The sequence below is a fragment of the Pimephales promelas genome, chromosome 23, assembly GCF_988280905.1.
Source record: "Pimephales promelas chromosome 23, fPimPro1.hap1.1, whole genome shotgun sequence".
In the NCBI taxonomy this organism is placed as follows: Eukaryota; Metazoa; Chordata; class Actinopteri; order Cypriniformes; family Leuciscidae; genus Pimephales; species Pimephales promelas.
The window spans coordinates 365,678-469,016 of NC_142791.1; the positions used below are offsets into that span (position 1 = coordinate 365,678).

A 103,339-nucleotide genomic window follows, 5' to 3' on the forward strand; every position below is an offset into this window, starting at 1 on the left:
CTCAAGAGAACATACTGGGCCAATCTGCAGCGCAAGCTGGGGCGGACGGCTGCCCGTGTCATGAATAGCACGGCTTTAGAAGATGATTATTGCATTTATTAACAAGCAAATGCATTATCTGACGGCTTTAATCGAATACATGCCAAGGACGTTTCCACTAGATCGTCTTCAAATGTCGTCGCACGCCCACGCCGTAGCTCTATGAACTGCAATCTAATTTACATGTGAATTCCAGGACAGATTCTTTGTGTGTATAAGTGTGTGTGTCTGTATGTTCCAGCGGGTCTATAAATGTGGTCTGGACTGAATTGGCTAATTAGACACAGTGGAATATGAAGAGGGATGGTGATTTGAGCATGCAGCTGAAGTCTCCAGGGCAGCCGCTCTGTGTTTGTGTTGTTCCGGGGAGATAAATGCCTCCTCACTGCCCATGTGTACTGTTGTTCAAAACCCCTGATGAATGACGCTCCCTGTGCCATCTGAACATGTGCATTCATTCTAAACACAGCCGGAAAACAGATCCACAGACAGATTGTGCAAAAGCCACCATCACAGAGAACATGCTGATGAACATGCTCACGAGTAAACGAGCTTTGATACTAATGAAAAGCGGTTGAGTCAGCTAAAAAAAAAAAAACTAGCAGGCTACAAACTCTTTTTTCTTACAAAAAATATTTCATATTGATTTATTTAGTGGCCAGGCCATGTACTGTAAGTGGGATAATTGTACATGACGGTCGGTCATTATGACAAAATAAAACTCCTTCAGGGTGAAACAAAAGCACTTCACATTTGGGTCATGATGATCACTTAATGATCGACCTCAGTTTCCTTCAATTTCACAACATTTAATGGCAGCATCAAATTAAATTAATCATTAATGATGACATACTGCAATATACTGGATCTTGTACAGCTCTGCCCACCATTTATATATATATATTAGGGCTGTGCAAAAGTTAATTGCGATTAATCGCATCCAAAATAAAAGTCTGTGTTTACATAATATATTTGTGTGTACTGTATATAATTATGTTGTATATATAAATACCTATGCATGCATGTATATATTGAAGAATTATTTGCGCTTAAATTCTGTATATATTTATAAATACATAATCTATATTATATAAATATAAATATTTTATATATGAATAACACATTTTCTTAAATATATACATGCATGTGTGTGTGTTTATATAAACAAAATAATTATATACAGCACACACAAATATATTATGTAAACACAGACTTTTATTTTGGATGCGATTAATCGCAATTAATTTTTGCACAACCCTAATATATATATATATATATATATATAAATTAATCTTAATTTCATTATCATACAACTGTCCATACCAAAATATCCAGACAAACAGACAATAGATAGATAGCATCAGTTGAGACAGGTTTCTTAGACAGAAAACAATCTCTATTCTTATAATATTACTAAAATATAACGGTGTCCAAAACACAAATATATCAATCATACATTTCTGTAGCAAAACAACAACACATCTGTCCTCAACAAACTGCAGCGCGTTTTACGTTTCAAAAACTGATCATATGCAAGTAGAATCGGATATGAAACATGCAGCAATGTGAACGGGCAAAACTCGCAAAGTTACAATATGTAAGAATTTTGTAATAAAATATCCAAAAATCACTTGCACAGTGTGATATGTTTCTTGCAGTTGTGTACTTACAATATCTCAAAAGTCTCCAAAGATTTAAGTGTGGCCGTCCTGGGGAAAAAAATGTCGCCTATCAATGACGCAATATATCCGCGCTATCCGCGCGAAATCGGTTTCCGTTCATACTGCCACAGCATGACGTAACCATGGCGACAGACGTGGACAACTGCGTAGTGGCACTGGCACGCAGTTCTCGTTTCTGTCGAACATAGACCATGGCAAGCAGACTTTGGGACAAACAAGGAGAATTAAAATGAGGATCAATTTGTGGCGGTTTTGAGATGCCGAGAGCTAGCGTCCACGACTAGCTTGGACTCAAGAGCTTCACGAGTCACGACTTGACAGATTTATTAGACAGGAGAGCAAATCTACATAACAAATATAAAACGTTTGCTCAACATGATGAAATGTTAGAATATGGTCAGTATGTTATTCTAATGTTGATCTAGCGCACTGCTAGTTTTGTATAGCAAAAAAATAACACGTAGAATAACATTATAACTTTCTACACACATTAAAATGCCGTTAGTGTGATACCTAACGTAACGCCTTTGTTATTGTTGGAAACTGCGCCCTCTTGTGGCGAAAAAATGTTATTGTGTCTTTAAACGCATCTATACACACCACGCTATTAAACTCCGACAATAAAACACATAGCTACCAGAATTAAAACACTTGTTCTGCCAATCCTAATACAACATATCACATAAAGCCTGGTGTTAATTAACTCTCGTGTAGAACTGTGAGAATACATACCTGACCCAGGCGTCCGCCATATTGGAAAGTTCAAAAATCCATAATATGTCCCGAACACATGAGGGTGAATTGAGAGATGAGGTCTTGTCAGGACGATTTTCACAAGATAAGTGTCAGGCAGTTCTGAATACTGTCTGCATGATATAATGTAAAAGGCTCTTCCAAGCATTAGCTTCTGCAAAGTGGTGGGAATATAAAAGATAAAATCAAAATGTTGAAGGGCCATAACAAGTTAGCTATACAAAAATCTTTGTTATATTTGTTTATAGTAATATTTTCTTTAAAGCTACAATGTGTTACTCTTTTAGTTTATTCTTAGCTAAAAACACTTAGTTCTTTCAAAAATATATGTGCTCATTATTTACTTCGTTCAAGTAATAAAATATTCTCGTGAGTAGTGAGTGTATAATAGCCATTGAAAATACATACGGGTAAGGGGTTCTAATATCGGTCGCCAGTTGCCCTCCATCTTGAAAGTACATTAGCCAAAGAGGGACATACCCGTTAATTCAAGCTTTGCCTTTTGCGTTTACGTTTGAGTTAACACTCATGAACGAGGTCGAAACGGAACCCATGTTAATCTTGGACTACATTGGCCACCGTAGGAGTTAAAAAGAAATCGGAATTGAGAGGAACAGAAACTAATATTCCCTGGATGGTCATATACCTTTTCACCGCTAGATGGGGGTAAAAACCTATTCTATCTAATCTATATTAAAAAAAAAAATCTATTCCAAAAACAAAAACTAATTAACTTTACCATAAATTGAGCTTTTGCTGCAAAGAAATGTAAAATAGTCACTATAGTATAAAACCTGCCTTTGATATCCCACAATCCCAATTCTGTCACAGTTAAGCTACAAAAATAAAGATGGCGTCTGGACGGTGCGTTTGGTCAGTTTGTGTGTAAATGTGCATTTTTGATCAACGTTTTCCATGTCATTTCTAGCGAGAAATTACTATTGTACTAATAAATATTTGCTTTCATATTTGCTATTTTGCTGTGGATCAATAAACTCTTACGCCGCCTCAGAAGTCAGTTTGGTGAGGTTTCTTTGTGCACAAATGCTTTCCTTCGAAGCTTCTGAATGCAGCCGATGTGTCAACAATCATGTGTGGTGCTTCGCTGTAATAGGGAACAGATGTAGGTAATGCGACAGAAGGTGCGGTTAATGGCTCTTTTCCACCCTAGGACTCCACGCAATATCAAAAGTTCCTAAAGCATGGTGTAATCCATCTCTTCTTATCATAGTACCTCTTATTTTGTGTCAAGTTGACAATATATCTTTTTGGCCGTCTCTTTTTAAAATGTATTATGAGGGATGTCTGATGATACGACCATAGCAAATTGCTTTGAATCAAGCGTTCCCTCACAAAGACATTATCTTATTACAGTGTTAATTGCTTCATGTCACAGAATAGCTTTGACCTAGAACAGATAACAGATAAATAAATAATCCCAGCGGATAGTCTTTAGCGTGTACGGACACATTAAGCATGGTCTCTAGATCTATCCCTAAGCTTATCCGATTTCATATTCAATATTTACCCATATGCTAACAGCTCTGGTTACGCTCCTGACCCTGTTTGTGGTTAATGCATGACCTTAGCATGCTCCAGTTTGTCCAGTCATTAACCTTTCCCCGAGTATTGGATACAGTGGGAATCAGACCCGTAAAACAGGAGGTACAGATGGGTGTCCAGATGGAGGGCTGCACAGCAAACAATCAGCTTTCAGTTTTACACTGAAGATTAGCCACACATTTCAGCGGCGATTGTCCCTCAATATTTATCTGAAATTTTATTTTTATTGGAATCGCACGTGACGTGGCGGTGGCTCGTGAAAACGTCTCTTTAACCAATGATATTTCGATTTTAAAAACAGCATTTCTGAATCTCAGTGGCCCACATGGGGCCTTCAGTGAAACAGATGGACCTCTTTAACTGATGCTGAATTGACCAATTTGTTAATGAGCCCTTAAACCGATGTTGTTAAATATTTTAGAGCAAAGTGGTATAATTAAGCAGAGTGGAGTTATTAAACACACACAGCTTCACACAGACCAACCAAAATCAAAGAAAAAGATATAACCGTACACCTTCTAGATGCAATGTGCTAACCTGATATTTTAAAAAGATGTTTATTGTTATTGATGTTGTTCATTTTCAATGTGAAATATTTCAGTTCACGTTTCAAAAAACTTTTGCTGATAATTTACTCACCCCCGTGTCATCCAAGATGTCCATGTCTTTCTTTCTTCAGTCGAAAAGAAATTAAGGTTTTTGATGAAAACATTCCAGGATTTTTCTCCATATAATGGACTTCAATGGGAACCAAACGGTTCAAGGTCTAAAAGACAGTTTCAGTACAAACTGTTCAAAGGGCTTTAAACGATTCCAGACGATGAATAAGGGTCTTATCAAGGACCCTTCGAGTCATGACTCGGAAAAAGATTCTTTCATTTTGATGAACGAGTTCGAACAGGAGAGTCACGAACGCGCATCACAGAACAGAGCAAGGCGAGCATTTGAGCTTATAAAACTTAAACTTTGTTATTTATTTATTAAATACCCGATCGTTTCGCATGATAAGACCCTTATTCATCGTCTGGTGTCGTTTAAAGCCCTTTGAACAGTTTGCACGGAAACTCTCATTTGGACCTTGAACCGTTTGGTCCCCATTGAAGTCCATTATATGGAGAAAATCCTAGAATGTTTTCATCAAAAAACCTTAATTTCTTTTCGACTGAAGAAAGAAAGACATGGACATCTTGGATGACACGGGGGTGAGTAAATTATCAGCAAAAGCTTTTTCAAAAGTGAACTACTCCTTTATTTTGCTTAAACTGAACACACAATATTTTTCTTAAAAAAATTCTTCAAGACCAAATGACCTGGGTAATTAATTATTAAAGTCAATAATGTTCTCCTATTATTTGATATCTTGAGACAAAGTACTTCAATGAAACCTCTCCATTGCAGCAATATCCTTATTACCTCTGGGTTATACCTGTCCTTTTGAATCGTCTGAGAGCTGCTATTGGCTGAGCACCGCGAGCAGGAGATATTGATCTGCACTCATATCTCCACAGAGCCGGACTGAGCCGCGTTCCTCTTTTAAAAGGTTCATTCACGGGCCACATCTGCGAAGCGTCTCAGCCTGCAGCCGTGGCAAACGCCGTCCTTTGTGGAGTCCGATGGCACGAATGCAGATAGATTAGCCCATTCCTTCCCATCTTAGGTTTGTGTTACAGGATCTCCAATATGTTTGCCGCGAGATTAGTTTCAGTATCACTGCATTGCATGGAGGAAGTGTGCTGTGACAGAGCCGTGCGTATTTCTAATCTTGTCTGTGCATAAATCCTCGCCTTATCTGGAACCTGCCTTCTCCTGCCAAAAACACTGAACCTTTACGATTAGAACCGGCCCTCTGCGAAACTATCCGTGGCCGTGCTGATAGAGCCGCTGCTGGCTTTTAAACACCGGAGCTGTTCATTTTACAGTGCCAGTCTGCTACAGCTGTCAGACTCAAAGGGTTTGGGTAATTTTAGAGGTGTCATCCTCAATTCCAGAACATTGTCACTGATGCACTCTGAGCTGATTTGGAATAAAAATATAGCATAGGCTAGCCACTATAACTCAATTGTGTTTACATTGGGCTGGCTTGAATTAATAACATTTTAGAAGGATATTTTATACATTTTATGAGCATTCACTTTGTAAAATATACATTCAAAGACACAGAGCACAGTGTCAGAATCCATACACAACATTCCCGACGTTTGCCAAAGCTCTTCTTCTCTGTCACCAATCAAGAGGTCTCCATTTTCTAAAGGCGTTTCACTAATTGGACGTGACATAATAAGGACACGTTCACAAGTGGGATAAATGGAGAGAGCAGACAGGAAGAGGAGATGACATGAGCCATGTTTATCATCGGAATGATTGATGTGTTTTCAAACCTTCTTGTCATGTAAACTGTTCCTGACAGTGCGTTCTCATAAAAGATCAAAAAATCCCAAGGCTTGATGAAAAATGACAAGACCCGATACACTATTTTCCTATCAGACACCGAGAGTGCACCAAAGGTTCAGTTTCAATGGAGCTTGAAATAGTATCATGCAAATTTGAAACTAAATGAATCATTTTCTCAGAAGTAGTATTGCGGTGAGCGCTGGGATGTTCGCGATCTACGTGCGCGCGCGCGCTGAATTGCAATTCATCCGGGTGATGTTCGACAGAATTCGCCGGTTAACGCAAAATGACTCGAGACAGAAAATATGATGAAGATATGATTCTCAATTCATTGGATTTCTCAGTGTGACATTTTTTTTGCATCAGAAAGAAATGCTATTTTCTCCCTGAAAGAAATCTCATTTTCAAAACACAGAAGTGCAAATATAAATGGCACTGCCAAAATGCCAGAAGATTACATGTCATAATTTTTGCTTTTTCCCTCATTTATTCATATGCGTAAATGAAACAGACAGAGCTGGAAGCACATCAGTTGCAGGATAAGGCCACAATAGTCCGATTATTGAAAGCCAATTAGAGGCACACAACATCATCCAACCCTCAGTCACATTTAACGCTAGCAAATACTATTCTCAAACATTCCCAGTAGCACGTCACTGCACTACACGAGATCCAGGGGGCGGAGTTGGATCCAGATCTAAGGGGTGGGGTTAGGGATCAGGGGGCGGAGATGGGCAGGATTAGGGGTGGGGTTAGGGATCAGGGGGCAGAGATGGGCAAGATTAGGGGTGGGGTTAGAGATCAGGGGGCGGAGATGAGCAGGATTAGGGGTGGGGTTAGGGATCAGGGGGCGGAGATGAGCAGGATTAGGGGTGGGGTTAGGGATCAGGGGGTGGAGATGAGGAGGATTAGGGGTGGGGTTAGGGATCAGGGGGTGGAGATGAGCAGGATTAGGGGTGGGGTTAGGGATCAGGGGGCGGAGATGAGCAGGATTAGGGGTGGGGTTAGGGATCAGGGGGTGGAGATGAGCAGGATTAGGGGTGGGGTTAGGGATCAGGGGGTGGAGATGAGCAGGATTAGGGGTGGGGTTAGGGATCAGGGGGCGGAGATGAGCAGGATTAGGGGTGGGGTTAGGGATCAGGGGGTGGAGATGAGCAGGATTAGGGGTGGGGTTAGGGATCAGGGGGTGGAGATGAGCAGGATTAGGGGTGGGGTTAGGGATCAGGGGGCGGAGATGAGCAGGATTAGGGGTGGGGTTAGGGATCAGGGGGCGGAGATGAGCAGGATTAGGGGTGGGGTTAGGGATCAGGGGGTGGAGATGAGCAGGATTAGGGGTGGGGTTAGGGATCAGGGGGTGGAGATGAGCAGGATTAGGGGTGGGGTTAGGGATCAGGGGGCGGAGATGAGCAGGATTAGGGGTGGGGTTAGGGATCAGGGGGTGGAGATGAGCAGGATTAGGGGTGGGGTTAGGGATCAGGGGGCAGAGATGGTCAGGTTTATGTATATGTAAGGTGATCCAGATTCAATTCCTCCCCCTGGATTTGGTGTTCTGCAGTGAGGACCATCTCCACTTTCCTGTCGATCCGAACACAGCGGACCATTTTCTGACAAGAACCTAAAGCTGTTGACTTTGATCTGATCTTACTCAAAAAGCTTTTTCTGAGAATGCTGCAGGCATCTGGGGAGAAATAAACAACCACCTGTGGCTTTTGATGAAAGCACCTTCACTAGCAATTACTCTCTAAATTTAGCCTCAGCAAATTGTAGGAATTAGATCGTTTCTCCCTACAGCAAAAAAAAATAAATACACCTGTAAAGGCCACTGAAACCTGAGAAGAAATGAATACTGATGACTGTATGCTCCCAACCCTCTTGTAAGTGATGTCATTAAACATAAATGCAAGAAGGAGAATGTTCTGGTATTCTTAGATTTGTTATGTTTGCCTCTTAATAGTGTCTGTTATTGGCAGTGTGTAGAAAGGAGCATTCACACATGGAGAAGAATAGAATTGAGTTTTCAAGAATGGATTCGTGCACAACACTCTATAGTCTGAGTGGGGATAACCTGGGGTTAAGTGCTTTTATCAAGGGGATAGAGTACAAGGTTCCCAAGGTGAAAGACACATTTGATTTGATTTGATCCCAAAACAAACAAATTGACACTGAAAACTGTTTTTCTATTTGTTTTCAATAAATATACACTTAGACGAAATGTCATTGTCCAGCTCAAGTAAGTTCACTATTGATTAATTTCCATTGTAAAAATTCCATTGTGATGTCATCGTCCGGCTCAGTTCAGTTCTCAAACAATGGGGTCAAATCAGATCGATAATATCGTTGAATGTTACACATTTTGCTCTGCGCTGTATCATTTTAAATACTTTTTAATCAAAACAGACCTTTTTTGATCATTCATTTTCACTAAAACATATATTTCCCACTTCAACATCGGAAGAAGCTCATTCGGCCTCATAGATCATCCTTTGCAAACCAGGCCTATATCCTGTATTTACAGGGTTTATGACTGCAGCATTAATTCCTGAAATGGAGATGATGTCAATGTCAAGTTCTCCCATAATATAGAGCAAATAAACGCTGGGTGCGCATGGCTCAAACACATAACATAAAAGACAAGTCGTTTGAGAAAATGCGCTTTGTTTTAGAAAATCTCTTGCCAGGAGCTGTGTTAGAAGAACCCAGACGCAGAGACGTCTTTTATTTCATGTTATTTTTATCAAGTTGGTGCAAACTAGTTGTTGTGTTGGTAAAATATGACTTTCTGTTCAATTTCTTCAGCCGTGTGTGTGTCTGACTGTGGGGTGCAGACGCGTGTGGCTCGGGAACAAAAGCCTTTCCTCGGTACAAACAGCAGCTCCTTCGTATAAAAAGCCGTCGCTGAAAAGCCTCTGTTCCCGCGCTCTCTCTTCAAAAGGTGTGTATCAATAATATGAACGCAGCTAATGGAAGCACTCACATCAAACTGCGCCCAGGTGGAGCGGCTCATCCGGCATTGATGTCAGCCTTTTAAAACATCATCTACATAATTTACCCGACTCACAGATCTGTTCAGTATTGATGTGGTTTGGCATTTGGAGATCGTATAGCCGCTCATCAATGGGAGAGAAACTATGAGGAACTCTGTAGAGTAAACACAAAGGTTTGGAGTTAAACACAAACACCGCATTAGAATTTTAGAGAGAATATCACGACGGTGATGCTTTGTGTTTATAACTTATGCTTTCTTAGAACTGTTTCGAAACACTTTTTATGCAGGCAAGACACAAATGAAAATATGCAGAAGCAAATGCTTGGCCCGTCGTACGCACTTGCGTTGCTCGGGTGGAAATCTCATTACTGTAGGGGTCAATGGAGTTACCTTCACATGTCTTCAAAGGGATAGTTTACCCAAAAATAAAAAATCTGTCATCATTTACTCAACCTCATGTCAGTCTAAAACTGTATTCTTTCTTCTGAGAAAGTATTTTGATGAATGTTTCTTTTCTCCATACAATGGAAGTCAACGGAGGGGTAAAGAGCCTGAAAACCATATTTGAGTAAAAGTAGAGAGATCAACCTCTACCAGGTGACCAATTCCAATATTCATATATTGCTATAAAAATGAAAGATTTATGCCTGGGACATATTTTACGGACCTTATGAAGTCATAATGGTCCTCATTTAAATAATCTCCACCCACAGAATACGGAAAAAAGTTGTTGATTACTGTTTGGATTACAGACAAATATCACATCATATCTAAAATGTCTAAGAAAATGACAAAATCTGTTCTGCATGAATACTCTTGTTTGTTTACCTTTTTATGCTTATTATTAAGTCTAAATCAGGGATGAATTGGTTGGAAACTGACGCTTTTCCATCTGAGTGAGTACAGCTGGTTGTCATGAAGGGGCGGGACATTTCTCGAATGTGACAAGTGCTGTCAATCAAACCACACTGGGCCAGCTAACCAATCCCAGCACACGAGACTACACTAGAACACAAGTAGACCACACTAGAACACAAGTAGACCACACTAGAACACAAGTAGACCACACTAGAACACAAGTAGACCACACTAGAACACAAGTAGACCACACTAGAACACAAGTAGACTACACTAGAACACAAGTAGACTACACTAGAACACAAGTAGACCACACTAGAACACAAGTAGACCACACTAGAACACAAGTAGACCACACTAGAACACAAGTAGACCACACTAGAACACAAGTAGACCACATTAGAACACAAGTAGACCACACTAGAACACAAGTAGACTACACTAGAACACAAGTAGACCACACTAGAACACAAGTAGACTACACTAGAACACAAGTAGACCACACTAGAACACAAGTAGACTACACTAGAACACAAGTAGACTACACTAGAACACAAGTAGACTACACTAGAACACAAGTAGACCACACTAGAACACAAGTAGACTACACTAGAACACAAGTAGACCACACTAGAACACAAGTAGACCACACTAGAACACAAGTAGACCACACTAGAACACAAGTAGACCACATTAGAACACAAGTAGACCACACTAGAACACAAGTAGACTACACTAGAACACAAGTAGACCACACTAGAACACAAGTAGACCACACTAGAACACAAGTAGACCACACTAGAACACAAGTAGACTACACTAGAACACAAGTAGACTACACTAGAACACAAGTAGACTACACTAGAACACAAGTAGACCACACTAGAACACAAGTAGACCACACTAGAACACAAGTAGACCACACTAGAACACAAGTAGACTACACTAGAACACAAGTAGACTACACTAGAACACAAGTAGACTACACAAGAACACAAGTAGACTACACTAGAACACAGAACAAGCTCATAATTGAAGCTCATGCACCCGTCAGCATTTGTCTTCATGCCCTTTAGTAAAGTATGTCTCGGGCCTTAACAGTGGAAAAATGTTGGTAATAATATTTAAGGTGACCGAGGGAGTAATTATGACTCTAAACAGGCGTTGAGCGCTCATGCATCGCACCCTCCTCTGTGTGATCTTCATCTCAATTAACTCCCCCCGCCATCAGTGCTCTAATTATGACAACCAGGTGCACACAGCATGTAATCCTGTTTGTCACTCCCTGATCGGGGTTTTCAAACCTCTCATATTTATCATGTCAGCTGGAAGGGGAGGTGAGTTTTTGTAAGCCTCTGTGCCTGGGGCAAATGCAGGTGGGGAGGAGAGAACATGGAGTTTGTGTGCTAGAGAGGATCACACACGTGTGTGTGTGTGTGTGTGTGTGTGTGTGTGTGTGTCACTGCCCTTTTCCCTGGTGGGCTTCGTCCCCCGAGTTCTTCATCTCGGTGACGAGTGTCATGACGAGGGCGAGCCTTTGATCCCTGTGACGTGCATCTGCAGTCTGGAGAGAGACGGGCGTACGAGTGTCAGCTCGCCGGCGTACGCGAGTGTGTGTTTTTGGGGTTTGCGCGGGATGGCAGTGGCCTCTTTTCCCAGCAGCCTCGGGCCTGGTGCAAAACACACATGAATAAATCAACATGTTCTAAAAGAGGACACACTCACATCTTCAAATCGAGCTTCTGAAGTTTGATCTGCACATGTTTTTTTATCATTTCATCTGATTGTCATTTTCTGGTGTTATTAATGTAAATACGGCCTGGCTAAACCTATTTTACAACAGAGCATACTATTGTAAGTATATACTGTTAAATATGATAATATATACATCTGTTAGGATTTAAAAAAAGTACTTTTATTTCACAAATATGAGGGTATAAAGCTATTTTGAACATTTTATTCAAAGAAACTAAAAAAAAAACATACTTTTCCACTAAAATATTAAGCAGCACAACACTTTTAACAATAATAATAAATATTTCTTGAGCAGCAAATCAATGATTTCTGAAGGATCATGTGACACTGAAGACCAGAGTAATGATGTTGAGAATTCAGCTTGCATCACAGGAATAATTTACATTTTAAAATATATTAAAATAGAAAACAGATGTTTTAAATTGTAATAATATTTCACAATATAACTGTACTTGACCTGTGTTTTTGATCAAATCAAGATCAAGATCAAGAATCACTTTATTCGCCAAATGCATCAGCAGATACACAGGAGTTTGATATGGCCATCAGTTACACACAAACTCACACACAAACATGTCTAAAACAATCAATAAAAAAATAATAATAATAATAATAATAAATAATAAAATAATAAATAATAAAATAACTGCAGACTCTGTGAGAAATAAAATACCTTTTTACAAAAATATTTAGACCCAAAACAATCCAGTGCATAATGTGATGTTAATTTAGTGTCTTTAAAATGTTTAAATTCTGGCCATCCATGCTAATTGTCAAAGGTATTTGTAGGCTAGTTGTGTCAGCCACGCCTGAAACCTAATAAACCGGTTAAATGAACTGTCTTCACCAACAATACTTCCATTCAGCATTCACACTTCCAACATTAATTGATTATGATCAACGCTACAACTTCTGACATGACTTTCTGCCAAAAAAACCCTCAGTTCAGAGTTCCACACCTTGAAAACACAATTATTCATCATGGCACAAAAATAAAACTCTTGATGGATGTTGCCTCAGTTCTAATTATAATCACATTGATCTGTTGCAACCAATCAGATTCCTCTCTGTTTGGACGATAATAACAAGTTTCTCATTCTCAAACTTCTTGAAGAAGATGACACTGGTTTCAGTTTGAGCCCTATGCCTATTTGGAGCAGTTTGAGGCTTTCTGTATTGTTCTATTGTCGACTTTAATTGGCTCTGTGCTTTTGTCCTTTTACCGTTCACATTAGGATCTCTATCCTCCATGTGTGTGTGTGTGTGAGAGAGACACCCACATTGTTGCTGGCACTGGCAGGGTAACAAGCCCTTTCCCATCTGAAGGAAATGTTCCTGTGTAGACCCTGGAGAGCAGACCGAGACAACACGCTTTTGTACCAGGATCACGCTTTCGCTGCGTTTGCTTCCCCGTCTCATTCAAACACAGGCGGATTGTGTTTGGAACTTTTTCTGCAATTTACCTGGAACAGCCTGTTATAAATAGGTTGTGGCTTACCTTCCTGTTCTCCCATTTACACTTCTATTGATCTAAAAGAGTCTCTTTAAAAACTCATTTGAAATGTCATGGCCAAACCATGAGCCAGCTGGATTTTAATATACATAAATATATAAAAACTACTGGTCAGAAGTTTAGAATAAATAAGATTGTTCAATTAAATTAAATGTTTTATAAAATGAAATTTTTATTTATGCTCACCAAGGCTGCATTTAATTGATGAAAAATAGAATGTAAATATAATAAAATAACTTTTTCTATTTTATTATAGAAAATCCTTCAGAAATCATTCTAATATGCTGATTTCGTTCTAAATTAACAAATATTATATGTAATCAAATTATTAATAATGTTTCTTATTATTATCAATGTTGAAAACGTTTTTGCTACTTTATAATAAACAATTTTCACGATTCTTTGATGATCCAAATTCAGCTTTTCCCTCACAGGAATAAATTACAATATTAAGTATTAGAAAACAGTTATTTGAAATTGTTTTATAATGTTTCACATTATTACTGTTTTTAATCAAATAAATGCAGCCCTGAATGCGTTGACCCTAAACCTAAACCTACCCCTCACAGCGCGTGTTATATGAACGATAACGGGTGCCATGTGCGTATATTGCGCCGTTTTGTCATTTAGCGTTCTCTATATGACGCTAAAGGATGATGATGATGATAATCTTTATTCAGGACACACAAGATGGTCCATAGCCCTATACATGAGATGAGATGAGAATGCGGCTGAGCATAAGAGACTTCTTTCAAAAACATTAAAAAAATCCTTTAAAAAATTATATCAAACTTTTGACCGTATGTAGCCAATGTAAAAAATTGTTTGGGAAAGTGATGAGGTGAAAACAGGTCAAATAGGCACTTTCTGATCGTCATTGGTAAAGTAAAAATTGTAAATAACATTTTCAATAACTAAAGAAATACAAAAAAGTGTCCCACTTTACCTGTGTTTTGCATCAGGATTTCAACCAAGATCTCCTTTCATGATAAACAAGTTCAGCACTAAAGTAAAAGTTGTTTTTGTTCGTCCCACTACTAAGTTTTTAAGAAGTGTTGTTTTGCTGGTCATCGCCCCCTAGTGACCGCAGAACTGCACTTGTGCCGCCCAAACATAAACATAAACATATTAATAAATGGTGAATGATGTCCCTGCATAGACAATTTACATGTTAGATAATCGGACAGACAAATTCATAGCACAGCCCTGACAGTCAGAGAGGTGAAGAAAGGACATCTGAGTCTAAACTCTTTTATTTAAGGTTGAATTTCAAACAGGCAATGAGAGGAACAGCACGGATTGAGATGAAGGGAGGCCCGGGGAACAGAAAATGCCACTAGGCTTTCAAATAGTATTTTCTTTCCCCCCCGTTCAGGTTTTTCTAAGAGCTGCTGGCTTCTGTGTACTATATCTGAAAAGGGGGTACGGTTTTATTCTATATCGACTCACCCTGGTCCCCGCAGTCTTTCTCTGTCTTTAATTATTAATTTCATGGAATTTGTTATTGTATTCATTCAGAGGTTTCAGGCTTCTCTTCAGCTCCATGGAAATTGAATCTCTTCTCGGCTGGAGCTGAGGCAGCTGCTTCAGTTCCTAATGGATTGACTGAGTATTGAATACTTCAGTGCCTCCTCAGGGTAGTGCAGCTTAGTGAAGGAATTAGCTGAGCGGCTTGAAAGCGGAGCTGGAACTGAAGAGCCGCTCCATCTCTGCAGCCCTTCGGAAAGGCTCAGATGTGATCGGAAAGCCAGACGGCGGGCCGATTCCACGACGCGGGCTTCTGTTGTTGAGTTGACGCTGAAAATCCTGAATTATGTGTCACCTATCCACTATAAAGGTGAAATATGTCATAACTGGTGATGGAACAAATCACGGTTATTCGAACAAAAAAAGATAACCCCGCCCTACTCACGCCATTGGTTGTTGCTCTTACAAATGTTTTGCATTTCCCAAAGAAACTTTTGGGTTCTTTTTTGAGGCTGAATCCGAAATCGCCCCCTATACCCTCAAAGACGTTTGTAGTGGTGTCCAAAGCCGTACTGCCCTACAAAGCAAAAAGGCAGTAACTACGTAGAGAGCAGAACTAAGAAAAATGACTTTTGCTAGGACTTTTTGCAGTTACTATACAAACCACTACCATTTTTCTCTAAAACGACACGCATTAAAGATAAGATGTTTTGTCACATAACAAAGGATGCCTTGAATGTCATGAAAATTGTAATAATTAATGCTTTAACAAAACTGCAGTTACTGCCTTTTTGCTTTGTAGGGCAGCGTAGTTTAGCCGATGCTTTCCTGTTTGTCAGTCATGTAATTGTTCTATGTGTGCAGAACTAAAGTCCCAGCGTGATCCGCAGTGTTGAGGCTAGCTGGCGTTAAATGCGGTGGATCAGTAAAGACACCGGCTCGCTGTGCGTCACTCACAGTAGGGGCGTTCTCTAATGAGAGAAGCCAAGCAGCACCGAGCAGATGAAGCTGCCAGAACTACCAGCGCAAGAGCAACTCAAGGAAATTAGTGTGAAGAGGAAAGTGCTTTAGCAAGAAAGGTGTAAGACTGAGCAGATGGACTTGTTTTTTTTTTAGTCTCCAGATGAAGGGGTTTACTGCTCCCGGTTAGTGTGTCATGAGTTAAGCTAGAAAAACTGTTCTGAGCCAGGTTGCGTGTGCGCCTCATTAAAAAAAAAATGTTCTTTCATTTTATTAGTGGCCTTGAAAATGAAGTCAAACTAATTCTGCACAAGCTTTTTTTCAGAACTAACAAACTAAATTCATTCTTTTGAACCTTTTTTGATTAACTTCTTAGGGCGTGTTCACACTTGGCAAGGGTGCTTTTTTAATTAAATTAAATAAATAAAAACCTGGCAACGTTTGGTTCCAAATAGCAGTCTTTTGTTGCTACAATTGTTGACAGCTGCTGTAATCAGCTGGTTACGATATTGATAACTGTTAATGATTAATGGTTATTAATGTTATCTAACGTTAACAGAAGTAGTGAATGAGACACTTACCTGCCCACACACTGTATATATGATGGTAGTTTTGTGCTCATGCCAAATAACTCATTGTGCTCTGACACTAGTATAATTTCAATCAAATCGATGGTTCAAGCAAATTGATTATTATGCAATACGAGAGAACCTCTCGTAAGAGAAAAGACATGGACACTTCTCTACTATATATAAGCAAAACATACTGTGACAAAATAAGCATTTCAGAATTCACAATACTCATAAAATGGAAGAATCAGGATGACTTATTACATCCGGCGAGATTCTGAAGTGTGGACACTTTACACTTTAAAACGTACGTTTACATAACTGCTTCAAAATTTTTGTTGTCACTATACTGGTGTGTGTAATTTACATTATAGGACAAAATGTCAGTAGCAGCTCATTTGCATTTAAAGATACATCCCGGAAAAAAAAAATGTTTTTCCTTCATCTCAAAAATGTGTATTTGTGGGTTATTTTGAGCTGAAACTTCACTGACACATTCTGGGTACATCTGAGATTATATTAAATCTTGTAAAAAGGGGGAATAATAGGCCCCCTTTAAAATAAACGCCAATTGGTTTGATATTTTGTGATTAGACGGCATGACATTTGTGTGACTTAAGTGTCCAAACACTTTTAGAGGCTGGTGAATGTTAGTATGCCAACTGATTAAGATTTAATCTATCATTATGGGAGACAAATTGTGTTGTATGATGTTCACGCCGCTTTACCTTAATCGTATTTTTCAGATGCCAGCTGGAGAGGATAAAACACTAGTACGTGACAGGCCGCAGATGAAAACAAATGCTTATGGAACAAGGGATCTGCACATGATGATAACCTTGAAAATAAACAGCAAATATTTTCAAAAGCCTCTCAGATTAGCTTGATCCAAACACAACACGTGGACCCGTGGAGCATCGGCAGATTTAATCGTGCCTTTGGTGTTGAGACACCATTGTATATCCCAGACTACACAATGCTAAAGCGACAGCCGAGACTGACTGGGGAAAGTAAATTGAATCCATAAAGCCGCTGCATGCACACACACAAATGCATTCCAAATGTTTTGACTGTGTTGTTTTTGGACCGTTCAGAAACAGAATACAATACAGAAGGCGATGAGCTCACTTTGGTTGCATCTTTTTCGAATTTTGATTTTGCATTCAAGAGAATGCATTCATATTGAGAGATTTTGATGCATGCATGTGTTTAGTGAGTATTTTGATGCATGCATGTGTTTAGTGTATTTTGATGCATGCATGTGTTTAGTGTGTATTTTGATGCATGCATATGTTTAGTGTGTATTTTGATGCATGCATGTGTTTAGTGTATTTTGATGCATGCATGTGTTTAGTGTGTATTTTGATGCATGCATGTGTTTAGTGAGTATTTTGATGCATGCATGTGTTTAGTGTATTTTGATGCATGCATGTGTTTAGTGTGTATTTTGATGCATGCATATGTTTAGTGTGTATTTTGATGCATGCATGTGTTTAGTGTATTTTGATGCATGCATGTGTTTAGTGTGTATTTTGATGCATGCATGTGTTTAGTGTGTATTTTGATGCATGCATGTGTTGTATTTTGATGCATGTGTTTAGTGTATTTTGATGCATGCATGTGTTTAGTGTATTTTGATGCATGCACGTGTTTAGTGTGTATTTTGATGCATGTATGTTTAGTGTGTATTTTGATGCATGCACGTGTTTAGTGTGTATTTTGATGCATGCATGTGTTATATTTTGATGCATGAATGTGTTTAGTGTGTATTTTGATGCATACATGTGTTGTATTTTGATGCATGCATGTGTTTAGTGTATTTTGATGCATGTTTAGTGTATTTTGATGCATGCATGTGTTTAGTGTGTATTTTGATGCATGCATGTATTTAGTGCATCCATGAATGCCAGAATCGTTCATTTTCTCTCCAACAAGCCAATAAAATCTATGAGTATTATTTTAAGCATGGCAGTGAAGAGCTTTCTGGAACAAAACCAATTATTACATCTGCTGAAACACACAGGGCACAAGCACTCGAGGGTACAGGTGAGATTTATCAAATGTGTTGGTATTGAAAGACATTTTAATCATTTTGTTGTTGTTACTCAAGCTTCTCTCAGATTAGTCTCTACTTTTCCTGTTCTGTCCACTCAATCAGTTCAGAGTTTCTAGCTTTTGCATTTAAAAGCACAGTTAGAAATGAGATGAGAGAGCAAGAAAAAAGCTACCGATGATCAGTCACAGATGAAGAAAGAGACGAAATGTTACAAGCGTGTTATAAACGCTTCACCCAGCGTAGAGAAACCGACAGTATCTCTTGATCTCAACGTTCTTGATCTTTGGCTGTATTTTCAATGCAATAATTGCATATACAGAGGAGGGCACATATCCCATCATAAAGATGTGTGCACGCGTGTAATGATGGTTGCTGCGTGCTGATGTTCTCTTTGTGCGAAGGAGAGCATTAAAGAGGCTAATGAGGTAAAACCACTGCGCTTTTTTATACTCGGACTATTATTCAAACACAGCCTTTTAACTTGATGAATTGGGATAATTAATGGATATTTCTCTATGTGGCTTTTGTGCTGTCAGGTGAATATTTAACTGTTTACTTCACAGGTTCTTTCGAGCTCCTGAGGGCCGACGAGAGCAGAATTCACCGCTGCTTATTTCCATCGCTTTGAATCCATACTTGTGCTCATGATTTAATTATAAGTCACACATTTGAATGAATAAAGTTCTCTATTAGCCAGCTGGCTGTAGACCAGCAGGGATCATTCAGCGAGAAGCCTTTGGTCTCCTCGGGTGACGACCTCCGTGTCGCTGCAAAATAACAATGAAGCTGCCTTCCAGCGGTGCCATCGGACAGCGTGTTTGTTCTGTTTGCTGTATGCCTGACAATAACGAGATGGCAATCATTTCCGGTGCCTATGCTCTCTAAAGGGTTCAGGGTTGGACTCGGTGGGAACAGTGTGGTGTGAGAATGAAACGAGTAGATCATGTCAGTGCGCAGCTTCAAGCTGTTTGCCAGCGAGTCCTTTATCTGACAGCGCCGCCGAGCAAACACTGATCAGAGGAAGATAGCTCATAAGTATGGCAGAGCTATAAAATCTCCCGGCACAGAACCGCGAGATTACTCTTTCGAGAATCGAGATGACCAATTATTTTAAGAGGTACCGTGTTTCAAGTAGTTTTCCGCGGGCCCTTTCTCCAGAGATGCGGCGTTCGGAGAACATTATCCTCTCAAATTGTAGGCTATCTGTCTCTGGCTTGCGTGTTATTTGAACACCGAACGAGAGATTAACCTGCGAGAGAGAAACAGATTATCCCCATTCATGCTTCTAAAACATCTGAAGCCCAAATCAAAGGAAAGGGACAATCTCCCAATGGCTTCCTCAAACCCAGTGGCCATGCAAACCCACATTTGTGTTGTTCTGATGCCCACCACCACCAATCAAAAACTATTTTTACCTCGCCTGGTTTCCGAGGTCTCGCACAAACCACAAATGAGTCTGATTTGATTTGGCAAACAAATGAACTCCCATCAATAGCAAATAGATCCAGCGTGTGTGTCTGTGAGAGATGCACTGAAAGTAATGAATTTGTAAAGCTCATTCCCTTCCCTCAATTAAACGAGAGCAAGAGCGGACGAGAGTACAACAGGTAATCACACATTTCCATTCGCACTTTCATTTTCCTCCGTTTCATTCTTCATTAAACTGCAGTTGATTTGTTTTCCTTCTTTCTGCGTCTGATTGATCGAGTGTATCATTTCACAATCTGTCTTTGTTATGGTGACATCTCTCCTCGGCACAGATGAACCCGAGCCCCTCGGTCGGTGAGGGAACTGATGAATGGTCCATCATCTGTCAGAGCCTCCAGACCTTTACTGACATCTAGTGGAAGAACATTAAATGATTCACTAATAAACGCTGGGAGGATTGTTTCTTTTATTGATTTGCTATAAAATTTTTGGTTTATGGGGACTTTCCATAGACATAATCATTTTTATACAGTACTAACTGTTTATTCTAAGCATTTGTTGTTTCTGTCCATAATCAAATTCTTATTACAAATTGATGGGAATCATATATCTCCCATTAAGTTGTTCAAATCACACTCTTGTTCTGTAATGTAAAATTCTGTCACTGTGGTGCCCTTGAGGTTTCGACCCGACTCTGGAATTGCAATTAGTATCCTAAGTTGATTTGTGTGGACTGCATTTGCTAAACAACAGTAATTAGTGACTAAACGTCCCTCCGCCACCTCATCAAACCTCTGCCATGCTCCATCCGTGTTCAGTGTGAGGTGATGCTCCCATGAGACACACACCTTAGCCCTTTTCCATGCAGTCATTTCCACAAAACATTGCCTGATAACATTTTAAAATGTCATTTTTCCCCACAAAATCATTAGTGGCTACTTTTGATGTTGGACATTAGGCCATCACTCTTAGAAAAAGGTTTCAGTGTACTTCTAGAACCCTGGCCTGGATGGGTTCTGGACTCATTTTTTAAAGATATAGCTTTATATAAGGAGAAATGTCTTAAATAATTGCACTATATTTTCATGTTCAATGGGTTATGACATTTTCTTTTTAATAGTGGTTAAGGATGTTTACGAGCTGTTTAGTTCATACAATTTTATGACAATTAAAAATGAATTCATTAAACGAAATGATCCCATGATGGAAAAAGCTAAAAGTTTCTAAATATGAAGCAGTTCTATACATATCCTTTTCTTTTAAGAGTGAAAAAATGGGCACAAAAAATCACATTTATAGTAAAAACTAAAAAAAAATATATTTTTGCACTGTTATTTGAAGTATTTTACTCTTCTTATAAGCACCTGCGCTGCGTTCGAGACATGTTCCTCTTTTCAGCTGAGTTTCATCCTTACTTATGTCATAATGAAGTAAAGACGACACTGTTGACATGACGAACGTCACAAGTCTGACATCTGATCCCTGAACAGACCTTAAGACTTTCTCTCCACGTGTCTTCCCTCTCAGTGACACCCTGATGAAAATGCTAAACTATGAATAATGAAATGAGGAGTGTTGATGACAGGCTGCTGGTCTCATCAAGTGTTTTGCTGTTCGTGCACAAGAAACTTTAGTCACAGTTTTTATTTCTAAAAAAGGAATTTTAGGGGCTTCTATTTTTAGGCCTTTTGCACTTACAAAATTATAATTATATTGATATTTTAAATTAAAGTGTAACTATGCAGATGTTTAAACTACTTTGTATTGTTACGATGTCGGTGGTATATGTAAATGGACTATGTTTTCTCATAATCTGTGTTACCTGACAAATATTAATTTATCAGCTATATATACAGTACTTATTTCTTCTCTTTGGTGTTTGGTCAAATGTAATTTTATGATGCGCTTTATATGTTGTGTTTGTGTTGGTTGGTGTATTAATGTATTTTATATTGTTTGAACTGACTGTACAGCAGTGGCTGTTTTAAACGTGCTTTATAAATAAAAGTGCCTTGTCTATATTGTACTGTTCTCGCTGAGGTCTAACAACTCCAACTAAACAGTGAGCTAAACTCTCTCTATTCATGAACATGAAGAAATCATGAGTTCTTTCTATGCAGTTTTGTTTGAAAAATTATTTTTTTTAAAAATTGTAAAAAAAAAAAATCTAGCATTTCGTAATATTTCGAGATTAAAGTCGAAACTTTTAGAGAAACTTTTCGAGATTAAAGTCGAAACATTTCGAGATTAAAGTCGAAACTTTTCGAGATTAAAGTCGAAACTTTTCGAGAAACTTTTCGAGATTAAAGTCGAAACATTTCGAGATTTAAGTTGAAACATTTCGAGATTAAAGTCGAAACTTTTCGAGAAACTTTTCGAGATTAAAGTCGAAACATTTCGAGATTAAAGTCGAAACTTTGAGAAACTTTTCGAGATTACAGTCGAAACATTTCGAGATTAAAGTCGAAACTTTTCGAGATTAAAGTCGAAACATTTCGAGATTAAAGTCGAAACATTTCAAGGTTAAATTCGAAACATTTCAAGATTAAAGTCGAAACATTTCATGGTTAAATTCGAAACATTTCGAGATTAAAGTCGAAACATTTCAAGATTGAAGTCGAAACGTTTCGAGAATAAAGTCATAACATTTCAAGGTTAAAATCTAAACATTTCAAGATTAAAGTCGAAACATTTCAAGGTTAAATTCGAAACGTTTCGAGATTAAAGTTGAAACATTTCGAGATTAAAGTCGAAACATTTCGAGATTAAAGTCGAAACATTTCAAGGTTAAATTCGAAACATTTCGAGATTAAAGTTGAAACATTTCGAGATTAAAGTCGAAACATTTCCAGATTAAAGTCGTAACATTTTGAGATTAAAGTCGAAACATTTCAAGGTTAAATTCGAAACATTTCGAGATTAAAGTCGAAACATTTCAAGATTGAAGTCGAAACGTTTCGAGAATAAAGTCATAACATTTCAAGGTTAAAATCTAAACATTTCAAGATTAAAGTCGAAACATTTCAAGATTAAAGTTGAAACATTTCAAGGTTAAATTCGAAACATTTGGAGATTAAAGTCGAAACATTAATATAAATTAAACATTAGCCAAAAAAACTATTTGTAAAGGAAACACTCAGAAACTGCATCTGCTTATGTCTTTAGTCAGAGATGATGCATAAAAACAGAGACATGTGGTCACAAATATCAACTTACCTTCACTTACGTTCAAGTCTGTATAATTCATATAGGCAGTAGAGTATATAAGGTGTAGATAAATGACAGAACCACAACCAACAAGACTTCCACAATAATGAAGAAAACTACAGGTACAGGCTCCTTGCATCTGGCTTAACTGGAAAAGATAATTATGCTCAAACTAATTTATTTAAAAGAATATTATATCTTTATGATTAACTAAGGAATATCAGAAAAGCTTTTAAATAAGGAGTCATCTATATATCTCACTATTAATGAATAATATTGCTTTGATATAAATATTTCTACTAATGTGAGCATGCTGAATCTCTCGCTGAAGTTCTCCAGGTGTGTGTGGCGTGTGTGTTCGGCTCGCTGCGGGCCGTGGTCGCGTCCGCTGTGGACTGTCCACATCCAGAAACTGGAGGAACATCCTGTACCATCTCACTGGAGAAGCTTCTGGACCGAGCCGTCCAACACGCAGAGCTCATCTACCGCGTCTCACAGGAGTCCAAGTTGCTGTTTGTGAGTATGAACCTATAAAAGCTTTTCAATGACTTCAGTCTCACTAAAGATGGAAACAGAGTGCACTTGACTGAGTGTCTCATCCCAAAATATGTTCAGGAGGAGATGCTGGATTCATTCGGAGGTGTGCATCTGCACGTTCCCAGCGGGACCATGTGTGCTCCAAAAACAGTGTCGATGTCTAAAAGTGAAATCCAGCAGATATCTGTGAGCTCTGATGACATTCACTGTAGCAGAGTGACGTTCTCCCTAGATAAACACCTATTTAATGTTTTCCCCTCCAGGATAAATGGATCCTTCACTCAGTCCTGATCCTGATCCAGTTCTGGACGGGTCCACTGGCCGATCTGCAGGCGTCTCTTGAGAATTATGGGAACGCCTCAAGTGCCCTGCTTAGCAGGAGCCAATGGATGTTGAGCAAACTAATGAGTCTGGAGCAGGGGGTTCTGGTTCTTGTTAGACAGGTAAATCTGAAGTTTGGAAAATGATTAGACTAAACTTTCTGGAAACATGTCTGGAAACAGTCTGTCTCTCTGTCAGATCCTGGGCGACGGGGGTTTGCTGTTGGAGGCTCCTGATGAGACGTCCAATCACGTCGTCTCCTCCGATGTGGAGTCTCTGAGGAGAGGCTACGAAGCGCTCGTCTGCTTCAGGAGAGATGCCCACAAGATAGAGACTTTCCTCAAACTCCTGAAGTGCCGCCAGATCGATAAAGAGAATTGCTCCTTTTTCTAAACTAAACTTCTTGGCTTCTTCTGCCAGATTATTTTCAGCTTTTTTAGCCAAAGTTGGCTTTGCATTTGCACAAATTAAAACAAAAATGTTTACATGCTTACTTGGAGATGTTTACAAAAATGTTTACATGATTACTTGTGTTTTTGTCTCTAATGTCATATGGTTCACTCAAGCGTTGTAAAATCTTCTTTTCTGAATTAAAATGCATATTAAGAGAAATATTGAATCAGAATCACTTTCATACACATGGTCAATAGCTGTTTTAGACCACATCTGGATTATTTCTATTTAATCCGAAATGCATTTTTTTTTGTATTCTGAAAGATTTAAAAGAGAAACATATTGTGGTGTAAAACTGAGTCAGATAATATTAAGGGATTCTCACTGTGGACAACATCAGGTTTTGTTCAATCTTGCTCTTTCTTTGTATCTTTAAAGCATTAGAAGGATTTTTGGAAATTACAATGAAACACTTCACAGTATCTTACCTCAAAGTCTATTAATGAAAACATCAAAGTCTGAGCCCAATTATCACTCAATGGGGAGATGTTAGACGTGTATCCTGAGCCCAGGTCTTACACACTCTTTAACGGAAACGGTAAATTTAAGCGAGAGGTGATGATGCCGTGAAGGAAGGGTAAGAAAAGCGGTTCACTGTCGCAGTTGAGACACACACACAGACTCTCGCATCCAAGGATCTCTGTGAACAGAGCTAAGAAATGAGAAAAAAGCTGCCATTTTACAGAGTATTTGGAGGTGAAAGAGAGCTGGTGTGTTGATCCGATGGAGACCAATATAGAAGTGCAGGGATGATGTATTTTTGTTGTCTAAACTGGAAACGAGTGCATTTCAGCACTTCCGGCTCCGTCATCCTGAATCAATGGGTGTTTGGTTCAATGTTTTATATAACTTTGAAGGAAAATGTGTTTTAAACAAAGACTGAAAGAGACTGGAAGCTTAAGGTGTGTTCACTTTACGCCAAGACGTTTTTACCGCAATTACACTCTCTAAAGTAAACAATGCTGGGTTGTTTGAACCCAAATTTGGGTAAAATATGGATAAACCCAAATGTTTGGTTAAAAATGAATTTTTTCTTCCTGAACTTTCACTTTCAACTAAATTTTTTAATTGCATTTTTAACCCAACATTTGGGTTTGTCCATGTTTGACCCAAATTTGGGTTCAAACAACCCAGCATTGTTTAGAGTGTAAGTGATTTCGGCTTGTAAAGTGTGTTCACGTTTTTGTAGAGCGCGCAATTACAGCTTGTTTAAGAACTCCTACTTGCATTCATTTAGGTGTTGATAGTGTTGACATAGAAACTCATAATTCCCAGTCCGAAGATGTGCACAGTTCTGAATATACACTCTAAAATGCTGGGCCAAATGTGGACAAACCCAAATGTTGGGTTAAAAGTGTAATAAAAAAATTGAGAAGTTGAAGTTTTTAAATTACATTTTAACCCAACATTTGGGTTTGTCCATGTTTGACCCAAATTTGGGTTGAAACAAGCCAGCATGTTTAGAGTGTAACGTTACATGATGTCATCTTGAGACAGGAGTGATCATGCAGCGAATGCAGCGTCAGTGACGGTGATGTTGAAGTCATGTGACTGTGGTGTAGTTCCATTATAGTGAAATGAAAATAGATAAAAACAAAACTGATATCATAAAAGAAAACACTTGCAAATTACAAGTGTGAAACATTTCTCTACCCAGGCGGGTTTAAAACTCATTTCTTCCTCCTTGAAACAGTGCTAGCTTAACCTGACCGTGTTTTAGCACATATTGTTATCTGATGGTGTGTTATGCTATTTTTTGCCATGTGCATATTTATGTAAAGAATTATAGCATGTGTATTTTGTCAGACATAACTTAAACTACTGGTAGGTCACCCGGAGAGTCTAGGTCAGATTTACAAAACTCTGGAAGTTTCGAAACTCCCAATTTCAAAGCAACTGCACATTCAATGACAATACAGGGATAAAACACTTCAACATTTAATTAAAGGAATTTTTTCTGTTTATGTAATGTTGAAATTACTCATCCATATAGAGCTAAAAATGTATGACATTCATGCAGAATCAAACCTTTCCACCCTCTCTAAAATGTTCTGACCTTTTAAAAGCTGCTCAATTCAGATGCTTATTTTTATAGGTCAAACCATTTTAATCTTCACAGCAAAATGCTTACTATGCAATTAGAAAATTCACATTCATTCTCAGATCGCATCTATTCAAAATGTTGACATTAAGGTCTCTCTTGACATTGTTTGACATTAATAACATTATCATATTAATAATTTAGTAACATATGTAGAGGCAGGGGGGACTGGGTTTGTCTTCAGCTCTAATCCTCCATTGAACACTCAGCGGGCGTCTCTTGTCAACGCCAGCAATCAAAGAGCACTTAAAAAACATAAAACTGTTCTCCAGTGATTCTGTTAGAAGTTAGATCTTTATGTGCCAGAATGAAAAACATTTAACACAGGAATGCAAATACTGACTCTGTTCCAAAAGCTAATGCAGTATTCTAGCTGAAGGAAAGGTTAACACTGCGAGAGTGACGGGAAAACTAAAGACAAATATACAAAAGATTGTTGTGCAGTTCAAAATAAGCAACAAAAAAAAGTGATGTTTTTTTCTCAGCTAAATTAATAAAATGATAAAATCAGTGACAGGTTATGAGATGCACGTGCAGTATTAGTCTTAATTTTCCCTTCTGTAAACTGAATGGTTTACTATGGAAACTGGCTTGTTTTTAGGGTGGCCATGTCAAATGTTTTTATAGCCAGCAAGTCTGTGCATCATGCAAATGCAACTCAGTTTGCTGCTAACATGTTGCTAAGCTGAATATATATATATATATATATATATATATATACAGACACACACACACACTTACATACAGACACACATTTAATATCGGAGAGGTCCCAGACCTTAGGACTTTTGTTGCACTTGAACCAAGAACACAGAGTTTATGTGGGAGTCGTAAGAATAATAAAAAAGTTACAAATCGCAGGTAAATTCGACCCCTTTAGGAATGAATGGAATGCTTCCGTATACAGAAAATCCTAAAATAAAAAATCAAATAAAATGCTGGTTTATGCATGCATTGGAGAGTTATTTTAATTTATTTTTAAGGAATACAGAACATTTTTCAAAAATACAGAATCAAAAAAAAAGAACAAAAAAGATCAAAACAGAACAAGTGTAACAAAAGTGTATTTCTTTGTTCTTTATGTATTGTGTTTGTTTTAATTGTCTGGTGCAGTGGTTGTAATTGTGAGCCCAAAACAAATTTCCCATTGGGACAATAAAGTATACCATACCATACCATGCAAAAAAAAAAAAAGAAAAATCTCCCAAAAATGAATTAATTGCATTAAAAATTAGAGGGAAAAAATATAAAAATGAAATGATATAAGCTTTCTGAAAAAAAGGGGAAAAAAAGTATAATTTAGGGCTACGGGTCATTTTGACCCGCGAGGGAAGGAATTGTTACAAAATGCAAAAGAAGGAGAGGATGAGAATTAAAAAATGGGTTATTTAAATGGTAATATTTTACAATAATATTGTATTTTTGATCAAATAAAAACATCTTACCTGAACATAAAAAGCCTCTTTCAAAAACACTGACCACAAACAGACTGTGTAGGTTTAGGGGCCAGTATCGGGTTAGGCAATATCATTAACCTTATATAAAATGAGTGGAAGTCAATGCAATGTTGTCACTAATATAGTGAAATAAAGCTTTATTACAATGTAATCAAAACAAGGTTAGCAACATTATTGTCAGAAACGCATATAATACCTTAAAGTCTGTCTAGTTTTGGAGCACAGCCGGTTTGTTTCACCTCCACTCTCTCTTGTCTGTGTCTTCAAACTTTCCCAGGACGTTTCCTTGATTCTCGAGGCGAACCGTTAATCACCCGTCTCAGTTACATCAACAGACTCTTGAAGGTCAATGACATCAAATCCCATGTTATCGATGCCTTCACGTCCGTGTCTTTGGAGGATAAGCTCCTTGTGATGTTCCTTGTGGAAACAGCCGGCGCAGTGCGGAGTCGCCGCCGCTTCCGTTTTGGAGAAGTTGGACAGGTCGACGCGGTATTTCCCATCCTTGGTGCGCGAGATGACGGGCAGGAAGCTGTAGCCCCACTTGATCTCGCGCGGGAGGTAGGACGTCCGCACCTGACAGGACAAGCTGGTGGATTCGGCCGTTCCCTCCAGGAACACCACTAACTCAAAGTCCTGCTGCTGAAGGGTGTCCGTGGCCATCTCGGAGAACGGGCTGGATTTGTCGATCACGTGGTACAGAGTAAGCGGGCAAACGAAGAACAGATTGTCCTTCCCCGCATCCACCAAAAAGTCAATATTCACCTGATCCAGGATGATGGTCTCCCCCTCCGGGGTGATGGTGGTCTGCAGAAGCTTTCCATAAATGTGGCTGCCGATCAGAAGAGTTTTCCGTAGGTTGGCCACTCGTATCTGGAGGCACAGTTTCCCCTTCCAGAGACAAATGACTGCCGTTTCGCTGAAGGTCACCGTCTTTGCTCGTCTCTTCGGGAGGGAGATCTTTGCCAAAATGAGTCCACACATGAAGCAGTTTATGATGGCGCCCATGAGGGACTGGATGATCAACAGGGCGACCGTGCCCGGGCAGTGACCCGTGAGAGCCCGGCCGCCGTAGCCGATCGTCGTCTGGGTCTCTAAAGAGTACAAGAAGGCGGTCGTGAGGCTGTGAATGTTCTCTATACACTTCATCTGCTGAGATCCAGACGAGTTCTGGAGAACCTCCAAGTCTCCATTACTTTTCGCCAGCAAATACCAAAACAAACCAAAAACGAACCAGCTTCCCGTGAAGGCAGCCGCAAATAAAACGATCACAAAACACCAGCGAATCTCAACAAACGTAGTCCAGAAGTCCAGAAGGAAAGCAAAATGGTTGTGATGTTCATTAGTCCCAAATTTAATGTTGCAGTGGCCGTCCTTGGTAACGAGACGTGTTTTCCTAATTTTCCGCTCCACGAGGTGATCATGAATCTGTTTCCGGATGAACTGGAACATCTTTCAGCTAGCGGAAAAACAGAAATGCAGATATCAGTAAAATAACGTATAACTTTAAATAAATTGATATACAAATAATATTATATATATGTTTGATTTGATTTGATTTGAGATCTTTATTTTGAACATGTAAATAATAAATAAAAATACAATTATTAATCAATGAAACAAGGAATATTAATTAAAAGAAACAAAACAAAAATGAACAACAAGGTAAAAAAAAAAAATCCAAACTTTCCAATACTTGAAAAACAAAACAAACAAAAAACAAAACAAAAAACAACCCTCTATTTACATGTGCAAAAAGGAGTAGGAAGAAGTAAAACTTATGTACTCCTACCCCCTTATACCATATTTAAACAAATACCTATAAAATAAATAAATAAAAATCGAAATAAGTAATCAATCTATAATCCATGAAAGTATTGATTCAGAAGTTCTATACACATAAGGATGTTTCCTGATACATGACAATATTTATACTACGGGTTTATTCAATATAAGCTCAAGTTAACACTGTGTTTCTCTGTAACTCTGGAATATAATTTCTTTGAACATCTTTTTAAAATGAATTATGTTTGGACACTGCTTAAATTCATTATTTAGATTATTCCACAACTTAACACCACAGAGTAATATTAATATTTTTAATGCTTAATATTATAATTATTATATATATAATACTTTAATAGTGCCCTTGCATACAACTGATATACCCAAACACACAAATAATGCAATAATTTCATTATTACTATAAAATAATGTAATGCTTAAAAAAAAAAAAAATTGCAAAATCTCTCCTCCTAATGATTTCTAACATGACAATAATATTTGGATGTCTTGCAAGTGGTAAAATGATGGTGAAAGTTAATTATCGTTCAGTAAGAAAAGCACATTAAACCTCTGTAGGCAATGAAAGATAAACATGTGCCGCTCACAGTAAAGCACACAATGCAGCAATGATTGCTTTCTCTGTCACCTATAAATGTGAGTGTGAAGAAGTAAACGCCACATACCGACAGACTGAACACGTCCCGGCGAACTGCAGTGCTGTTGAAGATCAGGCCATGAAGTTCTCCTCGGGAGCATATAAACATCAGGGTGCTGCTCAAATCCTCAATGAAATGTCCTAATCCCAGGCACATGCCACAGTTTACACACTATAGAGCAAAGACAGCTTAGAAAATGCTTACAAAAACTAACCTCACATCAAACCTAGAGTTCGCTCACCAATCAACCAACCAACGCAAACCATAAGACTACGAGTTGAAGAGTCCACTACGGGACGGGTTTGCATTGAAGGTCAAAAATACCTCGACTGTAATCAGGGAACCCCATGAAAAGAGGAACGCCAGACGTGTAGTTCCTCGTACCCATGGGAACGCAAAGGCTTTGCAGAGAACAACAAAGAAAGAGTTGAATCCCATTTCCAGTCACGCTGATCCACAAACTCTGCATTTGCATTTGAATAAACTGATGTGAATGCTTTGAGATCTGGATAGTAATTTACAGCGAAGCTAACTCCTTCATTTTGTGAAAAAGTCCAGCTGTTAAATGTAGAGTTTTTAAGTTAATCATATGAAAATAAAAGTTTAAGACTTGTGCTGAATGTAAATAAACATCAGAGCGCAAGGAATCTATGCATGTAATTGAAAACTTCACTCAAACAAACTGATAGAGCAACACAAATACCACTTACTGTATCTCACACGTCACCACAATCATTTCCTCTGTAACACTTGCAGGAAGATAAACCTCAGATTGGCAAACATTGTCAAAGCACACTCACATCTCATATGTAAATCATTACAGAGAAAGTTGTCATTTATAAATACTGCAACTCCAACAGTAGAGTCCCATATACCAAAGATTATCGCATCCAGCATAAAAGTTTGTAAATATATGCATATGTATAGGTATATATATATATACACACACACACACACACACACAGTTGTAATCAAAATTATTGAAACCCCCCCCCCCCCCATTGCAAATGAGGTTTATTGGCAAACTTTAGACTTCTGTTTGCAATGAAATTAAAAAAAATATATATATATTAACCAGTTAACCTTCAGCCCCCCGCTGGCATAAACATGATTGCAATTATATTTGAGTTACCTTTGTTCTTCAAGCCATGCCAGGTATTTTCATCATAATAGATTATATTTATAATGTAATGCTAATCGATATAGATTTTTTTCATTGTGCACAATACAATAAATAATATATTTTCTGTCTGATTTTTTATCTGAAGCCAAATTAGATCACAGAAGATTATATAAAGCACTCGACTTACGTTATAAAGTAAGTTTGGAGCAAAACATGGTTTTAATCTTATAAATTGCCATGTATTGATGATGTGCTAAGCTAACATGCTAATATTAGCTGGCTTTGGTGCACCTGTCATCACTAGAAGTTATTCTTTTATGATTTTTCGAAGGAACTATGGAGGGAGAAGAATGAAGCATATGCTGAAAACAACACACTGATATATGCAGAGTCGGTCTGACAGTAACACTTGTTGGTAGCTATAATTATGTAATTGTTCTGGAGACCCTTCGTAAGGCCATTTAAAAGCTCTTAAGGAGTTTTAAATTCTTCTCTGGAATTTTCTGTCTAAATATTGAATCTTGCTGCCAAACATATCACAGCAGATAAGTAATAAGACCTGGTAATTACTTGGAAATAATGAACATATAACAAGGAGCTAAAGCCACATGAGTGGGAGCACACGAGAGCTTTAGCTAGTGACAAAATTGAATCAAAAACCCTTAAGGAAAGAAAACCATTAGTTATATTTGTACTCTTACTAAGGGCTTTCTCAAAGGGATTTGTTGTGACTGGCTTCAGGCGCTTTCGGAGGAACAACACAAAGATGAGAGTCTCTGACTTATAAATCATCTCAACACTGGATGTCAAGCTGTAATGAGAATGATTGAGAGGTGGAAGTGGGAAAGCGTGTCCCTCATGTCGTTCCAAACCTGATTTTTATCCGAAAATAATTAACATAGATGACTATTAATCTCCAAATGTGCCAAAAAATAATAATAATACAAAGATTGTATCAATCACACAATCTGTGAGCTATATTCCAAGACGTCAAAAGCCGCTTTGACAGATTTTCATTTGAGTGAACCGTTTGTTCCTTTAAAAAGAGAATTGATATTCAAGAGAAATAAATCTATCCTGTGATTCCCTGTGAATAGAGGGCATTGTAAGACTTTGATTATGTAAAGGGTAACAGTTCTTTAAAAACCTTATAAACAAGCAGCACATAAACAAACTTTGGACAGTCAATCCTGTTTTTCGGCTGTGGGACTGTTTCTGCCTCTCTATCCCTGGATTTGCAATGAGCTCTGAACCAAAGAACTATTGTGAACAAAAACAATCTGCGACCGAAAAAGCAAAACCAGTATCAGTTGTACTACTGCACTCGTGATATTTTACTCTTCATTAGACTAATATTAACAGACTTCGGGTGGGCTCTATAACGTACCGGTATCAACGTGACTACCAAATATCTAACGCGGTAATCTCGGTATTTTGCGAATACCGCCGCTAGATATTCATTAATTCAATTTTTTCAGTTATATTGTTTTGTTAAATTTGGTACTCTTTACAACTTTTAACACCAAACCTTTTAATAACGATACAAAATCGAGGCTTAACTGAACGTTTAACCTTTTCCTCACCTCAGAGTCCAACTCGCGTGAAGCACAGGCATTATTAATCAAACACAGAGAGCATACTTTTACCGCACAAAATAAAAAGTGGAAAGAGATTCAAGCCTTCTTCATGTTGCACATTTGCACTTTTTGAGGAAAACAATGGCACACACACACACAAAGATTTTTCAGGTCTATGTCCAATTAAATCCCTCACCTTTTCTAGATATATTGTTAAAATACATATTTTGCCTGCAATTTACTTAAGGTGTACTAAAATGTGCTTCCAATTATTTATTCTCATATCCCGATATAATATCGATATCATCCGGACAGTGAAAAATATCGTGATATGAATTTTTGCTCGCCCACCCCTATGACAGACAAAACACAATGATTTAAAAACAATAAGTACTTTATTAAAATGCAGAATTAATGTATTAAAAACACCAGATTTAGACAAAACCACAAAAAAGATCAAAACAATACCACATTACACACTGACCAACACAGACAACCACCAGATTACAGTGAGTCACTCCTCAGACACACGACTCACATGTTCAATCGGCGAAGTGTCTGTTGGTTGCAGTGTGAACTGGTCTTAATGCATTTTTAAAAAAACTTGTGTTGCAATAAAGCCATTATAAAAAAACCAAGTAAAAAAAATGAAGCCCCCCCCCCCCCAAAAAAAAAACACTCGGTCTCTAGAGTTTCCCGGCCTCCTTGAACTTGAGGAGCAGTCCGTCGTCGGCCCGCAGTGGGAACGCCAGGCTGCGCTTCTGATAGTAACTGGAGTCCGCCTGCAGGTTCTGAATGACATCGGACAGCAGGTGTGCTCGTTCCACTCCGCTTCCTGGAGCGCTGTACTCCAGCGAGGTGAAGTGGACGTGGAGGTGATAGTACGACGGCTGATAGTGGAAATAAACGCGCAGTTTGCTCGGAGGGACGCCGTACTGCCGCTGAATGGTGTCCTGTGGACACAGACAACACTTGAATTTCAATTTGACGTACGCAGCCGTGCGACACCTCACAAATGCACTCGTGTGTGGTGTTGATCACCATGTCATTTGGGGGGATTTTGAGAGTGTGCTTCTGTGATATTTAGCAGGCTGGAATCTTCAACATCAGTAGTTTTTTACTTTGATTTGAATAAAACTGACAGCAAATAATTTCACAATACTTGTTTTATCTGATAATAAATGCCATCTTGAAGACCATAAAAGGCTTACCGACCCCTAGCTATGAGGGAGGTAACCACTTTTAAAAAGCAAGTACACAATTAGCAGACGCTTTTGTCCAAAACGACGAGAACAATTAAAGCAATCTAATCAGAATGCAAGTCTGTGCACATTCTACATCTTCAGATTAACAGTGACACCTAGTGGACAGCAGAATAACACAATCATGTGACAGATGAATCAATAGCTCACCTCTCCTTTCCTGCGAATGTTTGTGAGTAATGGCAGGTGCTGTGATGTAAGATCCCTCAAACTTTTAACATCCCTCCGGTGGACGATGGCGATCAAATACAGGTCTTGTAGCTGGAGAGTTAAGGAAACAATCATTGATTTGTCTCACATTGAGTCTCACACACTCTGACTCGACTCACCTGCTTTTGATCCCACTTGAAATCGGGCAACAAAACAAATCCAGTAACAGGGTCTGGGTCCTCGAAAACAACCCGATCAGCCTCGGCTTTCTTCTCCAATATATTGTGTACCCACTGAAATGAAAATGAAACATGAAATAAGCTGTGTGTGTATGTAAGGAATAAGGTCAGAGGTCACTGGAGCCTCACCTGCACACTGAAGCTCTGGCTGCTGATGTACGGCAGGGTGACGGTACGATAGTCCTCCCCTGATTCTTCAACTAGAAAAACCTCCTGATGTAAATACTTCTTAACATGCTTCTCCGTCGCGGGGCAAATCACGGTCGTTTTGATTTCTGGCACAAAAAAAAATGTAATGGTCGTAAATCAACCTTCAAACGGACTTTTGGTTTAACTCATGATGGTGTGGATTGGAGTCTTGGACTTTCAGGCAACTTTTTCAATCATTAAATTGTAATTTAATTATTGAAAAACGTGATGAGTCCGCCCGAAAATGTGTCCGGGATTGGGCTTTTGCGTTCTACAGTCGCCGTTCATTCTGTTTCCTGTGGCGAGCGGGACGAGTGAGGGCCGCGGGAGAACGGCGGGATTACCCATGAGCCACACCCGTGAGACGCACCGGTCTCGTATCTCTCACGGAGGATTTTCTCAGCGATGTTGAAACGCACAGCAACCGATCACTTGTTTAGCGTTCATGTAAACACTACATTCAAAAAAAGATGGCCGACACTATGTGTTCATTCTGTGAGTGAGATCGCCCTCTATGGGCGGGTTGAGGACATGCAGGAGTGACTGGACTCTGGACAAAACATCCTCAGATGACGCAAAATGGCCATTTTTTGTTTTTTCCAGTCAAAAAAATACATAAATCTCTTGTCTCGAAAATACTACAGGTTTTCTACTATTACAAAGCTTAAATCCTGAAGTATCCCTTTAATAAATGGACAAACAGAGGCTGGTGAGAGAACATGTGATCCTACCATTCAGGTGTGCTGGTGCCTGCAGCTGGTATGAGCTGTACACGTCATTCTTCATCTCCAGATGGAGCCGACTGCTCTTCAGTAACTCGGACAGCGTGTCCTGTCTGATGGGAGTCTTCTCCAGGATAACAACAGCATCCTGACCCTTCACCTAGGACACACAACACAATGTCAACACGCCTTCCTTTAAAGGGATACTCCACTTTTTTTGGAAATAGGCTGATTTTACAACTCCCCTAGAGTTAAACAGTTGAGTCCAAATTCAGATGATTTTCTGATATTTAGAAGAATATCAGTAACCAGACAGTTTCTGGTCCCATAATACAAAAAATATATACTATGGAAGTCAATGGGACCATTAACTGTCTGGTTACAAATATTCTTCTAAATTTCAGAAAAATCAGCTGAATTTGGACTCAACTGTTTAACTCTAGGGGAGTTGTAAAATGAGCCTATTCCCAAAAAAGTGGAGTATCCACTGATCTATATAATGACATATATACAACGTCATTATGGATCAGTGGGAGTATCCCTTTAACCCTTGTGCTGCATTAGATTTTTAACACCGTTGAGTGCATTAAGGACCAAAAATGGCCACATATTAAACATTGCCTAAAATATTATATATTATTATTATTTTCCACTTTTACCAAGTTAAATCTTTTAACCAGCATCAGTCCTCATCATAACTACCAAAAATGTATTCAATTTCAGTATTTTAACCCTTTAATTACCAGTTTTGTTTGCGAAACCATCGATTTGTATAAGAGGAAAAAACACAAAAATTCAATTATTTTCAATAAACTAAATGCAAAGAGAAAACTTTAGATTTGGATTATCACAGTCCCACTTTGCAAAAAATCCCACTTAGCGCGTTAGAGACCAAAAATGGCCACCTATTAAACATTGCCTATTGCCTAAAATAAGGTGCATTTCCACCCATAGGGAATAAATATGTAGTGACGTCATCTGGTGGAATACACTATATAATCCAAATATAATGCTTTTGCTTCAAAATGAAAGGATGTTTGTGCAAAAATCATGTTTCATGTATTACTGACAGCCTCAGATTTAAACGTTTTAATGGGTTTCAATGGGCCATTTTTGGTCTTTATGGTGCTGAGTGTTACTATTTGATCTACACAGTGTGTGTTATATATATTTTGCAAAATGGGATCACATTTTTTACATGTATCCAAAAAGTCACAATTTTGCCAAATTTCATACCATTTGCATTAAAACAGCCAAAATGGTCAAAGAAATTAAACTGCAAAAGACCAAAAATGTCCCTAATGCAGCATAAGGGTTAAACTAACTAGTGAACATTTATTTGCAAGCAGGTTATTTGCTATTAGCACTATTCCTAGTTATACAAGTCACTAGTCAGAGTTTTAAATTAATTCTAGAAATCTTTCTGACCGGTTAGATATAACACTTTAAAAAATAGAGTTATCAATCCATTAGGACTGAGCATTTGGCGCAGCGTTTATTAATAACTTACGTGCTATCATTTAACAAATAACTACTTGAAAAGTTGCATTAGATACTAGAACCTTAGAAATAAGTAGATAACTGTTAGCTACACAGTAAAGTTACTAATAATTCGATAACGTAATTAGAAACAGATCCTAAATGATTAGTTTGTATTATTCAGTTATGTTGTCTCCTCCTGCACACGCACCTTCCCGTGAATGAAGATGTTCTTCTCCCGCGCACATTCACGCAGAACGCGGGTGATTTCAAAGTCCGAGACCGGGCTGTCGGGTGATCGTTCTCCCGCGTCTCTGTGCTCGTCGTCCGCGTCTGTTTTCGGTCTTTTTGCAGCTCCGCCGTTCTCGCTTTCCGCCATGATTAACCCGCTGGAAACCAACCAATCAAGATTCACTGCGGGAAACTAATAAACCTCTGCGCATGTCTCGCCGACCGCATCCTGATTGGTTAGCATGGACGTGCCTTGGCGTGTAAACAGCCTCTGATTGGCTGATCTTGTGAGACACGTGCTGCTGGATTTTTACATCTTTTGTAACATCAAGAAGGCTGTTACAAAACTCCAGCGAAACCTCAGCTCTGTTTATCGTCTATTCACGTAACCTGTAAGTACTGATGTTTTTTTTTATACGTTCAAATAGCTATTGAGGATTTAGTTTAGTTATACTGCACAATATGTATCAATATATATATAATATAAAAAGTTAAGTTCCATTTAAACCTCTTAATTTTTTTTTAAATAAACAAAAAAAGAGAAAAGGGCAAAATGAACAAAATATCATATAAGCAAAAAATACAAAACAGTAATTATTATTATGAAAATATTCCTATTGAAGTCCATTTTAAAACCAACATTATATAAAACACGTGTGTGTAAATGGACTTTTGTGTTTTTCCAGTGTCCAGTGTTTCCAGTGCGACCATGAGTCAAAACTCCGTTCACTGGTTCCGCAAAGGACTGCGTTTACATGATAACCCGGCTCTGATCGCTGCCCTGAAGGACTGTAGACACATCTACCCCCTGTTCCTGCTGGACCCCTGGTACTCCACCAACACTCGCATCGGCATCAACCGATGGAGATTTCTGATGGAGGCTCTCAAAGACCTGGACTCCAGTCTGAAGAAACTCAACTCCAGGTGGGACAGAAACAAAAACTACTCTAAGACAAGCTAAAGATGGGGTGGATATTTTTCTCAAGCATGTTTTGTGTAATCTATTGCACCGCTAGGCTGTTTGTTGTCAGTGGGCCGCCCACAGAGGTCCTTCCGAAGCTCTTTGAGAAGTGGAAGATCACTCGGTTGACTTTTGAGGTTGATACGGAGCCGTACAGTCGGAGCAGAGATGAGGAAGTCATGCAGTTGGCCAAGGAATATGGCGTGGAAGTTATTCCAAAGATTTCTCACACTCTCTACAACATTGACAGGTAAAGCCTCATAATGTGTAAATCATATTTTAATAAAGATTTGCACAGAAACACTCACCTGCTTTTTCATACAGAATTATCGACGAGAACAACGGCAAGACTCCCCTGACTTACGTTCGCTTCCAGAGTGTGCTGAAGGCCATCGGACCTCCTAAAAAACCTGTTCCTGCTCCAACCGAAGAAGACATGAGCGGTATCTGCCCCAACATCATACTGAATGAGATCGGATTGTTGCTGGTTCTCTCTCCTTCATTATGCCTCTTTCTCTGGAAGGTGTGTCCACTCCAATTTCTGAGGACCATGAAGAGAAGTTTGGAATTCCAACGCTTGAAGATCTTGGATTGGATGCATCATCCTTAGGACCAGATCTGTTCCCGGGGGGTGAACAGGAAGCTCTGCGCAGGCTGGATGAGCACATGCAGAGACCGGTACATGCCCAACAACCCCCAGGGGTGGGGTTAGGGATCAGGGGGCGGAGATGGGTAGGATTAGGGGTGGGGTTAAGGATCAGGGGGTGAGATGAGTAGGATTAGGGGTGGGGTTAGGGATCAGGGGGCGGAGATGGGAAGGATTAGGGGTGGGGTTAGAGTTCATGGGCAGAGATGGGTAGGATTAGGGGTGGGGTTAGGGATCAGGGGGCGGAGATGGGTAGGATTAGGGGTGGGGTTAGGGATCAGGGGCGGAGATGGGTAGGATTAGGGGTGGGGTTAGAGTTCATGGGCAGAGATGGGTAGGATTAGGGGTGGGGTTAGGGATCAGGGGGCGGAGATGGGTAGGATTAGGGGTGGGGTTAGGGATCAGGGGGCGGAGATGGGTAGGATTAGGGGTGGGGTTAGGGATCAGGGGGCGGAGATGGGTAGGATTAGGGGTGGGGTTAGGGATCAGGGGGCGGAGATGGGTAGGATTAGGGGTGGGGTTAGGGATCAGGGGGCGGAGATGGGTAGGATTAGGGGTGGGGTTAAGGATCATTTTTTTTAACACCAAACTGCAAATCGTTGACCTTAAAATAAAATATGTACAAATATATACTACAACACACAATATTTGAATATATATTTCTATATTATGAAGATAGAATAGCTTAAAAAGTTAATGAAAAGGCTTCATGCATAAAAATGCATATACATATTAATTCCCACTTTAAATATCTTATTTAAAAAATGAAATATAATTGTACTATTTAATTAAATGATTAAAGGTCATTTTCATTGTGGTGAGCAAAATACATCATGAAATGCAATACAATGATTCCAGTAAATATACGGTACCTCTAACCTCATATTGCTGCATCATAGCTTTAATCAAGCAAAACCATCCATATATAACAATATGATCTTGCCAAATGTCTTTGTGCAGGGGTGGGTGTGCAAGTTTGAAAAACCACAGACGTCCCCGAACGCCCTGACCCCCAGCACCACCGTCCTGAGCCCGTATGTGCGGTCCGGCTGCCTGTCCGCGCGCACCTTCTGGTGGAGGCTCTCGGACGTGTACAGAGCGGTACGTGAGCCGTCTCGCGCGTGACCTGCGCCGCTAGATTGAACAGTTGAAGAGTGTGATGTGTGTGTGTGTGTCCTGCAGAAGAAGCACTCTGAGCCTCCGGTGTCGCTGCATGGCCAGCTGCTGTGGAGAGAGTTCTTCTACACCACTGCCGTCGGGATCCCCAACTTCAACAGGATGGAAGGAAACCCTCACTGTGTGCAGGTGGACTGGGACAACCATCCGGAGCACCTCGCTGCGTGGAGGGAGGTAAAGCCAAGCTGTGGTGCTGTGACTGTGCTAAAACTCAATGATACAGTGATGATGCACCAATTTTTTTAACCCTCAGGTGCTCTTCGTTTCGGAGTCACACTTGTTATCTTCCCGGTCAAAAGTGACCGGACACCTAAAAATGAAACTTTCTCCATCCCAGTAAAACCAATGTAATTTATTTTTGTTCTATAATATTTATTCTTTTTAATTTAGTATTTTGAGACAATTTAATTGAATTTATTAATATTTATGCAATATTTATGGTTTATTTTTGCCATGGGAAATTATATATATTTTTCTATATATATATTATTTTTTTAAAAAAAATATTAATGCAGTGTTTTAGTTTAATATAGAGTCTAGACCTTCAGAAAAAAAATATTTTTTGAAGAAAATTAGCACCATCTGGTTACAGTATAGAGAAAAAGCGTAGAATCATGGTGTAACCACTAGATGGCGTGTACAGCTCTCTATGGAGAAGCATGTGAATTCCCCAGCTGTTTATGAACACATTTTTTTTTTTTGTTGTTGTTGGTGGATTTGAATATATATTTGAAACAATCTCAAAATCTATTTCTTATAAAAAAAATGACAAAAAACAAATATACCCTTTTATTTCTTTCTTTTTTTTACAATTTCCCATTCATTTCCTATGGGGGTCATTTGTGACCAAAGACCACAAGTGTGACTATTTTTTTGCTCAGATCATGACCTCAATTTTTTTGTGTGTTCACATACATAATGCCATAAAAGTCACCAAGTTTCGTAACATTGCGATGAAGCTGTGATTTTTAAAAATTCAAAACAGAAAATTTTTCGGTCAGAAATGACCAAAGAGCACCTGAGGGTTAAAGGAGTAGTTCACTTTACAAAAAACTTTTGCTGATAATTTACTCACCCCCATGTCATCCAAGATGTCCATGTCTTTCTTTCTTCAGTCGAAAAGAAATTAAGGTTTTTGATGAAAACATTCCCGCATTTTTCTCCATATAATGGACTTCAATGGGGTCCAAACGGTTCAAGATCCAAAAGACAGTTTTCGGTTGCTGTTTGTTTACAGAGGACGTGTGTGTGTGTGATTTCAGGCTCGGACCGGTTTCCCGTTCATTGATGCCATCATGACTCAGTTGCGTCAGGAGGGCTGGATCCATCATCTGGCCCGGCACGCGGTCGCCTGTTTCCTGACCCGAGGAGACTTGTGGATCAGCTGGGAGGAAGGCCAGAAGGTTTGAGGACCCGCTATAGTACAAAACCAGCTCGATGAGACGTATAATCATCATTAACCCGTCATCACTGTCATCCGAAGGTGTTCGAGGAGCTGCTGCTGGATGCTGATTGGTCGTTGAATGCAGGAAACTGGCAGTGGCTCTCGGCCAGCGCGTTCTTCCATCAGTACTTCAGGGTTTACTCTCCCGTCGCCTTTGGCAAGAAAACAGACAAAAATGGAGATTACATCAAGTCAGTTTCTGTTTTTACATTCTGTTCTGGTTTAAACGTATCTGAAACAACTTCCTACTAAATAATAACTCGACTCTCTTCACATGTCTACCAGGAAATACCTTCCGCTGCTGAAGAAATTCCCTGCGGAGTACATATACGAGCCCTGGAAAGCTCCTCGCAGCATTCAGGAGAGAGCAGGGTGCATTGTGGGAAAAGATTACCCTCGTCCGATTGTGGATCATGAAGTCGTACATAAAAAGAATATTCAGAGAATGAAAGCAGCTTATGCAAAGCGCTCTCCAGAGGACAAACCCATCACTAAAGGTCATTATTTACACCTAAAATATTGATATTATTCACAATTATAAAAATATATGATATTCTGATGAGTTTCTTGAGTCAAAGTCTGATTCTGGTTTTCCCTGCAGGTGTAAAACGCAAAGCGACATCTACCGTTAACCAGCTTCAGAAGAAGGCAAAGAGATAAAGCTGGACTCGCATCTTCTATATTGATGGGTCAATTTTGGTTCTTTATACTGATTATAACTTTAATACATATGTGATACATTTTAAAGGATTGTTTAGCTGAAAGAAACATGTTCATTTTTGCATGCTGTAAATGTACACTTTAATACAAAGTGTTAATGTTTTTGATTTCTGCTTAAAGAGTGTGTATTTTAAGTGTGTGTATATATATATATGCCATTTCTGCTTTACTTTTTTAATAAAATAATGCTACAATAAATTTTTTTTCAGCATTCTTCCACAATATTCACATCCATATTAACAGACATTTAAAAATGAACAGATTTATAACGTTCAGTCCATGAAGGCTGCTTTACATTTTAGGACAAACTTTTAAAGTTTATGATTATTTCTGGTATTCATTTCTCAAATAGTGAAAATAAGACAAATATAAAAAAATATGATATCTCATGATCTATGTCATATTTAAATATATGCAATAAGAAACTAATTCCCTGATCTCTACCATAAGTCATTTATAACGCTCCTCTTTAATGTCCTGATAATTCCTCCTGATTCGCTGAGAGTCTGAACCGCGATGAGCTTCTGTAACGCTCATGTTCAGCGGCTCCATCCTGTGTGTGTGTGTGTGAGTGAGTGAGTGTGTGTGTGTGTGTGTGTGTGTGTGTGTGCTCTTCAGTCGTCACACGATGTTGCTCTCCAGCATGGGCTCCCGCAGGAGGATCCGTCTCGGGTCGAAGGCGCTGAGGTTGACGGTCTTGAATCCCCCGTCCAGGATAAGCTCGGCCACGGCGAGTCCGACCGCCGGAGACTGCTGGAGCCCGTGCCCGCTGAAGCCCGTGGCGAAGTACATGTTGTGCACCAGAGGGTGCAGTCCCACAATGCCATTCTGGTCAAAGGTGTTGTAGTCGTAAAATCCAGCCCACGCGCCTGAAACCTGACGGACGGAAAGCAAAGTGCTTAAATCGGACCGACACACAGTTCTCAGCCACACACTGCACTTTACCACGTTAAAAGCATCAGAAACTGTTCAATTAGTCCCGAGACAAAGCCGAAGAAACCTTTCCCTTCACAATAACAATACTACATTCCGACTTTCACCTTCAGTCGCTCAAACGCAGGGATCCGATTGGCCAGATGAGGCCAGACCTTCTCTTGAAAGAACTCGTGATCCACATCAAGGCTACTGACGTCTGGTTCTTCTGTCTGCAGAAGGCAGAGATATGAATGAATGAATTGAATATGAATGAATGAGTTCAGATCAGAACATGTCTATACCTCGTCTGGTGACATCCCCGTGATGTAATTTCCTCCCAGTCCCTCTCGCCTGCAGTAAACCCCCGAATAGTCGATCAGAAACGGAGTGTCTAACCCCGGGCCGTCGGGGCAATGCACCACATACACAAACCTGAGAGAGAGAGACAATCATGCTGTGACACTCCACAATTATATCATTAATGCCATTTTAATTGATCAATGAATGGATTCAATTCATTATTAACTTAAATTGCTTAATTAATATATATCTTAAATAGTTTAATATATATTTTTAACAAAGCTATTTTACAATATTTAACACATTTATTCAAATTACATATTTAATTAATATAATATGATCTAAAATATTATTTTAGAATATTTAGCACTGCTCATTAATGTATATTACAATTAAATAATATTTATTTTTATTGAATACTAATGATAAAACAATACAATATAATATACAGTTGTTTTAGAATATTTAGCACTGCTCAGTAAATATGTTTTATTCAATATTAATGATAATAGTATATAATTAGTGCTATCAAATCGTGATATATTTAACAGTTTTTGTTCATATATATATATATATATATACACAGTTGTGGTCAGAATTAATGGCACCCCTGGTAAATATGATTTAAAAAAATGGCTGTAAAACATATATCTGCATTGTTTGTCCTTTTGATCTTTGCTCAACGTGTTTTGGAGAAAACATTTATTTCATATTGTGATTCCTCCCACTTTCAATTCTTTTACTTCAATGAAAGGCTAGATTTTTGCAAATATTTTGAATGAAAAACCAAAATGATAAACAATACAGCCATTTTTGATTCATTTTTCATATTTACCAGGGGTGCCATTAATTCTGACCACAACTCTGTGTGTGTGTGGGTTTATAGTGTACATGCACCCATATGTTATGCATATAAATATATATAATTATGAATATAATACACATCTTTCAAAAGTTATTTTAAAATATTTAGCACTGCTCATTCAGTTAAATTACAATTAAGCAATTATTTAGTGTGTGAAAACAAAAATGTATTTAATTAATTATAATATTTAAATAATAATCTAAAAATATTCTTTATTTTAGAGTGTATGCCACTGCTTATTCAAGAAACCACCGCAAATGACCATATAAACACTCCACACGACAAATGTGAATAAACACGAGAGTTAACCTCTTCCTGGGCTCCACAGGAAACGGAACGGCAGATATGGACTCTGTCGGGCCCGATCCGATGCCCAGCATGGCGGCGATCTTCCCTGAGTTTGCTCCGGCTGCGTTCACCACAACGCTGCTCTCCACGGGCTGGTACTCCAGACTGTTGGGCATCTGCACCTGAAACCACAGCACTTCTGTTCTGTCTGTGACGCTATCCGTGAAAACCAATGTGTGTTAAGCACTTACATTGACATATTTTATCCTTTTAACATCAACAAAGTCTCCATCTGCGATATCGGCCACATTTGAAGAGCATCTAAAACCTGAAAATCACATTTAAAGTACTTTTTAAAAAACATTTCAAACCTTTAAATAAAAACAAATAGTAAGAAATCCTGCAGTTGTGAATCCTGACCTGTGACCTCTCCAAAGCACTGATAGACTCCCATAGACAGGGCCTTGCGTCTGAGAGCGTTAAGGAGAGACCAGGGGTCAAACCAGCCCTCGTTCTCCAGGCCTTGGTGACGAATAAATACGGGACTCAGTAACAAAGCGCACACGTGAGATGTTTCAAAGATTGGAAAACATTGACCAACCGAGAGAAGCCAGAGCGACCCCGTCAGCGTTGATCCAGGGGAAGCGCTCCTTCAGCCGGGACGGGGACAGGAGGGCGACCTTCGCACCAGCGTCTCTACCAATCAAACCGTGGCTTTAGTAATCTTTAACTTTGGTTGAGTTGACAAAGTAATTTCCATATTCTGATATTAAATGGCTGGTGCGTCACCTTTGAGTGCGGTAGTTTTCCTCCATGATATGAGCCGATTTCTCACTGGCCAGAAAGAGATATCCTGAATGATTGAACTGCAGATCCACGGGGTCTTCGTTCGCCACCCAGAGATGATCCTGTGGCGTTTCAACAGAACAAACACATGTAGAAAGAAACATTTACAACTAAATAGTCTCCGGAAATACTAATGTAACAATTTGTAACAAGAACAGTGTTTCAGGAAGAGTGCTTTTACATTAATGTTCTTCAAGAAATCCGCCGAGGTCATTGACAGCTGGATGTTTTCTTTCAGGGAGAACTGCTGCCGGATGCCCCCGCATGACAGCACAGTGGACGCCTGCGAATACTGCAGGAAGAGCCACACACACAGATATTACCAGACGGCACAAGCTGATTGGCTCTGCTGATCCTGGATCCAATAGAATTGCTTGATCATATTCAGAATTGAAATGGTGCATTCCCCTGACACATTAATTGCATCACATGGGATTTGATCCCTAACCCCACCCCTAATCCTACCCATCTCGCCCCCTGATCCCTAACCCCACCCCTAATCCTACCCATCTCGCCCCCTGATCCCTAACCCCACCCCTAATCCTACCCATCTCGCCCCCTGATCCCTAACCCCACCCCTAATCCTACCCATCTCGCCCCCTGATCCCTAACCCCACCCCTAATCCTACCCATCTCCGCCCCCTGATCCCTAACCCCACCCCTAATCCTACCCATCTCCGCCCCCTGATCCCTAACCCCACCCCTAATCCTACCCATCTCGCCCCCTGATCCCTAACCCCACCCCTAATCCTACCCATCTCGCCCCCTGATCCTAACCCCACCCCTAATCCTACCCATCTCGCCCCCTGATCCCGAACCCCACCCCTAATCCTACCCATCTCCGCTCCCTGATCCCTAACCCCACCCCTAATCCTACCCATCTCCGCCCCCTGATCCCTAACCCCACCCCTAATCCTACCCATCTCGCCCCCTGATCCCTAACCCCACCCCTAATCCTACCCATCTCCGCCCCCTGATCCCGAACCCCACCCCTAATCCTACCCATCTCGCCCCCTGATCCCTAACCCCACCCCTAATCCTACCCATCTCCACCCCCTGATCCCTAACCCCACCCCTAATCCTACCCATCTCGCCCCCTGATCCATAACCCCACCCCTAATCCTACCCATCTCGCCCCCTGATCCCTAACCCCACCCCTAATCCTACCCATCTCCGCCCCCTGATCCCTAACCTCACCCCTAATCCTACCCATCTCCGCCCCCTGATCCCTAACCCCACCCCTAATCCTACCAATCTCGCCCCCTGATCCCTAACCCCACCCCTAATCCTACCCATCTCGCCCCCTGATCCCTAACCCCACCCCTAATCCTACCCATCTCGCCCCCTGATCCCGAACCCCACCCCTAATCCTACCCATCTCCGCCCCCTGATCCCTAACCCCACCCCTAATCCTACCCATCTCCGCCCCCTGATCCCTAACCCCACCCCTAATCCTACCCATCTCGCCCCCTGATCCCTAACCCCACCCCTAATCCTACCAATCTCGCCCCCTGATCCCTAACCCCACCCCTAATCCTACCCATCTCCGCCCCCTGATCCCGAACCCCACCCCTAATCCTACCCATCTCGCCCCCTGATCCCTAACCCCACCCCTAATCCTACCCATCTCGCCCCCTGATCCCGAACCCCACCCCTAATCCTACCCATCTCCGCCCCCTGATCCCTAACCCCACCCCTAATCCTACCCATCTCCGCCCCCTGATCCCTAACCCCACCCCTAATCCTACCCATCTCGCCCCCTGATCCCTAACCCCACCCCTAATCCTACCCATCTCGCCCCCTGATCCCGAACCCCACCCCTAATCCTACCCATCTCCGCCCCCTGATCCCTAACCCCACCCCTAATCCTACCCATCTCCGCCCCCTGATCCCGAACCCCACCCCTAATCCTACCCATCTCGCCCCCTGATCCCTAACCCCACCCCTAATCCTACCCATCTCGCCCCCTGATCCCGAACCCCACCCCTAATCCTACCCATCTCCGCCCCCTGATCCCTAACCCCACCCCTAATCCTACCCATCTCCGCCCCCTGATCCCTAACCCCACCCCTAATCCTACCCATCTCGCCCCCTGATCCCTAACCCCACCCCTAATCCTACCCATCTCGCCCCCTGATCCCGAACCCCACCCCTAATCCTACCCATCTCCGCCCCCTGATCCCTAACCCCACCCCTAATCCTACCCATCTCCGCCCCCTGATCCCTAACCCCACCCCTAATCCTACCCATCTCGCCCCCTGATCCCTAACCCCACCCCTAATCCTACCCATCTCCACCCCTTAGATCTGGATCCAACTCCGCCCCCTGGATCTCGTGTACTGCAATGAGGTGCTACTGCCTAAGTGCCCTTGGATTCACTCACCGTAGGGTCTTTCTCCACCACCAGCACTCTCACACTGTCCCTCGCACTCTTCTTCTTCAGCCAGTATGCGATGGACCATCCCACGACCCCCCCTCCTATAATCACCACATCGGCCCTCTCAGGCGGCAGGCCCGGGGTCAGCTCCACCGGGCTCCAGTCACTGCCGGGCATCGCCGCGGCCGCTTTCTCCCGGAAGGCCCGGAACTGAGCCTCCAGGTCTGCAACGGGTTACATATGACAGATAACCTAAACGTTTTCTGAGTATATGTTTTATTGACCGGAGACAGACGTTACATCATTACCAACCAGGCTAGAAACCATACTGTGCAGGAAGTGTGTACATGTAGGAAGAAAACCTTATTTTATTTGGTAATAATAATTATTGTCTATCCAAAAAATCCAAGAGAGAGAAATATACAAACAAACTGAATAATATTATTTAGTAATTAAATATGGTAAGAGAGAATTTAAATTATTATTGGTTTATTATTTATCATTTTGATCAGTGTTTTGTATTAGTCCGAATATGCAGGAGGCGAATTTACAAATCCTACGGCAGACATATGAATATTAATTACGTCCGCCCTCACTGATTTGCTGAGAGGAAAGAGGTAGTAGGGCAGTTGGCCAATCAACGGACGAATGACTACTGCGAGCCAGGCTTTGCTCATGAATATTGATTTGATTACGCTCCGATGAAGTGAAGCAACGCCAGTTCATGAACAAATGAATATTAATAAGCTAACCTTTTCCATACTAGGGTTAAAAAAACGAATGTAAGGAGGACACGCGTGATTCTTGCCACTGCTTAAATTTCGCTCTGCAGTGTTTAACGTCTGCCATACTGGTATAAATACATGAAGTATATTGAGTGGATCGACTCACCTTTAGTAAAGTCCTTCTCTGCGCTCCTGCTGCTGCTTTTAAAACTCCGACAGGCCGCTTTAGGAGCTCTGAGAGCAGGAACCGAGGCGAACAACCTGCGCCACATTGCAATTGTCGTCAGACTGTTCTTTAATCGGGAAAATACTCTCCAATCACCTTAACACTGACACACGCCGCTCACTGTGGAGTGTAAAAACATTTGGCAATGTGCGCATGCGCACAATGATGCCACAGCAAGGCCAGCCCACATTATGTGGTTTCATCATGAGTCGCCTGTAGGGGGCGTGCACATAAGCTGCTAAAATCATTTCTCCCTTATATCGTGTGTGAATGATCGATGTTTTTGAATTTTCCCAGTAAACCAAGGAAACTCAGTGTAATATGCATTTTAATTATTATAATGTTCTATTTCAATGCATTAAAATGAACTGTTTGGTTCTCGGACCAACAAATCTTGGTCTGAGCATATTGGGGGTGTGATATTGATTGGGTCTAGAGCTCAGTGATCCTGGTCTTGACGCAAACTTGGGTTTTGCATGTGATTTCATTGGTTAAAAAAAAAGACACTGAACAATTGTATCCCAGTCACTCCTTTATTAACCCATTTAAAGACAAATCAAACAGTTATCTGGCCAGTTGATTGCAGAAATGACTTCTGAACATTCTTAAACATTTATCCCTCACCTTTACAGGTGAACATTTGACAGCTTTCTGCCCCCGAGTACAGACAAAACCAGATCATTTTTAAAAAACAAACCAAGAAAAAAAAAAAAGGTATGAAAAGAAAATCTCTTTCAGCAATTACAACAAAAGTATAAAAAAGTTTTCAGGCTTTCTCCTGGGATCATGGGACGGGGGCCGCAGACGTTCAGTGCTGTGTGTTCGAGAGAGAGAGGGGGGGGGGGGTGAGTTTCTGGGTTTTACGTTCTTGAGAGCCCACGGTTGTCAAGGTCTTTGACCTATGGAGGCAAAGCAGGAGATCATCATTGGAAGTTAGGATGGTTTGGAGGGACAACGGTTAAAGATGCACAGGTGAGTTCAAGTCTACCTTGTATATCCTGACGAGCCAGTGCTCTGTAGTGTACGCTTCCTCCAGCACATCCAGCTCGAAGTCCTTGTTGCCAATCTCAGCGTTACGAACTCTGTCGTAACCAGGAGGACGCTCTGAAACGAAAGGCAAACAGTTCTAGTCGTCCAAAACTTGAATTAACCCTCTGATGGTCTTCGGGGTCTACTGGACCCCAAATGACTTTTGCTTGAATTAAAAAAAAAGTTCTCTTTTTCCAAATGGTATGAAACTTCCTACGGCTCTCAACACTTTCTAGATCTACAAAAAAAATTAAAATGGAATGTTATCTGTTTTTATGTAGGCGTGACAAAAATAGTCACACTCGTGGTCTTCGGGGGCAAAAAAAAAAAAACATTTAATTTTGTAACAGAATAGTTTTTTTTTTTTTTACAAATATTATTTTACTGTTTATTAATGTTTTTACTCAACATTTGTGCAGTTTTTGGAGGATTTATGATATCTTTTAAATATCTATAAATAAATAAATAAATAAATATTTATTTATCATTGGACTCAAAATAGACAAAATTCATCATCAAAATGAGAAATAGCGCAGAACACAGACAGAAATGACAGAAATAAAGTGGCACACTTCCAAAAATGCAAAAAACTTCCACAATCCAAAATGATCATGCTCACACACGTGCACACACACACACACAAACACACACATATAGAGGAATACAATATACAGGAATACATACAGACTATAAAAGCTGTTCGCTTATCATTTGTAAAATAAAATACTCTAAAATGCAGAACCACCGCAAAAATAAATAGGTAACACTAAGACACATTGAAAATGTGCACACACACACACACACACACAGGAATACATTTGTATGGCTATAAAAAAGATAAAAGAAATTTATCAACTATTGCTCTATTGTTCCAAACTATTGTTCCTAGTTGTTCGATTTTCTTCCCAATTTACTTTTTTTTTTTAACAAAAACAAATGCTAAACTTTGACAAAAAGTATTTTATTTTTGTTATAATTGTGATTTTATAATATTTAGATATGAATCCAACTTTAGAAACTATGTTTCAGTAATTCAAATAGTATATAGGCCTAGTGGAGCTCTATAGCCATCTAGTGGTTAAAGTGACTTTACAAATTTTAACCTGTATTTTCCAAAAAATCTTACATTCAACCTTGTAAAATTATCCATGGTATCCCAAGGAATGAAAGTTAGAAATCTGGGTCTTTTATAAAGTTTATTTAACATAAAATGGTGTTTTTTTTTTTTGTAAAAATCCTATTTAAATAAATATTTATTCATTTATTTATTTATAGAAATAAATAAATAGAAAATCATAAATCCTCCAAAAACTACACAAATGTTGAGTAAAAACATTAATAAACAGAGCAAAATTATATTTGTTAAAAAAAAAAATTATTCTGTTACAAAATTAAATCTTATTGTCTGGGGTCCAATAGACCCCGAAGACTAAAATTGTGACTTTTTTGAAGCCCATCAGAGGGTTAAACCCATGAATTGTAGATAGCTGAAGGAGTAGATACTCACTGGCTTCGGTGTAGACCTGGCCGAAGCGATAGTAGCACATCTTGTACATGAGGCAGTTGAGCAGGACGGGCGACCCTTCGCGGTCCACACGAAACTCTCCGGTGGGAGTGTAGTAGTCGTGCTCCTTTATGTGCTTCCCCGTGTCTGTGCTGCCCCCGATACGGACCATCCACAGGAACTTATTGATGTCTAAAAGAAGTTCATGTAAACTCAAGTTATTCAGGTTTCATCCAATCCAGATAGTACAACTCAAACATTAAGGACAAGAACAATCCAAGACCGTACCATCAGATGAATATCCCGTCAATCCACCAAAGATCACCAAGACGTAGCTAACATCCAGTTCTCTCATGATCTCATAGGCTTTCTCCTCTGTGGAGGCCATAGCCTGCAAAGATATTTATTAAAAATGCCTTAATTATACTTAATCCACAATATAATCTCACATCATTTTTTCCAGACAAAAAGTACATAAATCTCTCGTGTCAGGGGGATAAGCACAGTAATTTGAAAATACAGCTTCCCTACTAATACAAAATCCTGAAGTACGCCTTTAATCACCTGACCAACTCTGGAGATGTGAGTGTTATTCCAAGTGTTGTTGTCGACTAGAATGGTTCGATTGGCCATCGCTGTTATTTGATACCCATAATCCCACCACGACATGACTTTAGCATCCTGTACACAAACAAAAGCAATGTGAGATTAGCAAAACTGTTCGGATTTAAAAGAAGCAGGAAGTTTATGATGGCCAATGGGTTGATGGATTGATGGATCAACCTCCGGTGTGTTGTGTCTGAGCCAGTAATAAGCCTCTCGGAAGTCATCGAAGATGATGCGACTGCCGTCACCCCCGCGAGCGGAGAGCACGATAGACGGGGAGGAGTACGCCTCGCTGGTCACCCAGGTGGAGTGGAAAGTGTATGTGATGAGGAAGAACGCCATGACCAGAATCATGCCACTCGCCACCTACGGACCAATCAGAGCAGAGTGAACCAATGATACAAAGATTGACCCTCAAACCATATTCTCTTTATAGCCCTTAATCCTGTAATTGTGGACAAATGTGGGCACAGAGGACTCAGGTGTGATCCTAATGTTATATCACTGTCTTCGATAAAGTTTTGTCTATCCATTTATGGTGTTTATTTTATTTTGGGGGCATTTTTTAATTTATTTACTTCAAAAAGTACTATATATTTCTATGCAAATTATGCTTATTTTTATGTTTTACTTTTTAACTACATTAAAAAATATCATTCCAATAAGTTCTTAGAGCTAAAACCTAAAGATGAAGTGACTTTGCTGTCATCTGGTGTCTAAATTACACTTTTTCCCATTCATTTCTATGGGTGCCCATTTTTGAGTTTTATTTTTTTTTTCACCTAGTTAACATTGTAGAATTGACAAAAAAAAAAATTGTGTGTGTTCAGGAGGCAAACTTAGGAAAAGTAGCCAAGTCTTGTACCGCTCAGATCAAGGGAAATATTTTTAAAAATAAATCAAAACTATTTTGCCCACATTTGTCCAAAATACGGTTTTAGGGATAAACAGAGCGTTGACCGAACCTCATTCTTGATTGGGTAGGTGGAGTCCTGCTGCTTCTTGGATTTCTTGTCCGGTCGGCTGACATCGAGGTTTTTCATGTAGGTGGTGAGGACCTGAGACACGCCGATGCCAGACAGGATGCACATGACGGGGGCCAGGACCAACATGAGACGTACCTGAGCAGAACACATCAGCTGCCACTGTGAAGAGAGAAATACTAGACCAACTTCAAACCTAATAAAGTAAAAGGGTCCTACCATGACAGCGGAGAAGTACATGCTGGTGACGCCGTACATGATGATGAAAATTGTGGCATCAGAGAGGTTGTTAAAGCAGTAATAAAGGCCAACTGGAGAAACAAGACATGATTAATTAAACATTTTAAATAGACTGCAGAAATTTAGATTAAATTAGCAACTTCTAGTAAATTACATGTTCAAAATAAAAAATAAAACGTGATCTCTAATCTACGGAGCAGATTAGAGAGAAACGTTCTTTGCTAGTGAACACAAAGATTCTCAGGGGACGCAAAAGCATTGCCAAATAATTATTCATCCCATCTTCACCTCATCCCTTTAGGGCTCCGTAGTAATCTATATGCAAAAAGTTAGGGATTTAAAAGAGAAAGTCTGCAGGAAGGTGCTGTACCTGGAAACATGAAGACCAGAAGCTGCAGGTCAAAGTAGTACGAGGACCAGGTGGTGGGCTGGTGCTCCGACACAGAGGCGATGATGGGGATGTTGTTCTTGGCGTATGAAGGATCCAGCAGAGAGTAGAAACGGCCAGTCCAAGGTGAGATTGTCCCTGACATAAGCAAACACAAAAACAAACTATTTAAATGACCCCAAAAAAACATTTAAGTATTATTAAATTCAGAAACGTAATTATTTTCTTGAATCACCTGTGAGCATGAGCACACCGCCTGCAGAGAGCAGGATGATTCCCACCAGCGAAATGACACTCTTGAACAACACCTCAAACTGCTGCGTGTTCAGCTTACTCCGCAGGTAATCCACAAAAGCGTGGATCTGACACAGGCCAAACACTCCGAACGCAGCCATGTGTTCAGACGACAGCACAGGCTACGGGAAGAGCACCAGACATTACTCGTCTATAATGAATGGAGGCGTAAATCTACTCACGAGTTAATTCTCAAAATTATAATATTTTTTCATGAAAAAAAAGAAAAGTTTTTGCTCTGTTTTTCTGAATTAACAAGTTAATATAAATATAATAAATATAATAAATAAATAAATATAATTAAGTCATTAATTCAGAAAAAAAGAGCAAAAACTTTTTTTCATGAAAAATTATATAATAATTGTGAAATAATTAACTCGTTAATTCAGAAAAACAGTGATTTTTTTTCCCTCAAGTGAATGCAATACGCTTCCATAATACTAGCTGATATTCAGCTCCTCACCTGGAATCCCACAAAGGAGATCTGCATGGAGAGGACGGTGCCGAGGCAGTAGACGGTGCAGTACGCCACATAGATGCGATGAGAGAAGCGGCCGGTCAGCATCAGCACCAGCACGTGCAGCGGGATCAGGTTGATCAGAAACACGTACCCACCCCACGACGACACCTGATGATGACAACACACAAAGTGGCTGTTAATGAAATCACTTGTTGTGTATTTAAATAAAACAATGATTCAACTGAAAACATACATTACATCATCTGCTCTAAAACAACCCCAATTCAAGCGACAGTGGGTCTGAAATTCGGCTCACCATGTAAAAATAAGCCAGCGCACACATGGACGACCAATAAATGGAGCCCGTCTTCACCGCTTTGATCCACATGTAGTACGTCAGCAGCATGCAGAAAATGGCGATTCCTTCATATCAAAAAGGAAACAAAATTATATTTTATATATATTTTTAAATATATACATATATATATATATTTAATTTATTTAATCAATAATAATAATAAAAAAAAACATTTGCACTAAAAAAGCCAATCCACTTTTCCATGTTGACAAGAGCATTAAAATGAGAAAAAAATAATGCAACAAAAAGAAAATCAAAAGACATTTAGAATAGATAAAAATTAATTATTAATCGCGAGTTAACTACGACATTAATGCGATTAATCGCGATTAAATATTTTAATCGTTTGACAGCACTAATATATATATATATATATATATATATATATATTTTTTTTTTTTAAGAAATGTTTTGTGTATACTAAAAATAAAAAAACACTTTCACACTTTGAAGGTTTGGTGTCTGTACGTAGTTTCTTATGCTCACCAAAACAGTAATACTTGTGATTTTATTTTTAAATAATTAAATCATTGTCAATTTTCTATTTTAAAATGCAACTTATTCCTGAAATCCAAAGCTGAATTTCAGATTGTGTTTTCTGTCAGTCTTCTGTGTCACATGATCCTTTTTGATTTGGAGTTAGAAACATTTATCATTATCAAATGTTGAAATATTTTTGTGGAAATCCACCTCCTTGATGACTACTTTTTAAACACATAACATTATAACACAACACCTCTGAAACGACTGTACCTTCATTGTCATAAGAGCCTGCCACAGAACGAGAGATGTATCCTGGGACGACTGCGATCATGGCGGCCGCCAGAAGCCCTGCGCCCGCATCCTGAAACACAGCGTTACTACAATCAGATTGAGCCGTTAGTTGATAATATGGAAAGTTTTGGGCCCAACTCTACCCTTCCGACAATCTCAGGTAAAGTCCCGATTATCTTGATGGTTCTACAGTTTATTAGGCCAGATTTTCCTGAGGTGTGTTAAGAGGCCACATCGATCTCAAATAATATGAGTATTTACGATCAGAATCCTGTTGTGTGGGGAAACCCTGAGGACAAACGCACACACTGCCAAACGAAACGATACCAAATAATAAAGTGAGCTGACAAAAAAAAAGCATAACCACCACAGTCATGGTGCAGCAGGCCGAACACAAACCTTTTTTTAGTGAATTTTCTATAAAAAGCAGTTCAAACATTATTATCAGCATTTCTTTTTGCTCGTCGCCCGCCATGTTAATTTACTTAGATAGATAAATGATGAGCCGGTCCCACGGATGAGTGTGTGATTGGCGCCTCACCTTCAGCTCTTTGGTGAAGTGGTAGGTGACGATAGCGGTGAAGGAGGAGAAGAGAGGGGCCAGGAACACACACACATTACGGATGTCGATTGTGATGTGGAAGAAGTGCAGCACGTGATATAGAGCCGCAGATGTGATCATCAACCCTGTAGGCAAAAAAAGAAGAAACACATGATATTTAATTTGGCAAAAGGAGCTGTATTCTATACTGCGATGGGTATTAAATAGATGCAAAAGTCACCAACAAAATGGCAGGGTGGATGCTATAGAGAAGCTACAGAGATTAAAGCGGTTTTAGTCTGCTGCTATGATGCTGGTTCCTAAAAATGGTTCAAGTTTATGAGATGTCGGCCAGTTTTGATGTTCATTAGCCAAAAAAAGTCCAAACAAGTCAATTAAATTAATGATAGTACTCCAGTTACACATTAAAGTTCAAATGGCAGATATACTACTATGAACAAACTGGTGTGCCGTCATTTGAAATAAACTGGAGAGCTTCTTTATAGTAGAAATCGAAGTTGCAATTCTAATTGAAAGCAACACTGACACTATTTTTTTCACGTTTAATACTGCAAAGCTGCTTTCTTTAAAGCAATCGGTTATATAAAGTGGTAAACAAGTAAACGTCAAGGAAATGACATCAGCACTGCCAACAAGAATTCCTCTCTATTGGAAATAAATAAAATGACATTGTTGCAGCATGACTGAAGCATTCTGAGATTTGGTACTTGAGACAACAATTGAAGGGCAAGTGGTGGAAAAACACAGATAACCTTTTGTTATGTTGCTATAAATTTAGAAATGAGTGTCCTTCAGCCGTACCGGGATAGATGGTGCCTCCTATAATCCTCCCGAGTGGATACCAAGCCCGATCATCAAACCAGTTATGGAATTTGTAAAAACCCTCTTCTGTCAAGAAGCGAGTGGTCCGGTAATTGAAATACCTGAAAAACAAACAAGAAACTCAGTGAAACAGGTTCTAGGGATGCTGTTAAAATGACGACCCGAAAGCTGTACTTACGGATCGAACTCATGGATGACGCTCTCGAACCGCAACACGGAAAACAATCTGGTGGAGAACGCTGGAAGAAAATGACACGAATCAGAGGACAGTTGGCATCTAGTTATGAGTTCTGATATAAAGGACACTCACACAGGACGGCCGCCATGGACAGGATGAGCAGCTTCAGCAGGGTGTCCTGTTTCTCATAGGACAGTCGCAGGAAGCCCATCTTGGTCATCTTAACACACAGGAGGCAGGACTAACTCTTGATACCTGACAAAACAGACAACAACTGCATGTTGAATTGGACACTTCAGGGGGGAATACGAGACCAGTGTAGGATAGGACTCCTTTATCTAAAAATTATTATGCAATTCTGCCATTTATTTATTTTTTTTTACCTGATGAAAGAGGTTTTACTAAATCCTTTAAGCGTCAAATACGAATTTTAGGGGTAAAGCAGTTGAACAAATCGCTCAATCTGCACATTTTATCATCTCTGTGAAATCAGGAAGAGTCAGTATGTGCACAATTCCTATACAAAATAACAACTAATACTTAAACTCATACGTACAGGCAGATAAATCAATTCTGGGAGCATCAGCATGCACATTAACACGGTGTTTTCCTAACAAACTATTCGTGAAAATAAACTATTAAAGTCTTCATTAGCCCATTAGCTGCTAGCTAATATCACACCTGTGTCACACTTTCACAAGCTATTTTATCATATGTAAATGTATTATTTAATGCACATGAGTAAGTATAATGACACCAAAACCCGTATAGTTGCGATAAATGAGCTTAAAATGTATAAATTTGCAGAATTACCAGTCTTATTCATCGGCGGTTCACTCACTCCAGCCTTTCTACACTCTCACACACACAACCCTCTCTGCGTTCGAGTCCCGCCCATCCACGTAGAGAGGGCGCTAATTGGCTGAGCGTCACAATTCCACAAGAACGGCTTCTGCTGATTGGTCTTCGAGATGTCATTCAAGTGTGTCAGGAAGACGAGTTCCGCATGGCGCTCCAGATATGACGTGTCCTAATGGGAGAGACAGTCAGCACTGTGGAGTCCACGCTGCACTTCAAAACTTCAACTTTCATGTCAAGGATCAAGTATCATAACATGTTTATGTTATTTTAATTACTATTAACATTTCACGTACACGTTCATATTGTCAAGAAGGGAAACACGCATTTTTACGAAGCTTTGTGTAATTCTAAAGCAAAGTGTTTATTTAGGATAGTTGTCTTGCAATAAAAAGTGACTTGAGTCGGCTGATGTATACATGAGATTAGATTCAACTTGACTATGCAATTCATGATTAGAAGATTAGAATATAAACCAACTTTTATCCTAGATGTGATTAATCGATTTGACACTGTACAATAAAACATTACTGTATTGAAGTTGTGGGTTCAATTTGAAAAGTATAAGTGAGCTGCTTTAGGTAGGAACATCTGCCAAATGCATGAACATAAGTCCACTCTAAACAAATACTGTACACAGACCAAATTTATTGAAATAAAATGTAATACTTTTACAAAATGTCACTCACAAATATCTGTCTGTAGGTGTAACACTATGGACTCCTGACAATAATTACAACCCTTTTTAAAATACACACCACCCTCCCTCCCCACAGATACAAGGACATCAAAACGGGCGTTTAGCATGTGCTTCAGTTTCAGGTGTTGGAAAGCAGGTTTCAGGAACACACACCGCAGGAGATATCCACTCGACCTGCCAGTGTTCATCGGATCCGTGATCATTTAAAGAACAGTTTCACACACGCGTGTCACACAGTTTGGCAGTGCAGAGGAATAAAACTTGTGCATACTGTTGAAAATCATCCCAGAACCATAACAGATGACACTGGATCATGTTGACATGGTGTACCCCAAATAAAAACACATTTAAAAGGTGCGAAATAAAAAGCAGCTCCCTTTTGAGTTTTACATTAGTAGAATATTTCAACCCAAAAAACTAAATTCTCTCACTCTCATGTCATTCTTCTGTGGAACACAAAACGTGTACACGGCTCTTTTTAATACAACTAAAGACTTGAGCAGCATGAACATTCTGCAAAATCTCTATTTATGTGTTCCACAGATAGCAGAATTTTCATTTGTGGCTGAACTATTCCTTTAAGATGATGTCTAGTCAATAAAGTAATGAGCTTTAAAATATGCCTTTCAATTTGATCAGCAGTCGAGTTCAGTTTTCAGTGCAGAACAATAAACCACTTGGGGAAGCCCTAAAGCGTGTCACAGAGCGTAGTGTTAACCGATAAACACGTTATCATTTGTCTGGGCCACACAAGGCAGAAGAAGTCATTACATCAAATTAAAAAGAAGGCCATAAATAGATAAAATTAGTCGAGATAGAAACTAGAGGGCCTAAAAGAAGAGGGTTCATGCTGAGGTCTTTGTGCTGTCTCTACAAATCACCCAAATGGCACGTCATGGGTACAAAAATAGTCCAAAAAAAAAAAACAAATCACGCAGACAATCATGACCTCGTGTGTATCCAGTCTTGAACGCCGGGCGATTACAATACTAACCAGTCCGATTCATCCCACACAAGAACATCGACACACACACCTAATCTCCTGACTCTCTCAACCCAAAGTTAGGACTCCTGAAAGAGGTCACTGGGGGGGCGGAGGTCGCGGGCGCGCTGGGGACACGTGAGGCGAGGGCAGCTTCTCCGTGGACGTGGAGGTCGTGATGGAGCTCTGCATGTGAACCGTCTTGTGGAAGAGTTTGTTACTGATGAGGACGACCAGGGAAAACAGGCGGAGCTGGAAGTGGCTGCGACGTTGGAGAAAACAATGATGTAAAACTTTAAATTAGCTAAATAATATTTGAAACAAAATCAAAAAATTAAAATACTTACTAGAGTTTGACTGGGGTTTTCGCTTCATTAGCGCTGATGATGAAAAGCGGGAAGAGAATGGAGAACAGACAGCCGCTGGAGGAAAGATTCAGAAATTATACATTATCCATGCTAAACATTTTTAGGATGTCTCAGAAATACAGTAATAAAAAAAAAAACTTCAGACATTCATCACACAGGGTTTGTTCACACAATAACTAAAGCAGAAACGTTTTTAGACAACACTGTCAAGCTATACCCATTTACACGGACCAGCAAAAAGGACTAAAGCGCTGAATTCTGCAAAATGGCCACTAGTTGGCGATGTCACTTTGTAAAGGAAAAACTATACGCCTATAGACTGAACGCGTAATATGCATGACGTCACCGTCACAAAACAGTATATTTAAGTTCAGTAATTTCACTTAAATAACAATTAATAAGTAATTATCATTGCCATTTAAGTGAAATTACTGAACTTAAATATACAAGTTTGATAAAAATTATCATTTTAGAAGAAAATTTCAAATGGCACTTAGAGGCTTTTGCATCTGAACTCTTCATATATATACACAAAATAATTATACACAGTGCACCCATATATATTATGTAAACACAAACTTTTATTTTGGATGCCCTTTTATTTTGGATGTTTGACAGCCCTAAATAAAATAAAAGCGAATTGAAGATAAATGAGGACCCCACCAGCAGATTAATATTAATCAGAACAAAAGCTGGTCAGAATGAGTGGATAGACTGGGATTGCACCTGATGATGTATGAGGAGGGCAGCGCCGTCAGGAGAGCCATGGGCAAACCAAAGCCAAAATAATACGGCCAGTTCCTCTCAATGTTCGACAGCCTTTGGTGCATTTCAATCCCTTCAGAAGAGACACAAAAACCTTTTCAATCAGGAAACGTTCAGACCAAAATGTACAATGGATTAGCTGAGCGAGAGCTTACCGTGATTAAACCAGCGATATTCAAAGCAGTAAAGCGAGTAGAGCAGAGACATGTGCAGGAGACTGACCAGCTGACCAATCGCATCAATGGGGAAGAGACTCACAATCCATCCCTAAAAAAAGTAGTTTTAATCAACAAGCGCAGGAGGCGAGTTTGAACAAGGCAGAGAGAGAAATCACATGATCACGGACCTGAATGAGGAAGAGGGCCTGGAGCAGAAGATTGAAGAGCATGTCTGCAATGATCTTACTGACGCTGGGAAAAGGCTGAGCTTTACGTCCAGACACTTCAAACGCCAGATCAGCAATGTCCTGCACAACAATTGAAACATTATAAAACAGATATATACAGCCAGGCCTATAGATTTATAAATGTGCATTGATTCTGTCAAATTTAATAATTACTATTATATCTATTCATTATGGAAGCGTATTGCATTCACTTGAGGAAACAAAATCTACTCTATTTTCTGAATTAACGAGTTAATTATCATTTTTCATGGAAAATTCTCTCGTAATTCTGAGATAATTCAGAAAAACAGTACTTTTTCCCGTAAGTGAATGCAATACACTTCCATAATCCTTCAATCTATCTACATTTATATTAATATAACAAAATATTTATATTTCAAATAAATGCTGTTTACAGAATTATGTAAAAAAAAAAAAAAAAAAAAAGTACCACATTTTACTCAAAATTATTTTAAGAGACTTCTTTCAAGAACATTACAAAAACTTTTGTAAATCTTTTTTACGGTACCAGTGTATGTATATATATATACTGTATCTATATGAAGAGTTCAGATGCAAAAGCCTCTAAGTGCCATTTGAAATTTTCTTCTAAAATGATCATTTTTATCAAGCTTGTATATTTAAGTTCAGTAATTTCACTTAAATGGCAATGAAGATTACCTATTAATTGTCATTTTAGTGAAATTACTGAACTTAAATATACAGTATTGAAAAAATTGTCATTTTAGAAGAAAATTTCAAATGGCATTTAGAGGCTTTTGCATCTGAACTCTTCATATATATACCAGTGGTGTCCACTGGTAGGCAGAGAATAGCTCGTCTCAACACACTAGATTGTTGTTTTTCTCTCATAAACCGCTTGATTATAATAATTCTGATTTCTACACCATACAGGATCAAAACCATGTCTCACCTGGAACCAAATGGAGTTGACTATCTTGCTCAGCACAAAGAGAGGCAGAACCCAGAGCGCACTGAATACAGAAGTCAGAATGAACTCCAGCCAGGACCACACGTTCCCGTGCAGAGAGGGGTCACCTGAACACACAACAGTAGGAGAAGCATAAAACAGAGGAATATCTGGAGAACATGGCATGAAACGTCTATCGAAGCGGCGTGTACCTATGATTCTAGCAGTGATGGACTGCAGCAGTGGGATAAACACTCGATAAAACAGGAACAGACTTAGCTGTGAGATAAAAGAAGTTAGACTTGTATTAATATAATAGTGAATAATAACATAGCTGACCAACAAGAGACGTACCCAAAACACGCCTCCGTTCCAGGCACAGCACTGGAAAATTCGACTTGCTAGTTTGGGTTCACTGTTGAAGGAAAAATTGAAGAAACATTTTATCAGGACCGCTAGTACGTCCACGTTCTGAAACGGCCCATACCATCATTATCATCCGTGTACAACAGAGTAAATGTTGAGTCCACCACGAGTGGCGATATGTCAGGTTGTGATAGAGTAGTCAGAGAAAGCGAAACAACAGTAACAAAGCAGGATATTATTAAATTGTTTTGGTTCTTGTTCTAAACTTTGGCAGAATTCTTGTTTCTAGTTTAAAGCTGTGCATGTGTCAAACGCATCCATCTGCGCTCATCCACGGTTAAAGAGATACTTCAGGATTTAGCATTAAGCTTTGTATTAGTAGGAAACCTGTAGTATTTTCAAAATACCATGCTAATCCCGCCGTTCTCCCGCGGCCCTCACTCGTCCCGCTCGCCACAGGAAACAGAATCAACGGCGACTGTAGAACGCAAATCGCGGACATTTTGGGCCATCTCCAAACACATTTTCGGGCGGACTCATCACTAGTAGCCTAGACTTGTTGTTTAATGACTGCGCTCTGTTACCGGTAGGCGTGGCCTCCTAGGGCAGCGAAGCAAGTGCATTCTGGGAGTTGTTGTCTTTCATCCAGATTAGCCAAAAATACATTTTCTGGCTTTTCTCAGTCTAGAAAGCTCCAAATTTAAAAATAATTTTACATTTCTTCTACATAAATGACACATTTTAAATACACACTCATCTTTCCAGAGGTGATGTATCACTTTAAAGGGTTAGTTCAGCCAAAAATGAAAATTCTGTCAGTATTTACTCACCCTCATGTTGTTCAACCCCGTAAGACCTTCGTTCATTTTCGCAACACAAATTAAGATATTTAAGATATTAAGATCGCTCCTGCATACAGTCCATAGGCTTCTTGAGGGAATGACTCGAAAAGTCATTAAAGACATCGTTAAAATAGTCCAAGTGACTACAGCGGCTCAATCTTAACTTTATCAAACGACGAGAACACTTTTTGTGTGTAAAAACAACAAAAATAACGACTTTATTTCAACTATTCACTTCCTTCTTCATGAGCCTGTAGTCAGTTAACGTAGTGTGATTGCGTAAAGCTACGTCACACGTAGGCTCATTATTGGCCGACACTGGTCATGTGTGTGATGCGTGTGACGTACAATAACAGAAGCTTACGCTATTAAACTAGTAACCTGACTCGCGCAGAGGGAGAAATAAACCAATAGTTGAAATAAAGTCGTTATTTTTGCACACAAAAAGTGTTCTCGTCGTTTGATAAACTTAAGATTGAGCCCCTGTAGTCACTTGGACTATTTTAACGATGTCTTTAATGACTTTGAGGACAGCAAGAGTCATTCCCTCAAGAAGCCTATGGACTAGTATGCAGGAGCGATCTTAATATCTTAAATATCTTAATTTGTGTTGCGAAGATGAACGAAGGTCTTACGGGGTTGAAACAACATGAGGGTGAGGAAATACTGACAGAATTTTCATTTTTGGGTGAACTAACCCTTTAAGTACTTTGTTTGAAAGCTGTACAGACATGTGTGCAGGATGGAGCCGCAGGCGAAGTATAGTACACTGACTTAACGGGGTGAAATGGCACATTTACCTGTCCTGCTTTCGTTCCTCGCTCTGAGCCCGTCTCTTGGCCAGGGTCCCGCATGTCCTGCGCCTCCTCTGCTCCTCCCGCTTCTGCTGAATCCGAGCGTCCAGCTTGGAAATGGTTCCAATGCCCAGGATGGAGTCCTTGATCCCCTAAAAGGAAACAACAAGACTGTTACTTAGATTGACGCAAGCTTGTGTGAATAATGTTAAAAATCGATCAAATTATGTTCTTTGATTATAAATATAATGAACACAGTAATATTGTGAGATATTATTACAGCTTATAAAATGGTTAATTCCAATCCTTGATTCTGATTGGTCAACAGCTGTGCTTTATTCATGATAAAACACACCGCTTCACTATTTCTGTTAGTAAATATACATAAATTATTATGTTTCATTATATTTGGAATGTAATGTTGTGAAATTTGCTCTGTGTTGTAGTACAGAACACTGCTGATCTTAATATAAAGAGCTTTCTGTTTTGAACCAAATGCAAACTTATGATGTAGATAGATATCGTTCAAGACATTAAATCATGACGTTTATTAGAAATCAAATTAGGTGCCGACCGTCGCAACATTGCGGAGAAACGCTCTGACACTGTCCGTCATCTCCACGCCGGCTGCGGAGTCATCAACTGCAGGAGGGGCAGCCGGGGGCCAGGCCGGATCTCATGACAGTCTGCAAACTGTAGAGAAAACAACTCTCTCATATCAGTCTCATATATGTTTCATGCTTTCATTTGAGTGTAAAATCTACAAATTTGATCCAGCAGCTTTGAAAAAAAACTGAAAAACATAGTAAAACAATGCAATAAAATAAAGTTTCTTTAATTTTAATAGATTGAATTTAGAGATCCACGTCTTAAATGACATGTACGTTGAAAACAACCCCTAATACGACTCAACGTGATTAAGGACAAGGGTCACACATATGTACTAACAAACATGTTTTTGTAAGATATTTAGATTAGAACTAAACCTGGGTGCAAAAAAAACTCTCCATATGTCTAAAAGGCCGCTTGATATTTCAGGTCAAATTAGATTGATATAGTTTTGATTATCAAAGAACACTGTCACGAAGCAGTTTGATGGACCACATTTCTAGTAAACAACAAAACCAGCAGCATTAGCCAGTGGATCATTAGCTGAGCAGCTAACTACAGCAAAAACAACATTATCCGAGTATTATCGGACACATATTACCATAGAAACCATATATGCATATGAATCCATCACATCGTACCTCATGTGCCTATTTAGGCTAAAATCTTATCTTCACCTGAAGCCTTGAAGTTTCACTCTCTGTTCTCAAGCTCTCAACAAAACAGCATCAGGCCAGTGCTGCTGCGCATGCGCGCCGGGGCGATCTGACACATTGTGGGATTTGTAGTTTTTAGACCGCTTTGATTGACTGGAACTACACCGTAGATACCCAAGCGACGCTTTCTTGTTTGCTTCCAAGAAACTTGCGGCATAAATGTCACTCCCTTTTACCGGAACTTGGCGGGCACTTATTTATTTATTGTAGCATTGCCATAGCACTTAAATCAGAGAAACATGGCTGTTTTCAGTGTAAGAAACAGTCACAAGAGGCGATATGTTGTTCTGTTATTGAGTCTCGCGTGCTTTATTTTATACCGACACTTCAGGTAAGACACATTTTATTTAAAATGGTAAAAGTCTTCTTGAATGTTTAATATTTTTATGTATATAATATATATATATATATATATATATATATATATATATATATAATAATTCACTAGGTATATTCATCGCAGCATAAGCTGGGTGTTAATAATTTTCATAAATGGGAAAAATGTAGTGAATGGGAAGATTTAATTTTTAACTTTTCTTAAATGTGCTTCTGCACGAATTCCGAATTTGTTTGTGTATGTGTGTGTATGTTAAATGCTAGGCAATAATTAATCAGCCTAGCTTCTGTGTGAGTTCCAACTTTCACTATTTTGTTTGTTTGTTAAATGATTTAATAAATAAAATAACAACAAAAAGCTTTATTTTCTCCATGTGTTTCTCCTGTGTGTCCAGAGGTCCGGCCGGGAAGATCAGGATAAATCGCTCCAAGGGTCTTGGAGTAAACTCTTCCCAGTTTAGTCTGGGAGGAGAGCCGTTCCGTATTCTGGGTGGCTCTTTACACTACTTCCGCCTGCCCAGAGCCTACTGGGAGGACCGGATGCTGAAAATGAAAGCCTGTGGTCTCAACACTCTCACTGTGTAGGTTTGACGTTGCCAATCACAGTCTATGAACGGAGGAGTGTGTGCAATAACCAGGCTGTGTTTATCTTGCAGTGATGTGCCGTGGTCTCTCCATCAGCCAGAACACGGAGAGTTTCGCTTCCAGGGAGGCCTTGATTTAGAGTAAGAATTAAGATCTGTATATTCTGATCCTGGAAGGATCTCGCCTCTATTTAACGGCTTAGTTAGACAAACACCTCAGAGATCTTCTGTCGCTGGTCCTCTGACAATACCGTCATGTGCTGTTGTTAGGAGGGAATTTGTTCTCGTTCTTGTTTCGTATCATTATCCTCACACCACTGGGAATACGTCATTAAAGTAGATCCAAGCTCTTCCATAGCAACACAACTAAACGATGAGACCAATAACACTGCAAAATTTAGAGACCTTTTCAAATAAAGGCATGATAGAAATTCAAGTCTTTTATTATCAAGTTTTTATTATTTTTTTTTGTATTTTATTATTATTTATTTAAATATTGCTTTTAAAAGCTTTCATTATTAAAATAACAATTTCTAAATAAATAAATGTGCTCATTTATTGTAGCTACTTATTCAGTGTGACATTTTTAGGTATCTAATTTTTATTTTTTGCCCATCCCATTCAGAGCTTTCCTTCACGGTTTATGCAGTTTGTGGTCTGTAAGATTATTTCTTTAAGTCTCGTATGCTCACCAGGGCTGGGAAAAGCTGAATTTTCAGCATCCATTACTCTTTGGTCCTTCAGAAATCAAAATTCAAGTCTTTTTTTATTATTTTATTATCAAGTTTTTATTATTTTTATATATTATCATACAAGTATTTTATTATTTTTATTTATTTAAATATTGCTTTTAAAAGCTTTCATTATTAAAATGTCAATTTCTAAATAAATAAATGTGCTCATTTATTGTAGCTATACTTATTCAGTGTGACATTTTTAGGTATCTAATTTTAATTTTTGCCCGTCCAATTCAGAGCGTTCCTTCACGTGGCTGCCGAGGTGGGCCTCTGGGTAATCTTACGGCCGGGGCCATACATCGGCTCGGATCTTGACCTCGGAGGCTTGCCCAGGTGATTTCTGAAATAAAAATTCTCTCCAATTGCATAGATTTTAAGTCGACAAATTCCAGAGAAAATGTGATTAAAGTTGTGAGGCAGTATACAAAGGAAGTGTTTGATCGAACTGACATTAAACTTTTTGGTAATGTGTGTCATGAGGGGAATGAAAGACCCTTAAGTGTGGCATTAACTAAGCCAAACCTAAAGTGTGTTGTTCCTTGGCATAGAGCTACAGATACATTCTGGGTCTTCACACTAAAAGATAAATGTTTTCAATTTTTACCACTTCCCTCGACAGCTGGCTTTTGCGTGATGGAGAGATGCTGCTGAGAACCACTTACCCAGGATTCATAGCGGCTGTAAACCAGTACTTCGACAAGCTCATTCCGAAAGTGGTGCCTTTCCAGGTAGGACACAAAACGTTCTCAAACACATTCCCCGACCCCGTCCAGCAATCTCTGATGGTGGTTTAATGTTGTCAGTTCCAGAAAGGTGGGCCTATCATTGCCATTCAAGTGGAAAACAAATATGGATCATACGCAAAAGATGGAAACTACATGTCATTTATCAAAGAGGTACCAGTGAACATTGTACACTTTTCCTTGATACTTATTAAAGTTTACAGACTGGCAGATTTTTTAATATAATTTCAATCAGGCTCTCCAAGATAGGGGCATTAGGGAAGTTCTCCTGACATCGGACGACCACGAGGGTCTGAGAGATGGTGGACTCAAAGGAGGTACACACACATAACACAGCAGCTCAACATGATTTATGCAGTTTGTGGTCAGTAAGATTATTTCTTTAAGTCTCGTATGCTCACCAGGGCTGGGAAAAGCTGAATTTTCAGCATTTGGTCCTTCAGAAATCACTCTAATATGTTTATTTGCTGCGGAAGAAACATTTCTTATTATTAACAGAGCCCGTCTAACGGCGAGCCTTGGCACTTCCTATTAGCGCCGTTGTGCGTCACCTTGGTTGCAGTTCCATTAGAATTCCACTAGAGGTGATCGCGGGCGAGAGCAGAATGAATGGGAGTCTATGGGGCTAAACGGCTAAATGTGTCTCTTTCACCTGCTTGTCGTTAAATCAACATAGATTTTATTGTTCATTCCGCAAGTTCAATATAGATTATAGGCCAAAAGTCGAATGAACGAGGTCTTATGTCCTTTTGATTTCTGACAGGTTAGGCCGTTGTTGGCCGGAGCATGCTAGCATTCTGCTATTGTGTGACGTCATCGCAGTTTTGAACGGATTTTTAGAACAGATAAGTGAACTTAAAAATGCAATTCTCAGCTGAGTGTATTATCTTAGCCCTCCCTTTTGAATGCAACTTTCAAATTACTTGACAAAAAATTACATCCTGAGAAAAGTGGATTTCTGTGTGTGAAACCCCATTAGCCGCGTTTCCACTGCCGGGCTAGGGCTGGGCCAGAGCTAACAGCGAGCCGGGCCGAGCTAGTGGCCTCGGGCCTCAAGCACCGGGCTTGCGTTTCCACTGCCGGGCCAGTAGCCCCACAGCGCTGCCCCAGACCCCACCCCTAACACGCCTTTCTGGATCAAACGTCATAAAACCCAACCCATTTCAGCGGGTATTATGAATTAATTTATTTTTTAAATTAGGAAGATATAGCATGTATATTAACTCACCTGCCGTAGTGGCTGCAATAGTGTCCCGAGACCAGTACAGGCGATTCTCCATTTCAAGCAGCGATTTTTTGCGCGATATAACAAGTAGGGCTGCGGGCACGTTTTCAAGTTATTCATTAATCGTTAACCGAGGCCCATCGGTTAATACTCGGTGCATAGTGTGCGCGCCGCAACCTCGAGATACAGAGTAAATTTTTAACACCTTTAATAACTGATTGGACCCCATTTGAAACGAAATTAATTTATAGAAATAAAACGCAGCAAGTACGGAGCAGTTAAAGCCCCATTTCCATCACCCTTCAAACTGAAATTGCCAATTGAAAATAAGCAAAACGTCCATTTTACAAAAACTCCGTGTCTGCAAATAATAATAATAATAATAACCATCATCATCATAATTGTAACATTTTATTAGGCTGCATATGTAGAAGACGCCTTTATCCAAAAAAGGAACAGAGCACAAATAAACACAATATTTTTGACAAATATCAGCGCATATCCAGTGTGTGTGGAGCACGCACTGATGGCTGCGAGACGCCCATGTGAACAGTTTCATTGCATTTCTTTCAGTGGAAACAACTTAAAATACTCTATTTAATTTCTGGTCATACAGAAAATAATAATACATTATTCGCAAATAAATTTATTTATAACAAAACGTTGTGCTTTAACAATTAATCAAGGCGCGCTTCATGATCTCCGTGAACTGAAGCGCGAGACCTGAAACAGCCACCGCATTCGAATTTGTTCGTTTTAAATTGGACATTTAAAGCTTTAGTCTACAGGGTTTATATCCTTTGTAGATTAAAGCTTTAAATGTCCAATTTAAAACGAACAAATTCGAATCGAAAGCCAATATCTTCTATGTAGCTTAATTTCTCTCTAAATGTGCATCCGGAGATGGAGATATGTTTTTAGCCGAAAATCATTTAGAAAACAATATGTTATTAATAAACAATTAATGCCTCGTTATTTTATATTATTTTATTATCAGACACATTTATTATAGCCTATAAATCACCCATAAATCCCCTTATAGGCTGTGGTTACGGCTCTTCTCATTCAGCACTGCGGGGAAAATATCATTTCCAGGTTCTAATTTGGCCTCAGAAAACCAGTAAAATATATATTTTTTTCATATTAATTTGTCAAATATTTTAAATGTTTAAGGGGCAAAAAATCAAACAAATATCTGAAAATTCGTCGATATGTAGCTATATATAGCCTAACAATGCGCAGCATTTGGCATAGGCCTACAGTTCAAATTAAAATGTTATGCAATTTTAAACGGTTAATCGGTTAAACATGGACACCCCTATGTGCATCTTGCTTTAGATCATAACGTTCCATAACACCGATAAACTCCGCCTTTTACCTTGAGCACGCCTCTAGCCCGAGCTGGCCCCCTCTGGCCCAAGGTATTCGACGGGCCAGAAATCCTGGCCGTTGGCCCTGAGGAAGCCCCGATCAAGCCCCGGAAGTGACAGTGGAAACGCGACTGGCCCTGGCACGCACTAGCACGGCCCGGCCCTGGCCCGGCAGTGGAAACGCGGCTATTGACTCCCATTCATTCTGCACTCGACCGCGAGCGCCCCCGCATGGACAGAGACGCGTTACTGCAGCCAGTCCAGAACCCGGAAGTAACCAGCCAGTGCCGATTCTCTTCAATTAGACATTCTCTGTTATTATCAATAGTTTTAGTTTTGATCAGTTGAATGTGTTGTTGCTGAATAAAAGTATTGATTTCTTTAAAAAAAAAAAAAAAAAAAAAAAACTACTGTCGCACATTTTTTCCTCCATCACAGCTTTAAGAACTCTGAATCTACAGAAAATGAATCATGATGACATCAAATATTTGGAAGCAGTCCAGGTAGATATTTCAGTGTCTTTTTGTAGATGTAAGTATTAGATTAAATATTTTAAATGACTTTAAATGCATGAAGCCCAACAGTCCTGTGCTGGTGATGGAGCTCTGGACGGGGAGATGTGACGGATGGGGCGGTTTACACCACAGTTTTCCTGCAGAGGGTAAGATGTTATCTATCGATCTATCTATCTATCCATCTATCCATCCATCTATCTAAAAAAAAACTAAGGGGTATTTTCTATACTCAAATTTTCATTTAAAATGAGGTTTATGAAGGGCCAAAGCGCTGATGTGAAATTTCTTTCTATAAATGTCAGACCTGATTGCTGTGGTGCGAGAGATCCTGAGGCGAGGGATGTCCATCAACCTCTACATGTTCCACGGAGGGACAAACTTCGGCTTTGTGAATGGAGCACTGGCCAACCCTTCTTACAAAGCTCTGGTCACAAGCTATGGTCTGTGTTCCTGTCATGCATGTGAAACTACAATTATATCAACTTTAAAGGGATAGTTCACCCCAAAAATGAAATTGTTTTATCGTTTTCTTACCCTCATCTTGTTTCAAACCATATGATTTTTGAAGAACGCTGGAGATTGTATACTTTAGACAAACATAACACTGATTCATTTCTCAAAATAGCTTGTTTTTATGTTTCACAGAAGAAAGAATGTCATACAGGTTTGGATCAAAATGAGGGTGAGTAAATAATGACATCATTTTTGGGTGAACAGATAGATGTACTTTACAATATGGCCAGTGTGTGGCGCTATCAAACGTAGAGTATGAGCATTTCATGTAGAACTGAAAAAGCTGCAAAACAGTGGCTGTTTAACACTTTTAGACATACTTGCAAATCGCACGCAAGTAGACAGACACTATACTCATAATTACACTTCAGGCAGATCCATTAACCACAATGTAATACAATTGTGATGTTACAACAACAACTTGCAGTGCTCACTGATCAAGGGGACTTATTTTAAACAAATTTCAACCACTTTTTTTATTAAAGCCTAAACATTTTGATCACCCAATGGTGGCTCTTCATTTGATCAAATGGGACACAAGCACTGAAAAATCCAATTATACTTCAAATAATGTATTTCCAAAAATGGCATTTTAGATAGTTCTTATCACAGTGACGTACATGTATGTTCAAATGTCCATTAAGTTTGGTTATAGTTCATTATTAGATGCTTTAAAGATTATAACACAAGCCTTTCTATGTTTCTTTCAGATTATGATGCTCCTCTGTCAGAAGCAGGAGATTACACACCTAAATACCATCTTCTCAGAGATCTTCTCAGCACTTTTAACAGTCTGTGATCCCTTCCTCTAACAGAATATTCAGTGCAAAATAAAATGTTGCATTATGCTATTTTTTAAAGCTCCCTAATTCTGGTCTCGTACAATAGGTTTACAGCATCCAAGTTCATAAAACATGCATTTCAGTCTCTCTAAGCCCCGCCTCTCCTTGTTCTGATTGATCAGATGTTGGAAACCAAATATCCATTACCAAATCTGAATTTCAGCTTCCTCAGCACTTGCATATGAACAGTAAACAATAGTGTCAGTTTTACCGTGTCAGTTTGTATCATAACTTCATTTGTCGTGCACTTTGATCTTTGAAACTTTGCAGACCTTTTACATTCACAAACACACTACATGAAAGGTAATATCTGAAAAAGCATAACAGCCTTGATTTTATCCATTATGATTTGATTGGATCATGGAAAGTGTACTAATATATTATATAAGCAATAAGGTAAGTAAGTAACGGCTGAAGGGTGTTGTTAGGCTCGACGTGAGCAGAGTAACCCCTTCAGCCACTACTTATTCACGATACAGCTTTTATAAAACAGTTAACACATAATACAAATGTTAAAGTAAAAAAAAAAATGTATTAGTGCAACTTTCATGATGTAAAATCACTAAAGCCGTCCTTCCGCTAGAAAAAATAGTCCCCGACCGTGAACAGCAACAACGCTCTAACGTGTGTAATATGCATGAAAGCTCAAATAAACACAACATAGGAACCGCAGTGTTGCGAACCGTTGGGTGAAGTGGACCAATCAGAATGAAGGATTGGAACTAACCGTCTTATAATGGTTAATATTATTTTCCCCCGCCCATCTGGCCTTTTTTCATCAGAGAAAGTGCATTTTATTTTAGTAATAATATGCTCACGTGTTCTGTTGTGTTGAGTAATAGTATATCTGTGGATCTCTTCAGAGGAAGTCCTGCCCGAGATGCCCGGTGTCCGCTGGAAAGAAGAATATGAGGCGGCGATTTTGTTTCAGCACCTCTCACTGTGGGACGCTCTGCCATACACACACAAGGTAGGAAGTCTAATTTACAGTGTAGAAATACTAACTCTGAGAAATCAATCTCAAAATCCTTTTCTCCTCAAGCCTTTCAAATCTCAGTTCCCTGTTAATATGGAGAATCTGCCTGTGAATAACGGTAACGGCCAGGCGTATGGATACACCCTCTACGAGACCACCATCACCACAGGAGGCTCTTTAAAATCAGAACGCAACATCCGAGACAGAGCCATGGTTCGTGCTGGGAACAGGCAAGCTGTGCTGTTGAGCATCAATATGCATCTGCTTTAATTCTATTTTTTGTCCTGTAGGTTTTTGTGAACCAAAGTTTCATTGGTATATTTCACCACAAGAATTTAGAATTGGCGGTTCCTGATGGAAAGGTATGATCTTATTTAATTTTTAAAAAAAGAGGCAATATTGAGTCTCTTTTTTATATTGTCTTTTAATTGTATTAAAACTATATAATATAGTATATATTATTTATAAGGCATAAAATGTTACATAAATGTTAAAAATTTAGTATCCAAAATAAAAAAAAAAAGGTTTCCATAAAAACATTAATCAGCAGAACTGTTTTCAACATTGATTATAATAATAAATGTTTCTGGAGCAGCAAATCATCATAATTAGAATGATTTCTGAAGTGACTCTGAAGACTGGAGATGCTTTTCCATCACTGAAATACATTTAATTTTAAATATATTCCAATAGAAAAGTTGTTTTAAATTGCAATCGTATTTCACAATCTTACTGTACTTTTAATGAAATTGGACTAATTGGTTTTTTTGTAGGAGAAACGCACTCTGAGTCTGCTGGTGGAGAACTGCGGCCGTGTGCATTACGGTAAAGACATGGATGACCAGCGCAAAGGTACAGTACCATGTCTTTAAGCTTTTGCCCAATAGTGCTTTCTGTTTAACCCTCTGGGGTTGTTCGGCCCAAATGGACCCGAAGAATTTAAATACATTTTTTTTTTTTAAATCACAGCTTCCTCGGAATGGTCCGAAATGTGGTGACTTTGTTGGTATTTGGTATTTGAACACCCCAAAAAATTGGGGACTGGATGTGAATAGTCTAAGTGGTTGTAAAAAAAAATAGTCACACTTGGGGTGTTCGGGTCCAAATGGACCCGCATGGAAAATGAATGGGAAATTGGCAAAAATGTGAAAATAGTGAGTTTTTTTGTGCGTACAATCTACAAATCAGCCACGATCTTGAAAAAAAGCACAAAACAGTGAAGGGGTGAATCTATAAAACATCAAGAGTGCAAAACAGACACATCCACACACACAAACACACTTTTATACACAAACACACCAAAAAAAAATTCTGATTATACATGTGTTTTGCATTTTTAAAATGCTCAGTTTGTCCACCAGATGGCATCCATCTCATTTCAAAAATTGCTTTCATGAGGCATAGACTTGACTCTAAAATGAAATACAGCTTTAAAAAAAATATAATTTTTTAAATATTTTTTCTATTATGTTCAATGGGGGGAAATTTTGTCATAATTATTGCATTAATACGAATTATACATTTTTGAAATTTTCTCAAAACACTCAAAAAAAGAAAAGAAAAAATATTATAAAAAACGAGTAAAAAAAAAAAAAAAAATCATGATTTTTTTTTTATATATGAATCCCGCCCTTTGGGGGACCCGAACACCCCAAGTGTGACTCTGAAACGAACAACCCCAGAGGGTTAAACATGTCACAGTCTATCAAACATAACCATCGCCATCAGAATCCAAATCTGTTTTCAGGTATCGTTGGGGACATTTTATTAAATCATACGCCACTCAGAGACTTCACAATATATAGTCTGGATATGACTCCTGGCTTTATTGTAAGGTGAGTAAGATCTCACATGATGTGACAGGCCATAAAAGATTCGGGAAACAAACTTCAGTGTTTTTCTTTCAGCTTGTACCGGGCACCTTGGAAGTCCGTCACCATCAAACCAAGCTTCCCAGGCTTTTTCCAGGGCAGGTTATTCGTCAATGGGTATCCCAGTGACACTTTCATGAAGCTGCCGGTGAGTGGAATGAATCTGGATAAGATTAAGGTCATAAATAATGTATTGATTATTATGTCCCCATGCAGGGTTGGAGTAAGGGTGTAGTCTTCGTTAATGGGCAAAACATCGGACGGTACTGGGATGCCGGACCTCAGCAAGCTCTGTTTCTACCAGGACCCTTCCTCAACAGCGGAATGAACCAAGTCAGTTTATAAAAATCAGGATTTATTTGGCTCCTAAGCACTGCTGATTGTTTTTTGCTTTAGTCTGTAAATATCAGTCTTGAATCCATGTAAAAATATTCAGAATCTTGAATATAATGTTCACTGACAAGAAATAAACACTGAAAGATCTGTTGTTCAACAGGTGATTGTGTTTGAGGAAGCAGAAGCGGATTTTAAAATCCAGTTTGAAGACTCTCCTGATCTGGGAATGATAGTGGACATTTAATCAAGACACAGACATTAAAGACATGAACACTACCAAAGTGCCTGAACCAAAACAAAAAAAAATTGTCACTTTAAACAATTATTAAAAACATTTTTTATTATATACACGGGCTCTTTGCATTCCATGAATATTCTAAAGTTTTCATGAAAAATTGCAGTCTTGCTGGGAACTGTACTATATATCAAATGCTAAATTGTGTATACTTTGTGTTCAAAAATTTTAGTTGGGCTGCCACTTGAGTGTGTTTTTTTTATCTTAATTTGTTAGCAAGAAATAATTTTTTTGATTGTCTCTTTGGACCAGCTGACATTAGTTGTATTAGTGCAGTTTGATTTGATTTCTTTTTTATATGAAAACTTGAATATTGCACTGGTCATTAAGTCAAGTTTTCTTTCAACAATTTCCACAGGCACCCAAGTGTTAAAGGTGCAATACCTGAGATTTTTGCATTAAAATATCCCAAAATCACAAGGCCAGTGTTAAATATTTAGTAAAGACGATAACTCACAATATTCCAAATGTTTCAAACAATGTTTAAATCGCGAGAAAATTGAGATTTTTAACCAAGGAAACGGCACGTGTCAGCAGGGGTGAGCTGGGAGTCGCGAGTCAATCGGGTCATATCCGCTTACCTCGGTTTACTACGTGTAGTCCTGGACAAATGCGGTAGTTGTAGTTGTGCGTTAGCGGCTATCAAACGACAGCTTGTTTCGCGCATTTGTTATGGAATGGAGCACAATTATTCTTTTCATTTATTCTCGGAATGTGAACTGTTGGCTGTAAAGGGGGTCGCACACCGGACGAGAAGCGCCGCGCCACATTAGGACAACTCCGCAGTAACGTTATCGAACACCGGACGCGCACTTTCTCATCAGTGCATGGCCAGCAATATTGTTATGTTTAATGACAGAAAATGAAGATAATGTCTGTTCTATGTTATTGTACTGTACAATAGACCCCTTTTGCGCCGACGTCACAGTTACGTCACGGCGCTAGCTGGAGGCAAAACAAGTGAAAACTGCAGGCGGCCAATGCAAAACAGCAAAGATTCGGCTACATAATAAGGAGCTTAAATAATTGTTACTATTATTAAATGTCATCTTGTTGTGTTGTTTGGTGTAAGAATTGATGAAAAATGAATATACTGTATCTGGAACTTTTATTTCTAGAAAATATTCACATCATTAAAATCGCACTGTAATGTCACTCTTTACATTGTCGTGGTCTCGGCGCTGGCTCGACAGAACTGCGGATCGTACACACAAGTCTTGTACAGGATCATATAGGCATCTAAAGATTTATATGCCTCAGTTTCTCTTTACGATCGTTTTCTCTATAAGGTAGGTGTAGAAGTCAGGCCACTCAACCGAGGTAACGTACGTTAATCCTGTCAGATCGTCCATGAGTGAGCGTGTAGACGGCTACGGGTCGGCCAATCTGGTTCCGTCCGTTAAAAATAACTTTTGGAAATAACAATCGCGGTCCTGGACACTAAGTAACCTTACACATTAAGATAATATCGGATTTTCTCCAGTCATTGTTAAAAAACAAGCTAACAATCCTTGCTAACTAGCGTTAGTGAAGTGGCCATCATGGAACTTTTTGCCTCCACCTAAGCTCCGCCCACAAAAAAACGTCACCATGTTTACCAACTGTAAAAGGGTCTATTAAATACAATCGTTGCTGAGTCTGCAGTCTGAAAACTTTACCTCAGAGAATCCGTTCACAGAATGAATTGAGAATCTCACCTGAAAAATCTAATAATAATCAGTAATTGTCATTCAAAGCAGCTGATTTCTGTAAATGACTGCACAACTAAATGCATATTGCAGCATAGGGCAAAGTCAGGATCCATTAGCAACGGTTTGAGGCAAAAATAATTACAATTTTATATCAAACTATGTAAATGGCGCTCTGTGGCGCAGCAGGGTTTTGAACACGGTCCTGAAACGTTGCTGGGCGCCGCGGACAGACGCCGAATGGCGCCGCCGGTATGTGTACACTTATAGATAATAATGTGTTCGAATAATTATGTGGTGCGACGCGGCGCTGCAGCTTCTCGTCCGGTGTGCGACCCCCTTAACGTTAATTTTGTGAAACTGTAGCTGTGGTTGAATACTTACACGACATGAAAAGATGTGTCAAATGTACATTGCAGACATCCCAAGACTCCCGGAAGTTCCGGGAGTCGTTTCCCTGATGTCCGCAAATTAGTTCAAATCTCCCGGGATATAATGTTAGAGCGAGACATACTGCGCGCATAACATACAGCGCGCTGCGCGTGCACTGTACAGAGGGAGAGACTTTGCGTTTGTGCCTCGCGAACGCGAAAGTTAGCCTTCCCTCCCACCCCCACAATCTTGTTATCGAAATATACCTCCCGGAAATGAATTCTTGCAGGTTGGGATAACTGACATTAAATTGATTTTTTTATTTTTATAAAGTTACCAAGGAGGACCAACCACGTCAACTCCTTGCAAGAGACCTGCCCCTTCAAACCCTCTCCACCATAGCTTCGTCCAGTGACTCGTACAGTAACATCTGTGATAACTAATTTACTTTTAAACCTGACTTTTCTTGCGCGGTTATTTCAGTTTAATGAAAAACAAGCATGTCATTAAACGCAACGTTTATAGAAATCGAACTTTACCTCATCCATGACAACTAATTTTCGATTCCCGTCTGACTGATTTATCCACGGTGGAGTTGAAAACAACAGTTCCCATCATTCCGCGTTTCTCCACGGCGTCATCAAGCAAAGCCGTTGTTGTTGTTTTGAATGTAGCGCCCTCTAGCGGCATCTAAATCTTAGGTATTGCACAATTAGTGCATTTATTTCAGCATTACCATTTTGCAAACACTGAGAATGATTTCATGCTGAAATTGTATTTATGGTTTGACGTTTGAATTAAACTTTAACTAGTATTGGGCAGTTTAATTGAGGGAAAGGTGTGTTAATAACTTTCTAAGCAATCAGACCAAATTGTATCTGAACTCATAAATCAAATCAGCTCTGAATGGAATTTTCCCAGAGCACTTTCTGTAAGTTGTTACAGACACACGTGCACGTCCGCCATCTTGGAACAGTCAGAGTATCGTCATTCACAGTATGAATCAATGATGCTACAACATTGCACAGCTTTTGATTGTTAATCCGCTGAGATTTAAATTCCTGAAGAAATGGGATAACCTATCACAGGTGAGAATGTGTTGGTGTTTTTATACATTAACTCAATATAAAAGGTTTTTACACTATGGTTGGTAACATTTTAATGCTGTGTTAGCTCACGCCTTCGTCTTGTTCGCCTATACACTCGTGCATTTAACTACGGTTGTAGACACTTAGTAAACTTTCTCTTGAGTGTTCACAGACGGCGGATGGCTTCGGCCCATAAAAACAGAGTGAGGAATCTATATTTATACATCTATGGCTCCAACACAACGACTCTTGACTCTTTACAGTTCCTTTAAACTCCTTTAGTGAGAGTGTTTTAGACAAATACTCTGAATAATACTTTCTTGCTGTCGGTCCACTTGACAGGATACTTCAGTATTTAAAACAGTTCATCATACTTCCACGCTGGCATTTGTGAATCCCTTTTTCCCCTCATTCACAAGCAAGGGTCTTTCTGTCCGGGTGTGCCAAACCAGTACCTGAAACCAGAACCCATTTTCCTTTTACAAACCTTGTAATTTCCAAAAAAATTAAAAGGAACTGAAATGATTTGGAAAGGTTATGAAGATTCAGGTTTAGGACTCACCTTTGTGCAGTTGGAGGCTTTGGGTTCGAGGTCACTGAGAGTGATCAGATCCTGTAGCAAACTACTCTCCTGGTATCCACCTTTAACCCCTTTTAACTTAAAGTAGGCTTGAGGTTTGCTGAAGATGAGCTGAAGGTTCACCGCAAACCCAGCCATGTCAATGGCGAAAGGTCGACGAGGGTCAAACACCGTCCTCCATCCAAACACTTTGCCTTGAGAGTTGATTTTGGGGGACTCGTAGCGGAGACCTCCAACGAAGGCGACCGGCCAGACGGAGGCTTTACGAGTCCAACGCATCTGAGAGGATGGAGAAGGAAATATGAAAGAAGTACACAAACTATGAACAGCAGATCAATGTACTGACCTCCTCAAACAGCTCCAAGCTGTACGTGTTGTCATCATCTGCAAAATACACGACCCCTTGATGACCCGAGCTGGGGTTGACGTTCTCCCTCAGCCAGCGGAGACCCAGGTTCCTCTGCACGGTGCCACGAGGAATACGAGCATTTTTTTTTGAATTCTTGAGCACTTTGAGATTCTGAGGCGTCTCTACGTTCAAGTGAGTGTAATTCAGTCCAGAGTTCTCCAGCAGTCTGGACACCAGCGCCGTCCTCTCCGCCGCGTCCTCCACCAGCAGCCAGTGAAGGTTGGGGACGTGTAGGAGAGTGTTGGTGAGGCGGGTCAGCTCTGCCTTCTGGACGGGCCTCCTGTAGGTTGGAGTTATGACGTGAAGAGTTGGCAACGCACCAGACCAGGGTGGAGAGCGGCTGTGGACGTACTTCGTCTGCCTGACCTCAGAGATGTCCTTGTTTTTTGTGATGCAGGGATCATGAAGTCTAAAGTTTCTTTGGTGAGCTTTACTGACCCCAGATCTGTTAACTGTCCATAAAATATAAGTTTAGAGTAGAAATGCACAATACATGGGTATCACATTATTAGGTCGTGGGACGGTCAAAATAAAGGTCTGCGAAAGTGATTGGGATGGCACCACAAGACGCTTTTTAACCCTCTGATGGTCTTCAAAAAAAGTCACAATTCTGGTCTATCAGACTCCAGACAATAACACTTAATTTTGTAACAGAATAATATATTATTATAATTTTACTCTGTTTATTAATGTTTTTTCTCAACATTTGTGTAGTTTTTGGAGGATTTATGATTTTTTATTTATTTATTTATATAAATAAATAAATAAATATTTATTCAAATAAGATTTTTACAAAAATAAACTTTATAAAAGACCCAGATTTCTAACTTTCATTCTTGGTGTAACGTACGGACAGAGACGGTCGGATCCATGTGCAGCACTTTATTCAAACAAGCAGACATGAACACAGGCAAACACTTAAACAAAGGGGCAATCCAGAAACTCGTGGTCAAAACAGGCAATGGTCGAGGCAGGCAGCACAGGTTCGTGAACAGTCCAGGAAACAGGCAAGGGTCAAGAGTCCAGGGAAACACGGAGACACAGAACAGGGAAGAACGCTCGGAATTGCACGCTTACAGTGTAACAAGACTTCGCCAGGGACACAGGGAAAACTCAGGTTTAAATAAGGAACTCAATAACCAACTAGAAAAAAAAGTTTGATGACAAACTTTAAGTTGGCTTGAGAAAGCCGGACCAGAGCGTTTGAAGTTTTGAAGTTTGAATGAAGTTTTAAAGATAGATTAGAAAGAAAGAAAGAAAGATGGATAGATTAGTTAGAAAGAAAGATAGATAGATAGATAGATAGATAGATAGATAGATAGATAGATAGATGTTTTTGGCAAGAAGCTAACATGATTAGCATGTAGCTAGCTTGATGCTAATTTGATTAGCATGTAGTTAAGATGATTAGCATGTTGTTAGCATGATTAGCATGTAGCTAGCATCATAATAGCATGATTAGCATGTTGCTAGCATCAAGCTAACGTGTTTTTATCAAGAAGCTAGCATGACTAGCATGTAGCTAGCATCATGCTTACATGATTAGCATGTTGCTAGCATCATGCTAGCATGTTTTAGCAAGAAGCTAGAATGATTAGCATGTAGCTAGCATCATGCTAGCATGATTAGCATGTTGCTAGCATCATGTTAGCATGTTTTTAGCAAGAAGCTAGCATGATTAGCATGTAGCTAGCATCATGCTACCATGATTAGCATGTAGCTAGCATCATAATAACATTATTAGCATGTTGTTAGCATCATGCTAACATGTTTTTAGCAAGAAGCTAACATCATTAGCATGTAGCTAGCATCAAGCTAGCATGATTAGCATGTTTTTAGCAAGAAGCTAGCATGACTAGCATGTAGCTAACATCATAATAGCATGATTAGCATGTTGCTAGCATCATGCTAGCATGTTTTTAGCAAGAAGCTAGCATGATTAGCATGTAGCTAACATCATAATAGCATGATTAGCATGTTGCTAGCATTATGCTAGCATGTTTTTAGCAAGAAGCTAACATGATTAGCATGTAGCTAGCATCAAGCTAGCATGATTAGCATGTTTTTAGCAAGAAGCTAACATGACTAGCATGTAGCTAACATCATAATAGCATGATTAGCATGTTGCTAGCATCATGCTAACATGTTTTTAGGAAGAAGCTAGCATGATTAGCATGTAGCTAGCATCATGCTAGCATGATTAGCATGTTGCTAGCAAGAAGCTAGCATGATTAACATGTAGCTAGCATCATGCTAGCATGATTAGCATGTAGCTAGCATCATAATAACATGATTAGCATGTTGCTAGCATCATGCTAGCATGTTTTTAGCAAGAAGCTAGCAGGATTAGCATGTAGCTAGCATCATGCTAGCATGATTAGCATGTAGCTAGCATCATAATAACATGATTAGCATGTTGCTAGCATCATGATAGCATGTTTTTAGCAAGAAGCTAGCATGATTAGCATGTAGCTAGCATCATGCTAGCATGATTAGCATGTAGCTAGCATCATGCTAGCATGTTTTTAGCAAAAAGCTAGCATGATTAACATGTAGCTAGCATCATGCTAGCATGATTAGCATGTAGCTAGCATCATGCTAGCATGATTAGCATGTAGCTAGCATCATGCTAGCATGATTAGCATGTAGCTAGCATCATGCTAGCATGTTTTTAACAAGAAGCTAACATAATTAGCAGAAAGCTAGCATGATTAGCATGTTATTAGCATCAAGAAAGAAAGAAAGAACGAAAGAGAAAGAAAGAATTTTTAGAAAGAAAGATGGATAGATTAGTTAGAAAGAAAGATGGATAGATTAGTTAGGTAGAAAGAAAGATGGATAGATTAGGTAGAAAGAAAGATGGATAGATTTGTTAGAAAGAAAGATGGATAGATTAGTTAGAAAGAAAAATGGATAGATTAGTTAGGTAGAAAGAAAGATGGATAGATTTGTTAGAAAGAAAGATGGATAGATTAGGTAGAAGGAAAGATGGATAGATTTGTTAGAAAGAAAGATGGATAGATTAGGTAGAAAGAAAGATGGATAGAATTGTTAGAAAGAAAGATGGATAGATTTGTTAGAATGAAAGATGGATAGATTAGGTAGAAAGAAAGATGGATAGATTTGTTAGAAAGAAAGATGGATAGATTAGTTAGGTAGAAAGAAAGAACGATAGATTAGTTAGAAAGAAAGAACGATAGATTTGTTAGAAAGAAAGAACGATAGATTAGTTAAAAAGAAAGATGGATAGATTAGTTAGAAAGAAAGATGGATAGATTTGTTAGAAAGAAAGATGGATAGATTTGCTAGAAAGAAAGATGGATAGATTTGTTAGAAAGAAAGATGGATAGATTAGTTTGAAAGAAAGAAGGATAGATTAGTTAGAAAGAAAGATGGATAGATTAGTTAGAAAGAAAGATGGATAGATTTGTTAGAAAGATGGATAGATTAGTTAGGTAGAAAGAAAGAAGGATAGATTTGTTAGAAAGAAAGATGGATAGATTAGTTAGAAAGAAAGATGGATAGATTTGTTAGAAAGAAAGATGGATAGATATGTTAGAAAGAAAGATGGATAGATTTGTTAGAAAGAAAGATGGATAGATTAGGTAGAAAGAAAGATGGATAGATTTGTTAGAAAGAAAGATGGATAGATTAGTTAGAAAGAAAGATGGATAGATTTGTTAGAAAGAAAGATGGATAGATTTGTTAGAAAGAAAGATGGATAGATTTGTTAGAAAGAAAGATGGATAGATTTGTTAGAAAGAAAGATGGATAGATTAGTTAGAAAGAAAGATGGATAGATTAGTTAGAAAGAAAGATGGATAGATTTGTTAGAAAGAAAGATGGATAGATTTGTTAGAAAGAAAGATGGATAGATTAGTTAGAAAGAAAGATGGATAGATTTGTTAGAAAGAAAGATGGATAGATTAGTTAGAAAGAAAGATGGATAGATTAGTTAGAAAGAAAGATGGATAGATTAGGTAGAAAGAAAGATGGATAGATTAGTTAGAAAGAAAGATGGATAGATTAGTTAGAAAGAAAGATGGATAGATTTGTTAGAAAGAAAGATGGATAGATTAGTTAGAAAGAAAGATGGATAGATTAGGTAGAAAGAAAGATGGATAGATTTGTTAGAAAGAAAGATGGATAGATTTGTTAGAAAGAAAGATGGATAGATTAGTTAGAAAGAAAGATGGATAGATTAGGTAGAAAGAAAGATTGATAGATTTGCTGGAAAGAAAGATGGATAGATTAGGTAGAAAGAAAGATGGATAGATTAGTTAGAAAGAAAGATGGATAGATTTGTTAGAAAGAAAGATGGATAGATTTGCTAGAAAGAAAGATGGATAGATTAGGTAGAAAGAAAGATGGATAGATTAGTTAGAAAGAAAGATGGATAGATTTGTTAGAAAGAAAGATGGATAGATTAGTTAGAAAGAAAGATGGATAGATTTGTTAGAAAGAAAGATGGATAGATTAGTTAGAAAGAAAGATAGATAGATAGATAGATAGATAGATAGATAGATAGATAGATAGATAGATAGATCATTAGTACATATAGAATGGTAGTTTAATTGAGTCTAGGGCTTCAGGGAATTTAGATTTGAGTTTTTGTTGTACGCTATTGGGCCACCGTAGTCTTGGCTCAATTTGACCATGCTGCAATGAAAGTCAATGGGATTTTTATGATTTTTAATATTAATTTTTAAGAAATCTGAAAGTCGAATCAGTCTAAAAAGATATAGCACACTAAGTCAGAACAGTCTGAAGGTCTGACCCGAGTTTGGAGTTTGTAGAGTTAAAGCTCTAGGAGGAGTTAGAGTCAGAAAATTTTGAGTAAGAAGAATAATAACTAGAAAAAAAAGTTTGATGACACAAACTTTAAGTTGGCTTGAGAAAGCCGGACCAGAGCGTTTGAAGAATCTTGAAGTTTGAATTAAGTTGGAAAAAGATGGAATTAGAAAGAAAGAAAGAAAGATGGATAGATTAGTTAGAAAGATAGATAGATCGATAGATAGATAGATAGATAGATAGATAGATAGATAGATAGATAGATAGATAGATAGATAGATAGATAGATAGATAGATCGATAGATCGATAGATCGATAGATAGATGTTATTGGCAAGAAGCTAGCATGATTAAAATGTAACTAGCATCATGCTAGCATGATTAACATGTAGCTAGCATCATGCTAGCATGATTAACATGTAGCTAGCATAATAATAACACGATTAGCATGTTGCTAGCATCATGCTAGCATGTTTTCAGCAAGAAGCTAGCATGATTAGCATGTAGCTAGCATCATGCTAGCATGTTTTTAGCAAGAAGCTAGCATGATTAGCATGTAGCTAGCATCATGCTAGCATGATTAGCATCATGCTATCATGATTAGCATGTTGCTAGCAAGAAGCTAGCATGTTTTTAGCATCATGCTAACATGATTAGCATGTAGCTAGCATCATGTTAGCATGATTAGCATTATGCTAGCATCATGCTAGCATGTTTTTAACATCATGCTAGCATGATTAGCATGTAGCTAGCATCATGCTAGCATGATTAGCATGTAGCTAGCATCATGCTAGCATGATTAGCATGTAGCTAGCATCATGCTAGCATGATTAGCATGTTGCTAGCATCATGCTAGCATGTTTTTAGCAAGAAGCTAGCATGATTAGCATGTAGCTAACATCATGCTAGCATGTTTTTAGCAAGAAGCTAGCATGATTAGCATGTAGCTAGCATCATGCTAGCATGATTAGCATGTAGCTAGCATCATGCTAGCATGATTAGCATGTTGCTAGCATCATGCTAGCATGTTTTTAGCAAGAAGCTAACATGATTAGCATGTAGCTAGCATCATGCTAGCATGTTTTTAGCAAGAAGCTAGCATGATTAGCATGTAGCTAGCATCATGCTAGCATGTTTTTAGCAAGAAGCTAGCATGATTAGCATGTTGCTAGCAAGAAGCTAGCATGATTAGCATGTAGCTATCATCATGCTAGCATGATTAGCATGTAGCTAGCATCATGCTAGCATGTTTTTAGCAAGAAGCTAGCATGATTAGCATGTAGCTAACATCATGCTAGCATGTTTTTAGCAAGAAGCTAGCATGATTAGCATGTAGCTATCATCATGCTAGCATTATTAGCATGTAGCTAGCATCATGCTAGCATGTTTTTAGCAAGAAGCTAGCATGATTAGCATGTAGCTAGCATCATGCTAGCATGATTAACATGTTGCCAGCATCATGCTAGCATGATTAGCATGTTGCTAGCATCATGTTAGCATGTTTTTAGCAAGAAGCTAGCATGATTAGCATGTAGCTAGCATCATGCTAGCATGATTGGCATGTTGCTAGCATCATGCTAGCATGATTGGCATGTTGCTAGCATCATGCTAGCATGTTTTCGCAAGAAGCTTGCATGATTAGCATGTAGCTAGCATCATGCTAGCATGTTTTTAGCAAGAAGCTAACATGATTAGCATAAAGCAAGAAAGCAAGAAAGAAAGAAAGAAAGAAAGAAAGATGGAATTGTTAGAAAGAAAGAAAGAAAGAAAGAAAGAATTGTTAGAAAGAAAGAAAAAAGAAAGAAAGAAAGAAAGAAAGAAAGTGAAAAAAAGAATAGTTAGAAAGAAAGATGGATAGATTTGTTAGAAAGAAAGATGGATAGATTAGTTAGAAAAAAAGATGGATAGATTTGCTAGAAAGAAAGATGGATAGATTTGTTAGAAAGAAAGATGGATAGATTAGTTAGAAAGAAAGATGGATAGATTAGTTAGGTAGAAAGAAAGATGGATAGATTAGGTAGAAAGAAAGATGGATAGATTAGGTAGAAAGAAAGATGGATAGATTTGTTAGAAAGAAAGATGGATAGATTAGTTAGAAAGAAAAATGGATAGATTAGTTAGGTAGAAAGAAAGATGGATAGATTATGTAGAAAGAAAGATGGATAGATTTGTTAGAAAGAAAGATGGATAGATTAGTTAGAAAGAAAAATGGATAGATTAGTTAGGTAGAAATAAAGATGGATAGATTAGGTAGAAAGAAAGATGGATAGATTTGTTAGAAAGAAAGAAAGATTAGGTAGAAAGAACGATGGATAGATTAGTTAGAAAGAAAGAACGATAGATTAGTTAGAAAGAAAGATGGATAGATTAGTTAGAAAGAAAGATGGATAGATTAGTTAGAAAGAAAGATGGATAGATTTGTTAGAAAGAAAGAACGATAGATTAGTTAGAAAGAAAGATGGATAGATTAGTTAGAAAGAAAGAACGATAGATTAGTTAGAAAGAAAGATGGATAGATTTGTTAGAAAGAAAGATGGATAGATTAGTTAGGTAGAAAGAAAGAACGATAGATTAGTTAGAAAGAAAGATGGATAGATTTGTTAGAAAGAAAGATGGATAGGTTTGTTAGAAAGAAAGATTGATAGATTTGTTAGAAAGAAAGATGGATAGATTAGTTAGAAAGAAAGATCGATAGATTAGTTAGAAAAAAAGAATGATAGATTAGTTAGAAAGAAAGATGGATAGATTTGTTAGAAAGAAAGATGGATAGATTAGTTAGAAAGAAAGATAGATAGATTTGTTAGAAAGAAAGATGGATAGATTAGTTAGAAAGAAAGAAAGATTAGGTAGAAAGAAAGAATGATAGATTAGGTAGAAAGAAAGATGGATAGATTTGTTAAAAAGAAAGAACGATAGATTAGTTAGAAAGAAAGATGGATAGATTAGTTAGAAAGAAAGAACGATAGATTAGTTAGAAAGAAAGATGGATAGATTTGTTAGAAAGAAAGATGAATAGATTTGTTAGAAAGAAAGAAAGATGGATAGATTAGTTAGGTAGAAAGAAAGATGGATAGATTAGTTAGGTAGAAAGAAAGATGGATAGATTAGTTAGAAAGAAAGAAAGATGGATAGATTAGTTAGAAAGAAAGAACGATAGATTAGTTAGAAAGAAAGATGGATAGATTTGTTAGAAAGAAAGATGAATAGATTTGTTAGAAAGAAAGAAAGATGGATAGATTAGTTAGGTAGAAAGAAAGATGGATAGATTAGTTAGGTAGAAAGAAAGATGGATAGATTTGTTAGAAAGAAAGAAAGATGGATAGATTAGTTAGGTAGAAAGAAAGATGGATAGATTAGTTAGGTAGAAAGAAAGATGGATAGATTAGTTAGAAAGAAAGATGGATAGATTTGTTAGAAAGAAAGAACGATAGATTAGTTAGAAAGAAAGATGGATAGATTAGTTAGAAAGAAAGAACGATAGATTAGTTAGAAAGAAAGATGGATAGATTTGTTAGAAAGAAAGATGGATAGATTTGTTAGAAAGAAAGAAAGATGGATAGATTAGTTAGAAAGAAAGATGGATAGATTAGTTAGAAAGAAAGATGGATAGATTAGTTAGGTAGAAAGAAAGAACGAAAGATTAGTTAGAAAGAAAGATGGATAGATTTGTTAGAAAGAAAGATGGATAGATTAGTTAGAAAGAAAGAAAGAAAGATTAGGTAGATAGATAGATAGATAGATAGATAGATAGATAGATAGATAGATAGATAGATAGATAGATAGATAGATAGATAGATAGATAGATAGATAGATAGATAGATAGATAGATAGATCATTAGTACATATAGAATGGTAGTTTAATTGAGTCTAGGGCTTCAGGGAATTTAGATTTGAGTTTTTGTTGTACGCTATTGGGCCACCGTAGTCTTGGCTCATTTTGACCATGCTGCAATGAAAGTCAATGGGATTTTTATGATTTTTAATATTAATTTTTAAGAAATCTGAAAGTCGAATCAGTCTAAAAAGATATAGCAACTCGAGTCAGAACAGTCTGAAGGTCTGACCCGAGTTTGGAGTTTGTAGAGTTAAAGCTCTAGGAGGAGTAGCAGTCAGAATATTTTGGGTAAGAAAAATAAGAAGAAGAATAATAACTAGAATGTACATTTCCAGACGAAAATGTGAAGTGGTGCTTGCAGTGGCAAAAAGCTCGCTCGGTTGCTAGAGTGTGGTACATTATTGCATACGAGCCAACAACCATGTCTGTACAATGTTCTGGTGCTGAGATATGGCTTATTCAGCTGAGATATGGCTCATTCATGTGTTCAGGTGGTTACTAGGGTACTCTATATGGTTGCTATGGTTTGTTTATACAGTGGATGAGATTATATTTAAAGACTAGTTGACAGTCTAAGTCAAAAAAGTCAAAACCCATCTTTCTTCTATTTTCTGTAGCTGAGATATGGCTTGAATATGTTGTTTTACGGTTGCTAGGCTGCCCTAAGTGGTTGCTAGGGCGTGAATATGAAGTTATTATGTCACTACTTGTTGGCTGCATGATAGGCCGAGTCAAAAGAGCCCAACCCCAAGTCTCTATGACCTACTGGTCAAAAGATATGATCACACAAATTTTGTGCCAATGTTAAGTCTATGGGACTTTTTTACCCAATGATTTGCCCCTGGGGCGAACACCGTACCCCCGATCGCTACGAAAAGTCACAGCACACCTCTCCTCAATAATCCGCACAATTTGACGCCTCAATCAGGGGTCTGTGATGTCGGCGTGTATTTTTTAACAGATGATTACTATTTAGTCTCTAAAATGAGTTTTTATAGAGTTTTTATAGAGTTATTTACTATGGCACGAGGCCTGCGGCCTCGTGCCTATTGCCCACGGTTGCTAGGTGCTGTAAGTGGTTACTATGATGTGGCTATGAAGATTTTAAGCCATTATTCATTGGTTGCTTGATAAATTAAATCCTCCTAGGGAGAGAGAGACGTCTGCCTGACAGCAGGGCTGTCAGGCCCTTTTGTGTCTGTGAGAAAGTGACAGTTGGGATTTGAATTTTTGAAAAATCCCCAATGTAAGTCAATGGGACTTTTTTGGCCGCTTTTCGGTCCGCTGTGCGAACATCGTACACCCGATCTCTTAGAAAAGTCATAGCACACCTCTCCTAAACGAGCCGGTCGATTTGACACCACTCTCATGAGTCTGTGACAAAAGCTGCGGGAGGAGTAGCGCGCCGAAGTTTTGTGTGGAAGAAAAAAAAGATTAATAAGTATGGAGGATAACAATAGTGTTGCTTTGCAAGCACCACTAATAAGTTTAAATAGGATTTCAGTAAGTTGGCTTTCTCAAGCCAACTTAATAAAGAAACACAGCTGAACATAATGAAACACAAAGAGTCCATGGGGAAACAAACATGGGGAGAGGGTGCCCTCTAGTGGCTCTCGAGGGCACCACGGCTGCTGATCGTCACATAACCCCCCCTCTAAGGAGCGGCTTCCAGACGCTCCTAAGAGCTCCGGGGGGAGGTCAACGGGGGCTGGGATGGAGGGCCAGGCCCATGGAGAGGCAGGAGGCCAGGCACATGGAGAGGCCTGGGGCCGTGGAGCGTGGGTGACCAGGAAGGAGCAGGACATGATGGCGGCCAGGGCGGAGCAGACACAGGCGAGGTCCATGACAGCCTCGCCTCCATGGCCCTCACGGACTCAGAGGTCCATGTCAGGATCACCTCCATGGCCCCCACAGAGTACCTACTGCCCCCCCCCAAAAAATACTTGGGGAAATTCACGGGAGGAGCCTCTGGGTGGTGAACTGGTACAGGAAAGGCCTCCCGGAGCTTGAAGGGTGCAGGCAGAGCGAGGCGCAGAGGCGGGGCCGGCAGAGCGAGGCGCAGAGGCGGGGCCGGCAGAGCGAGGCGCAGAGGCGGGGCCGGCAGAGCGAGGCGCAGAGGCGGGGCTGGCAGGGCGAGGCGCAGAGGCGGGGCCGGCAGAGCGAGGCGCAGAGGCGGGGCTGGCAGGGCGAGGCGCAGAGGCGGGGCCGGCAGAGCGAGGAGTCTGGGCACGCTCACCGGGGCCTGGCGAACCAAACGAGTCCTCCTTCTCCTCCTCCTGCGGCGGCGCGTCACAGGGCTAGACACACTCGCTGGACTGAACAACTCACTCACTTGAACTGGAGATGCAGCGCTCACTTGAAGAGGAGATGCAGCGCTCACCTGAAGAGGAGATGCAGCGCTCACCTGAAGAGGAGATGCAGCGCTCACCTGAAGAGGAGATGCAGCGCTCACCTGAAGAGGAGATGCAGCGCTCACTTGAAGAGGAGATGCAGCGCTCACCTGAAGAGGAGATGCAGCGCTCACCTGAAGAGGAGATTCAGCGCTCACTTGAAGAGGAGATGCAGCGCTCACCCGAAGAGGAGATGCAGCGCTCACTTGAAGAGGAGATTCAGCGCTCACTTGAAGAGGAGATTCAGCGCTCACTTGAAGAGGAGATTCAGCGCTCACTTGAAGAGGAGACTCGCCCACTTGAACTGAAGACTCACTGGACAGACTAAATTCAACACTGGGCACACTTGATTCACTCGGCTCAGCACTTGACTCACTTGACTCGGCCCTCGATTCACTCAGCTCGGTATTTGACTCACTTGATTCACTCAGCTCGGCACTTGACTCCCTCGAGTCGGCTGGCACGCGCTCAAACTCCGGTTCGACCCGCGACACCTCCGCTGTCTTAGAAACAGCACTTTTAACAGGGCCAGTGCGGGATACGGGCTCGAGGGGTCCGACATGATGAGTGGTTTTGGCAGGAACGATATGGTTAGAAGCTCCTCTGACGGTCCTTAAGGGAGGATCAAACAGTTTAGCGAGCTGAGGCTTATGCGGCGTGCGGAGTGAGTGAGAGAAATCCGCCGCATACGAAACTCCCCGGCGCAGGGAAAAGAGCAGTTCCTCGAGACCCTCCTTTTCTGCGGGGAGTTCAAAAGCCTTTCTGAACAGGGCGGTAAACACGTCGAAAGGAGGAAACGACATCCGACCTGGTTCCCAAAACGTGCCTGCCCACTCCAGAGCCTTTCCAGTCAACAGTGAGCAGATGAAAGAAACGCGGTCGGTATCCGAGGCGTATAACTGGGGCCGATGACTCATGTACCAGCTGCACTGCTGCAGAAATCCTTCACACGCTTCAGGTGAGCCATTAAACTTCTCGGGAAACGGCGTAGTGCTACTGGAATTACTGCATGCGGTACTCACACTGGGTTGCGGTGGAACAGGTGCAGCGGGGGTTTGGGCTTGATTAGCCGCTGTGCTTGAACTCTGCGGAGACCATGATTGCACGGAGCTAGCTAGTTCCTCGAGGAGAGAAGTTAGTCTCGCCAGCTGAGAACTATGAGAGGCTAGCATTGAAGAGCGGGTCTTGACCACGGCGGATAGATGCTGAAAGTCTGCTGGATCCTCGTTTGGCGAAGTCTTCTGTAACGTACGGACAGAGACGGTCGGATCCATGTGCAGCACTTTATTCAAACAAGCAGACATGAACACAGGCAAACACTTAAACAAAGGGGCAATCCAGAAACTCGTGGTCAAAACAGGCAATGGTCGAGGCAGGCAGCACAGGTTCGTGAACAGTCCAGGAAACAGGCAAGGGTCAAGAGTCCAGGGAAACACGGAGACACAGAACAGGGAAGAACGCTCGGAATTGCACGCTTACAGTGTAACAAGACTTCGCCAGGGACACAGGGAAAACTCAGGTTTAAATAAGGAACTCAATAACCAATAAAGAAACACAGCTGAACATAATGAAACACAAAGAGTCCATGGGGAAACAAACATGGGGAGAGGGTGCCCTCTAGTGGCTCTCGAGGGCACCACGGCTGCTGATCGTCACACTTGGGGATACCATGGATAATTTTACAAGGTTGATTTTGCCCAATTTTTAGAAAATACAGGTTAAAATTTGTAATAAGTCACTTTAACCACTAGATGTTTATAGAGCTCCACTAGGCCTATATACTATTTGAATATGATTAGAATCAAACCTGAACAACATGCTACACAGAGAAATGTTTCTGTCTTAAGATTTGATCATTTACTTCAAGTGAACAGCAATAACAAATTAGCAAATAAAGCAGTAAAAATTAAATATTTGTAAAAAAAAAAAAAAAAAAGTAAATTGGGAAGAAAATCGAACAACTAGGAACAATAGTTTGGAACAATAGAACAATCTTTTTTATAGCCTTACAAATGTATTCCTGTGTGTGTGTGTGTGTGTGTGTGCACATTTTCAATGTGTCTTAGTGTTACCAATTTATTTTTGCGGTGGTTCTGCATTTTAGAGTATTTTATTTTACAAATGATAAGCGAACAGTTTTTATATTCTGTATTCATTCCTGTATATTGTATTCCTCTATATGTGTGTTTGTGTGTGTGTGCACGTGTGTGAGCATGATCATTTTGGATTGTGGAAGTTTTTTGCATTTTTGGAAGTGTGCCACTTTATTTCTGTCATTTCTGTCTGTGTTCTGCGTTATTTCTGATTTTGATGATGAATTTTGTCTATTTTGAGTCCAATAATAAATAAATATTTATTTATTTATTTATAGATATTTAAAAGATATCATAAATCCTCCAAAAACTGCACAAATGTTGAGTAAAAACATTAATAAACAGTAAAATAATACTTGTAAAAAATAAAAAAATATTGTTCTGTTACAAAATTAAATGTTATTTTTTTTGGGGTCCAATGGACCCCGAAGACCACGAGTGTGACTATTTTTTGTCATGCCTACATAAAAACAGATAAAATTCCATTTTTTTTTTTTTTGTAGATCTAGGAAGTGTTGAGAGCCGTAGGAAGTTTCATACCATTTGGTTGTATTGTGTTAGTTTTGCAAAATAATCAGCTGAAGTTTATTGCAGATATGCCCCTGACTAAAATGGAAATGATTAAATGGATGTGCCACAACATCTGGCGGCATGTAGCGTAAGATACCACACAACTTGCAGCATTGTAAGAACGATCACAGTATTTACCCTTCGCAACTGGAAGCAGCGGGTTAGCAGCGCGCTGGTGCCAAAGCGTGAGGAGCAACGTCCACGGTACGACAATCAAAACAAGTGCCAGGAAGTCCTTTCTCTTCGGCATGTCTTACCTGTGGCAAACAAGTCACCTTAGTGATTGATATTAAACCAAATTATAAGCTTTCAATGATTATGAAAACCTGATAATTGAGATAATTTTAATTGTTCTGTTAAAAAAAAAGGGGTTTTGTGAGGAAGAACAGTGAATGAACCAGTAAAACCAGTCAAATAAAGCAGTTTACTGAACTCACCCAAAGGCATTTATTTAGCCGACTAACCAGATGAATCCGACGGAAACATTATAACAAATATGATTGGTACAATATGATTGGTTCTTCATTAGCATAATTCTGCAAACCCAAACTCTGGAGATTAGGGTTAGATTCTATAAATAAAGATATCTGTCTAGTTTCATTTCCCCTTTAGACATGACTCAGACACACTGAGTGTTTGGGGACATTTCAGCTTTCAAAAGCATTTAATTGTTAATCCTGCAAGAAAAATAAATGTTATATGATTACTTAAAAAATTAATCACAGATCTTTCTGTAATAAAACATTAAATAATTCACAATATTGTATTGCAATACTCGTTTTCACAAGGGCCGAGACACGTAAAATTTGTGAGCATTTTTTTAATATATATTTTGTATTTTAATTCTTGTCAACTACAATGCCATTGACTGCTGCCATTTTTGCCTATAAATGACATGACTAATAATGTTAAAATTAAAATAAAAATTCACATTTTTGTGAAAAGACTAAAACTGTGTGAAGATTAACACTGCAACTGACAAGTGAGCGTAGGTCAAAACCTATGATTTTATTATTTTATAAACTTTATAGTTTAAAAATCAATGCAATTTGTTAACAGCCAGTCACGATTTGTATTTAGGCCAGCGTTTGTCAAAATCATTCCAGCCCGCTGGTCCAATGTGGCTGAGGCGTAATATCATACAGGTATAAATCCGTTTTTATTTGATTAATAAATGGTTTAATTAGGGTTTATCCATAGTTTCCATAACTGATAAATCTTTTCATCACACTGGAGCTGCCAGTTTCAAATGATTATTAAACAGCGAGCTCAAACTATGCATGGATTCAATCCCTTGGTTCATTCCCTCCCTCAAGTGACATATATTAGTGGACTAATGTAGGGAATAGTCAATGAGGGTCGAACACAGCCCTGGGCATGAGGTTAATCATTGCTCCCTTTTGTGTCCTGTTGATCTAACACTGAAGTAGAGTTAAAATATATTCAAAAAATTATTATTTAAAAAAATATTATTATATATAAAAAAATATTTTATTAACTATAAAATACGTTTTTTAATATAATTTACTAATATGTTTTTTTTAGGAGTTTTCAGTATGTTGAGGAATATTCATATTTATTTTGATTTATTATTTCGATATTATTTTATTTTCCCTTTTTTTTTACATGAATTTTTTGTCTGTTTTTTTTTAAAATTAAGTTTAATAAATGCATGATGTTTCCAAAGTCAGTGCGAGATGGTTTGAAGTAAACATGATCTTAATGTTTGCCATAACCGAGCATCCCTGCTTCATAAGTGCCGTTTGCTAAGGCAAGAATCATTATATCAATGCTTGGGGTTTGAGATTTGAACAATTTTGAAAGCATTGCTGCCATCCTGACATGCACACGTCCCTGTAATGTTCAGCGTGATTTATAGCTCTTAGGATGAGTAAAGTCAGGATCGACTTGAGATTCTCTGCAGCTTCCTTTTCCCAGAAAATAGGTCAGTATACGCTTTAAACTTTGCTTTAGTACCAATTGAATAAAGATTTGAAGAGACCAAAAATTTGAATGCATCCTCACAATCTCTGGTCTCTTTAAGAGATGTTTGAGTGTTTCATGTCTTCAGTAGATACTCAGTCCAGCAGGACATTCCCTACGATAGAGACGTTTATCTGCATGTTGAATGAGCTTACCGGTGTCTATCCCTCTCTTTCCCCGCAGCAGGAATCTCCATCAGGAACTGAGACATGCGAATAATTGAGACACATAATCACATTTAGAAATGTTTTAGAGCATAACTAGAACCAATAAATGTCATAGATTTGCACACTCGAAAATGCTGGGTTGTTTTAACCCAATTTTGGGTCAAATATGGACAAACCCAAATGTGTGATTAAAAATTTAAGTTTTAATCCATATTTGACCCAAATTTGGAAGATGAATGAATGAGAATCTGGTTAGGAACAGAGCAGCCAAGTTATAAACACACACACACACACACACATTCTCTCTCTGTCAATAATTTGGGTTTTAGATTTAGGTCAGACCATTGTGTGTCTCAGTAAGTCACAAAATAATGACAAAATGTAAATCCAAACAAGGACTTGACAGGCAGTGTATAAATATTGGTTTATAATATTACATAAAAACCTATATTAAATTATTTAAAAATATATCTATCAGTATTTATACAACATAGAAGTACTTACATTGTCCTCCTGACATTATGTTCATTTGAATTAAACGCAGTTAACATTAAAACATAAAAGGAAAAATAAACATTAAAAATGAATGTGGATGACTGTGCTTTTGTGCCATTAAAAAAGATGGTATTGGGGCGGGTTCTAGGGTGAGTGGATATCCCGGGCTTAGCCCAGAGAAATCCATGTATATGTGTCACGATACAAGGAATACATTTTTAAATTTGTTTTTTTTATTGTTATTTTTTTACAAGGTGAATATTTATTGCTAATTAAAATTAAAAATCACAATGTCACACAGCCTCTTCTTCCCTCGCTGACTCTGAGACATGGTAAAATAGTAAGCTCAGCTCTATTACTGTTTTAATAAATAGCATTCACTTAACAACATGATTTTTGTGAGAATAGATAAAAAGAGGTGACTAAAGAATCTCTATAATAACAAAAAAAATCTTAACCCATTCTTCATGCACATATGACATTTTATAGGCTACCTTATTTTTACTTTATACATAATACAAACACAAACACTCTACACTTATATTTTTGAAGGAGCACTTGTAGATGCATTTTACACAGAACTTACAATTTGCATAAATCGTATGAGACTAATGTATCAAATATCAAATTTGTAATACAAAAATATGAAATATTGAAAAAAATGAAAATGATACTTTTCCACTAGATGGCGGCAAGCCACTGCCTTAATGAATTAGTCGGATAATTCAATCGATTCGTTCAAAACAGATGATTCATTTAGAAAAAAAAGTAAGAAATGTTTTTTGAATGGCGGTCAGTAAATCGTTTACAAGCAAATTCAATCAATAAACACTGTGATGCTTTGTTTGAAGCCATTTTCGTTAGCGAAATATTTGCTTTATGTTTAGTATATTATCTTTTCTTATTGAATTGTTTCCCTGACACCTGCAGACCATGCCGACTAAACATATAACACTCTCAAAATACGTTTGTGTGTGTGATAGACTGTGCTGCACAAACTGTTAGAGTAGACGATCAAAATGTATATCTGACAATCTAAAGAAAGAAATCTAATACTATGATTAAAAGTTACAGATACCTGCTGAAGCTGTTGTATCTTAGTGATGGCTGGGGGTGTTTACTGTTTTACTTCCTTTTTTTTTTTTTTTTTTTTGGAAGAACGATACCATCCATTTTACTCATTTATTACTAATAAACACATCAACAAACCGCCTAGCTCCAAAATATTTAATTTCATTGGCTGGATCCTAGAGCTTCTCATCGATGGTTGGCCAGTTTACATGTCAGTCAGAAGCACTAGCCTGAGTGGGCGGTTCTTGTCGGTTGACGGACGCTATGATGCGAGAGTCGAGAGATATAGCCTACATTTAATTAATTAAATTCTCCCAGTGATGGTGTGTACAATGCATGGTAATAAAAACATTCGGGGCTTTACTGAAAAAATTCGGGGCTCCAGCCCCCTTAGCCCAGCCCTCGCGCCGCCCCATTAAGCAAACAAATCTTTTCATTATGGGCATGGTTTTATGAGATTAATTCATAATGTTCTCCAAAACACTGTCAAATAAAGCCTCCTAATCTTTTGCCTGTCTCCATTTCTTATGCAAGAGGCCCAGATTCACTTTAGACCAACATTTAAACAACCAATAGAAACGCAGCACTGCGTGGTGCCTCACACACTTGTCTCGGGTTTGATTATTGTGCGCGTGTCCCAGAGGGAGATATGGATGTGTTGCTAAATTTGGCTGGAAGAGAAAGCCGGAGATCTATATATTCAGCACAACTGAAGCTTGCTTAAAAAAAAAAGCTTAGTTTTCTTTCACAATTTCTTCTCAATTTTTAAAACATTTACATCCCATACATCTCACACTAATGAAAGCATATCACCATTTAAAAATGTTATATTAAAGCCAGTTATACTTACATATTGCATGTATCTCTCGTTGTCTTGACACAAGCATTTACACACTGTATCGGTCAGATGTCCTGCTGCCTTTGAGAGAGAGAAGACAATAAGAGATGGAGACAGAGAGCGGGCAGTGCCAGGCCAGCAGGGGATGAGAGGTCATCCCTCCGGAAGAATGCGTCCTCTCATTCTGACAACAAAGACTGCAATTGTGGATGCTGATGGGAGATGGCAGCAAAAACAAAGGCCAATCATCAACAACGTCACCAACTCAAATTCCCAAAACATGAGGAATAATATTAGGCTAACTCAAGAATGAGGCTTTGTTTACCAATGCTTAGTTTAGTTTATTAATCAAGCACATTGTACAACAGAAAGAACATAATAAAAACATCTGAAAAAACAATTGGACAAATTAAAATTATACACCTTCAAACAGAATTAAAACACATAGATTCTTCAAATAGATTTAAAGGGTAACTAAACACCAAAACAACTTTTTTTAGTTAATGATCTGTAAGAATGGAGCTTCATAAATGCTGTTCATTGATTCGAGTACATTTTTTGACAATTGAGTATAAAGTGTTTTGATTTTCAAATATATGGTGTAAAAACGTCTGAGTGCTGCCCTCTTCAGGTTAAACGGAAAGCTCCTGCAGTAGGGGTACTTGCTGACGTAGCGAACTCTCAGACGCACTCTGTCACACCCTTGGTGCGAGCTCACCACGCCCTTGGCAACCCCTGGTATAAAAGCATCTGGTTCCGTCAAAACTACTGTAGCGAGTCAGGAGTTGGATTTATGAGTATTGAAAACGATCAGGATACTATAGCATATAATAGCATCTAGTTAGCATAGCATTTATATAGTTATTTAGATTATTTTTGAAAACGACCAGGATAGAGTATTGTTGCATCTATTTAGCATAGCATTATATAGATAATTTAGATTATTTTGTGTAGCTAGTAGCATAGTACAGTTAGGATAGCTTCAAGTTAGCATAGATTTATCAGTGTTTAGTACAGTGATCAGGATAGTAACGGAGGTGGACATGGGCTTCTCCACACGCAGTGCCAAACACTGCTCGTCCTGCATGGACTCCTCCACCGCAGCGGCGTCTTGATGTGAGTGATCATGGATATTTTAATCACAATTTATGGTTAGGATAAAGTTAATCCTCTAGGGTCGACAAACGAGCCGGTGCATTTTGCTGGATTTTTTCATATAGCTGGCATAATATCAATAGCGTGCGCTATTGAGATCAACTCGACGACATAACTCATCAGATGCCGGTCGCGATGCGGGAGTTAAGACCGCAGTTTGAGCCAGCAGCTCGAATGGATTTGGCCCTGTGTATACATACAATTCACCCTCATCCACTTCAGGTGAAGGTGAAGGTGAGGGAGAAAAGTCATCGACTTCAAATGGCCGCTCTGTTGCAAAGGCAGCTATTGAGTCACTCCAGACTAGTCTCGCTCTATTTTAGAGTCTGACAGCAGCTGTCACTCACGGCGGGTCTCAGGTGCACGCCCCCTAGCCCCGCTGGGGTCTGCCCATTTTTTCAGCATTTTTCAAATATTGCTAGTGGGTGGAGTCAGGCTCTGACCAGGGGTTTAGTTACCCTTTAAAGGGTAACTAAACCCCTGGTCAGAGCCTGACTCCACCCACTAGCAATATTTGAAAAATGCTGAAAAAATGGGCAGACCCCAGCGGGGCTAGGGGGCGTGCACCTGAGACTGCCTAGTTCAGATTACACGATTTTTGCACGATTCGATTGACGCAGGGTTTCGTGGAGATTCGTAATCGATAATGGCCGCCGGGAAAAACTTCAGAAAGTGTAGTCAGACTGAGGTGGATATCAGACAATAAAATCAGACTGAGATGGAAATCCGGCAGAAGAGGAGATCAGACTGAAAAATCAGACTCGGTTGGAAATCGGAAAGGATGAGATCAGACTGAGTTGGAAATCGGAATGGATGAGATCAGACTGGGTTAGAAATTAGAAAGGATGAGATCAGACTGAGTTGGAAATCAGAAATGATGAGTTCAGACTGGGTTAGAAATCAGAAAGGATGAGATCAGACTGGGTAAGAAATCAGAAAGGATGAGATCAGACTGAGTTGGAAATCAGAAATGATGAGTTCAGACTGGGTTGGAAATCGGAAAGTATGAGATCAGACTGGCTTAGAAATTGGAAAGTATGAGATCAGACTGAGTTGGAAATCAGAAATGATGAGTTCAGACTGGGTTAGAAATCAGAAAGGATGAGATCAGACTGGGTAAGAAATCAGAAAGGATGAGATCAGACTGAGTTGGAAATCAGAAATGATGAGTTCAGACTGGGTTGGAAATCGGAAAGTATGAGATCAGACTGGCTTAGAAATTGGAAAGTATGAGATCAGACTGGCTTAGAAATTGGAAAGGATGAGATCAGACTGGGTTGGAAATTTGAAAGGATGAGATCAGACTGGGTTAGAAATCAGAAAGGATGAGATCAGACTGGGTAAGAAATCAGAAAGGATGAGATCAGACTGAGTTGGAAATCAGATGAGATCAGACTGAGTTGGAAATCAGATGCGATCAGACTGGGTTAGAAATCAGAAAGAATGAGATCAGACTGAGTTGGAAATCGGAAAGGATGAGATCAGACTGGGTTGGAAATCGGAAAGGATGAGATCAGACTGGGTTGGAAATCGGAAAGAATGAGATCAGACTGAGTTGGAAATCGGAAAGGATGAGATCAGACTGAGTTGGAAATCGGAAAGGATGAGATCAGACTGGGTTGGAAATCGGAAAGAATGAGATCAGACTGAGTTGGAAATCAGAAAGGATGAGATCAGACTGAGTTGGAAATCGGAAAGGATGAGATCAGATTGAGTTGGAAATCAGAAAGGATGAGATCAGACTGGGTTGGAAATCGGAAAGGATGAGATCAGACTGGGTTGAAAATCGGAAAGGATGGAAATTAGAGAGTGAAATCAGATGGTGAAAGCAAACTGTGGTGGATATCAGACAATAAAATCAGACTTTGATGGAAATCCGGCAGAGGAAGAGATCAGACTGAGCTGGAAATCAGACTGAGATGGAGACTGGATAGTGAAATCAGACTGAGATGGAAATCAGGCAGAAGAGGAGATCAGACTGAGTTGGAAATTGTGCAAATAGAACCAGTTCCTGAATACAAACTCTACAATCTGAAAGTGTGCATAATGACTGTTGCTATGGCAACAGAGGGAACAAATCTGGCTGGAGATCGCTGATAAAAAACGACAGACGTTCGCTCCTCCTCTTATGTTCTCCCTCCCTGTATTTCTCTCTCTCGAGCTGATGTGTATCGTTTCAAAAAAGATTTCAATCTCCACAAAAGATGTGAAAATACAGAAGCTGAAAATGCCTTGCCCTGGTTAAACTGACAAATCACACATATACCAAGAGACAAGTTTTAGTGGCTTCTAGAAACAGAAAAACCCCTTACACGGTCACATGTGCTGAGTAATCAGTTTCTCAGATGGAGACAGGAAACATACAGCGACGTATAACAGCACAGCACTTCCATGTGTCTGGGTCTCTAATTGTTTTAAAAATGATATAAGGATGTCAGAGTATGAATTAATGATGATTCAGTCCATTAATTGTAGAAGAGATTTTCTTTTTACCTGAGTGCTTTCAAGTGTGCCGATTCCCGCCCTGTACAGATTCCTCCCTCATCTTCCTTTGCTCCTGCAAATGCTTTTAGTGATTAATTTATAAAGGCACATTCTAATCTAAAATGTGTTCTTACAAAACAAAGAAAACGGTAACAATCTGAAGAGAAGTAAAGCATTCTGTGCTGCTTCTCTTTCTCTTTCTGTGTGTGTGTCTCTCTCTCTCACACACACACACACACACACGTGATGAGTTTAAACATGGAGATGTTCATTTCTGAACAGGGTGTGGAGATGCATTAGGGACTTGTTATTTGAACTGCAATATTATTATACTGTGTTTCACATGACTTTAGCAAGATCTAAACAGCATGTCAGAAGGAACTTTGTGCTGTGTTTAAAAGTGAGGTAATTTAAACCCCACATTGTAAAAAGTACACTTTATTTCTTAAAAAGCTGTTTTTTTTTTATTTTTTAAAATCATTTAACCTGTAAAATTGATTTTGTTGGTACAAATGAATGTATTAATTAGGTTGAGTCAGCAATATTTAATAATAGTTTAATAATAGTTTTGGTTTAGGGTTTGTTTTTGTTTTTTTGTTACCAGTGTTTTTCATGAGTCGCCTGGCTACTGGCCCATATTTTACCCCAGTGGATATTTCGCAGGACTGATTTTGTCTGACAAAATTCCCCAACATGTTGTCACACTATATGGGGTAGTTTGTCACAGTAGAAATCTAAAAAAAAAAAAAATGTTTTATAATAATTTCAATTAATATTATACTCATTTAAAATTCAATGATGTATTATTTGCTCAAATTTCGACAGAAAAACATTGCAACAATTATGGAACATAAAAACATTATTCAAAATAATATTTGTATTATTTGAAATAATAAACACAACATCATATATCACCATTATATATTGGTTTTATATTAATTATTCCCCCGGTTTCACAGAACAGTCTTAAACCTAGTCCCAGATTAAATGCATGTTTAAACTGTCTTAATTTAAATCAACTGCACACAAGCAAGGTAAAAAAAATCAAAATATAATGCAATAAAAAATAGAATTTTTTATAAAATCTACCAATTAAACTAAGGCCTAATCCAACCCTGTCTGTGAAACCAGTCCATCAATACAAAACACAGGGCATAGGCCTATACTTTATACTTTCTATTACCGCCATCTAGTGGTTGTAGTCCTTTTTTCTACATCTTTGCTTCAGCACCATAGGACATGTCATGTTAAAGGGATAGTTCACTCAAAAATAAAAAGTTATTATTTACTCACCCTCATGTCGTTCTTTCGTTCATCTTCGTAACACAAATGAAGATATTTTTAATGAAATCTGCAGATCTTTCTGTCCCTGAGTATATGATATTAAAAGATATAGGCCTAATAGGCAAAAAAGATATAATAATTTGATTAATACAAGAACAATGTATTTGAAATGATTAATCATAGATATAACAT

The 103,339-nt window shown here is 39.1% G+C and overlaps 10 protein-coding genes across 14 annotated transcripts in view; 3 read left to right on the plus strand and 7 right to left on the minus strand.

The window, feature by feature from the left end:
* Window positions 1–2,628, minus strand: part of kirrel3a (kirre like nephrin family adhesion molecule 3a) — a 152,828-nt gene extending 150,200 nt beyond the window's left edge. Inside the window, exon 1 of the mRNA XM_089126089.1 lies at window positions 2,454–2,628. Within this exon, the coding sequence (XP_088982215.1) occupies window positions 2,454–2,622 (169 nt within the window). The 5' untranslated portion in view covers window positions 2,623–2,628. The remainder of the gene's footprint in view (window positions 1–2,453) is intronic.
* Window positions 2,629–23,333: 20,705 nt separating this feature from the next.
* smtlb (somatolactin beta) lies at window positions 23,334–24,545 on the plus strand. Its single transcript, XM_039675958.2, has 5 exons — window positions 23,334–23,349; window positions 23,559–23,743; window positions 23,843–23,950; window positions 24,028–24,207; window positions 24,284–24,545. The coding sequence occupies exons 1-5, from the start codon at window positions 23,334–23,336 to the stop codon at window positions 24,476–24,478; spliced, it is 684 nt and encodes a 227-aa protein (XP_039531892.2). The 3' UTR covers window positions 24,479–24,545.
* A 3,048-nt stretch (window positions 24,546–27,593) lies between these two features.
* Window positions 27,594–31,082, minus strand: kcnj1b (potassium inwardly rectifying channel subfamily J member 1b). Of its 2 annotated transcripts, XM_039675792.2 has the most exons (3): window positions 30,862–31,082; window positions 30,565–30,708; window positions 27,594–29,555 (listed from the first exon to the last, which is right to left on the minus strand). In XM_039675792.2, the coding sequence occupies exon 3, from the start codon at window positions 29,546–29,548 to the stop codon at window positions 28,403–28,405; it is 1,146 nt and encodes a 381-aa protein (XP_039531726.1). In that variant the 5' UTR covers window positions 29,549–29,555; window positions 30,565–30,708; window positions 30,862–31,082; the 3' UTR covers window positions 27,594–28,402. The 2 variants fall into 2 exon arrangements, with proteins under 2 accessions (XP_039531726.1, XP_088982521.1); XM_089126395.1 differs by lacking the exon at window positions 30,862–31,082 and having other exon boundaries at window positions 30,565–30,855.
* Window positions 31,083–33,613: 2,531 nt separating this feature from the next.
* On the minus strand, window positions 33,614–37,697 carry dcps (decapping enzyme, scavenger). Its single transcript, XM_039677149.2, has 6 exons — window positions 37,490–37,697; window positions 35,809–35,959; window positions 35,018–35,163; window positions 34,829–34,942; window positions 34,650–34,760; window positions 33,614–34,190 (listed from the first exon to the last, which is right to left on the minus strand). Exons 1-6 carry the CDS (start codon window positions 37,655–37,657, stop codon window positions 33,924–33,926), a joined length of 957 nt encoding a protein of 318 aa, XP_039533083.2. The 5' UTR covers window positions 37,658–37,697; the 3' UTR covers window positions 33,614–33,923.
* A 103-nt stretch (window positions 37,698–37,800) lies between these two features.
* Window positions 37,801–42,479, plus strand: cry5 (cryptochrome circadian regulator 5). Its single transcript, XM_039677146.2, has 11 exons — window positions 37,801–37,901; window positions 38,196–38,433; window positions 38,526–38,720; window positions 38,795–38,913; window positions 38,994–39,148; window positions 40,077–40,217; window positions 40,299–40,466; window positions 41,555–41,695; window positions 41,776–41,927; window positions 42,022–42,233; window positions 42,338–42,479. The coding sequence occupies exons 2-11, from the start codon at window positions 38,219–38,221 to the stop codon at window positions 42,394–42,396; spliced, it is 1,557 nt and encodes a 518-aa protein (XP_039533080.2). The 5' UTR covers window positions 37,801–37,901; window positions 38,196–38,218; the 3' UTR covers window positions 42,397–42,479.
* On the minus strand, window positions 42,139–49,158 carry foxred1 (FAD dependent oxidoreductase domain containing 1). Its single transcript, XM_039677147.2, has 11 exons — window positions 48,939–49,158; window positions 48,054–48,271; window positions 45,852–45,962; window positions 45,614–45,732; window positions 45,426–45,520; window positions 45,245–45,346; window positions 45,076–45,152; window positions 44,846–45,006; window positions 43,674–43,803; window positions 43,497–43,601; window positions 42,139–43,332 (listed from the first exon to the last, which is right to left on the minus strand). Exons 1-11 carry the CDS (start codon window positions 49,042–49,044, stop codon window positions 43,078–43,080), a joined length of 1,479 nt encoding a protein of 492 aa, XP_039533081.2. The 5' UTR covers window positions 49,045–49,158; the 3' UTR covers window positions 42,139–43,077.
* A 354-nt stretch (window positions 49,159–49,512) lies between these two features.
* Window positions 49,513–58,141, minus strand: stt3a (STT3 oligosaccharyltransferase complex catalytic subunit A). The gene is made up of 18 exons (XM_039677150.2): window positions 58,010–58,141; window positions 57,329–57,451; window positions 57,197–57,257; window positions 56,998–57,119; window positions 56,176–56,321; window positions 55,614–55,704; window positions 54,819–54,925; window positions 54,506–54,670; window positions 53,984–54,164; window positions 53,731–53,886; window positions 53,340–53,431; window positions 53,103–53,258; window positions 52,315–52,503; window positions 52,096–52,212; window positions 51,820–51,922; window positions 51,535–51,723; window positions 49,987–50,102; window positions 49,513–49,897 (listed from the first exon to the last, which is right to left on the minus strand). The coding sequence occupies exons 2-18, from the start codon at window positions 57,414–57,416 to the stop codon at window positions 49,859–49,861; spliced, it is 2,118 nt and encodes a 705-aa protein (XP_039533084.1). The 5' UTR covers window positions 57,417–57,451; window positions 58,010–58,141; the 3' UTR covers window positions 49,513–49,858.
* A 541-nt stretch (window positions 58,142–58,682) lies between these two features.
* On the minus strand, window positions 58,683–65,579 carry ei24 (EI24 autophagy associated transmembrane protein). The gene is made up of 11 exons (XM_039677152.2): window positions 65,438–65,579; window positions 64,762–64,880; window positions 64,194–64,339; window positions 62,540–62,600; window positions 62,398–62,464; window positions 62,189–62,313; window positions 61,216–61,335; window positions 61,025–61,136; window positions 60,831–60,942; window positions 60,084–60,158; window positions 58,683–59,998 (listed from the first exon to the last, which is right to left on the minus strand). Exons 2-11 carry the CDS (start codon window positions 64,801–64,803, stop codon window positions 59,836–59,838), a joined length of 1,023 nt encoding a protein of 340 aa, XP_039533086.1. The 5' UTR covers window positions 64,804–64,880; window positions 65,438–65,579; the 3' UTR covers window positions 58,683–59,835.
* Window positions 65,580–65,611: 32 nt separating this feature from the next.
* On the plus strand, window positions 65,612–75,857 carry LOC120482634 (beta-galactosidase-1-like protein 2). Its single transcript, XM_039677151.2, has 19 exons — window positions 65,612–65,843; window positions 66,244–66,429; window positions 66,505–66,573; window positions 67,407–67,502; window positions 67,789–67,897; window positions 67,973–68,065; window positions 68,148–68,229; window positions 70,946–71,010; window positions 71,084–71,168; window positions 71,325–71,462; window positions 72,246–72,326; window positions 73,241–73,347; window positions 73,420–73,566; window positions 73,644–73,715; window positions 74,127–74,205; window positions 75,101–75,188; window positions 75,261–75,372; window positions 75,441–75,557; window positions 75,721–75,857. Exons 1-19 carry the CDS (start codon window positions 65,752–65,754, stop codon window positions 75,802–75,804), a joined length of 1,902 nt encoding a protein of 633 aa, XP_039533085.2. The 5' UTR covers window positions 65,612–65,751; the 3' UTR covers window positions 75,805–75,857.
* A 22-nt stretch (window positions 75,858–75,879) lies between these two features.
* Window positions 75,880–102,082, minus strand: b3gat1b (beta-1,3-glucuronyltransferase 1 (glucuronosyltransferase P) b). 4 transcript variants are annotated; one of them, XM_039677155.2, is made up of 8 exons: window positions 101,873–102,082; window positions 101,692–101,784; window positions 98,237–98,436; window positions 95,809–95,855; window positions 93,809–93,927; window positions 79,930–80,444; window positions 79,566–79,862; window positions 75,880–79,458 (listed from the first exon to the last, which is right to left on the minus strand). In XM_039677155.2, exons 5-8 carry the CDS (start codon window positions 93,918–93,920, stop codon window positions 79,372–79,374), a joined length of 1,011 nt encoding a protein of 336 aa, XP_039533089.2. In that variant the 5' UTR covers window positions 93,921–93,927; window positions 95,809–95,855; window positions 98,237–98,436; window positions 101,692–101,784; window positions 101,873–102,082; the 3' UTR covers window positions 75,880–79,371. The 4 variants fall into 4 exon arrangements, with proteins under 4 accessions (XP_039533089.2, XP_039533091.2, XP_039533088.2 ...); XM_039677157.2 differs by lacking the exon at window positions 101,692–101,784 and having other exon boundaries at window positions 98,237–98,305; XM_039677154.2 differs by lacking the exon at window positions 101,692–101,784.
* Window positions 102,083–103,339: the final 1,257 nt, after the last annotated feature.

Bases quoted from the DNA above. Each gene is read 5' to 3' on its own strand.
- dcps (XM_039677149.2), bottom strand. From the start codon at position 37,657: ATGGCGGAAAGCGAGAACGGCGGAGCTGCAAAAAGACCGAAAACAGAC. The intron at 35,164-35,808 runs GTAGGATCACAT...TTTTTGTGCCAG, and splicing joins GGCACCAGCACACCTGAATG to AAATCAAAACGACCGTGATT. The intron at 34,191-34,649 runs GTGAGCTATTGA...CTGTGTCCACAG, and splicing joins ACATTCGCAGGAAAGGAGAG to GACACCATTCAGCGGCAGTA.
- LOC120482634 (XM_039677151.2), top strand. From the start codon at position 65,752: ATGGCTGTTTTCAGTGTAAGAAACAGTCACAAGAGGCGATATGTTGTT. The intron at 72,327-73,240 runs GTCTGTGATCCC...GGATCTCTTCAG, and splicing joins TCTTCTCAGCACTTTTAACA to AGGAAGTCCTGCCCGAGATG. The intron at 73,567-73,643 runs GTTCGTGCTGGG...TTTGTCCTGTAG, and splicing joins ACATCCGAGACAGAGCCATG to GTTTTTGTGAACCAAAGTTT.
- kcnj1b (XM_039675792.2), bottom strand. From the start codon at position 29,548: ATGTTCCAGTTCATCCGGAAACAGATTCATGATCACCTCGTGGAGCGG.
- stt3a (XM_039677150.2), bottom strand. From the start codon at position 57,416: ATGACCAAGATGGGCTTCCTGCGACTGTCCTATGAGAAACAGGACACC. The intron at 56,322-56,997 runs GTACGGCTGAAG...TTTTGCCTACAG, and splicing joins AGGAGGCACCATCTATCCCG to GGTTGATGATCACATCTGCG. The intron at 54,671-54,818 runs GTGAGCCGAATT...TGTCATCATCAG, and splicing joins CGCTGGCTTATTTTTACATG to GTGTCGTCGTGGGGTGGGTA.
- b3gat1b (XM_039677157.2), bottom strand. From the start codon at position 93,920: ATGCCGAAGAGAAAGGACTTCCTGGCACTTGTTTTGATTGTCGTACCG. The intron at 79,863-79,929 runs GTCAGTACATTG...CCATCCTCTCAG, and splicing joins GCTTGGAGCTGTTTGAGGAG to ATGCGTTGGACTCGTAAAGC. The intron at 79,459-79,565 runs GTGAGTCCTAAA...TTCTGGTTTCAG, and splicing joins AAGCCTCCAACTGCACAAAG to GTACTGGTTTGGCACACCCG.
- cry5 (XM_039677146.2), top strand. From the start codon at position 38,219: ATGAGTCAAAACTCCGTTCACTGGTTCCGCAAAGGACTGCGTTTACAT. The intron at 39,149-40,076 runs GTACATGCCCAA...GTCTTTGTGCAG, and splicing joins ATGAGCACATGCAGAGACCG to GGGTGGGTGTGCAAGTTTGA. The intron at 40,218-40,298 runs GTACGTGAGCCG...TGTGTCCTGCAG, and splicing joins TCTCGGACGTGTACAGAGCG to AAGAAGCACTCTGAGCCTCC.
- smtlb (XM_039675958.2), top strand. The intron at 23,744-23,842 runs GTGAGTATGAAC...AAATATGTTCAG, and splicing joins AGGAGTCCAAGTTGCTGTTT to GAGGAGATGCTGGATTCATT. The intron at 24,208-24,283 runs GTAAATCTGAAG...TCTCTCTGTCAG, and splicing joins TTCTGGTTCTTGTTAGACAG to ATCCTGGGCGACGGGGGTTT.
- ei24 (XM_039677152.2), bottom strand. From the start codon at position 64,803: ATGACGGACAGTGTCAGAGCGTTTCTCCGCAATGTTGCGACG. The intron at 61,137-61,215 runs GTCCGTGATCAT...TACTTTTTTTAG, and splicing joins AGGCCCTCTTCCTCATTCAG to GGATGGATTGTGAGTCTCTT. The intron at 60,943-61,024 runs GTAAGCTCTCGC...TCTCTTCTGAAG, and splicing joins ATATCGCTGGTTTAATCACG to GGATTGAAATGCACCAAAGG.
- foxred1 (XM_039677147.2), bottom strand. From the start codon at position 49,044: ATGTGGCGCAGGTTGTTCGCCTCGGTTCCTGCTCTCAGAGCTCCTAAA. The intron at 45,733-45,851 runs GTAAAAGCACTC...GAAACGCCACAG, and splicing joins ATTTCTTGAAGAACATTAAT to GATCATCTCTGGGTGGCGAA. The intron at 43,333-43,496 runs GTGAAAGTCGGA...TCCGTCCGTCAG, and splicing joins CTGCGTTTGAGCGACTGAAG to GTTTCAGGCGCGTGGGCTGG.